This window comes from Dromiciops gliroides, chromosome 6 (genome assembly GCF_019393635.1).
Source record: "Dromiciops gliroides isolate mDroGli1 chromosome 6, mDroGli1.pri, whole genome shotgun sequence".
In the NCBI taxonomy this organism is placed as follows: Eukaryota; Metazoa; Chordata; class Mammalia; order Microbiotheria; family Microbiotheriidae; genus Dromiciops; species Dromiciops gliroides.
The window spans coordinates 226,300,082-226,441,319 of NC_057866.1; the positions used below are offsets into that span (position 1 = coordinate 226,300,082).

At 40.3% G+C, this 141,238-nt stretch overlaps 4 protein-coding genes across 5 annotated transcripts; 3 read left to right on the plus strand and 1 right to left on the minus strand.

Annotated features, from left to right (window-relative positions):
* Nucleotides 1-2,633: 2,633 nt before the first annotated feature.
* Nucleotides 2,634-11,687, minus strand: GAR1 (GAR1 ribonucleoprotein). The gene is made up of 7 exons (XM_043969768.1): nt 11,160-11,687; nt 10,747-11,012; nt 9,183-9,337; nt 8,563-8,622; nt 7,129-7,288; nt 3,354-3,419; nt 2,634-2,932 (listed from the first exon to the last, which is right to left on the minus strand). The coding sequence occupies exons 2-7, from the start codon at nt 11,000-11,002 to the stop codon at nt 2,919-2,921; spliced, it is 711 nt and encodes a 236-aa protein (XP_043825703.1). The 5' UTR covers nt 11,003-11,012; nt 11,160-11,687; the 3' UTR covers nt 2,634-2,918.
* Nucleotides 11,688-12,026: 339 nt separating this feature from the next.
* Nucleotides 12,027-70,068, plus strand: CFI (complement factor I). The gene is made up of 14 exons (XM_043969767.1): nt 12,027-12,152; nt 26,638-26,769; nt 29,476-29,749; nt 35,575-35,722; nt 45,885-46,063; nt 49,030-49,143; nt 50,783-50,890; nt 52,673-52,702; nt 54,566-54,601; nt 59,453-59,556; nt 61,335-61,438; nt 62,923-63,200; nt 66,704-66,808; nt 69,633-70,068. Exons 2-14 carry the CDS (start codon nt 26,713-26,715, stop codon nt 69,848-69,850), a joined length of 1,755 nt encoding a protein of 584 aa, XP_043825702.1. The 5' UTR covers nt 12,027-12,152; nt 26,638-26,712; the 3' UTR covers nt 69,851-70,068.
* Nucleotides 70,069-88,866: 18,798 nt separating this feature from the next.
* Nucleotides 88,867-101,151, plus strand: PLA2G12A (phospholipase A2 group XIIA). Of its 2 annotated transcripts, none has more exons than XM_043973347.1 (4): nt 88,867-89,228; nt 94,917-94,993; nt 97,175-97,340; nt 99,920-101,151. In XM_043973347.1, the coding sequence occupies exons 1-4, from the start codon at nt 89,012-89,014 to the stop codon at nt 100,036-100,038; spliced, it is 579 nt and encodes a 192-aa protein (XP_043829282.1). In that variant the 5' UTR covers nt 88,867-89,011; the 3' UTR covers nt 100,039-101,151. The 2 variants fall into 2 exon arrangements, with proteins under 2 accessions (XP_043829282.1, XP_043829283.1); XM_043973348.1 differs by lacking the exon at nt 99,920-101,151 and adding an exon at nt 99,731-99,827.
* Nucleotides 101,152-112,290: 11,139 nt separating this feature from the next.
* On the plus strand, nt 112,291-139,749 carry CASP6 (caspase 6). Its single transcript, XM_043973350.1, has 5 exons — nt 112,291-112,313; nt 120,265-120,341; nt 125,141-125,316; nt 135,919-136,078; nt 138,518-139,749. Exons 2-5 carry the CDS (start codon nt 120,326-120,328, stop codon nt 138,754-138,756), a joined length of 591 nt encoding a protein of 196 aa, XP_043829285.1. The 5' UTR covers nt 112,291-112,313; nt 120,265-120,325; the 3' UTR covers nt 138,757-139,749.
* Nucleotides 139,750-141,238: the final 1,489 nt, after the last annotated feature.

Here is a 141,238-nt window from a genome sequence, read left to right on the forward strand (position 1 = left end):
TAGGTACAGAATTGAAGTTTCCCAATTGCCAAATCTGTACACCTTCCACATCCCGCAGTTTCATGTGACCATATCATTTTGAAAAGAATAAAAATGCAATCTACCTTTGTGCCTTGAACATAGTAGGCAATGTTTTTGCTGAACTGAGTTTTTTTACTTTCTCCCAAAGATTTCCTTAAACTATTTTTACAAGAAATTAAGCATTTCTTTAAACCTGGGATATTTTTAAACAAACATTTAAAACGTTTACTAAGAAGCAAATTGTTCAATTTTCTGGAGAGGAGAGCACTTTACTCTATTATGTAAGACTTTCAGCAAATAGGGAAATCAAGTCCTAAACAAGAATTTGGATAAGAAACATGATTAAGTCAAAACAGAAGACTCATCCAAGTTCAGGTGTCACAAAACTTCCTGGTTATGCTAACATGAACAAGACACTTCACATCTATTTCCTCACTTGCAAAATGGGGATAACACTATACTTTGGGGTTGTGAGAAAAGTACTTTGCAAATCAAAGTGCTTTATAAATGTTAGCCAACAAACTTCTCTTCCACTCAACCTTTGTCAAAAAAAATACTGCAGCTTGTATTCCCTTCTAAAGCACTTCATCAAATTTTAAAATTTAGGCTGTAAGTTTGTCAAAAAAAATCTCCAACTTGCCAATAAATTTATTTAGACTTAAAAGGAATGTTATCTTGCACACATAAACTACATACTCTGTTGTCCCTAGAGGTATATAAATTGAAGATGGTGAGCACGTGCGCGCGCGCACGCACACACACACACGTTGTTTTTGCAAGTTTCTGCCACCAGAAATATAGAAAAGCTATACTGTGAATAAAGTCTAGCAGGGCTATTAAAAATGTCAATTATAGACATGGTTTAGAAAAAGAATCAAGTCTTTATACAGTATTTGTAGCCATGATGCCCACTTATTTTATCCAAAACAATTTAATGGAATACTACTACCAGTGGTCTAGTTATTCCTTGAAGGTCTAGGTAGGTAGAAGGGGAGCCATGGAAACAATCTAAAAGGCTAAAAAAACTGAACCTCCAAAATATCCTTATTCTTAACTCAAAAACTACAACTCTACAAGTTATTATTCGTTTCACTAAGGAATTCCCAAACAGCCTATCACACCAACAAATAAGGAAAATATTAAAGTAAGACTTGAAATAACAATGTTCAAAGCTAGACAGTGATGCTGAGATTTATATTCATACTGAGGACTGAATCCCTGAGTGCTTTTAACTATACCATTCTAATAGTTTACCTGCTAGGATTCAAATAGATCAGAAAGTAGATTTAAGAATTCATGCAACAGAAATCAAAAGCTGTAAAAATACAACTATAGGAAAAATATACTATTGTTTGCCCTTGGGGCATTGACATCACCCACTAGGGTGCAGTCTGATATTTCTATCATAAGCCAAGAGGAAAAAACTTGGCCTTAATCCTTGCTGTAATTTTTATTCTAACAGCAAAGTGATAATTAAATCCAACAGCACCTTTCCTACTCAAACACAAGCTCCAGTTTGCCAAAGCCCCAAAGAGTGAGATCACACTTACTGACAGCTTGATTAGCTGAGGAAAAACAAAAAAAAATTTTTTTTTTTCCTTCAGAGTACTAATTAATATGTATTATGACTGGAATCCAAAGTAGTATTCAAATAAACAATAAAGTGTCATTCAAGAACAGGTCATAAGGGATTACATACTTTGCCCAAGATATGATGGACAAAGAAAATATTAATAGCATCTTTCAAAACTGTCATGACAAAAAAATTAAGTTGTGGGACAATGTGAAACTGATAAGCTTTCTTGCCAATTTGTGAGCAGTTGGAATAGTTCTATTAGAAGCACTCATGAGAAACCAATGGGGACCACTGATTTAAATGAGCATATGTGCATAAACAAATTCTGAAGATTACACCATGAGAAAGAACACTTTCCTGAAAAAAATATTCCATGCAAATATTTCTGTATTTTAAATTTTCTTAACATATTAACATAATTGTCATAAATGATTGCTCAGTCAGACCTTCAAGCTTACCTTCAACTAATGGTGAGATGGGCAAACTCATGGTCATTTTAAACCTTCATATTCCCAATTAGAATTAAATAAGCAGAGTACTCAAAAACTGAATATTTCAGGCTTTACATTGAATGAATTACAGTCATATATTGTGATGTCTAATTTCCAGCCAGTACTCAATTGAAGTAATTATCCTCAATTTCTATACTTTCTGACAAATGTATCATTTGGCAAACTTCAAGTTACCTACTGACCAAAGTAGTTAAGGAATCACAATTACTATTATATAAAGAAGAGTACAATCATTTTAAAAGTGTTGATGTTCCCATATACAATATATTTATTTGGAAAGAGTCCATTTAACATAGTTCATAAGCACTATAGTACCATAGCACTAACACAGTTCAAATTGAGAAGTTGAGAACCGATTTTATGCAAATATATTTATGTCTGGGCTGCTAAAGCTTTTTAAAATTCATTCAGTGGGCATTTGACCTTCAAAAATGAAGTCAAGCCATATTAACAACAGCTACCAATTTTAAAACTAAGAAAAAAGTTAAATTTTCATATTTAAAAACTCCAAATTACAACAAGAGTATTATTGAACATTTATTAAGCACCCACAGAGTGCTGAGCATTGTACAAAATATATAAAAGATTCAGTCCATGCTCTTTTGGAGCAAAACTGTCTCATCCTTTGCATCCGTTTTACACGGTGTAGTGACACTGTTGACACACTGTCATAAAGTGACCAGTTCCTTAGACTTGTACTTGCTTTAAAAAAGAAACCCAATCTTCAGATCCACAGCAGAAATAATTCCTTAATTCTGAAGAATGATTCAAAAAGCCAACTGGTGAAGTTTACTTTCCAAAAGTTCCACTTAACGTCCTCTACCTGGTGTGTGAAGAAAAATAGAAAGTTAAAATTCCTAAGAATAGAATTTTTAGTAATATAAATTACAAAATCAAGATCAAAATCTGCATTAGTACTTATTTACATGTAGTCTACTGATGCAAAAATTCAGCTTATTTCCTAAAGTATCTGTTACTCTCTGGATTTATATAATTAAATTGTCTACTACAGATCCTAAGTAGATGGTGGATAGAGCACCGGCCCTGGAGTCAGGAGTACCTGAGTTCAAATCCGGCCTCAGACACTTAACACTTACTAGCTGTGTGACCCTGGGCAAGTCACTTAACCCCAATTGCCTCACTTAAAAAAAAAAAAAAACATTTAAAACATCCATTTTCAACAAAAAACAAGAAAAATGTTGATGTATAATTCATAACACTGTGTAAATTTCTTTAAAACTCACCTCTGAAGCCACCACCTCCTCTTCCTCCTCTGAAGCCTCCACCACCTCTTCCACCTCTAAAACCACCTGGGGAAAAACACACACACACACAAAATAGACAAATTGGCTTCTTCTATAATAACTATAAACTCTATCACAATGTAAGGAAAATACAACCAGTAGGCAGAATGCTATAGTAATCCCATCACTAGCTATCAAGTTGAAGCTTGAAACAAATTCTTGAACTATAGATAGAAACTTGTTTTGATTTAGTTTTTTTAGTGAAGAAATTTAATCTGAGAGAAGATATACATAACAACCAGATAGAAATAAAACAATTAAATTATTATGCCAAAGTTTGTGTTTTAAATTGTAAAAGGGGGGAGGGAGCAGGCTATTAATGAAAAGATCAAAGTAGCCCTAGAAAACCTTTTAAATTCCTTTCAAAATTCCTTCCTTTTAAAGGTTACTCAAACTAGACTTTAGACCTTGAGCAAATCTCAAATATATTTCTGGAATCATAAGGAGACTACACCCTGGCTGAAAGAGACTTTCTAAATAAGAGATTAATGGAAGATACAGTTGGTAAAATACAGTAAGACAAAAGTATAAAGACTGGCAAGTCTGGACAATTTAAACTATCTGGATGGCAATGGAAAGTAATTTGGAAGGAAGGACAATGTGGGGAGGATGAAAACTATGCTTAAAACTAATCAGAAAGTTGTTTTCAGTGTAGAGTTTAGTGGTGACAGAGACAGACAAGAGGGACAGGAATAATACTTAGGAAGCCACTGAAGTATTCAATCTAAGAATGAGGTTGACTGAATTAGGGTAGTGGTGGTAATGAAATGATGGCTAGGAAATCTATCCCATTACTGGATTTGAGGGACAAAGAGAGGAAAAAGAAAAATCAAAGATGATGCTCAGTTTTCAATGGAGACTAATAGTAACCCTGACAGAAACTGAGAAAGGATACCAATGTGGAGACTATAAAGAGAGAGGCAAGTCACTTCCAGGTCTAAGGTAGGTAACAGTAGGACATTCAAAAGAGAAAACTTTTAGGAGATATGTAATGGAAGATTAGGTGAGAGGTGAGGACTTGAAAAGTCTTCAGCACAGGTAAGAATGAATTAACTCTCCCATCAGAGTGTAAAATATGGCCAAGGGATAAATTTTAAGGAAGAACTACATTTACGAGTGGAAGACAAAAGGATAGAGGAAAAATACAAGATATTTTGAGGGAAGAAAATGTCAAAAAAAAAAAAAATAGGCGGCCCCCCCCCCACAGCAAACTGGATGTCAATAATGGTCAAAAACAGGACCAGAAAGAAAAGGTCTTTGTATCTAGCAAGGTCTTGGGCAAAAAGGAATACAGATTGTCCACACCAAAGAGAATGGATGCTGCTAAGTACACCTATGTTAGGAGCTTGAAATATATATATATATATAACTGGGGGGAAGGAAGGTGGTAAGGACACACTTGTGATTTTATTGGTGCAGACAGCTCAGTTATGGGAACTTTGTGGAGGGATGAAAGTTGTAAAGATTAATGGCAGCCACGTCAGGGAGGAGAGATGATTATGGGATGAGGAATTAACATATTTTATGCTAAGGAAAGAACAGTAAACCAGGGCCTTGCTAATATGCTCTGTAAGGAGATTTCATAGACCTAACTCAGAAAACAGTTTTTCTCTCTTCTCCCTACCTACTTTGGCTATTATCACCATAATCAACCACATGTGTTCACAGACCCTACTTGGGAACCACACCATTTTCACTCCCCTGGCTTGACCACTCTAGCTATCACCTGCTCTCTGTCAGTCCACCAGATCATTCATTTAACCACATCTGTTTAAGATCTGAGTAAGGTGTAAGGCATTATACCACATAATAAGGATCAAGGACAACAGCCCCTCTACACATAAACAGATTACAACTAAAAAATCCCAATAGTATCCTTAACTTAAAAAAAAATACAACTGTCTAATTATCATTAAAACTGTTAAACTGCAGCTAGAGTCCTAGATTATGGAGGGGCAGGGTAGAATTTAATAAAAAAAAAAACCAACTAGATCTGCTGAAACTAGAAGACAGGTTCAAATTCCAATCTTATCATTTACCACTACTGAATAATTTTAGTCAAGTCTTAAATTTAAACCCATCCTCACACCCCTCTGTCAACCTAGAAGGTCTCTAGCTATTGACCTATAAGCTCGTGTTCTCATAGAACTAAGTTGATCATTTCAATGAACTAATTGAAGGCGCTGATAATGATGTAAATTAAATGGGACCCATTAAATATGTATTAAGAAATTAATGTTAACCACCCAGTATTTCTTGAATTTAATGGATGGTACAGAAAGAAACCAGGATTAGAAATGTCATTATAGTTTGACAGAAGCAAAAGGAAGGAAGGTTCACCTCCAGATGGCTGTCCCTTCCTTAATACTGCTCTATTGCCTCACCACAACATCAATCTGCTCTTCATCATCACTCCCCAATCCCACTTTGCTGCCTTGCCATAGATACCTCTTATATAAAATGAAACTGACTCTCATACATACATGGGGAGAGGGAGGGGTAGAGAAAGAGGGAGAGAAACCTAAGTACAGAGTTGTGTACATAAAACCACTGAGCAGCACCAGGAGGCGAGTCTTCTATCTCAACTTCCCAAGTCTCAGATCCTGGTCTAATAACTACTATAGCAAGGGCAATCTTTGGCTAAGGTCCAGAAGCATTACCCTCCTACCCCAGGCTCTCAGGTAAACAACTCTACTGCTCCCACCACTGGCCTGAAGGGCAGAGGTATTATTAGCTCATAAAAGAACTGAATTTGTTAAAGAGAATTTTCTGTCTTCCAAAAACATTAAGACTTTAAGGTACATTTCAGAAACTACTAAAAATGTACTCCCTAGTCAAGTTTGACAATTTTTATCTTACACATTGGTTAAGGGCTAAATTCATCTTTGAGGGCTTGTCTGAGAAAATAACTATCACCTATAACATTGTTTCTGTGGTAAAAAGGTTGAAAAATTCATTCATGAACTCATTCACAAATAGTCCCTAAGACTCGTGAAAACATGAATTTTAAAAAGCAAAAATTTCCAAGTTCTTTAAAAAAGGAAGGAAGGAGTTCTATAGGCCTCATGCATTTTTTTTCAAAGCACTGGCAAACTTTCAAAGTCTAGAAAGACTTTTTATACATAGGTGACTAGAACTATGGACTGTACAACTTGTATAAAGCATTAAAAACTAGAAATACTTATACATGTCATACATTTTTTAAAATCTTTAATGATAATTCAAAGAGCTAGCTATATTGAAAAAAAGATAAAATAGTCTATGTAACATTTTAAGAGTTTCAGGGGGAAAAGAGTATAAATCAAAACAAAATTTTTTAAGAGAAAGTGGTAACAGGGCAAAGGAAAATCTTTTACTATTCTCCTTTAAAAGGCAAAAATGTTACATCATTACCAACCAAGTTACATGGACACTAATCCTTTGAAAATTAATATACTTTTTATTAAGTAGCAGTAGTAAAAATTTATTAAAATAAGGGTTTTACCCAATTTGAGAAAATGGATATGACAAAAGTTTAAGTCAAAATTTCTTTGCCATTATAATTATTCTAGAATTTTGCCAAATTTTTATTCAAGTAGAGGTGAATATTGCATGTCTTAATTCTATTTGTAAATAGATAACTTCCCCCCCCCCCCCCCGTCATTTCTAAAGGCTTCCCACCCACCCCCATCAATGACAAGCACTCCTGTGAGCACCCTTAAGACAAGTAACTTACCACCTCTGCCTCCTCCACCTCTGCCACCTCTTCCTCCTCCTCTGCCAACACCACCTCCTCTTCCTCCTCCTCTGCCACCACCTCTTGGAGGTGCTTTTTCACCTGGTGGCCGAGGTAAGAACCTTTGCAGGGGCAGCAGTTTATATGGATCAATATAAAACTGAGGGTAGAAGGAAAAAAAATCAATCAGAATGAATTATCCCCAACTCACAAGTTCCGGGACAGACTGACACTCAAAATAGAAGCACACTAGGCCATTCACAACTTCAACCAAATAACAAATATTTACAAATTATATAAACCACAATGTTAAGAGCTAAAGGATAACTTGTTATGTATTCTGACCTTCGTTATGGATAAAAGCAGCTAAAATTTCCAACACAATAAACATCAATAGCTTAGTTTTCTTGACTGAACCAGTGACACTTTAAAATCTTACCAATAGGAAAAGATTTTACTTTGAAAACATTAATAGGCTTTCAAATGTGAGTTATGGAAAAGTAGCTTCAGCATTATGCTCTAAAAAATTACCAAATTTTAAAAATTATGTTAACACCAATTTTAGAAGGGTAGTATCTTGTGATTACTGAAAGGTAGCTTACTTTCTAAGCGAATCCTGGACATCAAAATATCATACTATATGATAGAAGAAAAACTACTTCCAATGAGTTAATTCCAACTGTAACAACTGGAATAATGCCACCTGTTGGAGACTTACTGTACAAGAGTTCTGCCCATGAAGCGAAGGTCTTTGAGGGCAAGACCAGGAGTCTTTTCTTTGGCGTCAGGAAGTGACGCGGGCTAGTGGGAGAAGGAAGGAAGAGACTGGCGCTCGGTCTCGCTCTCTAGAAATGCGCTCTCCCTTTAATAGATAGGAATCTAGGCCTTTCTCTTTCTCTTTACCAAATTCTTATTCTCCTTAATAAATGCTTAAAAGTCTAACTCTTGCTAAAGCTTATAATTTATTGGCGACCACTCATTAGATATTTTAGACAGTTTAGCTAGAATTTTAGCCCTTAACACAAATAAACATAAAATTGCACTCAAATTTTGAAAAATTCTATATTATATATATGAAATACTTTAATGCATCTGAAACAATCTATCATTATAAAAACTTTACTACTTTAATAAGAAAAAGAATTCCACTAATGCTTTCTAAATCGGGGGTTTTCCAAAGCACCAATTTGAAAAGACAACTCTCTTTTGGGGGGGGGGGGGGAAGAGCGTTAAGTGACTTGCCTAGGATCACGCAGCTAGTGTCAAGTGTCTCAGGCCACATTTGAACTCAGGTCCTCTCGAATCTAGGGCCAGTGCTTTATCCATTGAGCCTCCTAGCTGTCCCAACAACTCTTCAAGGCAGAGTTTGGGTGATTTATAAAGAAAACCCAATGCCTGTTTAGTCAGACTTTGAGTATCATCAATTAGACTTACCTTTTGTAATTTTTTAAAAGAAGAGGCCTTCATGTTTTCTGACAGTTTAACTGAAAAATACTGTTAAATTTTATTAAGAAACAATAACAAATTTGAGTACCTAGCCAAGCAAATATTATTCCTCCAGGAACTACTATGCCATTCTAACAAATGAAAATTTAAAGTATAAAGAAAAGGACAGTATATTAAGCAGGTCATATGTCTTCAATTCTCCTAGACTATCCCCTATAGCAAAATTTTACTCCTAGCACCACCTAATATAAATCTCATAATTCTAAACCCCAGAATGCTATATTAACAGATGATGCTTTTTAAAATGAGAAATCTCCATTACCTGGATAATCAAATTTCAACTCCCTACCCATCTCATAAGTATACCTCACCTACTGTAAAGGAAGTTCTTAATAGTACATTATAACAATAACCCTTACTTTGTTTAAAAAAAAAAATCCCTAAAACCTCTTTCCTCCTCCCTTGAATACACCCACATTGTTCTTGCCCCCAAGTTGTTAGATTTTATATTAGAATAGAATGAATTTGAAACATAATTAATATGGCTAGGTGCTTCTAAGGATAGAGAAATGATATATCACTGGATTTTTTGGGGGAGGAAAGGATACAAAATCTCTCAGCTGTCCAAATATTTCATCCACTTTACCAATCTGTTCTTTGTTTTCTAAATAAACTGGAGCATTGAAATAAGGCACTTTATTTTCATGTGTTATGCATTTGCAAACAATGTCATCTTCACAGGGATGCAAAAATTCTCCTAACACTGCAAAAAGAAAAGGAAATGTTATGATATGAAACATTACTTCAACCAAACCATCCCTTAAAAATACTCATTTGGCTTTCTGACTTTGTATTACTCAGTGTCCTCATATGCCTATTTCTAAGATCATATTATTTCATGTCTATTTCCTGCCACCTCAGCTGCCCCAATTCAATGTGTTCGTCTTTCCTATGCCCTGGATCATCACCCTCTTATTAATGTTTAGTAGTAAGTAATAAGTAACAACTTATCAAAATGTCCATTTGGATGGCACTTCAAACTCATTCTGTGCCCCAAAACCAGGTATCTTCATCACCATCCTCCTGGAGCATCAGTTATCTGACTTAACCTTTCTCTTCCATTAATGGAATATAATCCATCCACTTCTTAACCAGGTTCTATCAATTTCACATACATCTCCATTCCCATCATAGTGGTTCAGGTCGTTATCTTCAGCTTGACCTCAACAACCTTTAAGATTCCAGCAAGTGCTCCCTTCCCATTCCACTGATCTTTCAAAAACAGTTGTTATTATCATTCCATGGCTCAGAGAATCATCAGTGAACCTCTGTCATTTATCCTCACTTTACCTAGCACACTAAAACTTCCCCACTATTTCCCGGTCTCTTCCCACTCCATTCAGCTAGCAGTCATCTTCCTCAGAGCTAAATCTCTCTTTCAATAAAATCTAATGGCTTCCTCTCATCTCCAGAATCAAGTATAAAATTTTCTTTTTGGCATTTAACACCCATCATAACTCGGACCCCTCCTAGTTTTCAAGTCTTGGACTTTTCTCCTCCTCGAACCTCCCATACCGTGATCCAGTGACGTTGGTCTCTTGGCTGTTGCTCCCCCAGGATGCTCCATCTACCCTCTGGGCATTTCCTAGGGCTGGCTGACCTTTTGTCATCATTTCAAACTCCTGGCTCCCTTCAAGTCTCAGCTAAAGTAAGAAACCTCTCCGGTCCCCCTTAATCTCAGAGCTTTTCCTCTAAGATTTGTATGTACTTGTTTGCACGTGGTTTCTCCACTGAACTAGAACCAGCAAATTTGCCCTTCTATATTCTCTGGGAGCTCATCATGCCACCCCAATCACTCTTCCCTAGAAAAGCCTCCTTCCCTTCTCCAGCCCCCCAATTCAAAGCCCAAGTTTTCAGGACCCTGAAGGGACCCAGGCTCTCATGACCGCCCCCCCGGCTGGCGGCCGAGCACTTTCGGCGACTCCGCCGTAGTGGGCCCAGGCGGTTCCGCCGCCTCCCGCTCAGCCTCTCGAAGCCCGAGGGCATGGGGGAGCACCCCAGGTCTCTCCCAAAGTTGCTACCCCAGAGACGGCCCGGCACGTGGGCCCTACGAGAACGAGACCCCGCACTCGAGCACGCGCACACACCCCCATTCTCGTGGGCGTGACTTACCGACCACGTTTTCGGGGGGCCCCTCATTGTAGCCTCCCTTCTGGAACCCTCCGCGGCCGCCCCCTCCTCGGCCGAAGCCTCCCCGGCCGAAGCCGCCGCGGTCCCCGCCTCGTCCTCCTCGCCCGCCGCCGCGGTCCCCGCCTCGCCCTCCTCCTCCTCCTCGGTAGTTGTTGCCGCCGGCGCCGCCGCCCCGACTGAAGCCCCCGCGGTTATAGCCTCCGCCCCCTCCGCGGCCTCCTCCGCCTCGAAAGGACATGCTCTCCTACCTGGAAGGGGAAAAAGAGTCGGCACGACAGTCCTTGCAAAGTTGGGAAAGCCGGCGCTCTCCCGGGGAAGGGGGGGGGGCTCACCCCGGGCCTGAGAAAAGGAAGCGGGCCAGCCTTTCCCGCCCCGCTCGCCAACTCCTCTCTTACCTCCGTTCCGTCCCCCACATGCGTCCGGAATCCCCGGCTCCTCGAGCGCCCTCACGTTTCACCCACCGGCGCCTCGTGCTCCCCACTCCGCAGGCGCGCGCGCACACACAAACACACACCTCCGCCCCGCGCCTGCGCGGGGACTCGGGCCACGCGCTCACCCGTCCCCCGCCCGGAGCTCGCTTCCGCCCCGCCCTCCGCCCTCGTCTGTGCCTCAGCGACTCAAGGGAATCCTCCGATTTCCCTTCCTCCTCCGTCTTTCCTCAACCGCTGCCGCCACAGAGACAGAAAAACGCGCGGGGAGGAGAACTGCCCAGAGTTTGGCTACTGAGTCACTGAGAAAGAGCCAAGAGACCGGCAAAAGGGGACCCGGCAGCAGGCAGGCATGCTTGCCTTTTAGCGTAGGCTACGTCATCCGAAGAGGCGCCGGTGACGTCCAACGCGCGCGACCGTTTTGCGACGCGGAAGTTGGGGATGATTGACGGCAGGCGCCGGAAATAAGACACCGGGGAAGGGGTGGGCCGGAGAGTGTGCTACGTCAGCCAAACGGGGTGGAGTCGGATCCTCACGCTCTGTTTTCGCTCCTACTCTGGCCTTCCCTCCCTTACTTTGGGTTTAAGGAGCCGGTCATGGCTTCCTCCGCTTGCCACACCTATCCCGGGCTGCCTTCTGGCACTTGCCGAGGAGTGGGCCAGTACGACTGCCCCGGGCGGGCTTGGGCTCCGGGCTCCTCCTCCACCGCTTGAGGGGCCTGTGATGTTCCAGACAGGCCGTGACCACTCCCCTGTAGACTCCTCCGCTCCTCTGAGGAGCGCCCCCCCGGAACTGTTTTACAGGTTAAGAGCAGCGACGTAGCCAAAGCGCTACTAGGGAAGGCCTGAGTTTTATGTGTCCGCAGACGCTTGACCCTTAGCTGCTGCTTGCTTTGGTTTCCTTATCTGTGTTGTGAGACGTAATGAGATGATCATTGCAAACTGCTTAGCTCAGTATCTGGTAAGTAGTTTATAAAGGTTAGCTATTATTATTACTGAAATAGGGAAGGGGCATTTGTGACTACAGTAAGCCAGAATTAACCTCCCTCATGTCAAAAGACCCCGAGCCCTTCCGGTTGTAAGATTCTTGGAATCGAGTAAGGTAAAACTTAATAAGAGACAAATGTAGTTGGAATTTCGGGATGTCCAGCAGACCCCGCACGCCAATTCCTAGCCACTTAGTTTTGGCTTGCCCAGATGTTTGTCAAAAAGACATCTAGCTATGAATTATGACCCTGAGCAGTTAATTAAAAGCATAAGATTTTATATTTGTCTCTTACATTTTATCTTACTCTTTTCTGGCGATCTCATAGCTGAAAGGGTTAATGTTCACTTGGGACACTTAAGATTTACTACTGTCAGAAAATTGAGAGAAATCACTGAAACGTTCTATGCTTGGATATTCCCTCAATCCAATACAAAATGCAGTTCTTATTCAATCAGCAAACTTTTATTAAGTAAGCACGTATTATTATTTGATCCAGAGACACAAAGACAAAATGAAACCATCCCTATTCTCAAGAAACTAAATTGTCCAGCTCCTCAAAGTAAACTTTACAAAGGAAGAAAATTACCAGGAAGCTAAGTATCTTGTCCATGAATAATTGAGCTTAGCAAGTGTTAGGAACCTGGACCTCCAGCTTTAATACTTCCAAAATTAAAAGATCTCAGATTTGAAAAAGATATAACAAGTCATTTTTTACAACCTGTAGTTTTTACAATGTCTCTAGCAAGTGGTCTTCCAGCCTTCATGGAAGACCTACAGGAACCACCCTACAAGTTGGTAGACCCCACTCTTCAATCTCATGTCCTTGCCAAGGCCTCTTCAACAATCTTGGGTCTTAGGTATCATTTGGAGTCTCTTGTGACTCCCACTTTGCAGCTAATTCTCATGCCCTCCTTCCATGTCCCCTCCCAACCTCTTCACTTCTCTCTCTCTCTTTTTTTTTTTAGTGAGGCAATTGGGATTAAGTGACTTGCTCAGGGTCACACAGCTACTAAGCGTTAAGTGTCTGAGGCCAAATTTGAACTCAGGTCCTCCTGAATCCAGGGCCAGTGCTCTATCCACTGTGCCACCTAGCTGCCCCTTCTCTCTTTTTTTTAATAATTAATAAACATTTTTATTTAAAGTTTTGAGTTGCAAATTCTATCCTTTCTTCCCTCCCTCCCCTGCCTGAGGCAATAAACCATCAGATTATACATGTGCAATTATGTAAAATGTTACCAGATTAGTTAGTCATTTTGTATAAGAAAACTTGAGTAAATTTTAAAAAAATGAAAGTGAAAAATAGCAGTATTTCATTCTGTGTTCAATCAATATCAGCTCTTTCTCTGGAGGTGGATAGTATGTTTCATCTTTAATCCTTTGGGATTGCCTTGGATCATTGTAGTTGTCATTTCATCAAGCAATATTTCTGTCACTGCACAGGGTTTTCCTGATTCTGCTCACTTCACTATACATCAGTTCATATAAGTCTTTCCAGGCCTTTCTGAAATCATCCTGCTTGTCACTTCTTATAGCACAATATTCCATCACCATCATACTCCATATCTTGTTTAGCCATTCCCCAATTGATGCGCATTCCTTTGATTTCTAATTCTTAACCACCACAAAAAGAGCTTCTATAAATATTTTTGTACAAATAGGTCTTTTTCCCAGGGTGGAGCCAAGATGGATGAGAAAAGGCAGTGAGCTCCCAAACTCCTGACACGATTGCTCCAAAAAACATACAAATAATGCCATAGGAAAATGCCCAGAGCAGCAAAACTCACAGAAGAATGTGCTGAAATCATCTTCTAACTAAGAATGGCTAGGAAGGTCAGAAGGAGAGAGCTGCTGTGCTGATACAGGAGTGGAGCCCAACCCCCCAGTCACCCTGACACAGATCCAGTCCCAGGAAGGCCTCACCAGAGAAGCAGACCCCCCAGAGCCTCTGAATCAGCTGAAGCACCAGTGTCATCTGGAACTAAGCTCACAGTCTGGTGAGAGGGCTGAGCCCTGGGCAGGGGGAGACTACAGGGGTCTATGCTGGTGCTAAGGCAGAACTTGGATTTTTCACCTCTGCTGAGAACCAGGAGGTAGGCTCGAGTAGCAGTGGCCCAGGTGGGGGGAGGGGCACAGGCTCCTTGGAGCTAACAACCACAACACACAAAGCTGGTTGATTACCAAGTTGGTCTGGGGTCATCTAAGGACCAGGGAACAGACCAGGCAAGTGAAGAACCTGATCCTCCTTAAATCATACCACCTGGGACTTGTGAAGCTTGGGATACTGCAGCCTGGAAACAGTGCCCCTCTTTAAGGGGCTAAAAGTCAAGTCAAAGAAAGGCAAGATGAGTAGACAGAGAAAGGTGAGGACCATAGAAAGTTTCTTTAGTGACAAGGAAGATCGAGGTGCACCCTCAGAGGAAGATGTCAACATCAAGGCCCCTACATCTAAAGCTTCCAAGAAAAATATGAATTGGTCTCAGGCCATAGAGGTGCTCAAAAAGGACTTTGAAGATAAAGTTAGAGAGGTAGAGGAAAAAATGGAAAGAGAAATGAGGGTGATGCAGGAAAGACATGAGAAAAAAGTCAACAAAAGTCAACAAATAGGTCTTTTTCTCTTTTTGGGGGATGTCTAGTATTGCTTGATCAAAGGGTGTGCACAGTTTTATAGCCCTTTGGGCATAATTCTAAATTGTTTTCCAGAATGGTTGGATATATTCACAACTCCACCAGCAGTAGATTAGCATCCGAGTTTTCCCACATCTCCCAACATCCAATATTTTCTTTTTTATATTTGTCATTACCTCTACAGTCTTCTGTAAGGGGCTAAAATTATAGCTAGTCTTGTCTAAAATATCTAATGAGTAGTCACCAATAAATTATAAGCTTTAGCAAGAATTTAGATTTTTAAGCATTTATTAAGGAGAATAAGAATTTGGTGAAGAGAAAGGCTTAGATTCATCTGTCTATTAAAGGAAGAGTGCATTTCCAGCTCCGCTCTCCACCAGAGTCCTCACGAAAGAGACTGTGGAAATTTATTTTGATTTGGGGACTCTACCTTTGTGCTGAGATTGGAAAGCCTTAGGCCCTCTCTTCTGTGTGGGAGGGGCTGGTGCCCCTCCTCCTCAGCTTCAGCTGAGCCAAAAAGCCCCGTGGGCTGTACAAGACGCCAGGTCAGACAGCTGGGGGGAAGAAAAAAAGCCCCCAGCTCCCTCCGACCTGAGCGGAGCTATCCGAAAGATCCCGGATAGCCTGTGCTGAGGCACGTGAAGCTGAGCACACACACACACACACACACACACACACCCCAGCCCACAGCCCTTACTGGCAGATTAGCTTGGTCTGTGGGGGTGCAGGAAGCCCCAGAATTTGAGTGGAGAGAAGAAAGGGTATATAGAGACCTGGGAGTTAGATTAGAAGGGAGCTGAGCAGGGGGATGAGACGAACAGTAACGCAGGACTAGGAGCAAGGAGGAAAGGCCGGCAGACAAGATTAGGGGAGTAGACAAAGAGAGGCTGAGAAGAGGTTCGGACAGACAAGAAAAAGTCAAGAGGCAGCTGAGGAGATGGCAAAGATTGGGGACTAGAGACGGGGCTACAAGGACGCAGGAGAAGATGAGAAGGACTAGGAGCAGGGAAAAGAGAGGCCAAAGGGCAGACTGATGGAGCAGACAGACAGAAGGTCAGTGAGAGAGAAACACAGGGGTTCAGCAGTGGCAGTAAAGAGAGGAAAGTTAGAAGCAGGGGGATTTACAAAATGAAAGGGGCTCGGAGTTAGAATAAAGTGTAACGTACCCTGAGGCCGGAGGTGGCTAAGTCCCTTATTGTATTCAAAAAGTTCTAAGCACAGCAGGTGGGAAAGAGACCTCAGGAAAGCAGTCAGGTTGTACATTTTATTTCCCTGTATTCTTAATTTTAAATAGTATCTTATAAACTCTGCTTTGATTATTTAGTTAAGAAGCTTCTTAATATTTTGCTTATCAATTTGGGAGTGGAGCAGTGTGGTGGAACTTTATAAACGGCCCACATTAAATTAACAAAGTCAGATAGCTAACAGTCAAAAGTCCCCAGATTAGTCCTCTAGTCATCCATAGATCAGTCCCCCCAAATTAGGCTAGTCATCAAAATATTCTAAACTTAAATAGCGACCACGAAGGGACATACGGCCCAATTATAATTTTTCTAAACTTATCATTTTTCATATAGTCATAATTTTTCATAAATCCAATTATAGAAATTTTCCAGGTTAGTTATAGTTAATAATTAATTTTTTTACAAGACCAAGAGTGCCAGCCTCACCCCCTTCTTCCTCCCACAAGGAAAAATCACTTCCGGATGCTAAAGAAAAGCCACCTGTCTTGTAAATCTCCAGCAGGTGATGTCATTCCAATCATTATAGTGTTTGGATTTTGATCAGATCTAGGGATGATTGATTTCCATGCACTCAAGTCATTTGGACTAAAGGGACTGTATTTTCTAACCTGTATTGGCGCTCCCTTTTTGGTATGTTCTATAGCCTCCTGCAAGGGGAGCAGTTTCTGCTGATCTGATTCTAAAGATTGGTCAAGATCTGTTACTGAACTCGGGTCATCTCCAGCAGAGGGAGCTGTCTTAGTGTCTCTCTCGCCAAGTGGTCTAACATGTTCATAATCCTTTTTTCTCTTTCCCTCTTACTATTAAAAAATACCACATTGCAATATTGCTAATAAAGTGGATAATCATTAGAGCTAGGATAATCCTGACCCTAGATGACCAAGTGAATGTAATCATTCCCTATGGCAAATCCGTGGTACAAACAAAGCCAATGCTGAAGAACTCCACATTTTCTACCATAGAGAACATTATGACAGCATTTGAAAAATCAATGACAATTCAGAAACCCCCGCCACTTTGGCATGCAGAGAATTGGGGAACCAGTTAAAATGATGTGGTATACCCCAAACTCTAGCAGCATAATAACTTAACTTTATTTATTTTTTTTTTAGTGAGGCAATTGGGGTTAAGTGACTTGCCCAGGGTCACACAGCTAGTAAGTGTTAAGTGTCTGAGGCCGGATTTGAACTCAGGTACTCCTGACTCCAGGGCCGGTGCTCTATCCACTGCACCATCTAGCTGCCCATAACTTAATTTTAACAAGCTTTTCCTTCTGCAGGTAAACCACTGAAGCACATGGCCTTGTTTTCTGGCCTACCTCAATCTCCCCTACCCCTTTTCCCCTCCCCCTACTTAACCCTTGTTCCTTGAAACTGTCTTTTTTTGTTGTGTTTTTGAAAGGCATTGGAAAGGCCTGGGTTTCACCACATACTTAAGTTTCCTTGTGAGCACAAAAGGGTGTTTAGCAAACCTTTTGCTTTTTTGTTTTTGGTTTGGTTTGGTTTTTGACTTTTGTTTCTTTTGCTTTCTTTTTAACTCAATTTTGTAAACTAAGTGAATTTTCAAAGACATGTTAAGTATATACTGTGGGGCCATTGGGCCTCAGAAGCTATCACAATTTTTTTTTTTAAAGAACCATGAGTTTGATGAGTTTGTTTATGGGATTATGTTTAAAAAGGGGGGGCGGGGGGGGCGGTATTGAAACCTATTGCTTGATTTATCAATGAACATATTGACTATTGAGTCTGGCTGATTGAAGGTTTATCTCTTTTTGATAAGTTGATTATCACTTTTAAGTATCTGTTATTGTCATACTAGATAGAGAATTCATGTACAAGATGACGTGTTTACTTGCTCAAAGACGATTATGTAATAATGTCTAATATCAGCTATTTACATTCATTTATCATTTATATGTCATTATACTCTGGGTATGGTTTGGAATTATTGTAGATATTACAAGTATATCCTCAGTTATGCAGCATAACATGCATTTTTACCATCATACTGTCTTTGGTGAAATTAATATGAGATTTATGAATTATGGAAACATCATTTCAGAGACCAACTGCTCTTACTGTGAGCTTGATGCAGGCCTTGGAGAGAATATATGTACAACAGGAGGAGAGACGGGTACACGCAAGTCCATGGTTTGCTTATGATGGCGACTATGTAGACCACAGTTGCTGGACATAGTCCAGTTTCTTCCTCTCTCCCTCCTAAAATAACCTGGTGTCATGGAAGCTCCAACACATGCACCTAGTTTAACTTAACTTGTTTTCTTTTTCTTTCACTCAGTCTGATGGCATGGTCAGAATCGATCCACCTGTGGCCTAGCACAATTGCCAGATGTCTCAGAACCATGAGATGTGGTATGGTAACCTTTCCATAACATTTTCAGGTGTCATGGACACATTACTAAATTTGGCTTTGATCTAGACACATGGTGGTAAGAAGTGTTATAGATTGCATAACTACCTCAACCCTGTATTATATAAAGGAGGGTAATGTAACATAATATATATCAAGTTTGAGTATGAGTTCTATTTTGAAGAACTCTCACTGTTTAATTTGATCATTGACCATGCTATGCTAAGGATTAGTAAAAATCCAACAGTTCAACAGCTTTCCTGATGAGTCTAGATTTTTCCTGATGACCACTCCAAGAAGACAAGATCTCAGAGACTTTAAATTAACAGTTTTGTTTTGTTGTTTTTCTTTTTTCCTTCTGTTATTATATTTGTAATATACATTTGTAACATGTATTTTCTGCAGAGGCCCTCCCTCTGTAGGCCAGTTCAAAGCACCGGTTCATGAGGGACCACCCCTTTGGACAAACTTTTCTTTCTCCCTTTTCTATATTGTTATTAACATATTATTTGCTAGCATAGGGTATTATAATCTGTTATTTTTGGCTGTTTCATCGAGCAAACCATACATGTTTTCTGAAGAAACAAAGGGGGGGAATGTGGTAAAAAAATTATTGGAGTTTTAGCTGACTCAGTTGGGAGGGGCCACACCTGGCCCACCCTGAAGTTACGTATGCTACTGAGGTCAGAAGGAGAACTCTCCATAGGCAGTTTTTGAAGGACCTCCCCTTTTGGGGGAGGAAAGATTGAATCTGGAATGCTGGCTCTCTCTCTCTAGCTTCTGCCCTTCTGGTGGTGTGAGCAACTGTAGACTTGCCATGTTTGGGTGAGTGAACACAGAAAACCCTAAATTCCTTTGAATTAGCTTAATTGGAAATGATCTGGGGATTGTATAGGTTAAGTTTAGAGTTAAGGAGAATTTATCTTTTTCCTATTTCCTTATCTTTGATTTTTATTAGTTTCACCTTTGTTGTTTAATTCCCAAGTAATAAAATCTGATCCTTTTGTGAATTAAAGCTGTAAGGCTCCTTTATTATTGGCCCGGGAGAAATAGCTGGTAGAGAATATCAAAATATGGACAGAAAGACCATTGTCTTTCATTGGCCCTGTGTTAAGCAATAGATTGGGGAATAGTTTCAAAGGCAGCTCCTGCATTGTGAAGATTGGTCAGGTACTTATAGGACCTGTTGGCCAAGTGCCATAAAGCCATTTCCTTAGCAAAGGGAGAACAAGGGTGGAGGCACAATCAAAAATGTCTGGGGAACTTCCCATACCATTGAGTCACCCTCCACCATATTGGGCCTGGTCATACCCTTATCAGGCACTGGTTAAGCAAGTGGATTCACTAGATTTACTAATTGTATATCAGGAGACAAGTACAACAGTGATAATCACTGCCCCTGTGAAATCAAACTCAACTGAATAATACTCACCAGGGGTATAAGTTAATAATTTCCTGCACTTATAACTGAAAGAGAAGGCTTTAGACATATCACCTAAGTTGGGCCTGGATGGAAAAGAAGGATTTTAACTAGCAGAGATGTTGGAAGAGCAATACCTTCTTGAAAAACAGCATACGTGGGGCAGCTAGGTGGCACAGTGGATAGAGCACCGGCTCTGGATTCAGGAGGACCCAAGTTCAAATCCGGCCTCAGACACTTTACACACTTACTAGCTGTGTGACCCTGGGCAAGTCACTTAACCCCAATTGCTTTACCAAAAAAAAAAAAAAAACCAGCATATGCAAAGGAATAGGGTGAGAAATGACAAGACAAGGCTAGATTATGTTGACTAATTTTGTTTGCCTAGACCATAAAATACATGAAGAGAAATAAATGCAAATCTTCTCACTGACAGCACTTTGAACCTTGTGAGGAATACATGTATTATGATAACCATTTTACAGATGAATAAACTCAAACAGGTTAATGGTTTCATAAGTGTCTGTGGTAAGACTCAAATGAAGATCTCCTTGCACACCCTGAAAGAGTAAGATACATCTGGGAAAAAATAGGTTGATGCCAAAATGTGAAAGACCATGAATGCTAGCCATTATATTTGGTAAAGAGTGGGGAGCCAGTAAAAGTTCTTCACAAAGGCCACAGGGGCTGATAATTTGTGCTAATTCCTGTACTTGTCATCAAAGGTTGACCTGCATTTATTGCTCTGGGTTTTCCTGTCTTCTCAATAAAGGAATTAACCTCAGTGCTGAGAGAAATGATTATTTTTCTATTATAATAATAACTAATTATTAAATTGGGATTGAGATTTTTCCTTTCTGTTTCCCCATTCAGGGACCAGTCCTTGCAAGTCATTCAGTCAAGTGTCTGAAGGACATTGCTGACAGATGAGAGCCCAGTTCCCCCAGGTATGTGCTTTTTTTTCAATATTGGACAGGACCCTACTCAACTAGAATACCTTACAAGCAGAATCTAATTAGGTGAATTCTTGCCTTTAGGAAACATGCCCCTGTTCTTGTAACCCTCCATTGGAACTTAGGGTGACCCAGTTTATGAAGGAGAAAACCAACCAAAGTGATCTGGGTAGAAATGGATTCATTTGTCCAGATTGCTGGAGGCAGGTGAGCCTCCTGATCAAGTCACATTCTCAACAGGCCGAGCATAAGACTTTTAGCTCACCTCCTCATTAATATGCCTACCCCCTCATTAATTGTTCAGAGTTGATTTTCACCTATGAGGGGTACCTCCTTTTCCAAAGGCATTTAAGCATTTGGAGATCTCCATGGTTTTGTCTTTGGTAACTAAAAGACCACTGACCTTCACTTTATTGATGATTTGCTATCCTAAATATAAATTGATTATTAATTACCCAGAAACTCTCTCAGGTGTTTCATCTGTCACAGTGCTTAATTATACCACCACTCCACCCAAGATTGCCAATGGAAGTTGTGACAAAAAAGAGTTGCTAATAACAGAGAAAGACATGGATCCAGTGTTTAGAGTTTCCCCATAAAGGTTGGGGGAGGTCAAATAAAGGCAACCCAGTGTACAAGCATGAATTAATGGAATAGTTAGTTTTCCCCACACATCAAAGGATACAGGATTATGGGATGATTTTAGAACAGAATCCTATCAGGTAGCAGGCAAATGCTCAGAGTGGGTAATTAGCCGTTTCACCTCCTCTGAACACAAAGACTGATGAAATACTAAGCAGGATCTTTCCATTGACCTCTGTTTCTCTTGTTGACATCCCTTTCCTTGCCACCAGTCTGCTTTCGCTGCTGCTGCACCCCAAGAGTGCTCTGGTAGCCACTGTTGCTTCTCCAAAGCATTTCCAGGATTTTTTGATACTCACAAGGTTGATCTCAAAGGAAAGAAACCCCAATGGGAGGCAGAGGCAGCTGGGATGCTAGTACAAACCTGGCTGAGTTTGAATCTGCACTCCACATGGAGACCAAGAGCCCCCAATTCCATTATGACAGGATAGAGAAGGCTCTCTTTCACTCAGGGCTGCATTCATATCTTGTTGCCTATAAGGTGGGAGCCAGAAGCTCTGCTTGTTGGTCACTACCTCTTCTATTTTGTGTGTCATCAGCTCAGCAACTGATCATGAGGATTTGACCCAGCAAGGAGTCATACCTAGCCAGAATCAGGAAATTTTCCACTCTGTCCCCTGGCGCAGGAAGAGAATAGCTGCATCTGCTCTGAGAGAAGGATGAGGGGACTCCATACACTTGAATGGAATGCCTTAATAAAGAAACCAGTAGAGGTCACTATAGACATGATATGGTCAAACCTGTGCATTAGCGTATTCCAGGAGTGGTGTGAAGGATGGATTGGAGGGGGAAGAAAGTAGATCCAGGCAAATCAGTTAGCTAATTTTTAGCTTCAGCTTTGAGTAAGAGAAAGTGAGGGCCTGGATGAGGATGGTAACTTTGTAAATGGAAAGAAAGGTGCCAGTGGCAACTGATTAGAGGTAGGGAAAGAAAATGGAAGGAAGAGGGGAAAGTCCAAAGGCCTTTGTTTTTTGAGTTACATTGAACATATTCAACACTGATAAAAAGGATAGCAAATGGGAAACAATTTTTACAGCCAGTGTTTCTGATAAAGGCCTCATTTCTAAATTATATAGATAACTGAATCAAATTTATAAGAATACGAGTCATTCTCCAATTGAGAAATGGTCAAAGGATATGAACAGGCACTTTTTAGATGAAGAAATTAAAGCTATGGCCATTTGATAAAATGGTCTCAATCATTAATGATTAGAGAAATGCAAATTAAAAGTAGTTTGAGGACACCTATCCAATTGGCTAATATGACAAAAAAAGGAAAATGATAAATGTTGGAAAAGATGTGGAAAAATTGGAACATTAATGCACTGTTGGTGGAACTGTGAACTGATCCAACCATTCTGGAGAACAATTAATTTGGAACCAGGCCCAAAAGGCTATAAAACTGTGCATACCCTTTGACCCAGCAATACCACTACTAGGTCTATATCCCAAAGAGATCGTAAAAAAGAGGAAAGGACCTACATGTACAAAAATAGTTATAGCTGCTCTTTTTGTGGTGGCAAAGAATTGGAAATTCGGGGGATGCCCATTAATTGGGGGGTGGCTAAACAAGTTATGGTATATTAACGTATAATAATTAACGTAATACTATTGTGCTGTAAGAAACGATGAGCAGGCAGATTTCAGGAAAAACCTGGAAATATTTATATGAATTGATGCTGAGTGAAATGAGCAGAACCAAAAGAACATTGTACACAATATCAACAATATTGTGTGATGATCAACTGTGATATGCTTAGTTCTCAGCAATACAGTGATCCAAGACAATGCCAAAATACTCATGATGGAAAATGCTCTGTACATCCAGAAAAAAAAAAACAAACTATGAAATCTGAATCAGATTGAAGCACACTATTTTCACTTATGGTGTTGTTTTTTAGTTGTTTCTTCTTTCTTGTGTTTTCCCCCCTTTTGTTCTGATTCTTCTCTCACAACTTGACAAATGTGGAAATATGTTTCACATGAATGTAATGACCTGCGTCAGATTGCTTGCTGGCTTCAGGAGGGGTGAGGGAAGGGAGGGTGGGAGAAAAATTTGGAACTCAAAGTCTTACAAAAATGAATGTTATGGGGCAGCTAGGTGGCCCAGTAGATAAAGCACCGGCCCTGGATTCAGGAGGACCTGAGTTCAAATCCAGCCTCAGATATCTGACACTTACTGGTTGTGGGACCCTGGGCAAGTCACTTAACCCTCCTTGCCCTGCAAGAAAAAAGAAAAAAAATGTTGAAAACTATGTTTACAAGTAATTGGAAATGATAAAATAAAATAAAATACTAAGAAAAAAAGGATAGCAAAGGATACTCAGGAAGCGGAAGACTGATATAAGAGAGATTTGAATTTAAATACAGTGAATACCAGCACTACACCAAGGTAGGATAGTAGAAAATAATCATTTTTAAATTTTCCAATGACTAATATTGTGTCTACACTTCATCTCTTTTAATATATGCATTAAAAGTCAGATATAGCTAGGTAGATGATGGATGGATATATAGAAACAGATACATGGCATTAAGAAATAAATATAAGTAGATAGAGGTAGAAAGACAGAGATGGATAGATTGATAAATGACCATGCAAGGTGATCAAGAGTTAGAAACAAAAGACCTTCATCTCATCAGAGTGGGCTCATGGAGGGAATAACATTCACATCTAATTGGGAGGAATAATCTATTTAACCGTATAGGAAAGTAGGAGGGGAAGGGGATAAGGAAGGAAGGGTGAAAAAAGGGAGTGCAGAGTGGGAGAGGGGTCAATCAGAAGTAAAACACTTTCGAGGAGGAATACGTTAAAAGATAGAAAATAGAGTAAATATCATGGGAATGGAATAGGATTGAGGGAAATAGTTATGATTATTGATTATAATGGCAAAACACATGGTACCTACTTTGCTGGGCTATTATGAAGAAAATTCTCTGTCAAGTTTAAGGTACTATATACAGGTTATGATGAACAGGATACTATCAGAAAAACCTGGAAAGACCTACATGAACTGAAGCAGAGTGAAATGTACTCTCTACAAAATAACAGCAATAGTGTAAGATGATCTGCTGGGAAGTATGTGGTTATTTTCAGCAAGGCAATGATCCAATATAACCCTGAAGGACTTATGAAAATTGTAACCCCTCTACAGAGAAAGAACTGATGGTATCAGAAAATAGATGGAAACACATTTTTAAAAAATTTTTTTCCTCTTTGACAAAATCTGAAGTTTTGGGGGGTTTTTGACTGTTTTCTCTCACAACCTAGCTAATGTGGGAATGTTTTCCATGACTGCTCAGGCATAACTTATTTTGAATTGCTTGAGTTCTTGGGGGGGGGCGGTGGGAATGGAGGGAGGAAGAGAAGTTGGAACACAAAGTTTTTAAAAATTGATGTTAAAATTTGTTTTTACATCTATTTTGGAAAATAAAATTCTATTAAAAAAGAGTTAGAAACAAATGATAGGATAGCTAGAGATAGTTGATAGAGGTAAAGAGATGGATGGATGGATAATAGATGATAGTGGTAGATGATAAATGAACAAGAGATGGAGATATAAGATATAGATCTGGAGATTTATAAGTATAGAAGTTTTACATACTGTTATAAATTAAATTTTAAAATTAAAGCAATGATAGATTTTTAGAAACCTAATTACCTGAACTCTGCCCTCATTCATCTCTACTCTTGTGGTTAAGAGTTAAGAGACTTGAATTTTGGTTCCTTCTGACTTTAGTATACCAGAATTCTTAAGCTGGAAGGGACTCCCTTCATAAAACATGAAACCTGTCTACAATATGCTTTGCAGACACCTAAGGTGGTGTGAAAATCACTACCTTACAGGACATCCCATTCCATTTTTGGACAGTTCTATTCAGAAAGTTCTTTATTACATTGGTAATACCCTAAAGATACCCTAATTTGCTTGAATCCCCCAGTTGTCCAGGTAACCAGAGTACTGAATGAGAATAGACCAACAATCCATTGATGACCCCGGCTGAAGCCTCTCTAGTTCATATCAGCTTATCTACAGAGACTCTCCCCTTGCCTTTGTCTTTGCTTGGGGCTTGAGCTGTCAGATTGGGTTGAGGAACCCAAGTGTTTGTTATTATCAGCACTAGTGGCTGGTTCCTGACTGTATAGACAAATCTCTTACCAGGAACAAACCAAGGCCATAAATCTTAACTACACCCCCTAGAACGGACCTGGCTGTTTAAATATCCCCTTCCTTGAGAAATGGTGGGGGTCTCGGTTAAGATTTCCCCATGCATTGCATGCCATCTTGATGAGGAGAAATAAAATGGATACTGGTCTACCCAGATAACTCTGTTTTACTCTGGTTTTTAATTTTGTGGGGAACTGGCTTCTGTTTGGTTTTTGTTTTTTGGTTAGGGGTTAAGTGACTTGCCCAGGGTCACACAGCTAGTAAGTATTAAGTGTCTGAGGCCAGATTTGAACTCAGGTCCTCCTGAATCCAAGGCCAGTGCTCTATCTACTGCGCCACCTAGCTGCCCCAGGGAACTGGTTTCTTAACAGTTAGATTATCTCTCTCCCTGTAACTTCTATCTGGGTTGTCATGAGGATCAAATGAGATAACGTCTATAAAGTACTTGTAACTATCAAGAGCTACAGGTTTGTAATATTATTGCTTCACCATGTAGAAATAACCTACTCATTTGCTCATGGCAGAGCAGAGCTAAATAACCCTGGTTTCTGAAAAACTATGCCAGTAGAATGCAAAGTCTGGTGAGTCTTGCCAAGACTTAAAGTATGCAACCAATGATAAAATTTTTAATGAGATATTATTTTATATATTCTTTAATATAATGAGCCTACTTGACTTGCTTCTCTGGGTCCTTTTGCTCATGAAAACTATTATTAATTTCATATTATCAGGCAAATCATGAAAAGATAAGCGTGAAAGTAGGAAATGCATCCAGGTGGATGCATGAAAGAAAAACTGGCTTAAATTTAATTTTAACTTTCTCTTCATTAGGCATTGAAATATTGTTCTCTAAGAGAAAAAACCTGCTTTTGTAGGAAGTGCCGTTCCTATTGGTTACCAACCTTACTGTTTACCTGGGAGCCTTTTTTTGGTTTCATTTACGGTAAAGCTCATCAGATAGCAACCAAACTTTGAGAGTTCAAAAGTACACAGCTCTTGTATAAGTTTTTCTCTTTTTTAAATATTTTTCTAAAGGTTAAAAATTAAAAACTCAGAGAAGATTCAAGGTGGAAAAGAATCCTGAGCACAAAGACCATTCTACTCAACAACATGAAACTAGTTCATTATCTCCTCTTACTTTTCTGTGTTGGCTTAAGTTTTTGTAAAGTAAGTACTTTATTCTTTCTGAAAATGTTTTCTTTTAAAATATATGCCAAATATTTTTAATACTAGCAACAAGTCTTTTGATTTTAGAATGCTCAACTAACAATACTTTAGTTTAAATATTAGATAATTCAAAAGCCTAGAAGCAGATTTTTAATATGTATTTTAAAAAATAATATTGTAAACTATACTGGCCTAAATCAATATGGTTTATCATTATTATTCATTTTAGTCATTAAATTTTAGTGTGCTTTAGGGATATAAGGATCATCAAAATATTTTAAAGGACTTAAATATAAATTACAATGACTATGTTTATAGCTCATATTAGAAAATTAAGACAAATTATATAGATGCAAATTTAGAGATTATGCACATCAATTATTATTCATTTTCATTAATTATTTAATTGATTTGATGGTCACATACTAATTGTCTATTATGTTTTAGGCATTACAGATCACAGAATTTAAGGCATGCTCCCTGCACATGCAGCTTCTAAATTGATATGCCTAAAGCACAAGTAGATAGCTGCTCTTGACACCAGAGAGAACTTAGTTCAGTTCTTACCTCTGATACATAGTGGTTGAGTGACCTTGGAGGAATAATTTTAGCCTTTCAGTATTCTCAGCAACTTTAGGATTATAAATTGCAAAGAAATTAATACCGTGCATTGATAGAGTACGTTTTCTCACCTGGACTTCCCTATACCAGTGAAATTACAGTCTCCTTATCCTTAATCAAAATTCTGACCATGTCATGGCCTCTAGGATAAAACACATATCTCTCCTTTTGGCAATTGTAAAGCTGTTCACAATCTGATTTCAGCCTATTTTGGCAAACTGGTTATATAACCAGTACCAGAATTACATAAATAAGTTTAGACTAGAGTTTATTATATTTTGTTTCACCTTCAGGAGCCATCAGATTTTCTTTTATAAGAAGGGGTGCATAAAATGATAGCCATGAAAGGATAATGAACATTTCATTTGTCTAGGGAGAAGCCGCAATCTCAGTTCTGGCTACAGAGGCCAAATCAGCTTCTCCTGAACTCACTCCTCTAAAGGAAGAAAAAGTTGTCTTCCAGTTAAATTGAGATACTAATGTTGAGTCAATCCCTCTTTAACAAATGACTGGAAATGCCCAGTTCCCAAGTGGTAGCCCATAATTTCACCAGCCTGCTAATGACTTACTTCCAGCTCCTCTCTCCCAAAATTAAACACACTTTCAAAAATTGAGATCCAAATAGGTCACCAATTTGTGATAGCATCTGCTCGGGTCTCCCATCTCCACAGAGGTGTTCTCAAGACAGGTGCTACATATATATGTCTTGTATTTCCTTTTATGTGTACATATTATATTCCTTAGTGAAATGTAAGCTCTTTGAGGGCTGGAACTATTCCACTTTTGTCTTTGTATCCCCAGCATCAGCAGAATGCCCGGTACACAGTAGGTGCTTAATAATGGTACCGCATGATCTTACTCCCTTGAATTTCCGTCATCCCAGGATGACTCTTTTCCTTGGGCCCAGCCTCCACCAACCACTCAAGAGGTCTGACTCTCTTGGGTATGAGCCACACCCTCTCCCCATGCTAGTCCTTCCAAGATCAAACTGTCTTTACCACTTCCATCACCCTCCTCCCCTAAGAGTTTTTGCCTTAGATAAAGCAATTCCTAGTTAACATTCTGGGAAGGCACCCAGAAATTAGTAAATATGGAGAAATCAGTGCAAGGGCAAATGGTCAGTTGAGAAATCTAAAGACAAATAAGCCAATTTGACTGGCAGAGCTGCAATGGCTTGTGTATTGAGGACAGGACAGAGACAAGACAGAAGAGGTAATTTTTTAATAAAATTAAACAATAGGAAAACATTTCAATTATATTATTCTTCTTTCCTGTAAGGACATCTTCAAATTTAAGAATTCTAGAAATGTATTTCTCCCTTCATGTCAGGTTCATAGATTTCAAGCCAAAGGGACCTAGCTTGTGTTCTAGGAAACAGGATTAATTTCCAGGTATTTACCAGAGAAGCCCCAAATTTTATTTCTTCTTTTTTGGGGGGTGTGTGGGGAATGGTGTCTAGAGCTAAGTGTAGGGGATGCCCAGTGTAGCAAAGTCTTCTGTGGTTGCAGATCTGCTCTAATTTATAGTCTTAAAGAATTGCCTGGGGTCACTGAGAGGCTAAATGACTTTCCCCTGATGACATGACCAGTATGTGTCAGAGGCAAGACTTTAAATCCAGGTCTTCATGAAAGAAGGCCAGCTCTCTTTTTACTTCGCTATAGGAGCATTGAAAGTGTTGCACAAATTAGCCTAGAAATTTATTTTAAAAATACTTAAAATGCCTTAAATTTGTTGCTTTAAATTTTTTGTGTTAAATATGCTTTACTGGTTCTGAGCATAGCAGCTAAGGCCTCAAGACTCCAATTTTTTTTTTTTTTTTTTTTTGGTGAAGCAGTTGGGGTTAAGTGATTTGCCCAGGGTCACACATCTAGTAAGTGTCAAGTGTCTGAGGCCAGATTTGAACCTGACTCAGGTCCTCCTGGATTCAGGGCCAGTGCTTTATCCACTGTGCCACCTAGCTGCCCCAAGACTCCAATTTAAAGAACTTTATGTTGGTTTTAGAATCACAGATCTCATCTGTACTAAAGACCTTGTTTCCTTTTTCTTCTTTCTGACATCAACTTAATGCCTATCTGTGTTTTGTAGACTCTGCATTCTCTAGTTCAAGAGGATCTTCTAGATGAAAAATGCTTAAAAGAAAAATACACACATCAATCTTGTGAAAAAGTCTTCTGCCACCCGTGGGAAAAATGTATTGATGGAAGTTGTATTTGCAAACTTCCTTACCAGTGTCCAAAGGCTGTTATGTTGGTGTGTGCAACTACTGGAAAAACCTATAATAATTACTGTCAGCTAAAGAGTCACGAATGCATTTATCCAAAAACAAAGTTTTTAACGAATGGAACTTGCCATGGTCAAGGTAGGAAAGCTCCTGTATTCAAGAGAATAATGATCTGCTGGGACTCCTCCCTTTCCCTGGGATAAGGGACTAGGCATGCTGATTATTAGGGTATGAACCATAAGTGGAGGGAAAGAAGAAGGCTCATAAAGAGCACATAAAATGTCCTTAGCTCAAAGCTGTGTGCCGAGTTCTGTGATGTTTAAAATCTAATGTGTGGTCACCTTTTCTCTACCCCCAGTGTGGGGGGAGAACTAGATATAAATGTCAGCACCAATTTTTGGCATTAAGCTTTTATTATAGGTTATACATTATAGGTTAGTAATGATAGAACATGTGGAGTTCAGAAAAAGAAGCCTATCTTCCCTAGCGTTCAGACCGGACTCCTCTCTCAGCTACCAACCCGAGGTTCCAGAACAAAACAGGCCAGATTAGAGAGCCAACCTCCCTTCCTACTTCCTGTCTCCCTCCCCTGGAAGGGGCCGTCCTTCAAGCTGATTGGTCAGCTCTGTCCATGCCATTGTGGCTTTGGGGAAACCCAGTAGAAAGTTTCCATCAGTTCCAGGATATGCAAATTGCATTCTGGACCCTAGCCTCTCAGCCTCTAATTTGTTTATATCATAAACTTTTATATCTTGTGTCAGTTTGAAGGTTATTGTAGTATACACTTGTGTATACTACAATATTGTAATCTGCAAGAAGAACCACTGAGGCAGAGCTCCAAGCCAATAACATTTTATTAAAGGGTCCATGACCCCCTCTAATGAAGTGGACCTCAAATCTTCTTCATGATCTGATATGCTCCCTTACTCCAGGGCCTTAGTTTTTAGTGCTTGATACCTAGAGACACAGAAGAGGCAAAGTAAAATAGAGGCTCTGGTTGGTTGATAAACCTTGATTTTGATCCTCCAGCAGAGCCAGAAATGATGCATCAGCATGAGTGGGCACAAGATGGGCAAGGCAAGGGTCATCTCAGCTAAATGGTCATAAGATGGGCCCCTCCTCATATTGGGTAAGAGAGGGTGGTCCAGAAGTACAACATTGAGTTGGGGGAATTTTCATATCTATGGTATGACATCCCATACACTCTGGGTCTGGTCATGCACTCATCACCCAAAAGAGTGGGGGTCTACTAGTCAGCATTCTTGTGGTTAGGCAAGTGAGCTTTATAGCAACCAATGAGCTTTATAACAGGTTATTGACCAGTGAACTTATAGCTTGTAATTTAAAGTTTGGGGTCCTTTATAAGAAACAGTCTATCTTATGTAATTATCTCTAAATATAGTAGATGTAAAATATGTATTGATATATGCAATTACTATATCAATACTAGGTAACTAGACCAACCAAATGTATATTACTATTACTAGATATATATTGCTAGATAAATATAACACTAATGATCATTTACCCCATGGGATCATGGTAAACTTATTATTACTGATTGGAGCAAAATAGGGATCTAATTAAAATTATCTTTGTCATGGGACATGTTTGTTTACATTTTTACCAGCCTGATTTCCAGCTTTCCTAGCAGACTTTGTCAAAGAGTCAGCCCCTATTCCTGTAGTTGGAATCCTTGGCCGTAGTGAGTGAGCACTGTGGCGCTATGTTCATTTGCTTCTGGTTATTATAAACCTAATTTGTACCATTGATGAACTTTTCTGCTTTTTTAGCCCATATGAAAACATTTTGATGAATTGTGTTTTGTAGTATATTGTCATTTAAAAATTGTTGAAATGATCTGTTGTTTCTGTGATTTATTATTCACCCTACCAAATCTTTAGTATTAAATTATTTAGTGTCTTAGTTTGAATCCTTTCTTCTGAGGCCCTTTGTTGATTATAATTTTTATTGCATTGAGGTCAGAAAAGGTTGTTTTTAATATTTCTGCCTGTTTATAAGTCTTTTATGCCCTAATACTTGGTTTAGGCCTTGTTCTTTCTTGCGAATATCAGTTCACCTCAACAAGCAATTTTTAAGCACCTACTATTTTTTTTTTTTTCAGTGAGGCAGTTGGGGTTAAGTGTCTGCCCAGGGTCACATAGCTAGTAAGTGTTAAGTGTCTGAGGCCAGATTTGAACTCAGGTCCTCCTGACTCCAGGGCCAGTGCTCTATCCACTGCGCCACCTAGCTGCCCTAACACCTACTATTCTTTAAGTGCTGAGGGTACAAAGACAAAAACAGTCTCTGCCCTAAAGGATCACAGAATCACAAATCTAGAGGGGAAAATACCTCAGAGTCCATCTAATCCAAGACCTTCATTTTACAGATGAGGAAATAAAGGCCTAAAGATGTTAAGTGACTTGTCCCAGGTCACACAGGTAGAAGCTTACATGTTTGAAAAGATTTTGTTATGAACTAGAAAATCATGAACAATGAAAAATTCCTTAAAAAGAGGACAAAGGCTTTGTACATGAAAATATGAATCCTCTCCATCTTTTTAATTTAATGCTCACTTAATTTATCAAGGTGGTATTATTTAACATTGTTCTGCCTGTCTCAGTGCCCACTTTCAACCCCATTCTGATCTCCTTGGTAATTTAAAAAAATGTTCATTAACTCTTTTATTTCCTCTTTCCATTTTTTCCATTATTACCACTAACTCTGTACTTGCCTCCCTCCAATTACTACCCCCATACAAACTCTCCTTGTAATAAAATTATAGTCAAGCAAAATAAGTTTGTTCTAATAATCATCATGTCTTTAAACATAAGTCTCCTTTTCAACCCCAGTCCATCACCTCTTGAATAAGAAAAGGGAGGCATGCTTTTTCATATGTCTTCCACAGCTATGATTGATCATACATTAGTCCTTGTTTTCCTTTACAATATTGCAGTCATTGGAAAAGTGATCTTCGTTATGCTCACTTTACTTTGCATCAGTTCATACAAATCTTCCCAGGTTTCTTTCAATCATCTTTTTTATCATTCATTAGACTACAACAATATTCCATGATATTCTTATACACCATAATTTGTTCAGTCATTCCCCAAATGATGGGAACAGCTTATATTCTACTGGGTAATTTAGATCCTATTTGAAACTCTAACCATTGATGCTTTCAGAATTTTTCTTCTCCGTATGTTTTGCCTGCCCCATCTGTTTTTCTCATCTTTATCCTCTTATGCTAGGCCTCAATTAGAGTCTAAGTGTTGTGATTCTATTGTCATCAACAGTGCAAATAATTATAATAGGCTCTGTTCCATTTTTCATCTCTTTATTGTTGTCTTGACAGTTTTTCCTATAAATGCCCTTGGGATAATCTAGCTTAGCTAAATCTCAGGCTAAACTTTCGGCAGACTCATTTCCCCTTACGTTTCTCTGCTGTTTTTTAAAGTGTTTGTCAAATTTAACATGATAGTACCAATACTGTCTTGCTTCTCTATATCCTCTTCTGAACTTCTGTGTATTTTTAAATGTTTCAGTGATGTGCTTTTCTTTCTTTTTCTTATCATTATCACTATTTATCCCCTCCACCACCATATACAACCTTGTAACAAATAAGTGTAGTCAAGCAATATAAATTTACATTCTTTCCTTTACTTCTCTGCCATGAAGTGGAAGGCATGCTTCATTATCAATCTTCTGAAGTCATGATCAGAATCCTTAAGTCTTGTAATGTTGTTTTCTTTCATGTCATTGTATGTATATTGTATTCCTGCTTCTGTTTTCTTCATTCTGTGAGTTCATACAAGTCTTCCTGTTCCTCTGAACTCTTCATAGTTGTCTTAATAATATTCCATTACGTGCAATGATATTCTATTACAATCATATTACATTATTTTTTCAGGCATTTCACAATCAGTGATTACCTACTGTGTTTCCATTTTGTTTCTTTCTTTTTAACTAGTATCAAAATTGCTCCCATATATATATATATATATACATATATATGTGTGTGTGCGTGTGTATATATATTAGACATTTCTTTCTATAGATATGTACAGTGATAGGATTTCTGGATCAAGGAGTGTGAAGTATTTAGGAACTTTTATTATATCATTCCAAATACAGTATATTAATTTGCCTGTGCTCTATCTTCTTTGCCCATTCATTACATGCAAGGTGATACCTCAAAGTTATCTTAATTTGCATTTAATTTATTATAAGTGATTTGAAGCATTTTTCTATATGTATGTTGATAGGTTGCATTCATTATGTAAAAAACTATTTCTTTACATCCTTTAATCACTTTTCTTTTGGAGAATGCCTCTTATTCTTATAAAGTTGTGTTGATTCTCTGTATCTTAGAAGTGAGACTCTTGTCAAAGATACTTGAAGCCATGGTTTTTCCTCAACTGTTAGTTTCTTATTATTCCAGAAGCATTGATTTTGTTCACACAAACTTTTTTATTTTATATGAGTGAAATTGTCAGTTTTGTCTATTTTCTCCTCTCTATTCCCTGTCAGATTGTGAATTCTCTTAATAAACATGACAGTGAAAGGGATCTTCCATTCTCCTCTAATTTTTTGTGTGGTATGTACTAATGTAGTATATATTATATGAAAAATAAATATAAACTAATTTTCTGCCAAATTGTTTTTCAGTATTCCCAGCAGTTCTTGTAAAATAGAGAATCATTCCCACAGTAGTTTGTCTTACTGAGTTTATCAAATAGTGATCCATTGTGGTTATTTGCTTCTAGGTTTGTCCAATTATCTACTTACCAATTTTTAAAAACAATACTGGGGGCAGCTAAGTGATGCAGTGAATAAAGCACCATACTTGGATTCAGAAGGACCTGAGTTCAAATCCACCCTCAGACACTTGACACTTACTAGCTTTGTGACCCTGGGCTTAACCCTCATTGCCCCTCAAAAATAAAAATAAATAAATAAAAACAATACCAAACATTTCTCATGGTTAATATTTTATGATATTGTAGTTTGAAATCCAATAATGCTAGAGCTCCTTTTTTATTCTTTAATTAATTTTTTTTTTACCTTTTGTTCCTTCAAATGAATTTTGTTGTTATTGTATCAAGTTCTGTGAGTAATTCCCTGGTAATTGATTGATATAACACTAATTCAATAGATTGATTTAGGTAACATTGCCATTTTTATTTTATTGGCATAACCCAGCCACAAACATTGAATAGTTTTCTAGCTACTTAAGTCTTGCTTTGTTTCTACAAAGAATATTTCAGAGTTGCATTTATATAATGTATGTGTATCTCAGTAGATTAAAGGCCCAAATATCTCATATGTAATGAATAAGGTACAAGTCCTTGGGGCACACTTTATGTGTGCTGCCTAGTTCCAACCTATGTGGAATCTTGGTGGGCCTGCTTCTATGCATATATAATAGGGGGACCTCCCCCAAAAGCATTTATAGGCATCACCTGACAGTTTTCTGGTTGCTTACAGTGTGGAAAAATATTTTTGTTGGCTCTAGAGTTGTAACTGAAGACATAAAAAAAGGTTACAGAAGGCTGTCTCTAGGTCTCTTCCCTGCAGGCTTTCAAGTGAGGAGGAAAAACTGCAAAAACCTGTGGTCTTCTGGGTGGGGGAGAAGCCCTGGGACAGCTCCTTTGCCCAGCAGCCATGTGCCCATAGTGTACGGTGTCTCTGAGCCTGTTGGAATTCTTCTTTCCTGATCTCGGGTGAAAGGGGACTACCCAGGCAATCAGGAGAGCAGGAGAACTTCTGAGACACCACTGACAACGCTAGTCCCAGAAGCAATGGCCATAGAAGTCAGGTCTGATGCAGCAGCCCAGAGGAATATCAGCCTTGCTGAGAGCACGGGAGGAATTCCTCATCTCTCTCACCCCAGCAAGTAGACTTGGTGGTGACTCAGTGGAGGGGAATGCTTTAGCATTGCTAACTGATGGTTTCTATTTTAGGCCAATTTGATCTTTATTTGAAATATGGAAATACAGAGTCGGAGGGACTTGTTGAAGTAAAACTTGGGAATGCTACAGCATTCATATGTAAAAAAAATTGGACCATAACTGAAGCAAATGTGGCGTGTTTCTATCGTGGGTTTAAAGGGTAAGTGCTTTTAAAAAGTTATAGTGGTGTTACTATTTCCCCAGTTTGAGTTTATGGCTCTATCTGTGTGCTTACTGATTTTCTAATTGTGGTCACAAACCTCACCTAGTATTTTATTAATTACATAGAAGACGCAAAATGCCATTGACCTTTTAGGTTTTACTTTCTTAATGTAAGCACCAAATTTAGTATTGGAAGAGTTAATTAGGCGACACGTTAATACTGGGGTAAGGAAAAAATTAACAGCCTCTTTCAAAAACACAAAACAGGTTTATTAATGAGAACAAATTTAAAATACAAATGAGGTTAATAGAGCTAGGAACCATGTATAAATCTCTGGGGTAAAAAGCCCCAGGTACCTCGAACCTGCCTCCAGCCCAGCCAGCTCCAAAGAGCTAGCTTTGCCTCAAAAACACAAACTCACCACCACTGAAATCTGTAGCTCTGAGGAGAATTAGCTTGTAGTCTCTTCTGTTTTGGTCCAAAGGTCAAACACCAACAGCTCCTCTTAACTGTCTACCTTCCTTGCCTGTTTCAAAAAACTCTCCTCAGAACAACTCCCCTTCCCCTCTTCCTCTAACTGCCTCTAACAACTGTCTCTCCCACAGGAAGGGGCCATTCTTAGTCATGCTGAGTCTCCGATTGGCTCAGCACACCCACATGGGCTGTGTCCATTATAATCTGGCCAGGCCCATGTGGGCATGGGGGAGTTTTTAGGGGAGGCTTAGTTACTTAGTTTCAATAAATGTTCCCTGTGGTCAGAGTCCCTCTCGTTTGTTCAGTTATCTACCAAAGTACATACCCATCTTCTCTTAGGCTTTTCAAGCTTACGGTTTTTTTAGTCTGACCATAATGAAGCAAAGATAGGGTTATGAAAACCCCAAATCACAATTAATTCCTTACATTAAGCAAAAGAATGAGTTTTATCCAACCCTTCTTTCTTCCTTTAAACCTTTAAATCCAGAGAACTCATTCACATGATTTACAAGCTTGTTGATACTCCTTCTAACTCCTTTCACATTTTTCTTATTTGCATTCTTCCAGGTAAGTCAAACTACAGCCACCACCTCAACACCACATACCCTCAGACCTGGATGGAGATAGCCTACGAATGCAGCAACCCCTGACCACTCACTCTATTTCCAACCCACCCCTGACAGCCATAATTCAGGGGAAAACCCCCCCACCAATGGCTACTCACTAGGTAAACAAGGTAGCGTAGCTGATGCAGCAAGGCACCCTTAGGGACAGATAGGAAGCACATGTCCCAAGCAAGTTGAACCACAGCCTCCATCTGTTCCAACATCTCCTCCCTTCAGACCCCCATGGAGATAGACCAGAACCTTAAGTCCAAGAGCCTCAGGTATAGCAGCACCATGCCCAGACCACTGACCTTCCTGCCTTCCTGCCTTCCCTCCCCACCCCATTCCATCCCAGTCATTATACTTCAGATGTCATCAGTGGGGGCAACTCTTGTGAAGATATGAACTGGTAAATTCATTCAGGTGCAAAGCCTCCTCAGCAGCCAAAGCTACTGAAGACCTAGAAAAGAGAGTTCTTGCCACCAAAGTCCTTGGCACCATCAAATAGTTCAACAGATAACATAAGTTCTTTGGCCTCACTCTCTAAGGGCCAGGTCGGTTATATTCTCTGCCCCTCCCACATCCCCTCCTCCAAGCATTCTCTGGTATCCTGAAGGAGTTGGAGTCTTTCCTCTGCAGTTCACTGGAGTCCCTTCCTATTGTGTTCCCCCAGTTTTAGGGCCTCAGGGACTAGCATCCCCTTTACATTGGATTAATTTTTACAAAGGATATTTGATTGAATACTAAGAAGAAAAGGCAAATATTTCCCCCAGCACCTCGGGGGTATGATTTCCCTCACCACCACCCCCACCCCCCAATACCACCTCAAGTCTCTGGAAGGGAAGAGGGATTAGACTCTCAGCTTAACTCAATTTCTATATAGCATTAGTCCCACCAAATTCAAATCCGGAACTCCATTGGGCTAGCCTTCTGGATCTTTGCTCCTTCAGGCTGCAATGCCTGCTCTAGTTATTTAGACCCCCATGTCTTGGATCCTCATGGTTTGAGCTCCCGAGTTGAAGACTCCATTCCCTGCACTTAGAACAGAAAAGGACACATGTAAAAAGAACAAAGCCCTAAGCCTGTTTCTTGGGGCCACATGGCACCCACATGGGGAAGGAAATGGCCCTTAGCCTTTCTTCCACTTGCCACATGGTACCACCTGTTATGAGTGAAGGAGACCTTCACCCTCAGATGTAAATGCAGGAAAAGCCCTCTGGACCATGAGGTAGGCCAGTGCACAATGTTGACACATGCCAGGTCTCCTGCCTCCCAGAAGCAGCTCCCTCACCATTTTTCATTTAAGTAACACCATTTATGTGGTTTGGGCATGCGTCAACCCCCCATCATAAACATCAGAAATGAATATGGTTTTATCCATGGAATTGACATTAGAGGAAATGCATTATTGTTGGACAAGGGGCTGAAACCTCCTGTGTATGTTATCACCTCTTGGAATATGAGCTTCTTGAGAGCGGAGGCTATTTTGTATTTATATCTAGAGCATTCTGTATAGTAATCACTTAAACACTTTTTCATTCATTATCATTTCAGGAGGATGTTAGAAGGTATAGAATCCTACTATGCATGATTTTCTCTGCTAGGAAAATATACTAGAGGCAGAATCAGAGGATGTGGGTTCAAATCTTGGCTCTGCCAGTTATTACCTTTGTGTATTAGACAAGTAGAGCAGCTGGGCAGTGCAGTGGATAGAACACTGGACCTGGAATCAGAAAGACTCATTTTCATGAATTTAAATCCTGCCTCAGACATTTAAGTGACTTCTTAACCTTGTTTGCCTCAGTTTCCTCATGTGTCAAATGAACTGGAGAAGGAAATAGCAAACCCCTCCAGTATCTTTGCCAGGAAAACCCCAAATGGGGTCACGAAGAGTCAGGTGTGACTGAAACGATTGAACAACCACAATTAGACAAGTCACTTATTCCTAGACTCTCAATTTCTTCATCTTTAAATTGAGAAAATCACATTAGATGGCTACTAAAACCCTTTCTAGTTTTAAATCTTATGAAACTGTGAAACTGGACATACGGAGTTATCAAACAAATGCTAAGGTACCAGAGACCCAGGATCACCAGTGCAACCAAGCCTTCTTTGTTTCCAGTTGTTCTTCATTACTTTTTTCTTTGTCTTCCTTCCTTTTGTTCTCCCTTACCAAATTGCTCTCATTTCTTTTCATCTCTAGCCACAGATGAAGCTTCTACCATGCCATTCAATTCATCATCAAACACTGTATATCTTTTCTTGGTGCCAGTGTACCACTGAGTTAGGTCCTGGGGAAGATAGAAAGTTTAGAGAAGATACCATGTCTGCTTTTCATAGACTTTACACATTACTAATGAAACATATTTCATTCATACATGTCTACAACTAAGTGGGGGGATATTATGAGTCTGCTTACAACCTAGCTTTTGTGGGCCTCAGTTACATCACTTATAACCTTCCAGCTCCGAAGCTATGTTCCTGAGGTCAGTTAGATGCTCTTTTACTATGTAATCACTTATCTTTGGTTTCAGCTTCCCATTACTCTGTTCTATTAATTCTGTTCTGTTCTTCCAGGCCTGGATCATTTTCCATGGAAGATAAAACAGAAGCAAAACAGGAGCATTTCCACCTTTCCCCACCATTTGTGGTCACCCCATCCTCTTATCTCTTCTTTGGTTTTCCTCTTATCTTCAGTGTAATTAAATTACCGCCCCCCCCCTTTTCTTGTCCCTAGCATTCATTGCCAGCTTCAGATGATTTTGAGTTTTAATGGCCCTGAAACTGTTCTTTTGGGACGATGGTTACTAATTTGTATTACTTCTCAGTTATTTTCTATAGTCTATAAACGTCTTTTAAATCTGAATTGGACAAGGGTACAGACACATTGATCCTTTTAAACATGAAAATAATTTTTGCTTGAATTTTCAAAATTTAAATTTAAATCTGGAAAACTTTCCATCCCTTTTGGATCAGGCCATCAGATATTAATATTTTCTAAACACTTTGATATATACTTTCCCCAAATAGAGTATATGTTAGACTACATGTGATTTTCCTCTCCCCTACCATGAACTATGATGGAATGTTCACCTGTCCCCAAAGTTCCCATCATTGCTAGTTTAGTAACTAGGTCTTCCTTGCTACCTCCCTGGTCTTTCAAAGTTGTTATTAAGGCAGTAAATAATTTAATAAACATCTCTGCTTATGGCATAGAGAGAGTGCCAACAAATGCCCAGATAGTTAAAGTCACTCATCATTAAGATTAATGGTCGGGGGCAACTTGGTGGGGCAGTGGATAAAGCACTGGCCCTGGATTCAGGAGGACCTGAGTTCAAATCCAGATTCAGACACTTGACACTTAACTAGCTGTGTGACCCTGGGCAAGTCACTTAATCCTCATTGCCCTGAAAAAACAAAAAAAAAAAAAACAAAACAAGATTAATGGTCTGGGGGGCAGCTAGGTGGCACAGTGGATAAAGTACCAGCCCTGGATTCAGGAAGACCTGAGTTCAAATCTGGCCTCAGACACTTGGTGCTTACTAGCTGTGTGACCCTGGGCAATTCACTTAACCCTCATTGCCCCACCCTGACTCCTTGTCTAATTTTTCCCCTTGTCCAAGGAGTCTATATAATACTCTGGTCACTATCACTATATTCCTTTTGTCTCTCCTTCAGTTTATGTCCACCAAAAAATGCTTTCCATCATGTTATTCCCCTTGGTTCCTGGATTTCCTCACAAATGTGTGTGTGTGTGTCTGTGTATCTGTGTGTCTGTGTGTCTGTGTGTGTACGCGCGTGCTCATATTATGCAATGCTTCTCCTCCACCATACCTTGTGTCTGTGCTGTTCCTTCTAAATAAGGCACATCCTCCAAGCACTTGTTGCATTTCTGTCCCACCATGTCTCAGTGTTACCTTTGTGGTCAAATTTCCTTCCTTGTCTCCAATTTATCCTATTTAATAATGATGATGATAATAGCACATATTTATATAGCACTTTAAGGTTTACAAAGCACTCTACAAATATTATGCCATTTTATCCTCACGACAATCCTGGGAAGCACGTGCTATTATTATCCCCATTTCACAGATGAAAAAACCAAAGAAGGCAGAGGTTAAGTGACTTGCCCAGGATCACAGCTAAGTGTCTGAGGCCAGATTTGAATTCAAGTCACCTTTTTTTTAAATCATAAAAGTATTTTTTTTTATTTTTTAGTTATATGTAGATAGTTTTTGACATTTGTTTTTGTAAGATTTCTAGTTCCAAATTTTTCGTCCTCCCTCCTCCCCCCCAAGACAGCAAGCAATCCCATCCTATGTAGGTTATATATGTACAGTCACATTAAATATATTTCTGCATTAATTCAGAACAAAAGGAAAAAACCTCAAAAAAGAAAACCAAAAAAAGTAGAAATAGCATGGTTCAATCTGCATTTTTTTTTCTGGATTTGGAGAGCATTTTCCATCATGAGTCCTTTGAAACTATCTTGGACCATTGTATTGCTGAGAAGAGTCAAATCTATCACAGTTGATCAACACACAGTGTTATTGATTGATACTGTGTAAAATGTTCTCTTGGTTCTGCTCATCTCACTCAGCATCAGTTCATGTAAGTCCTTCCAGGTTTCTCTAAAATCTGCCTGTTCATCGGTTCTTACAGCACAATAGTATTCCATTACATTCATATACCACAACTTGTTCAGCCATTCCCCAAATGATGGGCATCCCCTTAATTTCCAATTCCTTGCCACCACAAAAAGAGCAGCTATAAATATTTTTGTACTTGTGGGTCCTTTTCCCTTTTTTATGATCTCTTTGGGAAAAAGACCTAATAGTCAAAGGGTATGCACATCTTTGGGCATAGTTCCAAATTGTTCTCCAGAATGATTGGATCAGTTCACAGCTCCACCAACAATGCATTAGTGTTTCCATTTTTCCACAGCTTCTCCAACATTTATTATTTTTCTTTGTTGTCCTATTAACCAATCTGATAGATGTGAAGTGGTACCTCAGATGAACTCAGGTGTTCCTGACTTCAGGCCCTCTCTCAATTGTACTACCTAACAGACTCTTCCTTTAGGAAAAGTTTCATGGCTATTATCTAATAGTCTAAATGCTTTAAGTTAAAATGCCTTTTTTCTCTTATTCATTTGAATCACGTTCTTCTATTCTCCAACCTTCTTACACAGGTTAGGATTTCCCTTCAGTCCCTTTTCTACTTTGTTTTCTGTTTCAATCAGATGTTCCATTTGTAAGGGGCAGGGCCAAGGGGGATGATTAGGACACCCTTGATCAATTGATTTTCCTCCCAACCCAGCTGATGAAATTATAGAATGCAAGGGAGAGGAAAAAGAGATAATGACATGTTAAGGTCTTAACTTAGTAGAAAGAAGTATATATACCATGTTCCCTCTTTATGAAGTATGAAGAAGTTCTCCAGTCAAACTTGATAGAATTATTGGGCTTCTAGCTATAGTTTGGCAAAAGGCTCAGCCACACCTCTAATAGCCCTTTAAAAGCAAGACACACTATCTAGGGGGCAACAGCTCTGAGGAATGTGAGCTCCGGAAGTGAGTTGAAAAAAGTCTCTGCTTCAGAAGAAGAATCCAGACTTGAGCAGAATGTCTGTCTTCTCCTTTCTCCTTCAGTCAGCCATGGCAGCTTGCCACAGAGATACCTACCTGGTAGGAGACTGCTCAGCAAGGAGCAAGGCCTTGGCAGTCAAGGCAGGAGACAGCTCTGGCGAACACTCTGGCAGTCCAGAAGAGAGTCTAGTTGAAGAATCGAGCTGAGCTCAAGTAGGCCTGAGGAACATCATACCCATCGGAGATGTTGCACCCAGGGAAAGCAGCATGAGAATACCAGACCGTGAGAAAGAGCATTCGGATTATATTGGCCAAGAGCCCTTATTCACCTTAGCCTCAAGTTCCCTATGTACTCCCTCTCTCCTTGCTTATTCTCTTTGTGTTTTCACACAGGTAGCTATGGGAGAGTGCACCCCAAGCTGAGAGGGAATGTTTTGTAGCTGCTATTCTTACCATGTCATTTCCTTTGTTCTCCATAATCAGATGGAGAATAGAGGACTGGTTGCTCTAGCCCTTTCACTTTTTCTTCCATAATGGGCGTTTCAAAACAGTCCTTACCTCCATACTTTTCTTAAGTCTCCTGACTGACTTTGTCAAAACTATGTTGGCAAGGGTAGCTAGGTGGTGCAGTGGATAAAGCACCGGCCCTGGATTCAGGAGGAACTGAGTTCAAATACGGCCTCAGATACTTGACACTCACTAGCTGTGTGACCCTGGGCAAGTCACTTAACCCTTATTGCCCCACCCCCTCCCCAGCCCCCCACTCCCCCCCAAAAAGTATGTTGGCTATATCTTGGTTAACCTTCATGATTAACTGCTATAGCAAACTGACTATTCATAATGTCTTTTTTCCATGCTGAAACTGAGGGCTTCTCAAAGAGGTAAATTTATTTAAGGTGGGATTTCTGCCTTTGATCAAAATTATATCTGCCCTTATTCCAAAGCTAGCATATCTATGCCATACCTCAAAGCAGACAGAAAAAAATAAAAAGGAATAGGATCCACAAACAGAAATCCAATCTTGAATCTCCTTGCAGCTGATGATTGTTCCATGTTCCTGCACCTTGGTTATCTAATAGTTAAGTTATTATCTATTAAACTAAAACTCCCTACTGTGAGATTAAAATTGGATATTAGATCATAAATCTCCCCTACTTAACCTTTCCCTTAATTTATCTCCCAGACTAGTAAATGGAAGAAGCTTCTGGTTTTCTAGATAGAGCCTTTATTGTATGGTAGTCACAAGGTGATGTTGATTAGAAGGATAGGAAAGTAGAAATACAATACAAATCGTCTTAAGTCTAGGCTTAGTCTATATTCTGTATAAAACTCACCAAAACCCAAGGCCACTTTTGGGGAGAGAGACCGAGTCAAGCACGTGCTGTTAACCGAGAGCCAGGCCGAGTCAAACTCCAGTCCGCGTCTGTCTGTGCAGCGCAGCCAGGAGACCAGCGGAGCAGGAAAAAGCTCCCACTTCCATTCTCTCCTTGCCTTTTAAGCTCGCACCCCGGAAGTCAGAAGTCGAGTGCTCAGCAGACAATGCTGTTGGTCTCCTCCCCAAAAGGGTGGTCCTAAAAAAACCCCAAAACTGGCGTCTCTCCATTATCTAACTGACTGTTAAAACTTTTTACCACATTCAGAATTCACAAGAAGTGACACTATAATGGTTTAAATGAAGTGTAATGGTAAGATGTGGTTGACATTTTAGAACAGAGAGCCACTTGAAGGCCACTTGAAGGCCAGTTGCAGATAGGAAAATCTTCCTAGTAATGCTACAGAAAGAAACCACGATGCTAATCCATTGTTGGTGGAGTTGTGAAAAGATCCATTCGTTCTGGAGAGCAATTTGGAACTATGCCCAAAAGGATATAGAACTGTGCAAACCCTTTGATCCAGCAATACCACTGCTAGGTTTATATCCCAAAGATATCTCCAGAAAGAGAGAGAGAGACCTATTTATACAAAAACATTTATAGCAGCTCTTTGTGGTGGCTAAGAATTGGAAATCAAAGGAATGCCCATCAATTGGGGAATGGCTAAACAAGCTGTGGTTATATGGTGGTGATGGAATGTTATTGTGCTATAAGAAATGACAAGCGGGATGATTTCAGAAACTCCTAGGAAGATTTGTAGGAATCGCTGTATAGTGAAATGAGCAGAACCAAGAAAACGTTGCGCACAGAGACAGACAATGATCTAAGACAATCCCAAAGGGCTATTGATGAAATATACTATCCACCTCCAAAGAAAGAACTGATATTGACTGAAGCGTGCTATTTTTCACGTTCATTTTTTTTCTTTTATTCAAGTTTTCTTGTACAAAATGACTAATATGGTAATGTTTTACATAATCATACATGTATAACCTATATCTGATTGCTTAGTGCCCCAGGGAGGGGGGAGGGGAGGGAGGGAAAGAGGGATAAAAATTGGAACCCAAAACTATAAATAAATAATGTTTAGTACTTAATTTTTAAAAAAGAAACCCATTGAATGGAGTAGAGATTCTTAACCTTTTTTTGTGTGTTACGGATCCCTTTGTGAGTCTGATAAAGCCAGTGAAACCCTCCTCTGAAGAATGTTTGTTGTTCAGAATTGAAGGAGACGATAAATTTCAGTTAGAGGTTTGTGAAAGTAAAAATGTAATTTTTTTTCCCATAGAAGTTCATGGGTGTCCTGAAGTCTATCTGTGGACCCTTTAGGGTTTCATGAACACCAGTTTAAGAAGCCCTGATTGACAAAAGTAGTTCACTCCTAACTGACCAACACAATAACCTACCACAGTTACAAAGATTCCATAATCAAACATGAGATAGACTCACAGTGTAGACTGAAGCACTTTTTTTTTTTTTTTGGACATGGCTAATTCAGGAATATGTTTTGCTTGATTATACATATTTGTTACAGGTTTTGTTTTTCTTGCTTTCTCAATGGGTAGAGATGGAGGAACAGAATTCAGAAGTGAAAATTAAATAAAGCTGAATTTATTTTAGTTCACTCTTAGATTTTAACAACCTAAGTCACCATAGAATAGGTAACAATCATACTTTTCACATCTTACAATTTTCAAAGTGCTTTCATATATAGGTGTATATATGTAAATTTTTCTTTGTTCCTCTTAACACCCTTTTGAAGCAAGCAAGGCAAGTATTCATATCTTTATTTTACAAATGAGCAAACTAAGTCCTGGAGAAATGAAATGATTTGCCCAAAATGTAGAACTTGAATGACAGTATTTCAAGGCTATAGATCTTTCCTCTATACTATGTAGCTCTTCTGGAAACTGACAAAAGCGATTCTTATTCTTAATCTTACATAATGAAAAGCAGTGTCAATCATTGTGACAATTCAGAAGATGATAGTTTAATTAATTGATTGGATTCATTAATGCAAAATTAGGAAGCTACCTCATCTGTTTTACTTATTTTTTTTTTTACTTACTAATATTTACCAATTTACTTGTTTACTTGTTTACTTGTTTGTATCCCCTCAGAGGAGCTGTTGATTATAAGAAAACATTTAATTTCCCTGGTGATGTTGATGTCAGGATCACTGAATGTTTGGAAGCAAATTGTAGAGGATTGGAGACTACTTTGGCAGAATGTGTTTTAACAAAAAGGAAGGCTAATAGCAAAGATTTGGCTGGTGTGGTGTGTCACACGCAGGAAGCAGGTTGGTAGAACATCTACTTAATATTCTCCTTATACTTTACCCCAGCCCTTGGTTTGGGGACAGCTGGATAAAGCTCTGGGCCTGGGGCCTCAGACACTTCTGAGCAGTGGGGCCCTGGGCCTCATCTGTAAAGTGGAGATAAAATGGGCATTCTTGTGAGGGCCAAATGAGATGATTGTAAAGTATTTGGCACAGTGCCTGGAACAGAGTTAAGTACTATCTAAATGTTAGTTATTATTTATTTTAAATCAATCTGATACTAAATATGTGGCCCAAGCTCAAACAAAAGGCTCTGGGTACCCCTTCAATGATCAAAGATAGAAGTTGGTGATGTTGTGAATTTCAGAGGTCAGTCAATCAACAAGAATTTATACACTTGATCCTGTGGGCCTAGAACTGTCCTGCTCCTGTGTATGCAAAGACAATCAAACAGTCAGCCAACAACTACTATTAACTTTTTATGTGCCAGGCATTGTGCAAAGTGCAAAGCATACAAAGAAAGACAAAAACAGTTCTACCCTCAAGGAGTTCACTTGCTGATGGGGGAGATGTTTTTGTTCAGTCTTTAAGTCATGTCCTACTCTTCATGACCTCTTCTTGGGTTTTCTTGACAAAGACACTGGAATGGTTTGCCACTTCCTTCTCCAGCAATATTATTTTACAGATGAGAAAACTGAGGCAAATTGGGTTAAGTGACTTGCCCAGGGTCACACAGCTAGTAAGTGTCTGGGGCCAGTTTTGAATTCTGGAAGATGCCTTCCTGGCTTCAGGCTTGGCACTTCAACACGCACCTGTCCCAGTAGGAAGGCACTAAGATTTAAAGAGGCCTTGGGAAAGTCTTTCTTGCAGAAGGTGAGACTTTATCTGAGACCTGAACAGAGCCAGGGAAGCCAGAAAGTAGAGATGATGAGAAAGAGAGTTCCAGGTTTGGGGGACAGGCAGGAGATGTGTGTTGTGTGTGAGGAATAGCAGGGAGGCCAGTGTCACTGGATCATAGAGATGGAGGTAAGATGGGTAAGAAGGGATTAGAGTCTGAAAAGTCAAACAGGAGTTTATATTTGATCGTGGAGGGAGCCACTAGAGTTTATTGAATAGGGGGATGACATGGTCAAACCTATACTTAAGGAAAATCAGTTTGACAGCTGAGTGGAGGATGCATTGGAGTGGGAAGAAACTTGAGGCGGAGAAGCCAAGCAGAAGGCTATATATGACATGATAAAATAACATATAAAGCACTTTGCAAACCTATCAACTTTTATAAACCTATTTTTTGCAAAAAGACAACATGTATGCATATGTGTATAAAAATATATACAAAAACACTTGGAAGGTCATTTTTTTAGCTGAGGATGGTAACAAAAGACGAGAGCCCCACATATGGAGTGATATTTGAGCTAATCTTTGAAGGAAACTAGGAAAACAAATATGATTCTTTAATGTTCCCATGGCCCCTTTCTTTCAAGATATTCCTCGAAACCTTCAGGTACCATGCAAATACCAACTTAAGGTTTTTTGCTTGAGGGATGGTACTTAAATCTTTGAATGACCATATCAGTAGCTCAAGTGGACTACTGTAATGGCCAGCTACTTCATTTCATCCTCTATTCATGAGATTTAAAGTATCGTATGGACAAGAAAACAATAGCTTAATGACTCTGCTACCACAAATTAATGTGGTAGATCTTTTGGCTAATCTTCGTGGTTAACTGACAAAGCAAACAGCTTGTTGGTAATGTCTTCTCACTGTTCTGAGGCTTAGTCCCCGGGAGTTCCTGAGTGAGGCTAAATTTAGAGACAGCGTGAAGGTTTTAGGCTTTGGGATCTTTGAGGCAAGTGGATTATATATATATAGCAGAAGTAATGGCCTCCTCAGCGAGAAGAAAGGGAAAACAGAGACGCTTAATAAAGAAATAAATGAGAATTCATACATGCCATCTGGCACTATGCCTAATAGTACCTGATTCTAGAAACCTTGACTCAGAAAATGGAAACCTCCTTTAGCAGTCTCCCAGGTTGGGTTTCAGTAGGACCCCTCAGAAGACATTGATTATGATATGGTGGAAAGTGGGGTACGGGTTGGGTTGGGGGTTGGGGTTCTTAGGAATTCCTCTTTAAAGATTACACCCTCTTGCACACAAAACGTAGTTAGAATAAGGTGATAGTTTATTTAGGAGCAAGGGAAGGGAAGGGTGGGGGGAGGGAAACCATGAAAGAAATCCTTGGACTTTTCATGGGGAGATTTGGCATAAAGCACATGGCTCAGAGGTACCAAATCTCCTCGAACAGGAGACTGGAAGGTACTTTTATAGAGGACTGATGGGGGTGGACCATCTGCCCACGAAAAGTTCCTTTAGTGAGAGAGGACCGTCCCCCACTGGTAGTGACTAGAGGAATTGGGTGAGGGGCGGCTAAGGATCCCTCTTCAGAATACAAAGGCCACAGCCACACCCAAATTTATCTCCCCAGGGTAAGGGAGAGGGTAAGAATCCGAGGCTAGCTCAGTCCGATTTGGTTCAGCTTATCTCTCTAGGCGTTATCTGTCCTCTGGTTTAGTTTCTCAAGGAAAAGATTCCTTGATGTGCCCCAGAGAACTTCTGGGGTGCTTTGCACCCCATGACAATTATATTAATTGGAAGCAGTGTGATGTAGTCTAAAAAGAGCTATATTTGGATTCAGTTACCCTAGCTTCAACTCCTGGCTCAGACTCTTACTAAAATCAAGCCACTTAATCACTGTAGGCCTCAGCATCTGTAACACGAGTGGGTTGGACTAGGTGAACTTTGAGGTCCTTCCCAGTTCTGTGTCTATGATCTATAATCCTGTGCTTTGATACTATACTAAAATTCCAACACTTTTCACTTGGTCACAATGTATATATTCCATTATTCCCAAATGGAAAGGGAAAATCCAGGCACAATTAGGTGAAGAAATTGTAAAGGAAGTTTTTCTTTACCTTTTCTTGGCAGCTCTCCTCAATGATGATTCATTCCAGTGTGTCAATGGGAAGTACATTCCACAGGAGAAAACTTGTGATGGTATCAATGATTGTGGAGACCAAAGTGATGAGCTGTGTTGTAAAGGTACAAATACATGTAACTTTTAAAACATACCTGACTAGATAGAAATGGTATGGGAGTATGAGAGCCTCTGTAACCTACATTAGGTTGCACATGTGTAACAGGGATTTTTAGATAGATCTGAAATGTCCCCCATCATCCCACATCTCCTAAAAGAATGCATCTCAAACTTTATGAGGATTACCATAGCTGGGTGTTCATTCCATCCTTCTCCACTTTCAAGGGGGCTTTTGGCCTTGGACGTACAGTATGTCTATTACACATAAGAAATCTGTAGCCTATGTGTATGATTCTTTTTTTAGCTGGGACAGTTAATATAAAAGCCACTTTCCCTAGTCATTCCAGAGAAAAGAAATTCCACCCCACACTTGAAGACTAACAGCGCAGTTAACCTGAGTTAGTTTAACTTTCCTCCCATCATTTGCTTTACTATATAAAATACAGTCATGGCTAGCAAGCAAATTTATTTGTTAAAGAAAGCAGTAAATGAGGGAAGTCACACAGATTAGTTTAGGCAGTAGAACACTGGAAGTTAAAAGGTTCTGTGACCCTGAATTGAGATGAAATCTCAACTCAGCTTGCATAAGAATGATCTCATACTGTGAGTCTACCCTTAGCAGTCTCTGGAAGATCAAGTGCTGAGAATCCCGGGCTATGGTGAGGTACCAGCTCCTTTCCCTATGCACAAAGCTTTGGGGGCCTGCTTTCCAACTTTCTAAGTCTACCTTCTCTCTTTATCTCATCTTTCTTCTTCTCTTCTTTCTTTCAGAAATCTCTCCATCAATCTAGTCACATCTCCATATCACAGGGCTGTTCTTTAGGGTTTGGCTAAACCTAGACCTACCTGGAGGTGGTTAGAAAAGATTGCAAAAAGGTTTTAACAGGACTTGTTGGGATGATGTGAACAAGAGCTTTTTGTAAGGGCAAAGTGTTACATAAATTCATGGAATCTTAGAACAGAAAAGGACCTTAGTAGCTACAGAGTCTAATTCTGGCACTTTACAGAATAAGAACCTGATATCCAGAGAGATTAAATAACTGTTTCTGATTGCATCACTTGTTAGTGGCAAAGTGAATATTTAGGTTACTTGCTTCCCTGATTAAAAAATGTATACAAATTCACTTTAAGATTTCATTTTCTTCAGTTTTAAGAAATGATAACCCTCTCCATAATATATAAAATTATATACACATACATATATGTATGTGATGTAAAACATTACCATATTAGTGATTTTGTATAAGAAAACTTGAATAAAAGAAAAAATGAAAGAAAGTGAAAAATAGCATGTTTTCAGTCTGTGTTCAATTAGTATCAGTTTGGAGGTAGATAGTATGTTTCATCACCAGTCCTTTGGGATTGTTTTAGATCATTGTATATCTGAGATTAGTTAAGTCAGTCACAGTTTTTCATCGAACAGTATTGTTGTCACTGTGCACAATGTTCTCCTGGTTCTGCTTACTTCACTGTACATCAGTTCATATAATTCTTTCCAAGCCTTTCTGAAATTGTCCTGCTTGTTGTTTCTTATAGCACTATATATATGTGTGTATATGTATATATATGTGTGTGTGTGTGTGTGTGTGTGTGTATATATATATATATATATATATATATATATACATATATTTTTTTTAACAGGATGCAGAAGTGGTTTCCTTTGTAAATCAGGTGTTTGTATTCCAAAAAAATATCAATGTAATGGCGAATTGGACTGCATTGGAGGAGATGATGAAATGAATTGTGAAGGTAATTTTGAACTTTATAACCTTTATTGGTCTGAATATGTCTCATCTCTAAAATGAATTATCTTTGAAAGGAACATATATTTATATACACTAAAAAAATGGTTATTCATAGCCACACAGGGGAAAAAAAACATTGACCTACTGGAGAGAAATTTGTGGAATAACTTTGAAGAGCTAACAAACATGAAAAGTTGGTCTTAGTTTCAAACTTTGGAAATTTTACTACTTGGCACAATGACTTTGTAGCATCCCTGAGTAATCTGCAAGTGGGGAGGGGGGGCCAGAGGCCAAGCTGCCAGCAAATATGCAAACAATATTTTTAAGGACATTAAAATTTTTTAGGAACTCAGCATGGAAGGGGAAAGACACAGTATGAGAACTGCAGTGACATGACTATTTTTAAGTAAAGTTGGGGGAGGTCAGGATGTAGACCTTCTATCAGCATCTTAGCAGTGTATACCTGCCTCCTTAATCTCTCAGGACCAGCAACAGACACCTGACACAAAATTCTCCCAGGTGTCAGTAGGGCCTCAGGAAAACTTTTTCCATTTTAAGACCTTCCAAGAATGAGATTATAAACCACATTTGTGTTTTATTATACAAACCACATTTCAAACCTGGAACATTTGCTTAAAATTCTCCTCATTGGTGAAGAGAATACTGACTCAAAGCTTTGTGCCTTTGTGAGGGACAGAGTTGGCAGTTTCGAAGAGGAGACACTTCCTTTTCCCCTACTTTGAGAGAGCAATCACAGCCTGTCTTGGAGGAAAAACCCATGGAGAGAAAGAATAAACTGTCAAAGGCAGACATGTAGACATGTTCCCTATTTCTAAAGTCTGTTCTCACTCTCCTTGGGTTTCTCCCTGAAGAGAGTCTGGGACTTTTTGTGTCATCCCTCAAGGAATGTATGAAGAATGTAAGGGAAATTATACTGAAAAATACCACCGCCCAGGCTGAAAATATGCAGCAGAACGCCTGTCGCTCTCCAGCTTCCACCTAGAATGCCCAATTCTCCTCCCCCAAACCTAGAAACACCCCACACAGTCCCAGCCAATGGGATGGCCGCTCTGACAGTCACATGACTGCCCTCACTAGGCTTCCAATCATTATAATTTTGCCAGGCCCATGTAGGCGTTAGCGAGTGGTGATGACGTGAGGTGCCAGAGCCCTGGCAACGGTTACAACCAGTGGGTGGAGCACCGTGCGGTTTGTGGAGCCCATGGCCAGTGCTCACCGAGGCATAAAAACCTCAAATAACAATTAATTCTTTACACATATAAATGGAAAATAAAATAAATGTTTGTTGAAAAAAAATTATATAGACAGACTACTGATACAGATGTATAGGTAGGTGGATGGATGTGTATATTTATGTAGAGCTGTGGTTTCATTGATGTATCTCCCTCCACCACCCGCAGATCAGCAGCAGTTCTGGAAGTTTTGCTTATCTGGGACCCTGAGAGATTTCTTTCTGATCTGTGTCCCCCACTTAAATGCAGCCTATGGCCATACAGATGACCATGATCTTAGAGAACATCATAGTGCAGACTTCGCCTTTAATCTTTGATTTAGGCATGATGAGCTTTTGATTTTCTGAATTTAGGATCATTCTATTCCATATAATATCAGGTTTGGTATATGTAAAAAGCCCCATTGTTTGCTGCATCTGAGCATGACTTGACTTGACATACTGAAATATATAAACTTTTAGCTACCAGTAGTACTATATAGCATTCTGGTTTGATTTTCTCTTCATTGTATTGATATTATGTTTTATTTCCAGAAACTGGAAATTCTGAACATGAAGTCCAAGGTGAAGTATCATTGCTTTCATTTAGAGTAAAAAATTCTGTGTGGATTTGATGTCCATGAATATAGAATTTTTAAAAAGAAACATGACCTGTTTGTAATTCCTTCCTATGAATTCATTTATTTTTAGAGTAAGCAATAGTTTTTTTTAAAAAAACATTATGGGGGGCAGTGGATAGAGCACCGGCCCTGGAGTCAGGAGTACCTGAGTTCAAATCTGACCTCAGACACTTAACACTTACTAATTGTGTGACCTTGGGCAAGTCACTTAACCCCAATTGCCTCACTAAAGAGAAAAAAAACCATTGGGGGGGGGCAGCTAGGTGGCTTAGTGGATAAAGCACTAGCCCTGGATTCAGGAGGACCTGAGTTCAAATCCGACCTCAGACACTTGACACTTACTAGCTGTGTGACCCTGGGCAAGTCACTTAACCCTCATTGCCCCGCAAAAAAAAAAAAGGAAGGGAAAAAACCATTATGGGGCAACAATCAATGAATAGCAACAAAGAAGCAAATTTAAGCTTGGTGTAAGGAAAAACTTGCTAACTATTAGAGCTTCCAAAAGTGTTGGGTTCCCCATCATTGGAGATCTCCAAGCAAAAGCCAGATGAGTACTTATCTGGCATATTATGTCACCTAGCCTCTGAGGGCCTCACTTTCCTCATCTGTAAAATGAGGGTGTTGGATTTGATTACCTCTAAGGTCCCTTCCAACTCTGGGTTTTTGTGTTTCTCATGATATGACTTTGATTGGTGTTTTAGTCCAGGAAAATACTATTGAGACCCCTCTAAGCTCTCAATAGTGCCTCAGAAGCCAGTGGCCAGGGGAAGAAATTCCTATCACAAGTAATAAAGGCACATACAACAATCTCCCCCAGAGAACATAGGTCAGTGAGAAAGCAAAGCAGCATTACAGCTATGCTATCATCCTTTAGGACTCTACCATCTCTACTTTTGTACCCTGCCTTCTTGTGAGACGTAAGTGAATAGTGGACATTAGACATTCCAGCCTCATGCTGGCAATTTTAATGTTCTAAAATATCACAATGGACACAAAATTAAATCTTGTCATTTGTTGTTCAGTCTTGCCTATGAGCCACCTAGAGGAGGTTTTTTGTTCAATCAAAAATGGATTTATAATGAAGACTCGGCACTCCCTTGCAGCTTGACCAATCACTTAGTCTCAGTCTAGCAGAAACTCTCCAAGACTATAGATTGGGAAGAAGGTGCCTATCAGCATTGATTGACGAAATTACTCACTAGGAGGCACTATTCTGAAATGTTAGAGTAGGGAATTCCCAGTGAGGAAATTTCTCAATCAGTGCTCTGATAAAATCAGAGTTCTGGTCCAAAAACAAGCAGAAAGATCCCCTGGTGAGATAAGATGATGTTTATAAGATTCATGAAATTCAGCTTAGAATGGTATCTTAGGAAAGGGCATCATCCAACAAAGAATTATGCACTCTTTCTATTCCCTCTTCCATCTGTCTACTCTAATATGAAAACCATTGCACGAGACTTGGTGCCTGTGGGCCTTGGGCAAATCATTTACTCTCCTGGGTCTCAGTTTCCTCATGTGTGACATGAGTGGGCTGAACTATGTGAGGCTGAAAGTGATGATCATCTTATCCAAAGTCATCATAATCTCTGGTTAGTCACCTTGAACTGGGCACATTTCACCTTCTGTAAATAAAGAGCGAAGCGGAAAGACTTTTTCAGTTTTGTTTTTAAGGGAGGACCAGTTTGTAGGAAATTCATCAGGAAGCTACAAAATGTATGGGGCATTAAATTGTAAATAATCTCCTTTCCATTGTAAATATGACCAGAATGTACAAATCAGTTTGGATCTTTTTTTTTTTTTTTGATAGAACAAGCTGAAAGATTGAGTGCTAATACAGATGAAGGTAAGTTATTTAAAACTTTCTGCTCGTTGATTACTGGTCAAACTGGGTATGCTAATGCATCTGGCCTGGGTATGCACTTATTGATAACAGTGAGTAACTTTATCAGTTTATATTACTTTGAAACTTTGATAAATCTATCATCTCTTTGTTATGAGTTCTCCCAGAACTAAGGCAGAATACAGTCTATGCCTACCTTCTCATTATGTATAATTCTTACCTTTGTCCTCCCATAAACCCTCTACAGAGATTCAGTTTTCTCAAATTTAAAATTAGGTGAGGTAAAACAAAATAGTCGAAAGAGTGCTGGAGGGTGGTCCTGGATCCTAGGTCTGCCTCAACTACCTATATAATAATAACAACAATAATAATAACTAGCATTTACATCGTACTTTAAGGTTTTCAAAGCACTTTATAAACATTATCTCATTTGATCCTCAGAGTAACCCTAGGAGGTAATGGTATTATCGTCCCTATTTTGGAAATGAAGAAACAGAAGCTGAGGTTAAGGGATTTACTTCAGCTAATATGTGTCTGAGGTGGGATTTGAAATCACATCTCTCACATCTTCCTAACTACATGTCCACTTCTACTCATTCTGCCACCTGGCTACCTGCCCAGTGACTTTGAGCCAGCCAGTTCTCCTTTAGGCCTCAGTTTCCTCTACTGTAAAATGAGGAGGCCCCCTTTACCTCTAAATTTATGATCTTATGTTCTCCCCTGAAGGCTTTCTTTTAACACTTTATGCAAATAAATGTTGTATTTCTGCTGTCCATGAGCCATCCCACACTTTTTGATTCAGGACCTACCTATCTCCTTTTTCTATTGTACTTTTCATTCATTAGATACTGCAGCATCCATAGACACACCCTGCACCTCTCTATTTGGCTTTGGATCACTTAAAATTTTGATTCTTCCAAGACTGTGGTGTTTGGTTTGTTGTTGTTGTTGTTGTTCAATCTTTTTCAGTCATGTCTGACTCTTTGTGAAATCATTTGGGGTTTCTTGGCAAAGATAATAGAGTAGTTTTCCATTTCCTTCTCCAGTTCATTTTACCAATGAGTAAACTGAGGCAGTCAAGTGATTTGCCCAAGGTCACACAGCTACTAAGAATTTGAGGCCAGATTTGAACTCAGGAAGATTGAGTCTTTCTGACTTCAGGCCTGGCACGCTATGCTAGGTCTACCTAGCTGCTCTCTTGATCTATTTATTTTATTTTAATAATAAACATTTTAGCAAGTCATTCCTCAATTGAGAAATGGTGAAAAGATATGAAGAGGCAGTTTTCAGATGAAGAAATCAAAGCTATCTATAGTCATATGAAAAAAATGCTCTAAATCACTATTGATCAGAGAAATGCAAATTAAAACAACTCTGAGGTACCACCTCATACCTATCGGATTGGCTAATATGACAAAATAGGAAAATAATGTTAGGGAAGATGTGGGAAAATTGGAACACTAACGCATTGTTGGTGGAGCTGTGAACTGTGATGGTTAAGAAAATCTGTGATGTCTAAAATCTAATGTGTGGTTGCCTTAAATTAGAAACTCATAGCACCAGTCTTTGGGCATTAAGTATTTACTAAAGTATATTAGGGGTTAGTAAAGAGAAACACATGGAGAAAGAAAGAGATCTGTCTACTCTGTCTACTCTGCCTGCCCCTGTCTCCAGCAGCCAGTTCCTGAAGGAAAGGAAAGATCCTCAGTCTCCTAGAGCAGAAGCTCTCTTAGGGACCTGAAGAGGGCGGTTTCCACACACACAGCTCCAAGCTAATTGACTGGACCATTGACTTACAGGTGGTCTATGAATAGATGTAACTTCCAGACGCCAGGCAGTTTCCAGGAGGCTTAGTCACATGCTTTCTCCTCAGGGTGGAGCTGCCCTGGCTCTCACAGAACTGATCGAACTATTCTGGAGAGCAGTTTGGAACTATGCCCAAACGATGGGACTGGGCATACCTTTGACACAGTAATACCACTATTAGGTCTGTATCCTAAAGAGATCATAGAAAAGGGAAAAAGGACCCACAAATACAAAAATATTTATAGCAGCTCTCTTTGTGGTGGCAAAGAATTGGAAATAGAGGGAATGCCCATCAGTTCAGGAATGGCTGAACAAGTTGTGGTATATGAATGTAATGGAATACTATTGTGCTGTAAGAAATGATGAGCAGGTGAATTTCAGAGAAACCTGGAAGGACTTATTTGAATTGATGCTGACTGAGAGGAGCAGAACCAGGAGAACATTGTACACAGTAACAGCAACATTGTGTGATGATCAACTGTGATAGACTTAACTCTTCTCAGCAATACAATGATGCAAGACAACTTTAAAGGACTCATGATAGAAAATGTTCTCCACATCCAGAAAAAAGAACTGTGGATTCTGAATGCAGATTGAACCATACTGTTTCTACTTTTTTGAGGTTTTTCTCTTTTGTTCTGATTCTTCTTTCACAACATGACTAATGCAGAAATATGTTTAATGTGATTATCCATAACCTTGCTTGCTGTCTTGGGGATGGGGTGGGGGGAAGAAAAATTTGGAATTAAAAAGCTTATGAAAACAAATGTTGAAAACTATCTTTACACATAACTGGAAAATAATAAAATAGTTTTATGACTTAAAAAATAATAAACATTTTAATTTAAAGTTTTGAATTCCAAGTTTTATCCCTCTTCTTTCCTATCACCCCTCCCCGAAGCAGTAAGCAATCAAATATAGGTTATATATGTGCAATTATGTAAAACATTACCATATTAGTTATTTTGTACAAGAAAACTAGAATAAAAGAAAAAATGAAAGAAAATGGCAGTATCAGTTCTTTCTTAGTCCTTTGGGATTGTCTTGGATCATTGTATTGCTGAGATTAGTTAAGTCATTCACAGTTCTTCATCAAAAAATAGTGTCACTGCACAACATGCTCCTGGTTCTGCTTTACTTCACTATACATCAGCTCATATAAGTCTTTCCAGGTCTTTCTGAAATTGTAGTTTCAAATAGCATAATAATATTTCCATAGTTTGTTTAGCCATTCCGTCAGTTAATGGACATTCCTTTTATTTCCAATTCTTAGCTACCACAAAAAGAACTGCTATAAATACTTTTGTACAAATAGGTCTTTTTCTCTCTTTTGTAATGTCTTTGGGATATAAACATAGCAGTGGTATTGCAGGATCAAAGGGTATGCACAGTTCTGTAGCCCTTTGGACATAGTTCCAAATTACTCTCCAGATCAGTTCACAACTCCACCAACAGTGGATTAATGTCCATGCTTTCCCACATCCCCTCCAATGTCCAACATCCAACATCTTCCTTTTTTGTTATATTTGCCACTCTGATAGGTGTGAGGTGATACATCAAGAGTTGTTTTAAGGTGCATTTCTCTTATCAGTAGTGATCTAGAGCATTTTTTCATATGACTATACATAGCTTTGATTTCTTTGTCTGAAAATTGCCTTTGACCATGCTATCAGTTGGGGAATGACTTGTACTTTTATAAATTTGACTCAGTTCTCTATATATTTGAGAAATGATGCCTTTACTTTTGATCTGTTTAAAGAAAGACCAAAATATCTCTGAACTTAACTGCTATTTCCTACCCTTACAGAAAAACAACAAAAACAAACAAACAACCCAGAAAACAGCCAATGGTGATGATGACTGCTGGTGGTTTAATCCTAACTGCTTCTTGTTAAGTGAGCTTTCGTGTAGAGGCAGTGTGGGTTAGCAGAAAGGGCTAGTCTTAAAGCCATGAAGGCCTGGGTTCATGTCCTGCCAAGTGGCCCTGGACAATCATAACCTGTCATGGCTCTAGGCAGCTCTCTAAGACTAGTTCTTGAGAAAGTGCTGACCTGTATTGATAAGAGAGTATTTCCTCCCCTGGGGAGTTCCTCATTCTAATGATATCAGAAGCCCAAACCCTATCCCTTTTTCTGTAGCTGATGGATAAATTAAAACTTTAGTCAAAGTTTCTATTTGTTCTAGGCTTTGCCACATCACATGTACATTTTTGGTCCAACATTGTGAACTTTGACTTTTTTAAACATATTTGGAAAGGCAAAGCTGTTTGTTCTCTTTAGAAATCTGCTTTTCTCTGTAGTACATGTGCATATGCCATTATTTTTCATAATTGGGAAAAATTAGAATTATTTCTAACCAGAGTCCTGATGCTGAAACAACTAGAGTTCCTCTTTATGTGGCAACAACATAATATAATGGGAGGAAAAACACTTTGTCTGCTAGTCAGGAAGCCTGACTTCTAATTTCAGTACTTTCATTAGAAGCACTATGCTCTTGCTCAAGTCCTTTTCCTTAATAGAGTCTCAGATTAGATGATGCCTAAGGTTCCTTCCAGCTGTAAGATTCTATTTTCATAATTGCTGATAGGACATACCATACACCTTTCTGAATTCTGGCAGTTAGGTGGTATGGTGGGTATATTTGAATTCAAATCCAGCCTCAGATACTTATTAGATTTGTTAGCTTGGGAAAGTCGTTTAACCTCTATTTGTCTTAGTTTCCTCATCTGTAAAATGAATATAATAATTGTACCTACCTCCCAGGGTTCTTGTGAGGACCAAGTGAAATAATAATTGTAAATTGGTTCGCATATTTCCAAGTATATAGTAGGCATGGTTCATATCTTTATAAAATAACTCCTCTCTCAGTCTGCCATCTTTATATAAATATGTATATATAAAAAATGAAAATCCAAATATAATTTATGAATATAATGGCATTGCACTGTGTGATGTTGATCTCTTCTAGTAGTGAGGATGACTATATGATAAGTGATAAGAGATGACTGTCAGTTTTGATAATGCTGTGATCTTTTTTCCACCCCGAAAGACAGAAAATTACTGAAGTCTCTTTTACCCAAACTAAGCTGTGGCGTTAGAAACACCACACACACTCGAAGGAAACGAATTGTAGGAGGAAAGATTGCAACTCAGGTAATTCAATTGAGTTCAACAGACATTAACCCTTACAAGGCAGAAAACCTTGCTTATAGTGCTGGGACTAATGAAAAACAAAAAAGAAGGATCTAATGTTCAGGTCAGGGGTTTCCACCAGGTGAAGCTGGAGGAGGGAGACTAGAGACCTGGAGCCAAGGCAGAGAAACAGCAGGGGGTTTCAGGGCTGGGCATGGAGCTGATGGAGAGAAGACTGGGAAGGCTAGTTAGAGACCAAGCAGGCAGGACCTTAAATGCCAGACTCAGGATTTGACTTTATTCTCTGGATGATAGGGAACTAGGAAAGGCTTCCCTGAAAAGTAGAGTGGCACAACTGTCTACAGGCAAAGAGAAGTGATGATGTTGGAATAAGTCAGAGGTGGGGTTGGCGGGCAACTAAGCCCAGATGCCAGGGAGATCCCTTGAGGCCATGTGGCACTTGGCTACCAGCCAGGAAGTAGTCAAGGCACCTTCATACTTCCAGAGGCATGTTACTGCAATCTTAGCTAATCCCAAATGTCAGCCGAGGATAAATAGTGAACAGTTCAGAGTGCCCATTTCTCTGACTACCTCCCAGTATGGGAGCATCATCCAAGTTCAGGGTTCTTCAGCCCTAGATATACCACTGGTAAAATACCCAACATTGGGGCAGCTGGGTGTTGCAGTGGATAAAGCACTGGCCCTGGATTCAGAAGGACCTGAGTTCAAATCCAGCCTCAGACACTTGACACTAGCTGTGTGACCCTGGACAAGTCACTTAACTCTCATTGCTCTGTAAAAAACAAATAAACGAATGAACGAATAAATGAATAAATAAACAGATTAATTAATTATGCAACATCCTTAGGAAAAAAAAGAAATAGTCCCTGTCTCTTTATATAAAAGATAAAACATAAGTAAAGCACTTATACAGACCTAAAGAACTATATAAATGTCAGCACTTATCATTACTATTAAGTAAATACAAAGTAATTTCAGGAGGGGAGAGTGCTAATAATTGGAGAATTAGGAAAAGCCATGTAGGAGGTGACTAAGCTGGCTTTTGATGGAAGGAGGGGATTCTGAGAGGCAGAGGTGAGCAGAGAGCACTGAAGACATGGGGGACCATTGGTACAAAGTCATGGAGTCAGGAGATAAAAGAATGTGGACGATGATAAGTTATAGGAAATAAGATGGGAAAGGTAGGTGGAAGCTAGAATTGCATGAGGGCTTTATGGGCCAAATAGAGGATTGTACATTTTATCCCAAGGCAGTAAAAAAGCCATTCAACATTTTTTTAGTCAGAGGATGACATTGTGAGATCTATATTTTAGAAACATCAATTTAGCAGCTATATCAAGTATATATTGGAGAAGAAGACAACTGGAGTCAGGAAGAATGTTTAGGAAACTTTTTAAAAGTCCAGCTGAGAAGTAATAAAGAATTGTAGATGCTGCATAAATTGAAAGAACCAAAAAACTTGAGTGAGATTGTGGAAGAGAATTATATGTAATTATTATTATATATGCATGTAATTGTATATTACATATATTATTATTATTACTATTATTACAGGGGAATTGTCAGCTGATCAGTGGGTATTGAAGGAGAAGGAAGAGTTAAGTGTCTTTACCATGTAGATTTCTCTAGAACTGTCTAGGTTGGGAAAGAAATGTGGGAAGAGTCTGTAATAAGCAATCTGAGGGTCTCATGAAGAAGATGTACCTGGGGATTTGAGGGGCTGAATCACTGATTGCCCTACGTTACTGCAACTCTAATTCTGCAGACGTCTTTTGTAGGGGCAATTCCCATGGCAAGTGGCAATTAAAGAAGGTGAAAAACTCCACTGTGGAGGAATCTATATTGGTGGATGTTGGGTACTGACTGCTGCCCATTGTGTCAGGTAAGAGTATTTTTAATAACATTTTTTTCATGGAGCAGTGAAATTAGGTTTAAAAGGTAATGGTAGAAAAGGTATATACATGGGATTGATGGGGCAGCTAGGTGGCGCAGTGGATGAAGCACTGGCCTTGGATTCAGGAGGACCTGAGTTCAAATCTAGCCTCAGACACTTGACAGTAGCTATGTGACCCTGGGCAAGTCACTTAACCCTCATTGCCCTACCCAAAAAAAGAAAAGAAAGAAAAAGCATATACATGCAATTGAAAAAAAATCAGTAAAAAAATAAAAAACACAAAAAGAATTCATTACCTACTCATGATTAGTAGACATATCTAGTGTCCCAGACAAACTCTGGGGCAGGAGTTCTTAATCTGAGGACTGTGAACTTCAAAAATAGACATTTTGATAACCGTATTCCAATATAATTGGTTTCCTTTGTAAACTTATGCATTTTATGTATTTAAGAACATTATTCTGAGAAAGGACTGATAGTTTTCACCAGACTCTCATCTCCAGACTGAATCTATACCTTTTTATTGTTTGTAATCATAAATGTTTAACAACTATATCTTTTAAAAAGTACCCACAGGGCAGCTAGGTGGTGCAGTGGATAGAGCACCTGCCCTGGATTCAGGAGGACCTGAGTTCAAATCTAGCCTCAAACACTTGACACTTACTAGCTGTGTGACCCTGGGCAAGTCACTTAACCCCACCAAAAAAAAAAAAATACCCACAACACACTTTTAAGTTTAATTTGCATTATTTTCTTAAGTCTAGACATCCAACAAAACAATAAATCAAGCCCTGATTTGTAGCATTAGCCTCTTTCTGAGGTATAAAGTGGTCACCATGAAAATTGAATAAACTGCTTTCCAGAGCAAGTTCAAGTGGACTTTAGCACACCCTTGCTATAATGCTTTCTTCCTTTGGTTCTGCCTCTTGGCTTCCAGCACAGATCCCACTTTCTCTTTCTTTTCTGGTTTCCCTCAATACTAGTGCCTTCCCTTCAATCTACCCAGTTTCTATCTTCTCTGTCGTTTCCTTGTTGTGCCCCCCATTAGAATGGCAGGACTGTCCTTTGCCTTTCTCTCTCCCTCGTTCTCGCTCTTTCTCTCTCTTTCTCTCTCTCTCTCATGTATACATGTCTGCAGAGCAATATACACACATATGTATGCGTGAGCTATTACTATTATCATCATTATGAGGCTATGAAGAGATAATATGAACTATATCATTTGTGCTCTTACAGCAGTCAATGGAAGTCCATCATCTCTCCTCCAACCTCTCATTCCCTCCCTCCCCAGAATTGAGAAAGGCAGCCTTTTAAAGCTGTATTCCACATAGTGGCAGCCATGGTCTCAGGGCTAATGAAGAGATGGAACATTTGGGAAATAGGAAAAAATCCCTTTAAAAAAGGGAAGAATAAGGAAACCCAGGACTGCATGTTTGTATATTGTAGTAAATGTTTTCCATTTTATCTTGTAGAAAAAATGTAGCACATCGGTACCAAATATGGACAGGATTACTAGACTGGATAAAAATTAACAATGGAACTGGAATAAGGAGGGTAAATCGTGTGATAATCCATGAACAATACAGTGGAACCACCTATCAAAACGACATTGCTTTGATAGAAATGAAAAAACACCCAACCAAGACCACATGTGAGCTAGAGAATACCACCCCTGCTTGTGTCCCCTGGTCCAAATATCTCTTCAAACCTGGTGATAAGTGCTTTATTTCTGGCTTAGGACAAAATGAAGGTATTTCTTATGCTATTTATTAAACAAAATACAAGGAGCTAACAGCTATGCAGAAAATAAGTTTTATGTAGTAGAAAACTTACCAGTTGTCAAGGAGGAAAAAATGCTATCAGAATGCTAAAAGTTGTCCATTTCTTCAGTGCTAAAGGACTTATTAGAGGGCAATTTTTGCAATGAAACATAAAACTTATCATGGACTATTGGAGGTACTGGAGAAACAGGGGGAAAAACAATATATATAAATTGAATATGTATTAAATGCCTATTGTTTTCTAGACACTGTGTTAGGCACTGGGGGTACACACAAATTTGAAAGGTAGTCTCTCCAGACAATGCTAGCTTTATTTTCTCTTCAGGGTTCTTGAAGTACCCCTGAGGGTTTGAGGTATTTCTTTCTAAAGCTTGAGCCCCCATTCCCATTAGGTTCTCCTTACTGTTAGCCACCAGCGACTAGTAACCCAGTTTCATTTAAATAGGGAATATAGTTTAGCTCTTATAAAGGGATATTTATTTTGAAAATAATGAGAGAAGGGAAGAGAGGGAGAGGGGAATGGAATAAGCATTTCTATAGCACCTACTATGTCCCAGGCACTATGCTAAGCACTTTTGGGGGGGGGGCGGGGCAATGGGGGTTAAGTGACTTGCCCAGGGTCACACGGCTAGTAAGTGTCAAGTGTCTGAGGCCGGATTTGAACTCAGGTCCTCCTGAATACAGGGCCGATGCTTTATCCACTGTGCCACCTAGCTGCCCCCAATGCTAAGCACTTTTAAAAAAGAAATATTTAATTTTATTTTCACAGCAACCCTAAGATGATATTATTATCCCCATTTTACAGTTGAAGAAACTGAGACAAACAGGTTACTTAACTTGCCTAAGGTCACACAACTAGTAAGTGTCTGAGGCCGGATTTGAACTTAGGTCTTCCTGACCTAGGCTCTACCCACTGCACAAACAACAAGAACAAAAGTACGGGCATTTCTCCCCAGCCATCTCAATGGTAAGAACAGGCTCAGACTTAGCAGTTTCTACATAGCACTGGTTCCCACAGAGTTCACATCCAAAGCCAGCATCACTGCCAGATGAGTACTCATCTCATCTGTCAATGAGCTGGGTCCTCCCGATGATGCTAGGTCACCTGCAAAGCCTGACATAACCTTGACTCCCTACTGGACTCTTCAATTCCCAGATGAGTTCCCTTTCCGACTTTTCAAAACTCAAAAGGTGCCTCTACCTTCTTTCACCTAAAATACAAGAACAAACTCCCAGACAAAAAAACCAAAGATCCTCTTCACAGGACAGCAAGATGGTCTCAGGTGGGAAAAAGGGGAGAAGGCCCAAGGCCTCTTGAATTGTCTCTCACCAGAGCAACCAGAGGGAGTCAGCAGAGTGATGGAGTCAGACAGAGGGAGGGCTAAGGACACCTGACAACTTTTTATTGTGCTACCCGCTCTGCTTGGCAACTTCAAAAGGTAGAGCAAAATCTGTTCCAGAATATCTGTTTGTGTTCCAGAGTCTCTCCATTGTATGTCATCACAGACCTCTTGGAAGCAGGCTCCCCAAACTCTTCCACATGGGGAACTGCATCAGGGACTCTCAACTAATGCTTGGAGTCCCTTGTTACAATGTACAGAAGTAGCTACTAAGGATGCACAGGGCCTCTTATTTTTTTAATTTTTTTTTTTTTAGGGCCTCTTATTTTAAAAGACCACTGATTCACACAATTTCCCAACTTGAAGAATTTGATTTATTAGATTTACTTATCCTTTTCATTCATCCTGAATACTTTACCTGAATATCTTCCCTACAGTTCAACGTGAACCCCATGGGATTGTAAACTCCTTGAAGATAGAGACCATTTTTTTGGTCTTCATATATCATAATTTAGCATAGTCAAATATTTCTTGAACTGGATTGTTGACTTTTCTCTCTCCGAATCTCTAAATTCCCTTCAACCTTCTTTTGTAACAGAAATCCTAAGTAAGCCCAGCTAATTCTCCCACTGCTTTTGTACTGCATGGTCTTTAAAAATAGCAGACCTACTTGGTCTTTTCAGCTGTCGCTTTTTTTTTTCAATCAATCAACAAACACCTACTATATACCAGTCATTACTCTGTATACTGGAACAAGGACAAAGTTAAGTTAGTTCTTGCTCTTGAGGAGCTATATAAGCTCTTCCATGGGATTATTAATGAACTGTACCTGGGCTGTATTTCTGTGAAGCAAAGGTGCTCCCAAAGGACTTAAGGTCTATTTCTGAAATTGGAAAGAAAAGACTAAAAATGTAAGCATTACTGTCATAGAAATGTAATGGACTATATGTACTGATACATTCCCATTGGTTCTTGTTGTGATTCCTCACTTAAAAAAAAAAGCCTTTCTGAAGTAAAAGGAATTACGGAATGAAGTAATATACTAACAGGCATTAATTAATTAATTAACCGTGTGCCAGGCATAGTGCTTAATGCTAGGGATACAAAAACAAAAGTAACACATTCCCTACCCCCAAGGAATTTACATTCTAATGATAATAATAAAGAAGCACAGGTGTTAGGGGCCAACTAGGTGATGCAGTGGATAGAGTGCCAGGCCTGAAGTCAGGAAGACTTATCTTCCTGAGTTCAAATCTAGCCTCAACCAGTTACTAGCTGTGCAACCCTGGGCAAATCACTTAACACTATTTGCCTCAGTTTCCTCATCTGTCAAATGAGCTGAAGAAGGAAATGGTAAACCACTCCAGTATTCTTGCCAAGAAAACCTAAATGGAGTCATGGAGAAGAGTTGGACATGACTGAACAACAGGTGTTAGGAAACCTTAATACCAAGTGGTGTGATCACTTACTGCTATGATGACCAGGGCCCATAACATTCCCTTAAATTTCATTCTTCCTGTTAAAGTAAGAATAGGGAACTAGTTGGAGTATATGGCTAAAAATGGCTAATAGTATATCATGAAGGGGCGCTAGGTGGCACAGTGGATAGAGCACCGGCCCTGGAGTCAGGAGTACCTGAGTTCAAATCCGGCCTCAGACACTTAACACTAGCTGTGTGACCCTGGGCAAGTCACTTAACCCCAATTGCCTCACCAAAAAAAAAAAAAGTATATCATGAGACTTAGAGCTGTAAGGGACCTTAGAAATCATCTTAGTCCAACTCCCTTTTTGCAAATGATAAATTATTTTAAATATGAACGTGAGAGTGGAAAGGGAGCTGGCTGAAAGCCATGGAGATCAGGGTTTGAGTGTGCCTCTGTCTCATACTAGGCAGTTATGTATGAGCCTGAGCATGCTGTTTAACTTTTATTGCTTGAGGCAACTCAGTAAGAGAAGGTGCAGACCTGCTTCAGTGGAGGGAAGTTCCCTATCCCAATGAAATCAAAAGCCAGTCCCAATCCCTGTACTACATAGCCATATACTTATTATCTTTTGTGTTCTGTTAAACTGGGAGGATGTGTATTCATTTATGTTTGTCAATTGTCCACAATATTCATTTCTTTTTTTTTTAGGAATAAAAAATATATATAAGCTCAAATGGGGTGAAGTCAAGCTGATAGACAACTGTTCTCAATATTACTCACATCGCTTCTTTGAGAAGGAAATGGAATGTGCAGGTAAACATTCATTGACTTCTTAGTTACATTATTCTGTATATCTGCTTACCTTGAGTACTAATACAATCCTGTCTAATAAATAGTTATTAAGTACCTACTATGTGCCAGGCTCTGAAATTAATAAAAAGGAAGATGGTCCCTGTCCTCAAGTAGTTTACAATCTAAAAGAGGAGACAACACACCAAAAAGAGGCCAGAAAGGGGAAGTGGAAAGAGAGAGAGAAGATATCAGGGGACATGTTGTTTGAAGTTGAAACCAGGCAGGACAACAGATGCAAAGAGGATGGAGTTTAGACTCCAGTTTCTTCTCTCTATATATTCCTTTAGGAAGATATTGGAAGGAATTTGATACTCTTCCCTCTAGCCAGAGGGGAGAGCAGGCAAGGAAAGTGGTGTCAGTTAAAACTAGATTGTGGTGGTGAAATTAAAGGTGATAAACTTATCTTGGGAGATTCCAAGGATAATTCCACTGAGTTGAAACTAGGCTGGGAAGCAGGTGCAGAATGGGTTACTACAATACCACATGCCTTTCCTACAACTTTTTAAAGACAATGATGTAAATCAAAGCTTCTTAAACTGTAGGTCCTGACCCCATATGGGGTTGCATAACTGAACATGGGGGTCATTAAAAATTTGGAAACAGTAAAAGGCTATGTATACTTATTTTATATACCTATATACCCAGTGTTTTGTAAAAATTTCTTAGGCAAAAAGGGGTCGTGAGGGCAGCTAGGTAGCACAGTGGATAAAGTACTGGTCCTGGATTCAGGAGGACCTGAGTTCAAATCTGGCCTCAGACACTAACCATGTGACCCTGGGCCAGTCACTTAACCCTCATTGCTCCGCCAAAAAAAAAAAGGTCGTGAGTGGAAAAAAGTTTAAGATCAGTCTGCTAGTCCAGTGTATTTTAAAGCATTCTGAAGTCTTCCATCAAAATATTTGCAAAAATGGTCATATGGACAACAAATTCTCAAAACATTCTCTGTAAATCAGGAGTCCTACCATCTTGGTTTGTAGAATACCACCTAATCAAAGTTTTGGCTCAGTTTAAATTATTTTGCCTAGGGTCACACAGCTAGTAAGTGTTAAGTGTCTGAGGCCGGATTTGAACTCAAGTCCTCCTGAATCCAGGGCCAGTGTTCTATCCACTGCGCCACCTAGCTGCCCCCTGGCTCAGTTTAATTTAAACATTGATTTGTCACATGAGAAACAGGTAGTTAGCATAGTGCCAGATTCAAAGTCAGAAAGACCTGAGTTCAGATCTTGACTCTTATTAGTTGTGTAACCCTAGGTAAGTCACTTAACCTCTGTGAGCCTCGGTTTCCTCATCTATAAAATGGGGTTATAATAGTGCTTACCTTGAATGGTTGTTGTGAGGATCAACCGAGATAATATATGTAAAGTGCTTTACTAACTTCAAGGCACTATGTAAATGCCCACTCCTGTTATTAGTATCCATAAGTCATTCTGATGTAGGATGGAATTTGGGGTCAAATTGATCCTGAGTCATCCCAAAAGAATTATAAGACTCAGTGACTCATTTTCCCAAGTTTTATTGCAATACTGTGGGTGACCACAGAGAGAGAACCAGAAAAGTGGAAAGCTGTCTCTAGAATAGTGAAAGAAAAGACAGTTATATTTATAGTATGGATAAATTGATTATCAGTCTCATTTTAATAATCTCCACCTTAGGGAGGTACAGGGGAGGGCCTGTCTTTCTCATTATAATAATCTCCACCTTTGGGAAGTACAAAGGAGGGCTTATCCTAATTTGGAGTTCCTGGGGTCCTAAGCCAACCCACGAGGTGGGTACCTTTTTCCTCGGAGGTGTGTTTTTGGGGTTTACATGTCATAAGGTGAATATGGGGATAAAGTTGGCCTTTTCTGTGCATGTCTCTTTCTGGTTCCCATGCTTAGTTTCAAAACATCTTCATTTAGCATTTATTCCTAGTTTGAGTTTCTATAGCCTGTCAGTTTTGTCATTGTTATGGTTTTAGGCCTTCATGGCCTAGCTCCCTCTGTTCTTGTTATGGGTACTGATTACTGTAGGTAAGAGAACTTAGCATTCTGGCTTGTAACTGGGGTCTGAATCCCTCTTAGAGCTCATATCTGAATTAGAGCTTGGGTCTTAGGTTTTTCTATGAGCCCCTTTTTACCTCCTATATCAATTCTACTAGGTGCTATTGAGCCATGAGAATGGGGAGGAGAAGGATATAGGCTGCTTCTTAGATCTGGGTGTAAAAGAGGAAAAAAGGAGGTATCTCCTTACCCAGAGAATCCCTTTACCCATAATGCGATGCTGGAGCACTTCAAGATTATTGATCCAACACCAAACTTCTATCTAAAGCAAGTAGAGTCAGAAGGTATATAGTGTTTGCCAAGGTAGAGAACTGAGTAGGAAGTTAGGAACATCCAGCTTTTGCGGGAGAAGCACTATGTTGCCGGAGAGTGCACTGTGACTTAGCCACAGAAAACTTAAGTTGTACTAGTAGCTACAAAGCTTCTTAGATGCACAACTAACATTTATCAGCTTTGTGACCATGGGCAAATTATGTCATCTTTCTGAGCCTTAGTCTTTTCATCTGTGAAATGAAGATGATATAACTCACACTATATCCTACATAGACTTTCTTGGTAAGCCTTCACATTCTTCAGAAATATGGATTAGGATATTATGGTCCCAGATGGACCATGTAAGCAAGGGTTAACACCTTCCATCATGAAAGTGTAAAGCCCAGTGGATTGTGATGAGTAGGAAGATGGAGTCATAATTTTCAAATAAGAATAAAACCAATACATTTTTTCTTTTTCTTTTTTCTCCTCAGGAACAGATGATGGTTCTATAGATGCCTGTAAAGGGGATTCTGGAGGGCCCTTAGTCTGTATGGATTCCAACGATGTGTTTTATGTTTGGGGCATTGTGAGCTGGGGTGAAAATTGTGGAAAACCTGAATTCCCTGGTGTTTATACCAAAGTGTCCAACTATTTTGACTGGATTAGTCATCATGTGGGAAGATCTCTTATTGCTCAATACAATGTATGATGGTGTTGATTCCTTTTTCTTTCCTATTACAGTCAGAATTCCCACTTTAACCTAAATAAGACAATATATAATTATTAACTTTTAAAGACAAAAAAGCTTTCAAAAACCACAAAAAACATTTCAAACTAGTGTTTTATCATTATTTTTTCTGTTCCTTATAAGATGTGTGCCTAAATAAATTCTATTCTTAAAGCATACTGTAAAGTTCTCAAAATAAACACTTTTGACAAGCATGCATGCCAGCAGTGTAAAGTCTTGGGTTTGACAAATCACCTTTACAAATACAGGATTGGAGGAAGCCAATTGGTGAGATAGCTATTTGTGGGGGAAAAGATCTCAGGATCTTAGTGGTCTGCAAACTCAACATCATTGTTGTCATTTGGCAGCCAAAAAAAAAGCTAATTCAATCTTGGGCTATATTAACAGAAATAAGGGCTGTATACTCTGTGCTCGGTCCTGGCTAGAGGCACACATATCTGAAGAGGACTGAGGTCAGTTCTGAGTGCCACAGCATCCTTAAAAAAACTCAAAAAAAAAAGACAGAGAAGCCAAGATGGCGAAGGGCCTTGAATCCATATCATATGAAGAGTGATTGAAAGAACTGGGATATTTAACCTGAGAAATAGAAGATTCAAAAAGGACCTGATATAGTTATGACGTGTGGTATGAATGATGAGCCAGGAACAGGACTATTCATTGTAGTCACCTGGGTTCTACATGGTGTATTTGAATGAGATGCAAAACTCTTTTGACTTCAGCTCCTATCCCAGCTCTGTTAGGAACCTTCAAGCTCATCTAAATTCACATATACAGAACCAAAGGATATTATGGGCCTAGAAAACTGATTCAAGAGACCACAAACCTGTGTTGGCTCTGTTGAACCTTTATGTCCTAAACATATACTATTGTCTTTTAGACTCAAGTTAGAATCTCTCTCACTTAGCTATTAGCCCCACCTTAGTGGGGTAAATGAGTGGTAAATATTTATTAATAAATGGCTGGGTGGGGGGGACCTTTTTTCTAAATCACTTTTTAAAAGTTTTATCTGGGAGGTGGAACCAAGATGGTGGAAGAAAGGCAGAAACTTCCCTGAGCTCTCCCCCCAAACCCCTCCAAATACCTTCAAATAATGCCATAAGACAATTCCAACCCAGAAAAAGACAGGGTGAAATAATTTTCCAGCCAGAGACAACTTAGAAGGTCAGCAGCAAAGGTCTGTTGTACCAGGGTGAAAGTGGAACATAGTCCAGCACAGGCCGAGCCAGCACAAACCCAGCCCCAGCAAACCAAGAGCAGGCCTTGGGAGCCTCTGAAACAGCAGTGGCAACAACTGCTTCTGGAACTCTTAGCCCACAGATGGTAAGAGAAGCTGGGGGGGGGATGGGTTTGAACAATTGGCCAGGAGATTACAGCAATCTATTTGCTAGCACAGAAGCAGAACTCTGTTGTTTTGCCCATACTCCCATCCAGGTCCCAGTCTTGGATGGTAGTCCCAGGCAGGGAGGAGTACAAGCACACTGGAGCTTGTGGCCACAGTGGAGTGGGACTCTGTTCATAGTTCCAGGGAAGAAAAGCAGGCTTGTCGTTGCTTGCAGACCAGAGTACAAGCCAGGAAAGTAGTAAACATACTTCTCCTTAAATCATACTACCTTGGAAGAACTAAAAACTTAGAAATCCCTAGAAGTATATCTGAAAACAACTGCACAAATCCCCTGAAGCTTGGGACAGTGCACCCTCCACCCTGGAAGCAGTGTCCCACTTTAACAAAGAGTTAAAAGTCAAGAAATAGGCTGGGGAAATGAGCAAATAGAAAAAAAAATTATGACCATAGAAACATTCTATGGTAACAAGGAAGATCAAAACGCCCTCAGAAGAAGATAATAATGTCAAAGTTCCTACATCCAAAGCATCCAAGAAAAATATGAATTGGTCCCAGGCCATAGAAGGGCTCAAAAAAGACTTTGAAAATAAAGAGAAGTAGAGGAAAAAATGGAAAGAGAAATGAGAGTGATGTAAGAAAGCCATGAAAAAAAAGTCAACAGCTTGGTAAAGGAGACAGAAGAAAATACTGAAGAAAATAATATCTTAAAACACAAGACTAAGCCAAATGGTAAAAGAGGTACAAAAAGCCAATGAGGAAAACAATGCCTTGAAAAGCAGACTTGGGGGCAGCTAGGTGGCGCAGCAGATAGAGCACCAGCACTGGATTCAGGAGGACCTGAGTTCAAATCCGGCCTCAGACACTTGACACTTGCTAGCTATGAGACCCTGGGCAAGTCACTTAACCCTCATTGCCCTGCCAAAAAAAAAAGCAGAATTGGCCAAATGAAAAAGGAGGTACAAAATCTCTCTGGAGAAAATTACTCCTTAAAAATTAGGATTAAGCAAATGGAAGCTAATGACTTTATGAGAAATCATGAAACAATAAAGCAAAACCAAAAGAATGAAAAAAAATAGAAGGCAATATGAAATATTTCATTGGAAAAACAACTGACCAGGAAAATAGATCCAGAAGAGATCATTTGAAAATTATTCGACTACCTAAAAGCCATGAACAAAAAAAGAGCCTAGACATCATCTTCCAAGAAATTGTAAGGGAAAATTGTCCTGATATTCTAGAAACAGAATGTAAAATAGAAATTGAAAGAATCCACCAATCCTCTCCTGAAAGATATCGCAACTCCCAGCAATATTATAGCCAAATTCCAGAGCTCCCAGGCCAAGGAGAAAATATTGCAAGCAGACAAAAAGAAACAATTCAAATATTGTAGAGCTACAGTCAGGATTTAGCATAAGATTTAGCAGTTTCTACATTTTTTTTTAAATGTCTGCATTAGTCTTGTTGTGAAAGAAGAATCAGAACGAAAGAGAAAAACCTCAGGGCAGCTAGGTGGAGCAGTGGGTAAAGCACTAGCCCTGGATTCAGGAGGACCTGAGTTCGAATCGGATCTCAGACACTTGATACCTACTAGCTGTGTGACCCTGGGCAAATCACTTAACCCTCATTGCCCTGCAAAAAACAAAAAACAAACAACCTCAAAAAAGAAAAAAACAAAAACAAAAGTAGAAACAGTATGGTTCAATCTGCATTCAGAATCCACAATTTTTTTTTCTGGATATGGAGAACATTTTCCATCATGAATTCTTTGGAATTGTCTTGGATCATTGTATTGCTGAGAAGAGCTAAATCTATCATAGTTGATCATCACACAATGTTGCTGTTCTGTGTACAATGTTTTCCTGGTTCTGCTCACTTCACTCAGAATCAGTCCACTTAAATCTTTCCAGGTTTTTCCTGAAATCTGTCTGCTCATCATTTCTTACAGCACACTAGTATTCCATTACATTCATATACCACAACTTATTCATCCATTCCCCAATTGATGGACATTCCCTTGATTTCCAATTATTTGCCACCACAAAGAGAGCTAGTAGCTTCTACATTAAAGGATCAGAGGTCTTAGAATATATCTCAGAGGGCAAAGGAACTGGGATTACAACCAAGAATCACCTACCCAGAAAAATTGATTATAATCCTTCGGGGGGAAAATGGGAATTCAATGAAAGAGAGGATTTTCAAGCATTCTTTTTTTTTCACCCCAGCAACAAACATGTATTTTATGTTTTCCAGTTACATGTAAGGGTAGTTTTCAACATTCATTTTCATAAAATTTAGAGTTCCAAATTTTTCTCCCTCCCTTTCCTCCCTCCTCCACAAGATCACAACCAGGTTATATATGTACAATCCACAAGTGTTCTTTTTATCAGTTCTTTCTATGGGGATGCATAGTAAGATTCCTCATTAGTTCCTTGGGATTGTCTTGGATCATTGCATTGCTGAGAGTAGTTAAGTCATTCATAATTGCTCATTGAACAATACCGCTGTCACTATGCACAATGTCCTCCCAGCTCTGCTCCCTTCACTATACATCGATGTTCATTAGTCTTTCCAGGTTTTTCTGGGATCATCCTGTTTGTCATTTCCTGTAGCCCAAGACCATTCCACTACAATCATATGGCACAGCTTTTTCCATCATTCCTCAATTGATGGACATTCCCTTGATTCTCAATTCTTAGCTTCGACCAAGAGTTGCAATAAATATTTTTTGTACAATTTTTCCCCCTTTTCTCTTTTTCATGATTACTATTGTTAACTGTTTCCCTTCCATCCTATTCCCTTCCCCATGATATTTATTCTATTAGCCATCTTCTTTCATCCTCTTCAAAAGGGATTTGCTTCTGTTTGTCCCCTCCCCCACTCTGCCCTTCCTTCTTTTGCCCCTCTTTCTTTATCCTCTTCCCCTCCTATTTTCCTGCTGGGTACATTATTCCCTCCTAGAGCCAATTCTAATGAGATTGAGGTCTTTGAGCCAATTCTGATGAGTGTTAGGCTCCTTTACTGCCCAGATTAAATAGATTACTCCACCCAGTTGGGTGTGTGTGTTAGTCCCTCCTTGAGGCAGCTCTGATGAGTTTAAGGCTTTTGAGCCTTTTCTGATGAGTGTAAAATTCATTTACTGCCCTGCTCCTCTCCCATCTCTTCCCCCACTCCATAAGCCTTTTCCTGTTTCTTTCATGTAGGATTTCACCTCTGCCCTTCCCCCTCCCCAGTACATTCCCTTCACCCCTCAATTTAATCCTAAAGATGTCATCACCTAGCTAGGTGACACAGTGGACAAAGCATCACCCCTGGACTCAGGGGGATCCCAGCCATACCCCGGCCTCAGACATAAGACAGTCGCCCACTGTATGACCCCAGGTATGTCCCCCAGCTCCAATTTTTTATGGTTCTCTAGGGTCTTGTATTTGGAAGTCAAATTTGCCATTCAGTTCAGGTCTTTTCATCACGAATATCTGAAAAAGTCTTCTTTTTCATTAAAGTCCTATTTTTTCCACTGAAAGATAATGCTGAGTTTTGCTGGGTAGGTGATTCTTGGTTGTAATCCCATTTCCTTTGCCCTCTGGAATATCATATTCCATGCCCTCCAGTCCTTTAATGTAGAAGCTGCATACCATTTTTACTGTGTTTTTGTTTTTTGTGGTTTTTTCCCTTTTGTCCTGTTTCTTCTTTCACAACATATGATTTCACATGTATAACCTATGTTAGATTGCTTACCATCTCAGGGAGGAGGGGAGGGATAAAAAATTTGAAAACCAAAATCTTTTTTTATATATATTTTTTCAACCTTAATAGTATTTTTTTTTTCAAATTACAGGTAAAGATAGTTTTCAAAATTTGGTTTTTGGTTTGTTGTTGGTTTTTGGCAGGGTAATGAAGGTTAAGTGACTTGCCCAGGGTCACACAGCTAGTAAGTGTCATGTGGATTTTAACTCAGGTCCTCCTGAATCCAGGGCCAGTGCTTTATTCACTGCACCACCTAGCTGCCCCTCAACATTTGTTTATTTGTTTGTTTTTTTAGTGAGGCAATTGGGGTGTAAGTGACTTGCCCAGGGTCATACAGCTAGTGTTAAGTGTCTGAGGCCGGATTTGAACTCAGGTACTCCTGACTCCAGGGCCGGGTGCTCTATCCACTGTGCCACCTAGCTGCCCCCAACATTTGTTTTTATAAAATTTCAAGTTCCAAATTTTTCTCCCTCAATCCATTCCCTCCCCCTCCCCAAGACAGAAAGGAATCTGATATAGGTTATATATGTACAATCACATTAAACATATTTCTGCATTAGTAATGTTGTGAAAAATTAATCAGAACAAAAGAGAAAAACCTAAAAAAAAATAGAAATAGTATGCTTCAATCTGCATTCAGATTCCACAGTTCTTTTTTCTAGATATGGAGAACATTTTCCATTATGAGTCCTTTTGAATGTAGTGCTGAAAAGAGCAAGTCTATCACAGCTGATCATCACACAATGTTGCTGTTACTATGTGCAGTGTTCTCTAGGTTCTGCTCACTTCACTCAGCATCAGTCCACTTAAGTCTTTCCAGTGGAACCCAAAATTATATAAAAATGAATGTTGAAAACTATCCTTACATTTAATTGGGAAAAGTAAAATACTATTTTAAAAAAGTAAAAATAAAAACCAATTAGTTTCCAGTATAGTGCACTCTGTTTAGCCTCATCACTTTCTTCTTTTTCCCCTTTTTCCTTTCACCTAGATCATTTGATATTGTGTCATGAAAATTTAATTCTCGAAAGCCTTCCTTACCTCTTGAACCAATTTCCCTTGAACCAGCACAATAGTGATTTATGGATTGAGCCTAAATAGGGCAGCTAAGAGTTACAGTGGATAGAGCCCTGGGCTTGGAATCAGGAAGACTCATCAAATCTGAGTTCAAATTTGGTTTCAGACACTACTAGTTGTGTGACCCTGGACAAGTCACTTAACCCTGTTTGCCTCAATTCCTTATTTGTAAAATGAGCTGGAGAAGGAAGTGGCAAACCACTCTAGTATCTTTGCCAAGAAAACCCCAAATGGGTCACAGAGAGTCGGACATGACTGAAACTACACAACAATCTATCTTATCTCTAAATTGAGGCAAATTTGCCTAGTGAGTAGAGCATTGGGCTCAGAATCAGGAAAACCTGAGTCTGAATCCTATCTTGGATATTACCTGTGACCCCACACAAATCATTTAACCTCTCTGAGCCTCAGTTTCCTCATATGTAAAGTGAGAGGTTGGATTGAATGAACTCTAAGGTCCCTTTCAACCCTAAATTTATGATCCTATGAATGTAAGTTGCATATAAAATGTCCAAGAGCACAACACACTTCCTACTGTTCTCATTAAGAATTTTTAAATGGGGGCAACTGGGTGGCGCAGTGGATAGAGCACTAGCCCTGGAGTCAGGAGTACCTGAGTTCAAATCCGGCCTCAGACACTTAACACTTACTAGCTGTGTGACCCTGGGCAAGTCACTTAACCCCAATTGCCTCACTAAAAATAATAATAATAATTTTTAAATGACATGGTCACTTTCTCCAAGGTTCCTATCTAATTTTTAAAAAATACAATTATGGGGCAGCTAGGTGGCGCAGTGGATAGAGCACCAGCCCTAGAGTCAGGAGTACCTGAGTTCAAATCTGGCCTCAGACACTTAACACTTACTAGCTGTGTGACCCTGGGCAAGTCACTTAACCCCAATTGCCTCACCAAAAAAAAAAAAATACAATTATGAAACATTAATGGAAGACAATTTAATATTAACTATAACATAATAATTCAATACATAACATAATAACATAAAACATACCATAACAATATAACATAAAACACAACATAACATAGCAGTCTCCCCATTAATCTGGTTCATATTCACCCACCAAGGCACCCAGTGTCCACTGTGGAGAGTGGGCACAAACTTACCTTCTCTAGCAGGGAGGCACCCAAGTGGAGAAAGTCAAGTACCTGGGGCAACTCACAACTCTGTCCTGAAGGTCTTGATGTCCTTGGTCTCCTCAAGAAACAGTCTGAAGCATTTGTCAACTGTTGAGTGAGAGTGCTCCTCTTCTGGGCTTTTCCGTTCCCTTGTGAGATGACCCTCTCAGGCTGAAACATAGAATCTGCAGACCTTCATAGGTATGCTTCCTTTACTGGGCACTGAGGCAGTGTTACAGTCTCCTAGTGGAAAGAAACTCCCTTATTAAGCTTGGAATCTGAAAAGCTGCTGAGTTTTATCATCTGGCCTGTTAGGCTCTTTTTATGCCATGGAGGGCAGTAGTAATTTCTATTGCACGAAGCAATTTCTCTGGGATAAGTCCATAGGATTGTGTATCCTAAATGAAGGGATGATAAGCAAATGTGATTCTTCTAGGGCTTTTTTGGAAGTGCCCATAACTTGCTGCACCACTTTAGTCAGGTGAGTTATCCCCAGAGAAGGCCCTGGAGGTGCCACAGCTGCTCCTGTTCCAAGAACTGTCCACAAGCCTACTCAGTCCCAGAGAAGATGGTCTCACAAAACTCCCAATTAAGGCAGAACCAGATTACAGTGTATGTTGGGACATTTTTGTTTGTTTGTTTTTTTTGTTTTTTGCGGGGCAATGGGGGTTAAGTGACTTGCCCAGGGTCACACAGCTAGTAAGTGTCAAGTGTCTGAGGCCGGATTTGAACTCAAGTACTCCTGAATCCAGGGCCGGTGCTTTATCCACTGCGCCACCTAGCCGCCCCCTGTTGGGACATTTTTAACAAAAGAAATAAAAATACAATTAAGTATGCACAGTGTTGATTTGTGGTTTTCTAAGTCAATATGCATCCATTTCTGTTTGAATCTGACACCACTACAAGGCTATAGCCTTGGACCGTGAGCTCTGAGCTCAAACATCAGTAAGCATCATATTTCACAGGAGCTGAGGATTCATCAACGGAGGATTCATCATTATTTCTTCCTGCATCCAAGAAAATGAAGATAGAAACTAAAGAGAAGGAGGGAAAAAGCGCAGTAGATGAAGATAAAATTCAGAAGATTCAGATTCTGGTTTCTCTCTTTTTCTGAAGAACAGATTACCCAAGGCAGCCATTCAATGGCTAACTAAATGACTATGACTGAACCCAGGGTCACAAAATGTCATCAGTGACGTGTCAGGCATTTCTCAGATATCTGTGGCAGAAGATGCCTTAAACTTGTATGAAAAATGAGAATAGATGCCATGACTACAGCCCAAACACATGGAGGAGGCTGTCAATCAATTGAAGTTGGGTGCAAAAATACCTCACAAAAAAATCATCTTCCAACTAGGTCCAGATTGCTTCCTAAGCTATTCTACTGAAAATGGGAAAAATGACTTCCTTATTTCCTACCAGTGAGTCTTTGGATCCAGCAATCTGATATCAAATAATAATAACACCACCAGAAATGCCTGCAAGACATGTCTCCTGGTCTCCAAAGCAATGCACTTAGTTTTAGATTTGCTTCATATCAGTGTGAATCAGCAAGTTCAGGTGGCGGGTGAAATTTATTACTGTCTAATTTAAGAGGGGAAGTTTCCTTAAGGATGATATTACAAAGATTCCTGGCCTCATTTATATGAATACTCTAGTTTCAAATAAGCAAAACTCTTCTAAGAATCTCTCTTCTTTTTTTTTTCTCTCCTTTTTTCTTAGTATTTCATTTTCCCCCCAATTTTATGTAAAGATAGTTATCAACATTCATTTTTGTAAGATTTTGAGTTTCACATTTTTTTCTCCCACCCTCCCTTCCCTCCCCCTTCTGAAGCCAGCAAGTAATCTGATACAGGTTGTACATTACATTTATATTAAACATTTTTCCACATTAGTCATGTTGTGAGAGAAGAATCAGAACAAGAGGGAAAAAACACAAGAAAGAAGAAACAACTAAAAAACAACACCATAAGTGAAAATAGTATGCTTCAATCTGCACTTAGATTCTGTAGTTCTTTTTCTGGATGTGGAGAGCATTTTCCATCATGGCATTGTCTTGGATCACTGTATTGCTGAGAAGAACTAAGTGTATCACAGTTGATCATCAATGTTGCTGATGCTCATTTCACTCAACATCAGTTCATGTAAGTCTTTCCAGGTTTTTCTGAAATCTGCCCATTCATCACAATAGTATTCCATTACATTCTCATACCACAACTTGTTTAGCCATTCCCCAATTGATGGGCATCCCCTCAATTTTCAATTCTTTGCCATAAGGATCTATCTCTCGATCAACTTCTGGAATGTTTTGTTTTCCCAGCTTCACATAGGAACCCTAACCTCCTATTGTAACTTAGTGGGGTCTCATGTCTGGTTTAAAGTTGACAAGAGACCAGAAATTTGTAATGTGCAAATTTCACAATTAATTTGCATTTTGAGCAAATGGTAGAATGACAACATAGTTTTATTTCCTTATAAAAACTAAATGTGAGGGGCACCTAGGTGGCGCAGTGGATAGAGCACCGGCCCTGGAGTCAGGAATACCTGAGTTCAAATCCGGCCTCAGACACTTAACACTTACTAGCTGTGTGACCCTGGGCAAGTCACTTAACCTCAATTGCCTCACTAAAAAACAAACAAACAAACAAAAACTAAATGTGGGGGCAGCTTGGTAGTGCAGTGGATAAAGCACTGGCCCTGGATTCAGGAGTACCTGAGTTCAAATTCAGCCTCAGACACTTGACTAGCTGTGTGACCCTGGGCAAATCACTTAACCCCCATAACCCCACCAAAAAAAAAAAAAAACCCTAAATGCTATCATGTGGTTTTTGGTTTATGATCATTAAAATATTTTCTAATTTAGGGGAAAGAAGAAATGTGATTCTTAAGGGCAGAAAATGAGAGAGCATGTGGAAATGGGTATGAAAGAGGGCAAAAGGGGCAGCTAGGTGGCACAATGGATAAAGCACGAGCCCTGGATTCAGGAGGACCTGAGTTCAGATCTGGCCTCAGACACTTAACACTTAACTAGCTGTGTGACCCTGGGCAAGTCACTTGCCCAATTGCCTCCCCCCCAAAAAAAAGTCATTAGAAAGAGGGCAAAAGTTAAATAAAATTTAAAATTAAAGAAACACAAACCTCTAAAAAGCCTTTAAACTATAGATGAAGGAAAATTACTACACAACTATCACTGAAGCATGGGAATGATGGGAGGACAAAATGACTACAATAATTATGAAGAGATGAATATCAATCAATCCACAAGTATTTATTAAATAATTACTATGTGCCAGGCACTAATGGGAAAGACATTCTATAACCACTTGTTATTTTTTTTCTAACCAATATTCATCACAAAAATACAGCCACAATGATATGAAGAAAACTTTAAAAAGAAAGTTTAAAAACTGGCTGCTCATGTCCTTGATCGGTTCTATTTTGTTGATTTTCTGTTACACTGAGATATCACATAGTGATTGCATAATCATTCTGTTTCCCAGAACCCTAAGTTAATATATTACATTACAATCAGTAAAAGTTGAATCTCATTGCTTTTGCATTATTCTGTTCCATAATACATGTTAATTCATATTTTTCATTTGGACTGCGTTGTAAAAATCTTACAGCTGGAAATAAAACAAGAAGTCATATAGTCTAACCCTCTCATTTTATAGATGAAGACACTGAAGCCCAAAGTCATATAGGTAATAAATTGCAGAGCCAAGATTTGACTGTGCTCTGACTCAAAATCCGTGACTGTTTCCACTCCAACTCTTAGGGTATCTTCTGAACTAGGCACGTGGTATCAAAATTTGAGGGGCACGCATAATATGAATACAGCCAGTCTTCAACCTCTAGGAGATTCATCACTAAGGTGGCATGACATATAGGGCTATTTTTACATTTTTGTTTTTACCCTACTTGGATAAAGTAGACATGAGAAATTAGTTCTCACTCTACATACCCAGTAATGTATAGTAGACGAGTGAGAAATGGGGGGCAGCTAGGTGGTGCAGTGGATAAAGCACCGGCTCTGGATTCAGGAGGACCTGAGTTCAAATATAACCTCTGACACTTGACACTTAACTAGCTGTGTGACTCTGGGCAAGTCACTTAACCCTCATTACTCCACAAAAAAAAGAAAAAGAAAAGAAAAGAGATAAATAGGAAGTTGTTCTGATCCAGGCAGATGAGACTGCAAGGTGGTTCAACTTAAGGAGTGGAATAATTGATAAGGAAGCATTGAGCATAAGTTTCCTCACTGGACCCAGGTGACATCATCTAGGAAAACTGGGAAACATGGGAGAGGTAATATAATACTGTGAGTGGGGAAATGAAGCTCACTGGAATTAGGTTGAACGTAAGACAAGGAAGATTTAGTTATGTACAGGTTGGAACAAGAAGAAGCCTGGCTGGCATAATAGGCTTATAGATGAGGCCTTTGTTTGGGAGTTTCATAACTGATGGACTGAGAGCCAGGTAAGTTTCCTTAACTGTAAAATGAGGAACTTGGACTATATGTCCTCAAAGATTCCTTCCATTTCTCAATCTATAATCCTATATCTCTCCTACTTATTAACAATTCTTTTAAATTAGTTTGGTTTTTGTAACTTTGAAATGTTATATTGTGGGGGAATAATCTGAACCAGGGTACTTGTCAACGAGTTCATGTCTCCTGATGGGGAATGATGAATTGGTTCAGGTTATTGTGGACTTGAGTCGCAACTTTGTACTAACTTACAAAAGGAGACTGGCAGAAACTACATAGTGAGACTCTCTACACTAAAGAACAGGTTTATGCAGGTGAATTAAATGTAAATGTGCAGCAGCTAGATAGCACACCTGACCTGGAGTCAAGAAGACTTAAGTCAAATCTTGCCTCAGACACTTATTAGCTGTGTGACCCTGGGCCAGTCACTTTACCATATTTGTCTTAGATTCCTTGCGTTTAAAATAAGCTGGAGAAGGAAATGGCAAACCACTTTGATATCTTTGCCAAGAAAACTTCAAGTTGGGGCCCTGAAGAGTTGGATTTAAATGACTAAACAACAATATGATGTACCACACAATGGCGTGAAGTATTTTGGACTGTCTAAATATAGGTCAGGCATTTAAGGAAGTCCCAAATGAACTCTCTCTACCAATGCAGGTCAGCACCTTCTCTGCAACTTAGAGAGTTGCCTAGAGCACTGAAAGGTTTAGTGTTTTGCTTAGGGTCTCATAAGTCATTCTTTTTCAGAGAAGAGACTTAAAGCCAGGTCTTCCTGATGCCGTGGCCAGCTGTCTAACTACTATTCTAGGCTACCTAAGAAAGGAGGGCACAAAAGCAAAGATCAAAGCAGTTCTTGCCATCAGGGACCATACATTTTGCTGTGGAGAAGCAACTTGTTTTTAGATGAGAAAATACAAAATAAATATGGTCATTTGGGAGTGGAGGGCCCTCAGAGATTGTGGAAAATCAGAGAAGGTCCATTGGGGAAGTTAAACCTTTCCAAGACTTATTTGTACAAAAATATTTATAGCAGCTCTTTTTGTGGTGGCTAAGAATTTTTTTTTTTTGCAGGGCAATGGGGGTTAAGTGACTTGCCCAGGGTCACACAGCTAGTAAGTGTCAAGTGTCTGAGGCCGGATTTGAACTCAGGTACTCCTGACTCCAGGGCCATTGCTTTATCCACTGCACCACCTAGCCCCACCAGGTGGCTAAGAATTGGAAATCAAAGGAATGCCCATCAATTGGGGAATGGCTAAACAAACTGCGGTATATGATAGTGATGGAATGCTATTACTATAAGAAATGACAAGCAGGATAATTTCAGAAAGGCCTGGAAAGACTTACATGAACTGATGTATAATGAAGTGAGCAGAACCGAGAGAACATTGTGCACAGAGACAGCAATATTGTTTGATGAAGAACTGTGAATAACTTGACTATTCTCGACAATACGATGATCCAAGACAATTCCAAAGGACTATTGATGAAACATACTATCTACCTTCAAAGAAAGAACTGATACTGATTGAACACAGACTGAAACATGCTATTTTTCACTTTCTTTTTTTTCTTTTATTAAAGTTTTCTTGTACAAAATGAGCCAAGATGGTGGAGGAAAGGCAGCTCTTGAACTCATGACACGATCGCCCCAAAAAACATCCAAATAATGTCATAAGACAATGCCTGGAGCAGCAAAACCCACAGAAGAATGTGCTGAAATCATGTTCTTACAAAGAATGGCTTGGAAGGTCTGAAGGAGGAAGCTGCTGTGCTGAGACAGGAGTGGAGCCCAACCCCACAATCACCCTCAGAGGAAGATGTCAACATCAGGGCCCCTATATCTAAAGCTTCCAAGAAAAAATATGAATTGGTCTCAAGCTATAGAGGCACTCAAAAAGGACTTTGAATATAAAGTTAGAGAGGTAGAGACAAAAATGGAAAGAGAAATGAGGGTGATGAAAGACATGAGAAAAAAGTTAACAGCTTGAAAAGCCAAATTGGCCAAATGGAAAAGGAGATACAGCAACTCTCTGACAAAAATAATTGCCTAAGAATTAGGATTGAACAAATGGAAGCCAGTGACTTTATGAGAAACCAAGACACAATAAAGCAAATAGAAATGAATAAAAAAATAGAGTGCTATGTGAAATATCTTCTTGGAAAAACTGCTGACCTGGAAAATTGGATAATTTGAAAATTATTGGTCTACCTGAAAACCATGATCAAGGAAAGAATTTAGACATCATCTTCCAAGATATTCTCAGTGAAAATTGTCCTGATATTCTAGAAGCAGAAGATAAAATAGAAATTGAAAGAATCCACTGATCACCTCCTGAAAGAGATCCCAAAAGGAAAACTCCCAGGAATATTATAGCCAAATTCCAGAGCTCTCAGGTCAAGGAGAAAATATTGCAAGCTGTCAAAAAGAAAGAATTCAAGTACTGTGGAGCCCCAGTCAGGACAGCACAAGATCTAGCAGCTTCTACATTAAAGGACTGGAGGGCATGGAAAATGATATTCCAGAGGGCAAAGGAAATGGGATTACAACCAAGAATCACCTACCCATCAAAACTGTGTATAATCTTTCAGAGGAAAAAATGGGACTTTAATGAAAAAGGGGACTTTCAGGTATTCATGATGAAAAGACCTGAACTGAATTGCAAATTTGACTTCCAAATACAAGACCCTAGAGAACCATAAAAAATTGGAGTTGGGAGACATACCTGGGGTTGTGCAGTGGGTGACTGTCTTGTGTCTGAGGCTGGGTTTTGGCTGGGATCCCTCTGGGTCCAAGGTGGATGCTTTGTCCACTGTGTCACCAAGCTGCCCCATGATGACATCTTTAGGGTTAAATTGAGGGGTGAGGGGAATGCACTGGGGGAGGGGGAAGAGCAGAGGTGAAATCCTACATGAAAGAAACTGGAAAAGGCTTATGGAGTGGGGGATGAGATGGGGGATGAGCAGGGCAGTAAATGAATTTTACACTCATCAGGAAAGGCTCAAAGACCTTAAACTCATCAGAATTGGCTCAAGGAGGTAATAACATACACACTCAATTGGGTTATTCTCTAACGCTGCAGGAAAATAAGAGGGGAAGGGGATAAAGAGAGAGGGGCAAAAGAAGGAAGGGCAGATTGGGGGAGGGGAAAGACAGAAGCAAATCTCTTTTGAAGAGGAATAGGGTGAAAGAAGATAGATAATAGAGTAAATACCTTGGGGAAGGGAATAGGATGGAGGAAAATAGTAACAATAGTAATCATGAAAAAGAAAAGGGGGGGAAATTGTACAAAAAAATATTTATAACAACTCTTTGTGGTGGCTAAGAATTGGGAATCAAGGGAATGTCCATCGATTGAGGAATGAGGGAAGAAGCTGTGGTATATGATTGTGATGGAATGGTATTGTGCTACAGGAAATGACAAACAGGATGATCCCAGAAAAACCTGGAAAGACTCATGAACTGATATATAGTGAAGTGAGCAGAGCTGAGAGGACAGTGTGCATAGTGGCAGCAGTATTGTTCAATAAGCAATTGTGAATGACTTGACTACTCTCAGCAATGCAATGATCCAAGACAATCCCAAGGGACTAATGACAAAGCCTACTGTCCACCCCCATAGAAAGAACTGATAAAAAAGGCACTTGTGGATTGTACATATATAACCTGGTTGCTGTCTTGTGGAGGGGGGAGGAAAGGGAGGGAGAAAAATTTGGAACTCTAAATCTTAGGAAAATGAATGTTGAAAACTACCCTTGCATGTAGCTGGAAAAAATAAAATAAATATTTGTTGCAAAAAAATGACTAATAATGCAATGTTTTACGTAATATATAACCCATATCTGATTGCATACCACTTCAGGGAACAGGGAAGGGAGGGAAGGAAGGAGGAATAAAAATTGGAAATCAAAACTATAAATAAAACTGTTTATTATTTAAATTTTTAAAAAGAAATTAAACCTTTCCTCCTCCTTCCCTGAGAGAGTAAGCAATCAGATACAGGTTATGCATGTGCAATTATGCAAAACATTTCATATTAGTCATTTTGTGCAAGAAGACTCAAATAAAAATAAAAAATGAAAGTGAAAAATAGCATGTTTCAGTTTGTGTTCAATCAAAATCAGTTCTTTCTCTGGAGGTGGATAGTGCACTTTGCGGGGGATGGGGGGGGGCAGGGCAATGAGGGTTAAGTGATTTGCCCAGGGTGACACAGCTAGTGTCAAGTGTCTGAGGCTGGATTTGAACTCAGGTCCTCCTGAATCCAGGGCTGGTGCTTTATTCACTGTGCCACCTAGCTTAGCTGCCCCTCTGGAGATGGATAGTATGCTTCATCATTAGTCCTTTGGGATTGTCTTGGATTATTGTATTGCTGAGAATAGCTAAATTGTTCACAATCCTTCATTGAACAAATACTGTTGTTACTGTGTACAACATTCACTATACATCAGTTAAGACTTTTCAGGTTTTTCTGAAATCATCCTGCTTGTCATTTCTTCTTCTTCTTCTTCTTCTTCTTCTTCTTCTTCTTCTTCTTCTTCTTCTTCTTCTTCTTCTTCTTCTTCTTCTTCTTCTTCTTTTCTTCTTCTTCTTCTTCTTCTTCTTCTTCTTCTTCTTCTTCTTCTTCTTCTTCTTCTTCTCCTCCTCCTTCTCCTCCTCCTCCTCCTCCTCCTCCTCCTCCTCCTCCTCCTCCTCCTCCTCCTCCTCCTCCTCCTCCTCCATCCTTTCCCCTTTGTTGTGATGTCTTTGGGATATAGATCTAGCGGTGGTATTGCTGGATTGAAGGGTATGTAGTTTTATAGCCCTTTGGGTTCCAAATTGCTCTCTAGAAGGGCTAGATCAGTTTACAACTCCACCAACAGTGTATTAGTGTCACAGTTTTCCCACATTCTCTCCACATCCAACATTTTTCTTTTTTGTCATATCAGCTACTCTGATAGGTGTGAGGTGATACCTCAGAGTTGTTTTAATTTGCATTTCTCTGATCAGTAGTGATTTAGAGCAGTTTAGAAAGAATATTTATGAAGGATATAGTAGCACTTAGCTCAGGTAGTCACAGACCTCCTAGGCTCCATATAGAAATGTGTCTGGTCAGCAGGGGAGGGTGTGGTGACTCATACAATCTTGGGACATCTGCCAAATCTGAAGGAACCTGACCCCAAGTTATTGGGCATTTTTATGCCTTTAGGTGACTGGGAAGCCACCTCAATAAGGCCAGAGGCTACCAGAGCACTATGTCAAGGGAGGTGCAACAGGAGTCTTGCTCTCTATCCTCATCCCCCTGGGCTAATCAAGTCCTGGGTACAGCTTTGTCACCTTTTAGAGAAAAAAAAATAACCCTAACCCATGTTGGGGGGTGGGGTTTGGGGGAAGGAAGTATATTAGTAAATATTGGTCCTATTACAAAAAGGTACTGTTCCAGTTTGGGAGAGGGGGAAGGGGATATTCAGTGCCAGAACATATAGCAAAATGCCCAGGGTAGATGAATGGATGGAATGTAAAGATAATGAGTTCAATTTGGGACATTCCTGTTATATGGGATAGGTGGGCTTGAGTCAGTTCAGATTTCGAGGATGGGGTCTGGAAAGTGCCCAGCCCCCAGTCCCTGTTATAGTCAGTTCAATTTGTTCCTGTTTAGTTTTATTGCTTATAATAAAAATCATGTATTTTGCCTTGCTGAACCTGATATGCCCTGGTACCCCTTCCCCCCCTTTCATACATTCCAAACCCCCAGTTCTTGTTATGGGTTAGTTATGCCGTTACTATGACCAGATGGGAGATGTCTCCTGTTATTACAGATACACCCATATACTGCCTCCCCTTTCACATTCCTAAGTCCTAACTCCCCTGGTACCAGCTCCTGGTACCATCACTCCCTTCTTGCTCCTCTTTACTCGGATGGAGTGGTCTGGAGTGTTTTCACCCCTCCCTCTCGTAGTTTCACCCTGTTCCCCCTTCCCTTGGTTTGACCTTTTCCCCCTCCCCTTTCCCCCTTGTTCCTGGAACATGTAACTATACCTGGATCACAAACTAAACACGCACTCTGGGTGACACAGGATTGGATGTTAAATTGTGAGCTCAACCTGTGCACGAGGGGACCCCCCCCTCAAAAATCTCTATAAAAACCCAAACCATGAGCCCATCATTGTGGACTTCATCTCTGGCATGAGTTTGCCCGTTCTCATGAGAATGCAATAAATCTGTCTCTGCTCGACTTGGTGGTCTCGAGTTATTTGGGTAAACTGAGGCAGTTTGTCCCAAACACTGTGGATATTTCAAGCAGTCAACTGGATCCACGATTTCAACAATGTGTAGATTCTTTCTTCCCTAATACAGATCAAAACTCTTCCATGTCGATAATTTAATGAATTTGCTGTGGCTCAAAACATTAAAAAAATTTTAAAATCCAACTTCTGGCCAATCTTTTGTCAATAACAACCCCAACTATTCTGTACAGGGCAGACAAGTCAACCTAGCTACAGCACCATGGCATCCTGAGGGAGAGATGGGCACGGGAGCCCTCGGAGTAGCAATACCTCCCAGCCATCATCTGCAACCATGCTCCCAAAAAGCTAGGTTTAGGAAGGGAGGGAGGGAGGAAGAAAGGGAGGAGGGAACGAGGGAGGGAGGAGGGAATGAAGAAGGGAGAGAGGAAGGGAGGGAGGAAAGGAGGAAGGAAGGAAGAAAGGGGGAGGGAGGAAGGAGGAAGGGAGGAGGTAGAGAGGAAAGAGAGAAAGGAGATTGACAAAGAAAAGAAAAGAGAAATACAAAAGGAAGCCTGACAGAGAAGGGAGGGAGGGACAGAAGCATAGTCAAATAAATCGAGTTCCCAAATTGGCCACTTTCTTCAGTGTCGAGTCCCTGTCAGGAGACGGGTAACACGCTTCGTCCTGGGCCCTCTGGAACCATGGCTGCTCAGTCCCAGTTCTCAGGACTTACGAAGTTGACTTTAAAAGTAAAAACAAACTTAAACTTTCGTTGCTATTTTAACAGCGCCTTTCCCTGCTTCTATTCCCGTCTCTCTACTTAAGCCCCGGCCCGGCCTCCCACCGTAAAGCACGCCGCGCTGATGTCATCACGCTGCCAGTTACGTCACCACGCTGGAGGAGTAGGATGACGACGCACGAGCACCAGGTGAAGCGTGTCGGGCTCCGAGCTCTGTCTGCGGAGCGGGAGAAGACGAGCGCCCGGGGAGCTGCGGCCGCCCGTTGTCCGCCGAGGCGGCATGGAGCTGGCCGGGCCTGGCGGCTGAGCTCGAGAGCGCGACCGCTGCGGAGACCTCCCGTCCCGGAGGTGTGGTTGTCCGTGACCGCTGAGAGGTGGGCGCCCGGGCCGCGATGGGGCGGAGGCGTCTGCCGACCTGGGTCTTGCTGCTGCTGCTGCTGCTGCTGCTCGGGACGGCCCCCGGGGCCTCTCCGCAGGAGGATCCGACGGACTGGAGGGCCACGCTCAAGACGATCCGCAACGGCGTGCACCGCATAGACACGTACCTGAACGCGGCTCTGGACCTGCTGGGCGGCGAGGACGGGCTGTGCCAGTACAAGTGCGCCGACGGTAAAGCGGCGGGGGGCCGGGCCCGGGAGCATGGACGGTTCTCTGGAGCGCTTCGAGCTTTGCAGAGGGCGGCCGGTTGGAGCCTCACCGCAGGCCGGGGAGCCGGCTGTTGCTGTTATTATGCTTAATAATAAGAACAATAATAGCCAGCGCTTATAGCACATTTTACTACGTGTTATCTCATCTAATCCTCTCCTGTCTGGGTGCCGGCAGCTCTTGTTATTGGGGCGGCTGGGTGGGGCAGTGGATAGTTACAGCCCTCAAGACGCCTCTTCCAGAGTTAAAAATCCGTCCTCAGACGCTAGCAGCGTGACCCCAGGCAAGCCATTTAACCCTGTTTGCCTCAATTTCCTCATCTATAAAATGAGCCGGGGAGGGAAATGGCAAACCACTCCAGGATCTGCCAAGAAAACCCCAGAAGGGGTCACGGAGAGTCAGAAATGACTGAACAACTACAGCGCTCTGAGGTTTGCAAAGTACATATGTATGTATGTGTGTATATATATATATATATATATATATATATATTATATGTATGTGTGTGTGTATATATGTTGTCTCGTTTGATCCTCACAACAATCCTGTGAGCTAGGGGCTATTATCCCCATTCTACAGATGAGGAAGTTGAGGCTGAGCGAGGCTCAGTGACTTGCCTAGCTTACACAGTCAATAGGCATGTATTCCAACCTAGGGGCTGAGTGTAGAGTATACGAAAGAATGCAAAAGCACAGTCCTTGCCCTAGAGTTCGCATTCTGATTGGGGAAACAAGCAAATCATTGTCCCTACACTAGCATTATGAGGGTCCAGGAAACAATTCTCACAGAAGGTGGAATTTTAGCTGAGATTTCAAGGAAGCCAAGAGGCAGAGGCGAGAAGGGAAATCTAGGGAGTAGATGGAGTGGCTTGCCCAAAGGAGGCCAGAGGCACCGGGTCTTAGAAAACTTATGTGGGGGGCAGCTAGGTGGCACAGTGGATAAAGCACCGGCCCTGGATTCAGGAGTACCTGAGTTCAAATCCGGCCTCAGACACTTGACACTTACTAGCTGTGTGACCCTGGGCAAGTCACTTAACCCCCATTGCCCTGCAAAAAAGAAAAGAAAAGAAAATTTATGTGGGAGGCTAGTGTCAGGAGATGGGGAAGGTAGGAAAGGGCTAAGTAATGAAGGACTTTAAAAGCCAGACAGGACTTGGGATTTGTTCTTGGGATCTTCTATTTATTTATTTAGTTGTTTGATCTTCGAAGGGAGCCTCTGGAGTTGATTGAATAAGGAAGTTGCCTGATCATCTATGACATGTTTGAGGCAGGGTTCAAATTCAAGCCTTGATTCTAAGCTCAGCACTTGAATTTTTTTTTTTTAATATTTCATCATATTTCTTTTGGGGAGGCGGGGCAGGACAATGAGGATATTTCAATGTAATTGGTTTTCTTTGTAACCTTGTGTATTTTTGCATTTAAAAACATGATTCTGAGAAGTCTCTTGCCTTCAACAGACTGCCAAGGGGATCAGTATCCCCTCCTAGCCTGATGTGGTCACTAGGGTAACAGCCCTGTTGGTATAGGAAAGGCTGCACTCAGGTTGTTGAGAATGATAAAGGCTCTTTTTGATGGGGGGGGGGGAGGGGAATGTGTTGGGGAATGGGGAGGAGGAAGCTTATCCATTGGTTGGATTTTGTCTTCTAATTGTTGAGGGGATCTTTTAGGACTAAGTATAGACATATATCATGTGCTTAGTATTACTTTTATTATTTTTTAAAATGGATTTTTACTGATGTCTTATTTTTATATTGCCCAGAGTTCCTCTATATAGTAATTTTTAAAATTAGCAATTACAGAGTTTTATAGTTTGCAAAGAAGCGCTTTACATCTTATTTCATGAGGCTGTTATATGAAGCTTAAGAAGTGAGTTGACTTGCCCAGAGTTACACAGCTAAGTAGGATTTGAACTCTAATATTTCCCGGGATATCTATCCCTTATAACAAATAATTTTTTAAAAAATATATAGAGGGAGAGAAAAAAAATTAACATTATTTACGATGTTCTGCAGCTCCACCCCCACACCTGCTTTTACTTTTCAAAAATTACATGAAGCAGCATCTGACTTGGAGAATACGTGGTTCAGTGGAAAGAATGCTCCATCTGGAGTCCAGGAAACTAGGCTCCACTCGTGACCTTGTCAGTTAGTGAGTGCCTTTATGACCCTGGACTTATTGCTTAACCTTGGCCTCAGTTTCCTCTTGTCTACATATTGTTTCCCCATTAGAATGTGAACTTCTGGAGGGCAGGGACAATGTTTTTTTCCCTTCTTTGTGTCCCATGTTTTTGTACAGTGCCTACCATATAGTAAGTGCTAATAGATCCTTATTGGTGATGTTAAAATGAGGGGGCTGGACTTAGCTGACTTCTGAGGCTTCTAGAAGTGCCTGGCATAATTTTTAGATTGGTATCTGATGTTATATCATCAGCATGAACGATCTCCAAGGATGAAGATCAGCAATTTTTCCTGTTACATAGCCTTAGTTGTCTAAGGCTACTGAGATATCTTAACTTGCCCATCCACACACAGCTGGTAAGAGTCAGAGGACCAGACTTGATGCCAGCTCATCCCAGTGTCCTTGTAGGTGAACACTTTTGGTAATTGTCTGAATAATGACTCACTATTTCCCTCAGGATCTCATTACAAAATCACTTGACCTTTTAAGTGTTTAGATGAGATGATGTCCTGGCTTTACTTTAGGAAATTTTAAAATGTTAAACTCTTCTGGTGATCATGTTTCCTGAGGCATCCTCTAAGGATTGATTAGCCAACTTCTTTACCTAGTTTAGTGGAATGAAAGAAACTGTTAAGAAACCAACAAAGATAGGGTGCTCCTAATGATTTTTATGATGTTGTGTACAGTGAAACTTGCTGTGAACTGAATCAAGTAAAATTCTACTTAATGCTACCTGCTAGCTGTTATCCTTGAGATGGTTATTTATAATTTGGTAATTCCTGGTGGTTATAGAAAATGTGCTATGCTAGATGTTAAGACTGTGCTCCTTATGTCTTGAATTTACTCCCATAAACCATACAGTTAGTGCTCCTTTTCTCTTTCTTGTACAACTTGAATTAGGTTTGTTACGATGATGTACATGGGTGTTAATAGAGGCCATAGGCTCACAGGAGCTAGAGCACCCATCTCGTCCAATCTCTTTTTTTTTTCTTCCTTGTGGATGAAGAAACAGGTCAGGTTGCTTTGAATCCTGGACCTATGGCTCTAAACCCAACCCCCTCATTCTATACTAATAAACTGAGGTCCCAGGTTTCTCACAGGTATGCTTCTTCAAAGTCACAAAGCTAGTGAGAGGCAGGGCCTGAACCCAGGTCTTCCGACCTCAGGTTCAGTATTCTTTCCTCTAGTTGCTTACCATTCCTGAAGACAGATATTTATCTTTTTCTTTGCCTTGTGAGATTTAAAGGGCTACCAACCTGTTGAGAAACATATTGCAGGGAAGGAAAGCACGTGACTTGGAAACCATGTAACTTTAGCGTCTGGAAGTTGCTGCCTGTTAGTTGTGTCAATCAAAGTTACTAGCCAATTAGCTTGGAGCTGTGTGTGTGTGTGTGTGTGTGTGTGTGTGTGTGTGTGTATGGCCCTGCTTCCTGTTTCACAAGAAGTTCTGGGAGAAGCCCTGGCATTGTCAGGACCTCAGCTTGGCAGCAGAGGCAGAAGGAACAGGCAGAATAGGGATACTTTATCCACATGTTTCTCTTTACTAACCCCTAATATACTTTTGGGGGGGGCGGGGCAGTGAGGGTTAAGTGACTTTCCCAGGGTCACACAGCTAGTGTCAAGGGTCTGAGGCCGAATTTGAACTCAGGTCCTCCTGAATCCAGGGCCAATGCTTTATCCACTGCGCCACCTAGCTGCCCCTGGTATACTTTAATAAATACTTAATGCCCAAAGATTGGTGGTATACCTTTTCTAATTTAAGGTGATCACTCATTAGATTTTAGACATCACAGCTAGAATTTTAGGCCCTTACAGCATCCTGCTTCAAACCCTCCATTTCCTCAACAACAAAATGGGCCTAATAATTTGCACTGCCTGTTATTGTGAGGAAAGCACTTTTAAAGGTAGCTAGATGGTACAGTGAATATTGGAGGCAAAAAAAATATGGATTAAAAAAAATTCTTCCTCTTCTGAGCAAGTCACTTGATCTCTCTCCGCCTCAATTTTCTTATATGTAAATTGGAGATAATAACGGTACCTACCTCACAGGGTTGTCGTGAGGATCAAATGAGAGGACATAAAGCTTCTGAACTTAATTTTAAATTCCATGGTCATGCACTGTCCCTAACACACACTCATTTTTTCCAACTCTGATTTGGGGAAAAAGTCCCCAGTCAGTCGGCAAACATTTATTAAGCATCTGCTCTGTGCCAGGCATTTTGCTAGACGCTTCTCTGCTCTTAGGGAGCTTACCTTTTTTGGGAGGAAATAACACGCTAACACGCTACACAAAAGAAATACTAAGGGAGGGAGGCAAGGCACTGACACTTGGGGGAATCAGCAATGCTTCCTGTAGACAGTGGTGCTTGAGGGAAGGGAGGGATTGATTTGCTGAGGCAGAAGTCAGGAGGGGATGTGCTCTAGTCATAAAGGATACCAGTGTAAAGGGGCAGATCCTGGGGACACAGAGTTAGTGAGAGTGAAAAGTGGAAAATAACATAGGAATGCTGAGATCCAAGACCTTCATGAAACAATCTATCTCTGGTTTTTGAAACTCTTTCTGCCTTGGGTATACTCTGTTGACTGTAATTAAATTGGTCTTTGACTAAAGACATTGCTGTTCCCCTGATGTTCTGAAGATAAAATCTCATAGTTTATAGTAGCAGTTTTAGCAATGTAAAGGCTAGGCATTGTGCTGAATGTTGGGGATAGCAATGCAGAAGTGAAACACTCCTTTCTCTCAAGGAGCTTACATATGAACAGAGTAGTTGGCAAATATGTGCATACTTTTGTAGGTACACACGACACATAACAAATCAGATACAAAGTCACCTTGAATAAGGAGGCTCTCTAATAGCTAGGGTGATGAGAAAAGCTTCCTGTATGTAGCAGATAGCACTGGGACTGCTTCATGAAGCATGGATTTCATTCCACAAAGTAGAAGTGTAAACCCCAGAGGCATGTAGATATGTTCATCGCATGTGTTGAGTGGTTTATTAAACACCTACTATGTGCTGGGCACTATATATACAAAGACTGAAATGATCCTCTCTGTCTTTAAGGAACAAATATAAGGTAATTTGAGGAAGCAGAGAGCACTAACCACTGGGAACGTGAGGGAAAACTTCGTGGAAAAGCTGCTACCATCTCAGGGCAAAGTCTTTAAGGAAAAAGATTCTGAAAGGCTAAAGTGAGAATGGAGGACCTTTCAGCCATGGGGGTCAGCTTGTGAGGATGCAGAGAGAAGAGATAAAATATCCAGTATGGTAGCCTGGTTTGGCAGCACCAGCCCAAATCAGATTTTCACTTGGCTAAGCATGCAAGTAGCAGTTTTTAAAGGTTTTATAATAAGCTGCTCTTCCAAAAATAAAATTAAAATTTGTTTCTGGAACAGCAGTTTCCCAGGAGTTTACACCTATACTTTGTCATTGTAAAGTAGTTACAAAAACTTAATGGTGTTGTTTGTATTTTATAGGATCTAAACCTACCCCTCGCTATGGATATAAACCTTCACCTCCAAATGGATGTGGCTCTCCAGTGTTTGGTGTTCATGTGAGTGTTGTTAGTTTTTACTTGTTAAATGCCATGACCAACTACATAAAGATGGAATCGGCCAAATATTTGACAACTGTGGATAATCATCTGAATAGTTACAAGTTTTAAGATATTTTTAATATCTGTTGTGATAGTAATTAAATTTTCATTATATTGCTCATAATTGAATATTTGTCAACCTTAATGATCTTAACACAATTTGAACTGTTATTTCTTTTTTTCTTTCTTTTTTTTGGTGAGGCAATTGGGGTTAAGTGACTTGCTTGGGGTCACACAGCTAGCAAGTGTTGAGTGTCTGAGGCTGGATTTGAACTCAGGTCCTCCTGACTCTGGGGCCTGTGCTCTATCCACTGCGCCACCTAGCTGCCCCTGAACTGTTATTTCTTAATATCCAAAATAGCTTTATGGAATCACCTTTACTTGCATTTGTGTCTGCAAAGAAATTTTATTCCCTTGACCTAGCTTTTGAAACTTTTTTGTTTATTCTTAAAATTTTCTTTTTAAAAAAATTAAATATGCAAAAAATGAAAAGAAGACTATATACGAAACCATGTGAAGGTATAAAGTTTTTTTAGGTGTATATTTAACACCATAATTACAAAGTTGCCCTATTTTGTTCCCTTCTTAACTTTTTTCATTAGCATATTTTTTATTTTATTGACTTTCCTCTTTCTTCCTTTTTCTTTCTCTTTTTTTCCTTTCTCTTCTTCCCTTCCATGTCACTACCCAATAATTCTCTTCCCTTCCAACCGGTACCTGACCTCCCCCCACCTGCATCTCCCCCTCCCCCCCATTACACCCACTCTTGGGACAGACAGCTATAGTTAAGCAAAACAAATCAACATTGACTGTGTCTGAAAATTTCTGTCATGTCTCTGCCACACAGTTTGTTTTGTTTTTTTAGAATTTTATTTTTTCCCCAAATTACATGTAAAAACAAATTTTTGTCAATTTTTAAAACTTTGTGTTCCAAATTCTCTTCCTCCCTCCATCCCCACTCCCCCTTAAGAACTCAAGCAATTCAGTATAAGTTATACATGTGTAGTCAAGCAAACCATTTCCATGTTAGTCAAATTGTGAAAGAAAACAGACAAAAATCTTTAGAAAAAGGAACTTAAAAAAATTATGCTTCTGTCGGTATTCAGATAGCATCATTTCTTTCTCTGGAGATGGATTTTTGTATTTTTCTTAAGTCCTTCAGAGTTATCTTGGATCATTGTATTGCTGAAAATAACTAAGTCATTCACAGCAGGTCATTTTACAATATTGCTGTTATTTTGTTTACAGTACATTTCACTTTGCATCAGCTTATGTAAGTCTTTCCAAGTTTTTCTGATAGCATCCTGCTCATGATTTCTTTTAGCAGAATAGTGTTCCATCATAATTTCATCCCATAATCACACAGTTTTCTAAAGTCCTGATTGGTCAGTGTTTTGACAATAATTCTTGTTTGTTTTAAAATTTTTTCTTTACATTATTGTGGTTATTTTGTAATTCTTCTCTTGGTTCTCTTCTTTTTATTCTGCATCAGTCCATACAAATCTTCTCAGGTTTTTCCAGATTTATGATTTATTATTTCTCCTAGTGCATTAATATTCTATTACAGTCCTGTATCATAATTTTGTTAGCTGTTCTCCAGTTATTGAGCTGAGCACCTGCTTTTTTTTTCAGTTTTTTACAACTATAAAAAGTGCTGCCAGACTTAGGTTTGTACACATGGCGGGTCCTTTTTAGCTTTGACCTTTGGGTGGGGGGTGGGGTCTCTTCCTGAGTCAGAGCTGCTCCTTATTCATGACCTTTTTGGATATGGTTCCAGACTGCTCTCTAGAATGGCTGGACCCTTGCTTTTGACTTTTGATGGATGATTGTGTTGAGAGTGGGGAGGCTGGGGCTCAGGGGAATCAGGGTCTGCTGGGGGCAGATATCTGGGAGCTGTTGGTGTCCTGGCTAGACAAGAAATGTGACAGAGAGAACGTCGAGAATCGTCAGAATCACAGACAGCTATGGAGGAGAATGGTGCGCATTCTGTTCTTTGGGTAACCACTGCAGATTCCAAAAGACATTTGTTACAATCCTTGTCATTTTGTTATCATACCGTCTGAACGCTGTCCTCCAGGCAGAGGCACCTGGAGTTTTATTGATGGAACACACTAACCTTTGTGAAAACTCCATTTCCAGCTTAACATCGGCATACCTTCAGTAACGAAGTGCTGCAATCATCATGACAGGTGCTATGAGACCTGCGGCAGCACCAAGAATGACTGTGATGAGCAGTTTCAGTATTGCCTCTCCAAGATCTGCCGGGAAGTACAGAAAACACTGGGACTGGCCCAGAATGTGCAAGGTAAGGATGGTCTGGCAGTGTGCCGAGGGGAGAGTTTGGGGTTTGGGATTGGCTTGTGGAGAAAGAACGACCTGAGGAGCAGAGCTCAGGAAAAGCTCTAGCTCCTTCCCAAATGTGAGGGGACTTGAAAGTCGCACCCTGCCTCTATGTTTGGAATTGAAGAGGGTTTCTTCCTCTAATTCAGTCGAGATGAAATTAGCTTACTAAAGAATTAAGGAAAAACAAAATTAAACAAAATATTGTGTCTAGATGATTCATAGATCTGCTAAATCACAAAGTAGTGCAAGAGTCTTCCTCTTTGCCAAGTTTTGGTCCCCTCTCTCTGTTGTAGTCAACAGCCTGCTAAGGATTAACCTTAGCCAGAAATGAGTGTCATACTGTTTTGCTGGCTTCATTCGGAACGGCTGCATCGAGATCTCCAGGCAGTTAGCCGTACGGAGTTCTCTCCCTCAGTGTTTAGAACTAAAGACCTTGTGTGGTTTCGAAGCTGGTGATGCCCACTCTGGGATATCCCAACACATCTTGGCTTCCTGCGAACCTTCAATGCTTGACCAATTCTCAGAGGTGGAGAAAACTGACAAGCCCCTTGGATTCACTGGAATTCATACCTGCCACAGGGTAGCTGACAGTGCCAGCCACTTTTATGAGCTTGGACAATGATACTGGTGGTCAGCCTCAAGCCCTAACTTAACCATTTTACTTACAGCGGGTATCACTAGTCACTTTAAACACTCATTCGTAACAACATTCAGCTTTCAGGACCAGAGAGAGAATCCCATTTCCCTACAACTTTGTAGACCTACAGTATTCCATACATTTCTGTTACCCTCCACAGTAAAAGCAGGATGGTCTGGGTGTTTTAAAAGTACTTGAAACAAAAACAAAAGAGGTGGAGTTGGAGGAGGGAAGTGGAGCAACTGGGAGGACAGGGACTGGAAATTCATCTATGAAGCCCTTTCTTTGTTGTTCCTGAAATAAATTTTAGTTGCCCAGAGTTAAACACTGGCCTTGACCAGATTTCATTCCTGTTAAATCGAAACACGTTTTCTGCTCTGAAAAAGTCTTTGAGGGGTAAGCAGACTGATCTAGGGAATGCTGACAGGGTGTGACTTTAATTGATAAGACTGATTTTCTTGCTTGGCTGGGGTAGCAGTCAGATCTGGCCTTGAGGAGGCTTTACTGGGGTGCACATCCTTTGATGTGTATCAAAGAGGTCACCTGGCACAAACCATTTTTTTTTTTTATTTAAAATTTAATTTTTATTTTTATCTTTTTTTTTTTTTTTTAGTGAGGCAGTTGGGGTTAAGTGACTTGCCCAGGGTCACACAGCTAGTAAGTGTTAAGTGTCTGAGGCCGGATTTGAACTTAGGTACTCCTGACTCCAAGGCTGGTGCTCTATCCACTGTGCCACCTAGCTGCCCCTATTTTTATCTTTTTTAGTGGGGCAGTGAGGGTTAAGTGACTTGCCCAGGGTCACACAGGTAGAAAGTGTCAAGGGTCTGAGTCCAGATTTGAACTCAGGTCCTCCTGAATCCAGGGCCAGTGCTTTATCCACTGCACCACCTAGCTGCCTCCACAGACCATTCTTTTTTAAAAAATTATTTAGTTAAATATCTATCAATTTAATTTAAAAATCATTTAAAAAATTCTAGTTCTAAATTCTTTCCCTCCCTCCCCACTCCAACCTCTTAAGAAGGCAAGGAGTATATCAATTAAACTTCTGGCACAAATCATTGCTAAAACCTGTAGTTCTTTTCCTTATCTACTTTACCAGGATTTTGGAAACAGAAAGCATTGTTAAATTAGCTTTTTTTTTATTTTGCTATATCTTTTGTGTCACATAGTAAATGTAGGTTCTCTAATGAATATTTAGTTTAATAAAAAAAAACCTCCAAAGAAAATTCTAACAGGAAGTTAGAATGAGTTGTTTCATCAAAATTGGAATTTCTCCTTCCTTCCTTCCTTCCTTCCTTCCTTCTGGTGAGGCAATTGGGGTTAAGTGACTTGCCCAGGGTCACACAGCTAGTAAGTGTCAAGTGTCTGAGGCTGGATTTGAACTCAGGTCCTCCTGAATCCAGGGCCAGTGCTCTATCCACTGTGCCACCTAGCTGCCCCTAAAAGAACTTTCTTACTCTACCTGAGAAACATTTTGTGATACATATCACATGTATTATTCACTTAAAGGTGCATGATTCATTGTTTTGTCCTTTCTGACTTTATTCACTCTGAACATCAAAAACTTCTTATGTGGACATGACATAGATTTAACAGTGTTACACAACCTTCATTTATTTTACATTTTTCATAGGGGGAAAAAAATGGCAAGTCAGTAGACTGACAACACGAGTGTTGCTAAAAATAACTGAATCATCTGTGAATTTCATAAATAGGTCAGCACATAGACACAGTGATTCAAGGACATAGGACTATACAAACAAGGAGAGGGACATAGATTGAGATCAAAATGAATCATGCCATCTTATTAAGGTAACTGGCACTGCTTTCAAAAGCATGCCTGGATCACTGTGCTTCAGTGGTATGGGCCTGTCCTGCAGTGATGGTGTCTGCTTGTTCTGCAGCTTGTGAATCGGCGATGGAGCTCCTGTTCGATGGAGTTATACACTTAGGCTGTAAGCCCTACCTGGACAGCCAGAGAGCTGCCTGTAAGTGCCGCTATGAGGAGAAAACTGACCTTTAAAAGAGGCTTCTGAGCAGCAGCACCTGCAGCTAAAGGAGAGCCCCACTGTGGACAGAAGATCCACCATGTCATGACCAGGGGAAACTGCCTGCTTTTTGTCAGTGGCTTTTTTAGAAGAATTCGAAGGTTTGTCTTGCCATTAAAACCTCAGCTGTTTGGAGAGAGGCCGCACTGTCCTGGGCTTGACAGGCTATGGGGCCGTGGGCAAGTTAAGCCTGACCTGCTCTGTGGCTGTGAGCAAGTTATTTCACCTGAGCCTTGATTTCCTCGCCTGGGAAATGATAATATTTCCAGTGCCTTCTTCATGAGCCTTTTGTGAGGAAAGTGCTTGGTGAACCCTCACAGCACTATTGTTGTTGTGAATTATTTTCATGCATATGCCCTCAAATTGCAAATGACTTCTTATAAAAATGTATATTCAGCTCATGTATATTACTGTTATTGCCTTATTGTGCCAAACTACTGTGACAAAAAGCGAGATATAGTGTATACTAACTGAAACTTAGAAAAACAGAGCAGGTAACTTCGAATTCTTTGGCAACCATATTCCCCACCCCCTTGAAAAAGTAGGTCAAATTTAAAAGTTCAGTATAACTTACATGAGAAAAAGAGAAAAACCTTACTTTGGAACAAGATTAATTTACTAGGAAACCTTAAATATTTGCATTTTGATGCTTTGAAGGAGCTAAAGGTATTGTTTTTTCTTTCATTAAATGTATGTCATCTGTTCCCTTTTGTAATATATTTAGCATATTAACCAAACCATGCCACACACAGTAAAAGCACATTTAGGCTCAGGGACAAGTTTTTCATATTTCTAGTGCATATCTGCTTCTCTTGTAAGATTGAAAGTGTAAACAGGTATACAAGTTTAAGCATTATCCACCCAAGATACAAGAATAACACTTTATCTAACAAGAACATGAAGCACAGCCATTCATATCTGTTGAATTACTTCTTTTAAGAATGTTAAATGTAAATGTCTATTTTTCTAAACATACTTTGCATGTTGTCTAGATGTCTAGTTTGGAGAGAGAATGGATTCTGGTGGGTTTAATGATTAAGTTGTTTGTGATAATATACTTTCCTTATATAAAGCCACATTATAAATTTGTTATGTCTTGAGTTTTTGATTCTTCACTTATTTCTATTAATTTTTTAAAATCATAAATTCAGACTAATCTTAGCTTTAAAAAACTTTGTTTTGCCATTCAGAACTTTTTTCCTTTGCTATTTTGATGGTAGAAGAGGAAGTCTGATAGTAACGTTATGAAAAAATGATATAAATCTTGTTTCTCATCACTCTAAATTCTTTATATGTTTCATGTAAGTGTTAAAAAGTCATTTCACAAAACCCCTTGGAAACGGTCATTGTCAAGTATGTATCCCTATATTCTATATCCCTTGCTGCATTTCAGTGATGTCTGACCATAACTGTTTCCTTCTATTCTAATAATGGAGGACTCCATTGGTCCATGAGTCATTTTTCATGAAGTCAAAAATTCCTTCTCTTCCCTCTGTGGATTATCCATTCCCTCTCTTAGTATTTCATTCCCCACAAAAGATGAGGGGAGGACAAGAACAATGATGCTGCTTTTTAAGGAGTTGATGGAGCCCAAGTGACTAATTCATGCAAAACAATGAATGGTCTTATGTAAACCTTAATGGCCCAGTCTGTGATGACCCTTATTTTGAGAACCATTGGTCTAAGGCCTGAGTTCTCAACTGTTTTTTGTGTGTCAGACACCCATGGCTGTTTGAAGCCTATGGGATCCCTTCTCAAAATGTTCATGAATACATAGGATTACGAAGTAAATTGCTTTTATCAAAATACATTTATCCCAGTATTTTATAAAATAAGTTCATGAACCTCAGGTTAAGGTCAGGGTAGCTAGGTGGTGTAGTGGATTGAGCACTGGCCCTGCAGTCAGGAGTTCAAATCCGACATCAGACACTTGACACTTACTAGCTGTGTGACCCTGGGCAAGTCACTGAACCCCAATTGCCTCACAAAAAACCAACAAAGAATCCATGGTCTAAGGCCATGCTCCACTGAATGCTACTTATTAGCATATTGAGATTTTGCCTAATCAGTCATATGAGAAGGGGAATTTGCTCTGGAAGCACTCCAGGGAACTTACTAGGGTATACATATAGAAATAGAACACTAGAATAGTATAACTGATATGTATTGAGGCCGATTTTGTAATCACAGTAGGAGTAGGGAAACCAGAGTTCTAGCTCTGATCTTTTTAGACCAGTGAGCCATGTGTAAGTAACACTGTGACTAATGCTTGGAATTGAGATTTGGAAGAGACCTGAGAAATCATGTAATCAAGTATCATTACAGTTGAGGAAACAGTTTCAATGGCCTGCTTGAAGTCACGCAGCTAATGTACCCAATAGTCATAATTAGTATATGGAGTGAGGTCATAGTTTATATAGAAGAGGGACAAAAGGGAAGAGAATAAGCATTTATTAGTGCCAGACACTGAGCTAAGTGATTTACTGAGATCTCATTTGGATCCTCACAACAATCCTCTGAAAGAGGTGCTTTTGTTATCCCCATTTTATAGTTGAGAAATGGGCAGATAAAGAGTTAAGTGACTTGCCCAGGGTCAAATAGTTAAGTGTCTGAGAGACAAGATTTGCACTTAGGTCCATCCTGGCTTCAGGCCAGTGCTTTGTTCCACTGACGTCTGCTACCTCAGAACTACAGAAAGTAAGTGATTTAATTAGGACCTGGCATGAAGACATCACCAAGGGCTTTTGACTTGCCGTGTATGAGATTATAACTAAAAATAATTAGACTGAATCTAACAGAAGTTAGAATCTATATTCACACCCTGGGTGTTTACTTTATTGTTTTTGTTTGTTTTGGTTTTTTGCGGGGCAATGAGGGTTAAGTGACTTGCCCAGGGTCACACAGATAGTAAGTGCTAAGTGTCAGAACTCTGATCCTCCTGAATCCAGGGCCAGTGCTTTATCCACCTCGCCACCTAGCTGCCCCCTGGGTGTTACTCTTTAAACAGGAAGGCTTATACCTGGAGAGTTACACACTGGCTTAGGGGATTAGGCCGCTGTTCAAGCATTTCAAAACTCCTTTTTGGAAATTAGAAGTAAGGCTGCCTAATTCATTTTATACCTTCTGTGATTAAAATTTTAGTATGTGTAGGCCATGTGGGTTTATTTGTGTTTGCAAGGCAGTTTATATACTTGCAAACATAGGATTAGTGCCCGCAAGTGGAGTCCTATAATGAAATTGGTCCCACTACACAGATCCCCTGAGTAGTCTTTGTTCTGACATCACAAGTAAGCTCGTCATCTGGGTATACTGGCCAAAATTATTTGGTGACCACCGAATATGGGAGGAACTTGTTTTGCTCTTGGCCTGAGCTTTTATTCCCATGCATGATAGCTGTTAACCTGAGATGAGCACTCTGGTGAGGATGGCTCTGTAGTGATATGAAGGTGACAGATGATTTTTTTAAAAACTTTACTTAAAGATTGGATAGTCTAAATTCTCTTTTCGTTTGTTTTTGGTTAGGCAATTGGATTAAGTGGACTTGCCAGGGTCACACAGCTAGTAAATTGTCAAGTGTCTGAGGCGGATTTGAACTCAGGTCCTCCTGAATCCAGGGCTGGTGTTCTATCCACTGTGCCACCTAGCTGCCCTTTTCTTTTTGTTTGTTGATAGTCTAAATTCTCAATGATTGTTGGGTAAAAAAAAGGAAGTTTAAGGGATTCAGGAAATGATTTTTTTAAAGACAGATATGAAGATATTTGGTTGTTTTTTTAAAGCAAGTTGAGCAGATATGTGAACCCTTTAGAAAGTTGGAAGCCTCCACCAGGACAACTGATTTTTTTGTATGTCAGCCAGACAGAACAAGACAGGAGGAAAGTATCTCAGGGATAAAGAACATGTTCCACGTCACCACTGTAGAACTTAATTACATGTTTAAGTGAGATGGTGATAATAACTAATGATGTGATTATTAGAGTGACAGGTTAATTTAGCCATGTATTTAGATGACTGGATGTAACTTGAATTCTTGTCACCCCAAACTTCTGGAATAAATCCAGTGATCCTTTTTTTCAAACAGGTATTGCCAAGGATAAAACTTCTGACTGGGCAACTTAAAACCACTAGTTAATTTCCTTTTTAATAATATTTTTCCAATTATATATAAAAACAATTTTTAATGTTTTTTTTACAATTTTGAGTTCCAAATTCTTTTCCCTTGTCTTACCCCTCTGGAGACAGCAAAGCAATTTGATATAGGATATGCATGTGTAGTCATGCAAAAACCTATTTCCATATTAGTCATGTTGTGAAAGAAAACAGACCCCAAACAACAACAGGCAAAGTAAAAATAGTATTGCTTCGATCTGTATTCAGACTCAATCAGTTCTTTCCATTGGAGGTAGATAACATTTTCATCATAATTCTTTTGGGATTGTCTTGAATCATTATATTGCTGAGAATAAGCTAAGTCATTCACAGCTGATCATCATATAATATTTCTGTGTACACTGTTTCCCTGATTCTGCTTACTTTACATGCTTTGATCCACTGTGCCTCTACGTGCTCCCCTTCATTTTCAAGATATTTTAAATTTAATCATTTTTTCTTATCTAAAACCAGTTTCCTCATCTAAAATGAGCTGGAGAAGGAAATGGCAAACCACTCCAGTATCTGCCATAAAAACCGCAAATGGGATCATAAAGAGTCAGAAAGGACTGAAAAATGATGGAACAGAAATTTCTCCTTCCCTACTGATTGCCCCCACAACTACAACAGATCTTTGAAAAAATAACAAAACCCATGTAACAAATAAGCATATTCAAGCAAAACAGATTCACAAAGTGTGCAAGACTGTTTATTTCTCTGCCCTTGCTTTTGTCCTCACCACTGTCACGAGGTGGAGTACCAAGCTTTGTAACATGCTTAATTGTAGGCCCCTCTTGACTTGCATTCTCCAGAGTTTTAAGTCTTTACAAGTTTTTTTTTTTAATTTTATCATGTTGCTTGCTTTAGATAAATCGTTTTTCTTGGGTCTAATCAGGTCAGACTCATATCCTTTTTGTCCTAAGGGCACAAGCCATTGAAAGCTACTTCATTGACTTTGCCCTGATTGCCCTGAAGGTATTTTTTTGGGGTTTTGGGTTGGTGTTTTAACGCTTATTAAAGCTCATTTCTGTACTGCACTTCTGCAACAATCACTTCTTCTATGGTGAAGAAGCCTTTTTGTCACTGATGCATCCAAATTACAGGACTTTGGGCAAAAAGCAGCTTCGCACAAGTGCTCACCAGCCTAAAAGCCTCTCTAATCAGTAGGATCTTTTTTTCCCTACTGGAAGAAAAACTCTCAAGGACATGGCCAGCTGGTGGTGGGTGAGCTGTGTTGTGTGCAAATAGGAAGGGCTGATTCATTCCTTGGCTCACTAGATGCCCCGTCATCATTGCTGTTTTTCTGACATTGCCTCAGTTTTCACAGGGTTATTGTATGGATAAAATGAGATCATATTTATAAAGTGCGAGCACCATGCTTTTGCCACATAGTAGGTGCTTAATAAATGTTGTTTCCTCCTAATTAATATTTAACATCTGAATTTTGGAATTTTTATGTTATTTTGGTTTCAGTCATCTAATCTGAATGGTCTTTGAAGGTTAGAAACTGAAATTACACTTTAATAAATACTTATGAATTATTTTAAGTGATATTGGTGTGTCTTCAAAATAAAAACACCCTTCGAAATACAAATGAGCCCTAATGGCCACCTTACTCCTAACTCCTCTATTAGCTAGAAACTGAGAAACTGCATTTGCTTTGTCAAGCAAAATTCTCTGGCGATGAGTTTTGCCTGAAGGTTCAGCCCCTGGATCTCTGACTCACTGACAAAGGGACGACATGTTTTAGATGCCACCTCATGCCTCTGGGGTCACCTTGATTGTGGAGGGGAGAAGGAGGGGGTAAGGGTTAGTGGGTTGTGTAATGGCCAAATAAACACTCCGTCTGCTTATGCTAAAGCGTGGGACTCTGGGTAGAAAACTCCTGTGACTCCCTATCTCCCTGGGGATCAAGCATTTATTAAGCACCATTGATAAAGCACCGGCTCTGGATTGAGGAGGAACAAATTCAAATCGGCCTCAGACACTTGACACTTACTAGCTGTTTGACCCTGGGCAAGTCACATAACCCTTATTGCCCTGCCCCCCTCAAAAAAAACCCCACAAAAATATTAAGAATCACTGCAAAGGAGCTAAAAGACAGCTCTCCCTCAAAGAGTTTTAACTGTTTAATGGAGGTCAAATGCAAGCAAAGCTATATACTGGATAATTAGAAAATAACTGAAGGGAGTGGGGTGGGGTTAGGATTAAAGTTTAAACTGGCCAGAACTCTCCTAGAGAAGTTAAATTCAAGGACAGACACACCTGGAGCAGCAAGAGAGAGACCCATTGGTCGGGGCTGCTCCTGAATGGCGGCAGAGGGATGGAAATGGCTCCAGAGATGGGAGCAGCCGCCTTAGCCCGGCTTCTCCCAGTCCCACCCCCAGTGGGCTCACGCGGTCACCCCACGGGGGCGTTTCTCCTGTTCGAGGGGAGAGGTATCTTAGAGAAGGTCCTCTGTGCCATCTTCCCTGGAGACAACTCTTAAGGGCTCCTTCCTCTGGCGCTTAAATAAAAGATGATCAGATTCTCACTGGATTTGTTTAAGAGGAATACCGAAGGACCCCCTACAACCCATTTGCCCCGTGACAGAAAGCACTGAATTTAGAGGGTTGGTTTCCCTGTAGAAGGTGGACATTAAGGAAGCCCGGAAAGTTTGCAACGGAGGAGGGGGACAGCCGGTCTGGAACCCCGAGGTGGAGGTCTTGTTTGTGGGGTAGCAGGAGGTGGAGTGTCTAAGGGGCATGTGTCAGGGGAGCAAGGGGTAAAGCGGAAGCCTTGATGCTCTCGCCGTTTGACGTCGGGTGGGCGTAGCTCAGTGTACAGAGGGCGGGTGAGGAGGAGCAGGAAGAAGCCGATGGAGCCGCGGAGAAAGAGGTGGGGGGCTGCCACCTGCGGCCGTGAAGAGGAGACCACGGAGGGGAGCGCCGCAGCCGCCACCATGAGCGCCGGGGACTCGCGCGGCGGGGACTCTCAGCCTCAGGTGGGAGAAGAAGCGTGCCCCCAGACCCGCCCCGCTTGGTCCTTCATGCCCACCACCCCTCCTGTCCCCTTTTCCTCTCTCCCTTCTTGTTCCTCTTCTTCCACCCTTCTCCCTTTCCCTTCCTCCTCCACCCCCTTCTCTTTTCTCCTCTCTTCCCTTTCCCCGTTCCCCCATACCCCTCCACTAGAAAGTGGGAGCACTTAGATCCAGCCCTACCCCCCCCCCCCACTCCCGTGAGCTCGGGACAGGCTTGTTTGGCCGGACCCCGCGGCCCTTCCACCTTGAACTTGGGAGCGTCCGCCTCCCGTCCCGGCTACTCTCCTCCCGGGCCCTTTGGGGCCCCTCCCGCAGTAACAGGCCATCTTCTGCGTGAACCCCCCAAACTGCCTCGCGGCCGCCTCGCTTTCTTTTCACCGGCATTTCTCTTTTCTGTGCACTTCTCTTCCCACGGGAGCTGGCTCTCCCGGAGGGCTCGGTCCGCCTGTTGCCGAGCCCCCCCTCGCCCCGCCCCCCCCCAGCCGCTTAAATCCTCACGGAAGGTTAGAGCTGGACTGGGAAGACCCAAGCTCATGGCCTGGCTCAGACTCTTCCTAGCTGTGTGACCTTGTTGCAGCCAGTCGGTGCGCCTCTCCCAGCCTCAGCTTCCTCATCTCGAAAATGGGCTCATTAAAGCCCCTTCCTTCCACCCTTGGTGTTAAGGATCAAAAGAGATCCATTTATGCAAAGTGCTTTGCATCCCTGAAAGCACTACATCTGTGCAAGCTGTTGATGATGATGCGTGTGGGAGTTTATTTCTCGCCTCTTGAAAATGGAAATCTAAAAGTAGCGAATGCAGCTTCCCTGGGGAGGGCAGGGAGAAGTCGCTCCTTCCTTTTCTTTTCCCCTTGGGTTCAGATGCTAGGGCGACTGTTGCCTGGGGTATGAGGTCACCCAAGTGCTCTTGCCTCCCTGTCAATTCTCTCTCCCCTCTCTCCCTGGCTGAGGAGTTCCCAGTCTCTTTACCCCCTTCCCACCAGTAAACCAGCAAAGGGGACAGGTATGCAAAATGTGTGTGCCAGCCGTTTACTGCTCCAGTCTTCAGACCCTTCCGTGTCTGGACTTGTTTGAAACACAGGCTGTTTGGAGAAAATACCTGGCCAGCTCTTTGCCTTTGTTCATTGTGGGTCCCGAGGTATTGGCTTGAAACGGAATTCATTTAATCTTTCTTCAGAATGACTGGCTCCCATTACTGCTCATCTGATGTATTACTTCTCCAAAGCTGCTTAAAAACACCAAAAACCCTTGTAGCTTGAGGAGCAACAAGATTGGAGCTTCAAGGGGCCCCCCCCCCCAGTACTTTTGTGTCTATTCTTACCCCTCCCCCCATTCCGATTGTCCAGGGATGCCTCATAGAATAAACCTAGGCTTGTTCTGAGCCAAGTGGGGAAGTAGTGTGATGATGCTCTCACTGCTAAGGAAGGAGAAACGTCTGGGGGGGGGGGGCGGGTGACTAGGAGCAGCTGGGAACTGGTAGCCAGAATTCAGTTTAGTTCCACAAACATTTATTCAGCCCTTCATTGTTCTGGGGGTGCCGGGGCTACAAAGACAAAGAAGTGGACTTAGTGCCTATGCTTGAGATGGGATATTTAAGCAGGTAAATATTACAATCGGGCAGCTTTTTATTCCTCTATTTTGTGTCTGGTAAAGTAACAGTGTAGGTCTCCATTAAGTGGAGTGGGAATTTTCCCCCCCACGATAAGTTTTTAATCATGTGAGATAATGCCATTACTGGGGGGGGGGGGTTTAAGGGGAGCATCCAAGGGAGCAGCAGACTCCCCGCTCCTCCAAATCCACTGGCAAGGACTGGCCCCCTCTTGTTGCCTCCCAGATTCCTCCAAAGGGTTGAGAAGGTCAATAATCCAGGTCTTTGACCAGGTGGAGGGGGTTTATTTATTAGTCCTCACCTCTATATAGTTCCCCAGGATGACTACCCAACCAGGATACACCATCCTGTGTTGAAGTGGTCTGAGTCATACCTTTCTTGAGGGTTAAGTGACTTGCCCAGGATCACACAGCTAGCTGTCAAGTGTCCTGAGGCCACATTTGAACTCAGATCCTTCTGAATCCAGGACGGGTGCTTTGTCCACTTCACCACCTAGCTGCCCAAGTGTATACTTTTTGTACTTACTGTCTCCCCAGTTAGAATGCAAGCTCTTTGGGAGCAGAGATTGTTTCGTTCTTTGTACTTGTATCCACAGTGCCAACCACATAGTAGGCTCTTAATGTTTGTTGATTGATAGACAGGAGAGGGAGAAAGCCTGGAGTCTTTGGAATTAATTAAGAATGCCTGACAGCCTTGTGAGAGAGGGGAGACATGGGCAGAGATATATGGAGTAGAGTCAGCAGGACCGATGGAAAGGGAGAGAAAGAAGAAATCAGCATTTCTGTGGCACCTACTGTGTGCCGGGCACTCTGCTAAACGCTTTTACCAATATCATCTCATGTGATTCTTACAACAAGCTTGTGAGGCAGGCATTGTTATTATCCTCGTTTTACAGTTGAGGAAACTGAGGCAGACATGTTAAGTGACTTGCCCAGGGTCAGAGACGGCCAATAAGAGTCTGAAGCTGGATTTGTCCTGACTCCAGGCTCAGCGTTCTATCGACTTTTGGCACCAGCTGCCTCTAAAGGGGTCTGATTGTATGTGGTGAGGCAGAGTAAGAGGTCATGGATGACACCAAGGTATGAACTTGGGTGACTGGGAGTACCAGGGGCAGCCTGCAGTCCCCCACCTCTGGGTGGGCTAAAGGCTGGCAGATCTATCACTTGAGTGTGGCTGTGCTTTGTGCCCATCAGGTGATCTCAGTAGTGAGCCCCCAGGAGTGTAGGGCCTTCGTATTGCCTAATGAGGTGTGAACTGTCCCAGGTCAAAATGCCAGTTGTAGTGGGATCAGGCCTTCCAGCCTGGGTGAGATGAGCAAACCCAGTCTTAAAAGAAAGGGAAGGAAATTTTGCTCCTGGGAGGGCAGGGATCTTAACGTCTTAAACTTTGTGGACACAGTAAATATTTGTTAAATAAGTTGAGGGAAGCCTGTCAAGGTAGGTAAGAAGGGCTTGGCATTGAATCATTGTTTATTCATTCATGTGATATCTTCACAGGGGGGAGGTGTGGCCAGAAATCTAAAGTGAAAACAGACCTGGGCTCCAAAGGTAGGGGCACAGATTAGATAGTACTGGAAAGGGACCCACAGAGAAAGATAAGGTCAGAGATCCCACAACACCCACACTAGGGACAGCATCTTTGTTAAGATGGGAAATGGGGCTCCTGCAACAAAAATTATCCTATCTTTATCAGCCAAGCAATGCTAGAGTCAGTTATTCAGCCAGGACAGGGGCTTGCCCGTTTCTATAGAATTGGGCATTAATGTGGTCTTTGTTTCAATGGAATTCTACTTGTCACAGCCGGAAGGTTGCCCATTGCTTCATATATCTCTATCTAAAGATAGTTATTGCTTAGTGATGAAGCATTTAATTAATTAATTAATTTTTTTTTTGCAGGGCAATGAGGATATTGTTAGGAATCAGTGCTCTGAAGAAAGGCACTAAGGGTGATTGGAAAGGCTTCTTGTGGATTTTAGATGGGACCTGAAGGGAGCCAGGGAATAAGAGATGAGCAGGGCCAGAGTTGTAGGTGTGGGAGACAGACAGGTAAAGTACATGGAGTTAGGAGGCGTGTGAGGAACATCAAGGTGTCCAGTGTCGTAGTAAGAAACAGTGGAGTGGGGGGCGGGAAGGAAGATGTAAGAAGACTGGAAATGGAGGAAGGAGGTCAGGTACTGAGTTGGGCTTTAAGAGCCTGGAGTGCCCTGGAGATCCAGGGAGCCCCTGGAGTAGGGGAGTGGAAGGGGGGATGAGATCAGTTTGGTGACCGGGTACAAGATGGATTGGGGGGCAGGGTGGGGAGGACTTGAGGCAAGAACCACCAGCAGCCACAGCAGTGATCCGAATGTGAGATGTTGAGGGCCTGCCCCAGGATGGGAGCAGTGCCAGAGGAGAGATGAGGCACATACAAGAGGTGTGAGTGATGGAACGTTGGCAGTTGATTAGCTGTGAGAGGTAAAAGAATGAGGAATTGAAGGTGACCCTTAGGGTGATCCTGGGTGCCCGGGGGTGGGGTGGGTTGGTGGTACCTTCTGCAGTAATGGAGAAGTTGGAAGAGGGTTTGGGAGGAAAAGATAAAGAGTTTAGTAATCAATGGGCAGAGGGGTGTGTGTGTGTGTGTGTGTGTGTGTGTGTGTGTGTGTGTGTGTGTGTGTGTGTGTGTGTGTGTGTGTGTTTGGGCCAGCCCTGTGATTTCATTGGTACTCTCCTGATGAAAAAATGCTCCTTATCAATGCACCTTGACATCTGTTCTGCAGTCTAAGGTCATAGAGACCTTCATTTTGGTGGACACTAAAGGGAAGAGAATATACATTTATTGAGTACCTACTATGTGCCAGGTACTATGCTAAGCACCTTTACAAATATTATCTCATTTGATCCTCATAACAACCTTGCAAGGTGGATACTGTTATTATCTCCATTTTACAGATGAAAAACTGAGGCAGGCAGAGGTTAAGTGCCCAGAGTCGGGTAGCTTCTGAGGCTGGATTTGAACCTAAATCTTCTTGACTCCAGGCCTGGCAGTCCATCCACTGTGCCACCTAGATGCCTCTGAGAGCTGACAGTCTGTAGAGTTGCTTGCGGGGCACTGAGTGACTTGCCCATGTTACACAGCTGGCATGTAAGCAAACACGGGACATCTTCTAAGCTATATCTCATCTCCTGAAGAGAACAATTTGCCACAAATAGAAATATTTTTTAAAAATTTTATCATCCTGTAATTAAAACGCACAAAGAAGCCAACCATCCTTCCCAGAGATGAAGGGCTAGTAAGATTGCAAATCATTGTGAATCAAATAGCACTTGCTGGCATATGTAAGAGGCATCAGAGCAGAAGACTCAGGTTTTAAAGGTCATTTTGAAGAAGACACACCTTTCACATTTCACATTTCCTGATGTGTTTCCATCTCAAAAACTTTTGGTCTTGTTTTTAGCAGGTGATGGACAAAATGTGTCAGAAGTGGATGGCTTCATTAAGAGGTAATAGGTCTTTTTCTTTTTCCTTTTCTTTTTTTTTTGCGGGGCAATGAGGGTTAAGTGACTTGCCCAGGGTCACACAGCTAGTAAGTGTCAAGTGTCTGAGGCTGGCTTTGAACTCAGGTCCTCCTGAATCCAGGGCCAGTGCTCTATCCACTGTGCCACCTAGCTGCCCAGGTCTTTTTCTAATAAAGTCTCTTGGTTGATACAAATGGCAGAATGAGAGGAGGGGTTTAAAAGAGCCTGGGGAGATGAAAGCAATAAAGGGACTTTGGAGTGGACTAAGTAGAACCAAGTTTTATTAACTAGGTGAGTCTGATAATAGGTGAGTGATCACACTGCTGACCCCTAGGGAGTGAGAGCACTTTGTAAACCGAAGGTGTTCATAGTGTTATTATTAAATCCCACACCAGACACTTTGTGACTGTATGACCCTGGGCAAGTCGTGTAACTATAAACTGTAAAATGTGAGGGTTGGCCTCAGCGGCCTCTCAGGGCCCTTCAGTTCTTTGATCTGTGGTCCAATGCTGATGGTGGTTGTTGATGTTCTCATGGCAGATGAAAAACTAACCTGATCCAGGCTTCTGTGAGGGGAGAAAGCCTGGCATCTAAAACTTGGGATGGGATCAAGCCTGGCGAGACCGTCTTAGGAACACGTTTAGTTCAGGGCACCGTGTTTCAGGAAGGACATTGACAAACAGCAGCATGTCCAGATGACAGGAAGGTGACTCAAAAACTGCGGTACAGGGAAGGTGCTCAGGCTGGTGAGCCTGAGAAGAAAGAACACCCCAACATAAATGCAGAGCTGTAAGGGACTTCAGAGGCCTTCTAGACCAGCCTCTTTGTTTTACAGATGAGGAAATTGAGGCCCAGTGATGTTTAGGGTTGTCCTGTGGAAGAAGGATTAGACAATTGTTTATCCTTGGAGCAGTGGATGATGGATGGAGTCATAAATAATAATAATAGATATTTATAAGGTACTTTAAGGTTTTCAAACCACTTTGCAAATATTTCATGTTATCCTCACAATAGCCCTGAGAGGTAGGTGCTGTTATTATTACTTTACACATGAAGAAACTGAGGCACACAGTAAGTATGTGAGGCCAGATTTTTTGTTTGTTTGGTTTGGTTTTTGGCAGGGCAGTGAGGGTTAAGTGACTTGCCCATGGTCACACAGCTAGTAAATGTCAAGTGTCTAAGGCTGGATTTGAACTCAGGTCCTCCTGAATCCAGGGCCAGTGCTTTATCCACTGCACCGCCTAGCCACCCTAGAGGCCAGATTTTAATTCAGATCTTCCTGACTCCAAGCCCACTGCTCTAGCCACTGTGCCACCTAGTTGGCTGGGATAGAATCTCCAAGGAGGGCCCATTCAGCTCAATACAAGGAAAAAATCATTTTGTTCTTCAGTTGTATCTGACTCTTTGTGACTCCATTTGGGGGTTTTCTCTGCAAAGATACTTGAGTAGTTTGCCATTTCCTTCACCAGCTCATTGTGTAGATGAAGAAACTTAGACCACAAGGTGAAGTGACTTGCCCAGGGTCACATAGCCAGCAAGTGTCCGAAGCAGTACTTGAACTCAGAAAGATGAGTCTTCCTGACTTCAGACCCATCACTTTATCCATTGAGCCTCCTACTTGCCCTTAAAATAAGGATTACAGAGGAAACCGATTATACTGAAATATGGTAATCAAATGTTTTTAAAATTCATCGGCGTTACATTAAGAACCCCTGCACCAGGTGCGGGCCTAATTCTTTGGCCATGGCAGTCATGAAGAAAGACAATACAAGGTGAATCTCGGCCCTTTGTGGGCACACTTCAGAGGAGGAGAGAGATGGGCAAAGGGTGCCACGTTTTTAGTCAGTCTAGAAAAGTTTAATGTAGGGGCTTCTAACCTTTTTGTGTGTGTCCTGGGCCCCTTTGACAGTCTGATGAAGCCAGTGGACCCTTGCACAGAATCATGTTTTTAAATAAAATGGAGAGGATTTGCAAAGGAAAAAAATTGTATGCGTGTGTGTGTGTATTTTGAATGATATTTTATTTTTCCTTAATTACATGTAAAAATAATTTTTAACATTGGTGGTGGTTGTTTTTTAATCTTGAGTTCCAAATTCTGTCTCCCTCTCCCACACCACTCCCATATGGCTAAGCAATCTGATATAGGTTTTCCATGTGCAATCATGTAAAACATTTCCATATTGTCATTTTGTACAAGAAAGAGATAGCAGCAGCTCTTTCTTTGAGGTGGAGAGCATTTTCATCATGAATCCTGGAGATTTGTCTTGGGATCATTGTTTGTTGAGAATAGTTAAGGTCACTGAGCAATTCTTAATCACACTATTACTCTGTATAATGGTTCTGTTATGTTTGCTTCACTTTCTATCAATCAGTTCATGTAAGACTTTCCAGGTTGTTGTTTTTAAGTAAATAGTATTTTCTTTTTCCAATTACACATAAAAATAGTTTTCCAGCATTCATTTATATAAGATTTTGAGTTCCAAATTTTTTTTCCTCCCTCTCATATCCCCTCCTCTCCAAGATGGCAAGCAATCTGATATAGTTTATACATGAATAATCATGTTAAACATCCTTTCACATTAGTCATGTTTGTGAAAGAAGAAATGGGAACAAAAGCCATGAAAAACACAAAACAAGAAAAAGGTGAAAAGAGTATTTCTTTTTCTTTTCTTTTTTTTTTTTTGGTGAGGCAATTGGGGTTAAGTGACTTGCCCAGGGTCACACAGGTAGTAAGTGGTTAAGTGTCTGAGGCCAGATTTGAACTCAGGTACTTCCTTGACTCCAGGGTTGGTGCTCTACCACTGTCTGCCACCTAGCTGCCACCGAAAAGAGTATTTTCAATCTGCATTCAATCTCCACAGTTCTCTGGATGTGTAGAGCAGGTTTTCATCATGAGTCTTTTGGAATTGTCCTTGTATCATTGTATTGCTTAGAAGAGTTGATCATTGTACAATGTTGCTGATCCTGTGTATGAGTTCTGGGTTCTGCTCACTTCACTCAGCAATCAGTTATATAAATCTTTCCAGGTTTTTCTGAAATCTGCTTACTCATCATTTCCCAGCACAATAGTATTAGTTATTCATAGACCACAACTTCTTCAACCATTCCCCAATTGATGGGCATGCCTTCCATTTCCAATTCTTTGACATCACAAAAAAAAGCTGCTATAAATATGTTTGCACAAAAACGTTTTTTCCCTTTTATTTTTCTCTCTTTGGTATGTAGACCTAGTAATGGTATTACTGGATCAAAGGGCATGCACAATTTTATAGCCCTTGGGCATAGTTCCAAATTGTTCTCCAGAATGGTTGTATCAGTTTACAACTCCACCAACAATGTATTAGTGCCACAGTGGAAATCAATTATTTTGAAATAATTATCAACATTTTTCTTTTTAAAGTTCAGGACCCCACGTTAAGGATTCCTGCTTTAAAGTTATAAGTTGGAGAGATGGTACTGACCTACATTGGTAGGTCAGTTTCCTTATCCTGGAGTTCCCAGTAACAAGGAATTCACAGGTCCAGTCCATATCCCTATCTCTGCATATGCTGTCTATCCTGATAGAGTATAAGCTACTTGAGGACAGGGGCTATTTTTTTCCTCTTTCCCTAGCAACTAACATAGTTCTAGGCACATAAGGTGTTTGATCATGTTTATTGATTGATTGATTGATTAATACTACTTTATACAGGTACCTGGTGAATTTGACTTAAACTTATTATTCTATGACTTTTCATGAACAGTGAATTACTTGATCCAGCAGAAAGCTACAAAATGGATCACAAGAGGAGAGGCATAGCTTTGATCTTCAATCACGAGCGGTTCTTCTGGCACTTGACTTTGCCAGAAAGGCGTGGCACCAGGGCAGACCGAGAGAACCTCAAACTAAGGTAGTCTATACATCATACCCTATCATCTATCAGAAACAAGTCATCATGTTGGAATGAATGGCTTATAAAATTTGTAAGTGGTAATTAGATAATGTGTAATCCCTTCAATGTTACAGTTAAGGAAACTGAGGCACAAAGAGGTTCACTTATTTGCCCAAGATCACCCAGTAAATGACAGAAGCAGGATTTGAACTTGGGCCTCTTACTTCAAGGTCCTTTTCCGTAGAAAAGGATCCCCTTGTTCAGAAATAAGCTGGAAATGTTTTCTTTCATTAAAATATCCCTGTGTTATTTAATTTTACTCTTAAAAGAGATCACAACTATCCTCAATTTGGGAAAAATTCCTTAAGAACTTCCTATCTATTAGGCCCTTTAGGAGGTGATAGGTTAGCTTCAGTGATGAATTTTTCTTTTTGTTTTCCCAGTCTTAATATTATTTTATTTTTTTCCATTTATATGTTAAGATAGTTTTCAACATTCATTTTTTTTTAGCTTTTGAGTTTCAAATTTTTCTTCTTCCCTCTCTTCCCTTCTACCTCCCCTAGACAGGAACCAGTATGATATAAGTTAAATATGGAAAGTCGTGTTAAACATATTTCCACATTAGTCACGTTGTGAAAGAAGAATCAGAATGAAAGGGAAAAACCTCAAGAAAGGAAGAAAAAACAAGAAAAAGTGAAAATAGCATGATTCAATCTGCATTTAGAATCCACAGTTCTTTTTTCTGGATGTGAGTCCTTTGGAGTTGTCTTGGATCATTGTATTACTGAGAAGAGCTTAGTCTGTCACAGTTGATCATCACACAATGTTGTTGATACTGTGTACAATGTTATCCTGTTTCTGCTCACTTCACTCAGCATCAGTCCACTTAAGTCTTTCCAGGTTTCTCTGAAATCCACCCGCTCATCATTTCTTTTTTTTTTTAATAAAAGTATTTTATTATTTTCCAGTTACATGTAGAGATAGTTTTCAACATTTGTTTTTATAAGATTTCCAATTTCAAATTTTTCTCCCTCCCCAAGACAGCAGGTAATCTGATATAGGTTATATATGTACAATCATATTAAACATATTTCTGCATTAGTCATGTTATAAGAGAAGAATCAAAGCAAAAAAGGAAAAACCTTTAAAAAGAAAAACAACAGCACCAAAAACCAAAGAAATAGTATGGTTCAATCAGCATCCATATTCCACAGTTCTTTCTCTTTTTTTTCTGGATTTGGAGAGCCTTTTCCATCATGAGTCCTTTGGAACTTTCTTTTCTTTGGGTGTGTGTGTGTGTGTGTGTGTGTGTGTGTGTGTGTGTGTGTGTGTGTGTGAGGCAATTGGGGTTAAGTGACTTGCCCAGGGTCACACAGCTAGTACATGTCAAGTGTCTGAGGGCCGGATTTGAACTCAGGTCTTCCTGACTCCAGGGCTGGTCCTTTGGAACTTTCTTGTACCATTGTATTGATGAGAAGAATCTAGTTTATCACAACACATAATGTTGATGATACTGTGTACAATGTTCTGGTTCTGCTCATCTCACTCATCATCATTTCATGCAAGTCCTTCCAGGTGTCTCTGAACTCCTCCTGCTCATCGTTTCTTACAGCACAATAGAGTTCCATTATATTCATATACCACAACTTGTTCAGCCATTCTCCAAGTGCTGGGCATTCAGTGATGAATTTTTCAACCAAAGCAACTCTAAGACCATCTAGATAAATAGAAGAGGGGAGGGGTCAAGATCAGTGTCAGTTGAAGGGGAGTACCTGTACTCTCCAAATTTCAGATCTTTGAAACATTACTTAATATTTATCAGTTGTTCGTTTTTGCAGTGTTGATGTTAATCTTAATTGTTTCCCTGGTTCTTCCTACTTCCCTCTTCTATCAATTCATACAAGTCTTTCCAGGTTTCTTTGAAACTGTCTTCATGTCATCCACCACAATAATATTCTATTACATTCCTATTCCATAATTATTCAGCCATTTCCCAATAGATCAGCACCCCCTTAGCTTCCACAAAAAGAGTTGCTACCAATATTTTTGTACAGATGGGACTTTCTCCCCTTTCTCTGATCTGCTTAGGGCTTCAGGCCAGGTCAAAGAGGATACCTGGCTTAGTCACTTTTTGAGCATAGTTTCAAATTTCTTTCCAGAATGATGACCATTTCACAGCGCCAGCAAGTCCACAGCCCCTCTCACATTAGTCATTTTTTCTTTCTTGTCACCGTGGTTAGCCTGATGTGTGTTAGCTTTAACTTGCTACGTTAACATTTCTTTATCCTATAAGTCTAGACAATCAACAACAATAAAACAAGTCCCGGTTTGTAGCATATGCTGATTTCTGAGGTCATGGGCAGGTGTGAGCGAGTTCCAACCCACCCTGACGTGCCCAACCGAACACCTGAATATGGTTTGTTTTTTCATTCAGTCATTCATCAGTCATATTTATTGAACCTCTCGCACCTACTGTGGATTATGTTAGGCCAAAGCAAAGAGACAGATCTTACCTTCAGACGTTTAAGTGTGGTTGGGAAGTGTAAGCTATTTACATGGGAAAAGAGAAGACCATTAAAGCCCAACTAAGTGACCCAGGGTCAGATGAAGAAGGGAGAGCAGAGCTGTGAGGGAGAGTTCACAGGGGGGAATTGTGGCTTGGTACAGGTTGGTTTTCCCCCTTTCTGTTGAAATGAAAAGGATTTTCAGATGGCTTCATATACTTGGGGTCTGTAGCCGACTGCTTTTGTGAGCCCCAGTCAGAATTGTCCTTTGAAATTCTCGTTCCCTTTCCTTGTACTTTACTTCTAGAGAAACAGTTTCTCTGCTTGGTTTAAGATTAACCAAGTCCATTAAGACTGGGCTCAGACACTGTCTTCTGCAGGAGATCTTTCCTGTTCCCCCTAGTTGTTAGTACCTTCTCCTTGAACGTGACTGCACCTGCTTCATCTTATATATACTGCTATGTGTACACAGAGTCCTCCCCGGGAGAAGGCAAGCTCTTCGAGGGCAGGGGCTGGTTTTTAAAATCTGTATCCTCAGGCTTTGGCACATAGTCAGTGCTCAATAAATGTTTGTTGATTGATGGGGGCTTGTGATAAGAATATCCTCCTCTATCATCAGGTAAACTAGTTTGGCAATTTATATGTAATAATATATGTGTGTATAAATACATACGCATGTATATAGTATAGGTAATTATTTGTATATATTATAAACATAACATGTAATATCTATTATAAACCACGTTATACTGTATATGCTATACTTTATATGTTATGTACATATAAATACACACACACACACACACACACACACCCTCTATGTATTGTAAATCACACCACGCATCACACATAGATCGAGATGCATGTAGATTTACAATCCCAGTACTTTGGAATGCAAGGATTCTGTTATTCCTTGTACTTGTCTCTCCAGGCCCCAGCACAGTGCCTCACCCAAGCGGAGGTGCTTAACAGAAACCTGTTGTTGGTTTTCCAATCCAATAAACATTTATTAAGCCTTTGCTATGTGCCAGGCACTGTGCTAAGGGAAGTTAATAAAAAGAAAGACAGTGCCTGCCCTCAAGGAGCTTACAATCTAAGAGGGGATAAAATAGGCAGAAGCAGCCAAGAAAACAGGGTGGGTAGGGGAGCGGACCCCAGCGGGAAGCCCCGCACAGGGGCATCCAGGCAGGGCAGCACATGCAAAGTAGAGTGGAACAGAGTTGTTTAATGAATTGACTCATGTAATTGATCGTGGTGAGAAAGGTCCATCCCTTGGCTGGAGAGCTCTGGGAAGTCTTCTTGGAGAGAGAGTGGCACCAGAACTGTCTCCTGAGGGAGGAGATGGGTTGAAGGGACCCTGGATCAGGCCTGGGGACAGTGTGTCCAAGGCCAAAAAGGCAGAATTGGGCAGGACCAGGTTAGAGAGTAGTGGAGTGGGGGTGAAGCATGCATGGATTGAGGCTGGAAAAGTAAGTTGCACCTGAGTGTGGAGGACCTGACCTGAAAGGTATTTGGATTCCTTTTGTGAGTCCTAGCATCTCCCTTGCTCTGTCTCCACAGGCTTTCAAATCTGGGGTTTGAAGTGCATTGCTATGATGATCTGAAAGCCGAAGACCTGATAATGACCATTTATAACGGTATGTGGTTTCTTCATCGTATGTATCTCTCATTATGAAGCAGTCCCATTGGGAGTTGAACCCATGAGTGTGCTAATAAATGTTTAACAACTGGATCTCTGTGGGGAAAAAACGGATGCAAGACACACTCCCAAATTTAATGTGTACCACTAATGTTTCTCCCTCACTTTACATCTAGGCAATCATTGAGACAGTAAGTCAAGGCCTAATTTGTAACATTTGGTCAATTTCCAGGGTGTAAATGTTCACACTGAAAATTTTTAACAATTGGCTCTCGTGAGCATACCTTGGCTTGTGATGTGTATAGATGTGCTAGAACTTGGGAGGACTAAAGGGAAGGGGGAAAGGCTTCCATTGGATGCCTGCTGATAACTCCAAAAGTTCTAATGTCATCAATCACAGTCCCTCCACTAATGCCTGTTGCAACCCTTCCACACCTTTGTAGATGGTCCGCATCAGTCACTACAGCCAGAAAATTCCATCATCTGGTGGCAGACCTTCTGGTGATGAAACTGTTCTTTTTTTTTTTTTTTTTTGGTGAGGCATTAAATGACTTGCCCAGGGTCACACAGCTAGTAAGTGTTAAGTGTCTGAGGTCGGATTTGAACTCAGGTCCTCCTGACTCCAGGGCCAGTTCTCTATCTACTGCGCCACCTAGCTGCCCCTGATGAAACTGTTCTAACCTAGCACTAGACCGACACTTGAAACTTCCAACTTAGGTCTGCCTGAACCGAAACTCTGCTGACTCACTTTTCTATCATGATAAGATGCCAGCACAGTCATTAGTAGAGTTTTCTTTGGATTAATTGTTCAAATCATAGTGATGCCAGGGGGACACGGGTAGAATTATGGGCTCATAGAATTTTACAGGTGGGAGGGACCTTAGAGACAGCTGATAGCTCCCAGGGCAGGAAGTTAGGGAGTTCGAATCCTGCCTTAGACACTTACTATCTAGACAAATCACTTAATCTCTGTCTGCCTCAGTATCTTCAACTGTAAAATGAAGCTAATAATAACTGCTGCCTTCCAGGGTGGTTATGAGGACCAGATGAGATATTTGTAAAGTACTTCGCATATGGCTACGCTCATCATGGGCACATCATAGGCACGTGATAAGTAGTTGTTTACCTCATTCCTTCCATTTGTAAAGTGCTTGGTATTGGGGGCAGCTAGGTGGCGCAGTGGATAAAGCACCAGCCCTGGATTCAGGAGTACCTGAGTTCAAATCTGGCCTCAGACACTTGACACTTACTAGCTGTGTGACCCTGGGTAAGTCACTTAACCCCCACTGCCCTGCAAAAAAAAAAAAGTGCTTGGCATAGTCCCTGGCACATGATAGGCATAAAAGAAATCCTTTTTTCTTCCCTCTCTTCCTTCCTTTTCCCCTTCTTTCCTTTCATCCTTCCTCCTTCCCCTTTTTTCTTCTTCTGCTTTGCCTTCCCACCCTCCCCTTCCCCTTTGCCTTTTCTTTCTGCCCAAGCTCCTCATTTTATAGGCGAGGAGTGAAGGCCCAGAGTTTAAGTGACTTTTACCCAGCACCACACAGCTAGTAAGTATCTGAAGCAGGATTGGGAACCCAGGCCTTGCTGACTCCCTCGTCCTGGGCTCGTGACATAGAATTATGGTACCTTTTGTTCACTGCCTCTGTGTTCACAGAGGATTGATACTGTTGGCCAGATTGGGACCTGGCAGGATAGCATGTCAGCTGTTCCTGTCTGACTTTGAACATGAATACTTCCTTTAGTTAGTACTAGGTGTCTAAAGTGTTTGGAGCTCAGGGTTCTTGGCTCAAGGAATCTGATAGAAAAGGACTTTAACAACATGAAGTCACGGACTTGAAAAGCCTACAGAGAGGAAGGTTCCATTTCAGTGAGTAACTTTAGTCAGGGAGGAAACTTGCTTGTGAATGGCCTAAGTACCTCATTCTGAAACCTAAACGTGTCCTCTTGGTTTATTTCTAGGGGAGTCAGAGAATAGCATAGTCATCACCATTATATAAATTTTATGAACTTCACCTCTTTTTTTTGTTTTGTTTTGTTTTGTTTTTGCAGGCAATGGGGGTTAAGTGACTTGCCCAGGGTCACATAGCTAGTAAGTGTCAAGTGTCTGAGGCCGGATTTGAACTCAGGTCCTCCTGAATTCAGGGCCGGTGTTTTAACCACTGCGCCATCTAGCTGCCCCTGAACTTCACCTCTTAACCTGTTCTCCAGGCTATAAAACACCCCACTTAGGAATGGTGATTAGAACTGAAAGATACCTTAGAGGCCATCTGACCCAATGGCCTGATTTTCTAATTGAAGAAACTGAGGCCCAGAGAGGTCGAGTCGTCTGCTGCCCGAGGTCACACAAGTCGTTATGTAGCAGAGCTGGAGCGAGAACCTCAATCCCTTTTCCAAATCCAGTTGTCTTCACCACACTCTACATTTTCGTTTTTCTTCATTGGTCTTTTTCTTGAACTGTGCGTCATTTTGACTTGCCTCAGCCCTTTCAGGTTTTGGTGCCAGTTGTTCTCCCCATCCCTCTTTCTTGTATGAGTCTCGTGAGATTCATACATATTGGTTCTTGGGACATCGGTCAGAGGGCTGCTTTTGTAGCATAGACCCAACTACAGAGAGCGATGTAAAACAGTCTTCTTCCCAGTCCCTGCCCCATTAAATAACGCCCTGCTGCTCCAGGGACACTTGTTGCCCAAATGTCCCCCTCTCTCCCATGTCACATCCTCAGGATACCATGGTACCTTCTTTAAGGAGAGTCAATGAGCTAAGGAAAAAGCTCACTAATTGGACTCCAGTCAAATCTTGTTTGTTATCGGACAATGGTATAAATGATTCTTGTTGACTAAAATCTGAAATTTCATAAATAGACACGACTAGAGTTCTATATGATAGTGTTTCAGTTCCTACTTCTGTAACCATAGCTAGGGCATTTAGCACACTACCCCCACCCCCTCCCCCTCCGGACTTCAGTATCTTCATCTGTAAAATGAAGGATTGGATTAGAAAACCACTGAGGGCCCTTCCAGTTCTAGATATGTGATCCTATGATTTATATGTTTAGGATACATTTTAAAATTAAATTTTTAATTACTCATTTATTTTCCCTTCCATCTTCCCCCCACTCCAGGCCCACACTAAAGGAAATAAAGAAAAAATGAATAAAAGGAAACTCAAAATAAATTAAATAAATAAATCCTCTCATTGGCCATGTTGTAAGGGGCTAAAATTCTAGCTAATCTGTCTAAAATATCTAATAAGTGGTCACCAATAAATTATAAGCTTTATCAAGAGTTAGACTTTTAAGCATTTATTAAGGAGAATAAGAATTTGGTAAAGAGAGAAAGAAAGGCCTAGATTCATCTATCTATTAAAGGGAGAGAGCATTCCTAGCTCCACTCTCAAGCAGAGTCCTGATGAAAAAGAGCCACATGTCTTGCCCGCAGACATCTTCTCATGGCGGAGCGTCCTGCAGTAAGTCTCCAGCAGGTGGTGTCATTCCAATCGTTACAATGTCTTATTCTACATTTGAGTTCATCACCTGCCAGGAGGTGGGTCACACACTTCTGTCACTGGTTTTTTGGAATCTTGGTCATTGTGTTGATCAGCATTTTAAAACCTTTCAAAATTGTTCATTTTTATAGTGTTATTATAGTAGTATAAATTGTTCTGCTCCTTTTGCTCTGCATTAGTTTATACAGGTCTTTCCAGAGTTCTCTGAAATTGTCCCTTTCATCATTTCTTAGGGGGGAATAGTATTCCATTGCATTTATAGTCCATATTTGTTCAGCCATTCCTCAATTGATAGGCCTTCAAGATGTTTGTCATTATAATACATTATTACATACTTTCCTCCAAAGATGTCCTATCCTGATGCCTCGCTTTTACATGAAAGTAACTCATGGGCCTTGAAACCTATGCCACTGAAGGGTAAAAAAGCCCTATAAAATGGAAAGTTTTCAAATAAAGACTAGTGATAGACTAAGGACTAAGCTCATTAGAGGCCAACTAGTTAGTTGGGTGCTGGACTTGGAGTCAGGAAGACTTGAATTTGAATTCTGCCTCAAACATTTACTAGCCGTGTGATCCTGGGCAATTCACCTAGTCTCAGCCTCAGTTTCCTCATCTATAAAATGGGGGTAATAATAGCACCTACCTCTCAATTATTGTGAGGATCAAATGAAATAAAACATGTAAAGTGTTTTGTAAACCTTAAAGCCTTGTATAAATGGTAGTTATTATTTTATTTGTTTACTTTTTTTGCAGGGCAATGAGGGTGAAGTGACTTGCCCAGGGTCACACAGCTAGTTAAGTGTCAAGTGTCTGAGGCTGGATTTAAACTCAGGTCCTCCTGAATCCAAGGCCAATGCTTTATCTACTGCGCCACCTAACTGCCCCAGTGGTAGTTATTATTAACATTGACTCATAGAAATGAATTTTTTGGCTCTGGCCAAACTCAGAGAGCATCTACAAGGTGGCTTTGTGGCCTGTGCCAGTGAAGAAGGATCCATAGCAATGAAATCATCAGTTGGTGAAACAGAGTTAGAACTGGAAGGAACCTTATTGGCCGCCTACTACATTACAGTTAGGGGACCCGATTTTGTTTACATCAGTATGCACAGTATTTTAAAGCAGATTTCAAGATTGCCTTGCATTTTTGTATTTTACTAAGCTAGATGATTTTTTTCACCCCTCTCCCACTTTATTCAAAATTATTGACAGCCACCGTTTTCACCTGTAGAACGACAGTTCATTGGGTGCTTTGTTTTCCCTCCTGTCTGAGTTCTCGATCATTGTTCCTTGCAGTGTCCACCTCTAGCCACGTAGATGCTGACTGCTTCTTGTGCGTATTCCTGACTCATGGAGAAGGAAATCACATCTATGCCTATGATGCCAAAATTGATGTTCAGAAGCTGACCACCATGTTTAAAGGAGACAGATGTCAGACCTTGGTTGGGAAACCTAAGATATTTATCATTCAGGTAAGAGCAATGTCTGACATTTGGAAAAGTTTGTGGTTCTAGTCATTTGTTTATGAAGGATTCACGGGACGTTTTCTAGGTCAGTGCTTTTTTCGAGATTGTCTTGATTAGGAAGGTCCTTGGTTCAGCCTTACTCTGTCTGGAATCCTTGCCACTGTCGCCCTCTGCCCTCACCCCCATACCCTACCCTCTTAGGGTTTATTTATTTATTTTTAATTAATAAAGTTTTTCCCGTTACATGTAAAGATAGTTCTCAACTTTTGTTTATACAGGCTTTCCAATTTCAGATTTTTCTCCCTCCCATATATACACATAATAACATTAATCCTATTTCTGCATTGGTCACATTATAAGAGAAGAATCAGAGCAATGATGAAAAACCTCAAGATAGAAAAAACAACAGCACCAAAAACAAAAGAAATAGTATGGTTCATTCAGCATCTATACTCCACAGTTCTTTTTTTTTTTTTCCCTTGGATTTGGAGATCCTCTTCTATCATGAGTTCCCTGGAACTCTTCTGTACCATTGCATTGGTGAGAAGAATATAGTCAATCACAGTACATCAACACTCAATGTTGATGATACTGTGTACAATGTTCTTCTGGTTCTGCTCATCTCATTCATCATCAGCCCATGCAAGACCCTCCTCCAGGTTTCTCTGATCTCCTCCTACTCATCGTTTCTTACAGCACAATAGTATTCCATTGTATTCATATAGGGTTTATTTTTTTACTCAATAGACTACCCCTTCCTTTCCCTTTTACTTTCTGTTTTCTTGTTTTCTTTTGTTTTTACATTGCATTCATTTCTTCATACCTATAGATGTTCCTCCTACCCCAAACAGAAAGTCATCCCTCTAGCAAAGAATTTATTTTAAAGGAGGAAAAATGCAGTTTAGCAAAACTAATATCAGTCAAGCCTGACAGTATATTCAGTATTTTGTCCTTTGTAATGTTGCTATCTGTACGGGGCTAAAATTCTAGCTAGACTTTCTAAAAAAATCTAATGAGTGGTCGCCATAAATTATAAGCTTTAGCAAGAGTTTAGACTTTTAAGTATTTATTAAGGAGCATAAGAATTCGGTGAGGAGAGAGAAAGAGGCCAAGATTCCTCCATCTATCTATCTCAGCTCCACTCAAACCCAGGTGAAAAGAGTGCACTTGCACCTTCCTCTTCCCAGAAGCCTCCTCTTCAACAGAAAACAGGGACACACACACACACACACACACACACACAGGTCCAAGCTAATTGGCTGGTAGCTCTGATTGACAAGTCCCACAGGTGGTTCTATAGATGTAACTTCTGGATACTAAAGTCACATGGTCTCTAAATCACATGCTTTTTCCTCATGGTGGAGCTTCCCTACAGTATCTCTCCAGTAGGGGGTGCCAAACCAATTCTCACACCTTATAGACCCACACTTCTGCAAAGAAGGGGCAGAACTTTATTTTGTTCTCTCATCTTTGGGTTCTTTCTTTCTTTTTGAAAATTTTTGTTATTCTACAAAGAACGACAACATTTAAATAAACAAGAGAAACACAAAAAATTCCAAATGAAATTATGAGTCTCTGCTATGAAATAGCTTGTTTCCTTTTAAAAAAGTATACAATAAATTCAACACATTCATTTCAAAGCTGTCCTATTCATGTGTCACCCTCTTGAAGCATCCTGTTCTTTGAGATGCTTTTTTATTACTCATAATTACACAGTGCTTAGATTTTTTTTTTATGTTAAGGTTTTTTTTGTTTGTTTTTTTGTTTTGTTTTGTGGGGCAATGAGGGTTAAGTGACTTGCCCAGGGTCACACAGCTAGTGTCAAGTGTCTGAGGCTGGATTTGAACTCAGGTCCTCCCGAATCCAAGGCCAGTGCTTTATCCACTGTGCCACCTAGCTGCCCCTTAGATTTAGTTTTTTCTTGCTCTTCTCTCTTGATATTCAAGTTATTTTGTAGATTGTTTTCCTATTTCCACTTACTTCTCTTTACATTAGATCATATAAACCTTCCCATGGTTCTTTGTATTCTTCACCGTCTTCTCATACGGCACAGTAGTATTCCCTTAAATTCAAGAACTACAATTTACTTAGCTATTGCCCCCATTTTAACACAGAAAAACAGCAAAACAAACTGTCTGTAAGAATAGGCTATTTTTGATATCTGTAGTCTCCTACCTCTCTATATTGTCTTCCCCATTAGAATTATGATTCTTGAGGACAGGAATTGTATTTTTTTTAATGTTTCTTTATATCCTCAATTCTCAGCAAATAGATTTCATAAATTAGTAACTCAGTGGACTCTTCTTGGAAAGTATCAAGTGTTCAGTAGAACAATTTATACAGTAGAGATAGTAATGTTAATGAAAATAGCACAAAAAGGCTTCTGGACTCAGATCAGATGTAAAGATCAATACCAGTTGGCAAATAGTAAGTGCTTCAATACATTTGTGTTGACTGACTCTGTTGAGGAAGATGGCGTGTTTCATCATCTGTTCTCTGGAACCAGTGTTGAACTTTGCATTTGATCTGAGCTGCCTCTTAGTCATCTAAATGATTACAATTATTGTATGGATTGTTCTCTTGAATTCTTGCCATTTCCTTTGCAAGAGTGCTCTGAATTCATTGTCAATTCTGTTGATAATCTTGGTTTTTAGTAAAACAAGAGCTTAGATACCCTTTGACCTACCAATACCACTACTAGGTTTGTATCCCAAAGAGATCATAAAAAAGGAAAAAGGAGATTTTTGCATGATTTCATATACATAATCAATTTCATATTACTTGCCTTCTCAAGGGATGGGGTAAGGGTGGGAGTGGGGGAGAGAATTTGATAATCAAAATTTTTAAAGGGATGTTAAAAATGTTTTTTAATCTAATTAATAAAATAAATACAATATATCTCAAAAATAAAATGGCAGACTTTTAAAATTAATTAAAAAAAAGATACAGAGGCAAAGCCAAAACAGGCACTAACAAGTCTATGCTCTAATCAACTTTTCTTCCAGTGGACCTGTGATGATTTGTAACCCCCAGAGAACCAAGATAAATTTCTGACACCCTAATTCATTCATCCATTTTCAAAACAGCTAAGTTGTAATCACCAGATAATTTTTTTTGGTTGCTTTGCCTTCAGCCTGGAATTGGCCTAAGACCAGTTTTGAGTCATCTATAATTTAAGTCTAAGCACTTGATTTTGTTTGGTTTTGTTTTTAATCTTAATAGTTTTTTATTTTTTTTCCAGTTATACATGTAAAGATAGTTTCCAACATTCATTTTTTTTAATTAATAAAGTATTTTTTTCCCATTACATGTAGAGATAGTTCTCAACTTTTGTTTATACAAGCTTTCCAATTTCAGATTTTTCTCCCTCACTACCCTCTCCCTCCCCAAGATGGCAAGCAATCTGATATAGGTTATATATGTACAGTCACATTAAACTTATTTCTACATTAGTCATGTTGTGAAAGAAGAATCAAAAACAAAATAGAAAAACCGCAAAAAAAAAAAAAGTGAAAATAGTATGCTGTAATCTGCATTCAGGCTGCATAGTTCCTTTTCTGGATGTGAAGAGTATTTTCCATCATGAGTTCTTTGGAATTGCTTTGAATAATTGTATTGCTGAGAAGAGCTAAGTCTGTCACTGCTGTTAGTGTGTACAGTGTTCTCTTGGTTCTGCTCCCTTCACTCAGCATCAGTTCATGTAAGTCTTTCCAGGTGTTTCTGAAATCTGCCTGCTCATCATTTCTTACAGCACAACTTGTTCAGCCATTCCCCAATTGATGGGTATCCTCTTAATTTCCAGTTCTTTGCTACCACAAAAATAATTTTTTTTCATGCATGTGGGTCCTTTTCTACTTTTGGGGATATAGACCTAGTAGTGGTTTGCTCGATCAACAGGTATGTTTGATTGCCCTTTGGGCATGGTTCCAAATTGCTCTCCAGAATAGTTGGATCAGTTCACAGCTCCATAGCAGTGCATTAGTGTTCTAGTTTTTCCATATCTTCAACATTTATTTTCCTTTTCTGTCATATTAGCCAATCTGGTAGCTGTGGGGTGGTACCTCAGAATTGTTTTAATTTGCATTTCTTTAATCAATAGTGATTTGGAGCATAAATAGCCTTGATTTCTTCATCTGGAAACTGCCTGTTTATATCCTTTGACCATTTATCAGTTGGGGAATAGCATTATTTTTTATAAATAATATTTTATAAATAATTTTTTATAAAGGATAAGCCTTCCCAGTAAAATCAGGTGTGAAACAAGGATGCTGTCACCAATATTAGTCAGTACTGTATTGAAATCATGGCGATAGCAATAAGAGAAGAAAAAGAAATAGAAGGAATCAGAATGGGAAATGAAGTAATAAAACTATCTCTTTTTACAGACAGTATGATGATATTACTTGGAAAATCCCAGACTCATCTAAAAAGTTATTTGAAACAATAATTTTAGCGAAGTAGCAGGATATAAAGTAAATCCACATAAATCATCAGCATTCCTATATATCACAAACAAAACCCTGCAAAAAGAGATTGTGAGAGATAGGCCATTTAAAATAACTCTAGACAGTATAAAACACCTGGGAGTACACCTACCAAAACAAACCCAGGAACTATATGAACAAAATTATAAAAAAACTTTATACAGATAAAATCAGATTCAAATAATTGGAGAAATACTAATTATTCAAGGGTTGATGGGGCCAATTTAATAAAAATGACAATTTTACCTAAACTAATTCAATGCCATACCTATTTAAGTTACTAAAAATTATTTTACTGAGCTAGAAGAAAAGTAATAATTCATTTGGAAGAATAAAAAGTCAAGACTATTAAAGGAACTAATAAAAAATGTAAAGGAAGAAGGCTTAGCAGTACCAGGATATTAAACTATATTATAAGGCAGTAACTATCTTGTATTAGCTAAGAAATAGAAAGATAGATCAATATAACAGAATAGACAAAATTTATAGCATAAAACTTGTGTTTGACAAGTATAAAGACTTATGTTTTAGGGATTCATTATTTGGTAAAAATGCTTGGGAAACTTGGAAATCACTCTGGCAGAAATTAGACATAGACCAGTATCTTATACTGCTACAATGTAAAGTATAAAATGGATAATTTCAATTACATTTAAAAGGTTTAGATAAAAAATGTAGCTAAAAGAAAGCAAAAAATTGGGGGAAAATTTTATAGACAGTTTTTCAAATGTCTCATACTTCGAATATGTAAAGAGCTTTGTCAAAGTTCTAAGGATACAAGTTATTTCCCAATTGATAAATTGTCAAAGGATATGAACAGTCAGATTGATGCAAGCAATGCTAATTTAAACACTTTTGAAATGTTTTAAACCTATCAAATTGGCTAAAATGAAGGGAACATGACAAATGTTAGAGGGGATGTTGAAAAACATTCATGGTTGGAATCATGAACTGATCCAACCATTTTGGAGAGTAATCTGGAATTATGCTCAAAGAGTTAGTAAACTGCCCTTTGACCCACCAATAAAACTACTAGGTCTGTTTCTTTTTCTTTTTTTTTAATTTCTTTTTCTTTTCTTTTCTTTTCTTTTTTTAGCAACAAATATTTATTTTATTTTCCAGTTACACATAAGGGTAGTTTCCAACATTCATTTTCATAAGATTTAGAGTTCCAAATTTTTCTCCCTCCCTTTCCTCTCCCCTTCACAAGATCACAACCAGGTTATATATGTACAATCCACAAGTGTTCTTTTTATCAGTTCTTTCTATAGGTGTGCATAGTAAGCTTTCTCATTAGTTCCTTGGGATTGTCTTGGATCTTTGCACTGCTGAGAATAGTTAAGTCATTCACAATTGCTCATTGAACAATACCACTGTCACTATATCCTCCCAGCTCTGCTCACTTCACTATACATTAGTCTTTCCAAGTTTTTCTGGGATCATCCTGTTTGTCATTTCCTGTAGCACAAGACCATTCCACCACAATCATATAACACAGCTTTTTCCATCATTCCTCAAATGGACATTCTCTTGATTCTCAATTCTTAGCCTCCACCAAGAGTTGCTATAAATATTTTTTGTACAATTTTTCCCTCTTTTCTCTTTTTTATGATTACTATTGTTAACTGTTTCCCTTCCATCCTATTCCCTTCCCCATGATATTTATTCTATTATCCATCTTCTTTCATCCTATCACTCTTCAAAAGGGATTTGCTTCTGTCTGTCCCCTCCCCAACTCTGCCCTTCCTTCTTTTGCCCTTCTCTCTCTTTATCCCCTTCCCCTCCTATTTTCCTGCAGGGTTATAGAGATTACTCCACCCAATTGAGTGTGTACATTATTCCCTCCTTGAGCCAATTCTAATGAGATTGAGGTCTTTGAGCCAATTCTGATGAGTGTTAGGCTCATTTACTACCCTGATTAAACAGATTACTCTACCCAGTTGGGTGTGTCTGTTAGTCCCTCCTTGAGAAAGCTCTGATGAGTTTAAGGTCTTTGAGCCTTTTCTGATGAGTGTAAAATTCATTTACTGCCCTGCTCCTGTCCCATCTCTTCCCCCATTCCATAAGCTTTTTCCTGTTTCTTTCATGTAGGATTTCACCTCTGCCCTTCCCCCTCCCCCAGGGCATTCCCTTCACCCCTCAATTTAACCCTAAAGATGTCATCACCTAGCAAAGTGACACAGTGGACAAAGCATCACCCCTGGACCCAGGGGGATCCCAGCCACAACCCGGCCTCAGACACAAGACAGTTGCCCACTGTACAACCCCAGATATGTCCCCCAGCTCCAATTTTTTATGGTTCTCTAGGGTCTTGTATTTGAAAGTCAAATTTGCCATTCAGTTCAGGTCTTTTCATCACAAATATCACAAAGTCTTCTTTTTCATTAAAGTCCCATTTTTTCCACTGAAAGATTATGCTGAGTTTTGCTGGGTAGGTGATTCTTGGTTGTAATCCCATTTCCTTTGCCCTTTGGATATCATCTACCATGCCCTCTGGTCCTTTAATGTAGAAGCTGCTCGATCTTGTGCTATCCTGACTGGGGCCCCACATTACTTGAATTCTTTCTTTTTGGCAGCTTGCAATATTTTCTCCTTGACCTGAAAGCTCTGGAATTTGGCTATAATATTCCTAGGAGTTTTCCTTTTGGGATCTCTTTCTGGAGGTGATTGGTGGATTCTTTCAATTTCTATTTTAGCTGCTTCTTCTAGAATTTCAGGGCAATTTTCCCTGAGAATATATTGGAAGATGGTGTCTAAGCTCTTTCCTTGATCATGGTTTTCAGGTAGACCAATAATTTTCAAATTATTTCTCCTGGACCTATTTTCCAGGTCAGCAGTTTTCCCCAGAAAGTATTTCACATTGCCCTTTATTTTTTTTTAATTCATTTGGATTTGCTTTATTGTGTCTTGGTTTCTCATAAAGTCACTGGCTTCCATTTGTTCAATCCTCATTCTTAGGCAATTATTTTCATCAGAGAGCTTTTGTACCTCCTTTTCCATTTGGCCAATTTGACTTTTCAAGGTGTTGACTTTTTTCTCATGTCTTTCCTGTATCACCCTCATTTCTCTTTCCATTTTTTCCTCTCCCTCTCTAACTTTATCTTCAAAGTCCTTTTTGAACACCTCTATGGCCTGAGACCAATTTGTATTTTTCTTGGAAGCTTTAGATATAGGGACCCTGATGTTGACATCTTCCTCTGAGGGTGCCCCTTGGTCTTCCTTGTTACTGAAGAAACTTTCTATGGTCCTCCCCTTTCTTTGTCTGCTCATCTTGCCTTTCTTTTACTAGACTTTTAGCTCCTTAAAGTGGGGCACTGTTTCCAGGCTGTAGTATCCCAAGCTTCAGAAGTCCCAGCTGGTATGATTTAAGGAGAATCAGGTTCTTCACTCACCCAGCCTGTTCCCTGGTCCTTAGATGACCCCAGACCAACTTGCTAATCAGCCAGCTTTGTGTGTTGTGGTTGTCAGCTCAGAGGAGCCTGTGCCCCTCCCCCCACCTGGGCCACTGCTACTCAAGCCTACCTCCTGATTCCCAGCAGGGGTGAAAAATCCAAGTTCTGCCTCAGCACCAGCAGAGACCCCTGTAGTCTCCCCCGTGCCTAGGGCTCAGCCCTCTCACCAGACTGTGAGCTTAGTTCCAGACAACACTGGTGCTTCAGCTGATTCAGAGGCTCTGGGGGTCTCCTTCTCTGGTGAGGACTTCCTGGGACTGGATCTGTGTCAGGGTGACTGGGGGGTTGGGCTCAACTCCTGTATCAGCACAGCAGCTCCCTCCTTCTGACCTTCCAAGCCGTTCTTGGTTAGAAGATGATTTCAGCACATTCTTCTTTGAGTTTTGCTCACTAGGTCTGTTTCTCAAGATGATTCAGTAAAAAGGGGGAAAAACCCTATATGTTCTAAAATATTTATAGCAGATCTCTTTGTGATGGCAAAGAACTGGAAATTTCGAGAATTCTCCTTTGCGAGCTTAGAGTTCTGACCTAACTTCAGGTACTCTTTCTGAAAGTTGTATTTCTCTTGGGAAATGTCATGGAATTTCTCACTGTTATTCTGTGACCTCTGAGGATTCTTCAGGATTCTTTGTCATTGAGGGTTTTTATTCTTTTTCTTTAGCAGTAATATTTGTAATAAATTTTTTCATATCAATAGTAAATTCTTTTTTATATTTGTATTTTTTAATTAACATTTTTTGTGAGTGTGTGAATATTTATTTAAAGTTCTGATTTCCAAATTCTCTCCTCTCCATCCTCCAATCCACTCATTGATGAGGTAGGCAATATGATACCCTTTATACATGGGAAGTCATTCAAAACATACTTAGTAATAATACTCTTTCTTCTGCCTTTTAGTCTCATTGATGATCTGTTTGAGAACCAGGCTTATTTCCAGACTCTTTCTCTTGGGTTTCTTTTTATTATTCAGTCTTTTTCTTGTATTCTTTCTCAGATTAAACTCTGAATAATTAATAAACAGAAAAGTGACTAAACTCTTGTCAATCTGACAGACTGGGTAGATTTCTCATCCCCTTTTTCTTGGGTACAGAACCCCCTTCCTCTTTAGCAGTTTCTGCCTTCATCTCCTACCTCCGCCCTCCCCCACCCCCAATCTTCAGTTGTACTTCCCTGTTCTTCTGAACAGCTAGACAGAATCAGTGGTTTTTGTTTGCTTTTTTAGAGGGGAGGAAGGTGGGAGTGGTGAGAAGGCCTTAGATGTGGCCTTAGAGGAACTGGCAGCTCCTCTTCAAACTCAAGCTTAGGGGCTGACTTGCTATGACTGCCCCGGGGAATGGGGTGGGGTGGTCTGGGGACCAGGATAGTTGAATTACTGTTCAGTCATTCTTCATGACCCCATCTGCGGTTTTCTTGGCAAAAATACTAAAGTAGTTTGCCATTTCCTTCTCCAGCTCATTTTACAGATGGGTAAACCGAAGCCAACAGGGTGAAGTGACTTCAGGCCTGGCAATCTGTGCACTATGGTGCCACCTAGTGGGAAGTCTTAAAAATTTAAAGTACTTGACTATTATTTCATGAGTCATCCTTCTAGCTAGTGTGGTGGTCTATGTAAGGGCGTGCTTGTAAATGTTTAACAACCAGCTCTCCAGGGGGGAAAGGGGTACCCAACACACTTTTTTTTTTTTTTTTTTGCTTTTGTTTTTGTTTTTGTTTTTGTGGGGCAGTGAGTGTTAAGTGACTTGACCAGGGTCACACAGCTAGTGAGTGTCAAGTGTCTGAGGCTGCATTTGAACTCAGGTCCTCCTGAATCCAGGGCTTTATCCACTGCGCCACCTAGCTGCCCCCCAACACACTTTTAAGTTTGACCTGCATTGTTAAGATTTTCCTCTATCAAATGTTTTGCATGACTACACATGTATAACCTGTATCAAATTGCTTGTCTTCTCAATGGTCCAGGGTGGGAGGAAGAGTTTGGAACTCAAAGTTTTAAAAATGAATGTTAAGTTTAGGAAGTCAACAAAACAATAAGAAATTAAGCCTTTGTGGATTTCTGAGGTGAAAGACCGAAATAATCCATCACAAGTGTTCCAGCTGCTTTTAGGTGTGTCTTTTGGATTCCACTTTATTTACTTTGGATTTGGCATCTATTTCCTTATTTTGAATTTCTTAGATTGGAAAAAGACTCCTCTACAATCTTCCCCATCCCCAAGGGTGCTTTTAGTAATTGTTTTAACATTTAATAGTGAACAATTTAGTAATCATTCATTAACTTTTTTTTTTTAATTTTTTTTTTTTTAGTGACCCAATTGGGATTAAGTGACTTGCCCAGGGTCACACAGCTAGTAAGTGTTAAGTGTCTGAGGCTGGATTTGAACTCAGGTACTCCTGACTCCAGGGCTGGTGCTCTATCCACTGCGCCACCTAGCTGCCCCAAAACCTTTTTTTTTTTTTTTGCAGGGCAATGGGGGTTAAGTGACTTGCTCAGGGCCACACAGCTAGTAAGTGTCAAGTGTCTGAGGCCGGATTTGAACTCAGGTACTCCTGATTCCAGGGCTGTTGCTTTATCCACTGCGCCACCTAGCTGCCCCTCATTCATTAACTTTTAAATTAAAGGTTATGGGGAAACAGTGGAGAGAGAAAACTGATCTGACTCTTCCCCTTGATACTATTAGGCATGTCGGGGAGACCAGCATGATGTACCAGTCATTCCTTTGGACGTGGTTGATCATCACACTGACAAGGAGGGTGTCAATGAAACAGAAATAGATGCTGCGTCTGTTTACACTCTCCCTGCTGGAGCTGACTTCCTCATGTGCTACTCTGTTGCAGAAGGTTTGTTCCTAAGGAGTGTGTCTGCTAGATCTTGTTCTTGTGTTTGTCTAAGTTTCCATTTTGTGTTGAGGCTTTGCTCCACAGCCTGTCCTCAAGGAACTTCCATTTTAACAGGGGAAATAGCACGTATACTTGCATGAGACATTCAGAGTAGACACAAGGTGACCGAGGAAGGGAGTCATATGGAGCCATCAGAGTACACAGCTGATGGGCTTAGCCTACAGGAATCAGTTAACAGTTGGGAAAATGAAAGCAAAGGTCTAAGCCCATCTAGCCTACAGGAATCAGTTTCTACCTCAAGTAGCCTGTAGGCTAGATGATGAACGTCTACACACACGTCTACCGTATTTCTCTTTCTGTTGCTAGACAGTTCCCAGTTTTTGGTTTCGTCTAGTTTGGGCCTTACCCTGGAGGTTTGTGGTGCAGAGAATTGGCCTCACAGATCAAACAGGAAACTTTAGTTCATTTCTATTATTTAATTCATTAGTATAGTCCGACTCCAACAGCTCATCATGGTGGCGTGACCCTGGATTCTAGATGGCAAAGGAAACCCAAGCTCAGGAAGGGTTCTCAGAACAGGCTTGGTAACAGGCTAGACACCCAGCACCTGAGGAGCCGCCCCCTCCCTCATTTCAGAGACCTCTCACCGCCAGAGTTGGCAACTCTATAGAGGAGGATTTTTCCCCCCCCAGCTACAGGGTCTCACAAAGACAGCTCATGCCACTATGGGTGAGGTAAAGGCAATCCCCCCAATTGTAGCCATCATTCTTACGAGTAAACATGGAATCTGGCACAGAATTGAGGCTGAAACGGAATGTGGGAAATCGCATGTTAAATCGGCTAGAGACACGTAGGTTTAAATTAAGCCAAAGACATGAACCGTTTTAAGTCTTAAGTCCTGCTATTGGGGTCCAAATAGCCATCACCCTCTTACCTAGGCTGAAATGCCTTTGAATGGGAGAAGACATGTCAGTTTACAGAATTGGGGGTGGGGGGAGAGATAGTCTGCATTTGGGCCTATGTCTGCACCTAGGTTATCATGAGTAGCCTGCTTGCCAGTTACAGATTAGGATAACCCCTTGTGGTCACTCTTGGAAAGCTGTAGCAAGTCAATAATGTCTCTCTTTGGTTCCTTGGTTCTAGAGCACAGCATTTTTTGGACTCCTTCGGCAGTCTCGTGAAACCTCTGGGTTCCTTTTCAGAGTATTTTTAAATACATAAGATATAATTTCAGTGGAAGCCAGTGGTATCCCAGACGATTATAAAAATATCTATTTGGCAAAGTTCATAGATCCCAGATCAGTAACCCCAGCCATAGAAATAGCTTGTATGTCTCAGCAAGGCCTTGTGGACAGAGAGCTGGTCTAGCTGTGAAGTCTGACCTCTGACCCGTGACCCTCTCGGGGCTCAAGCCAGCTGTCTCAGAAACTGCCAACCTGCACTGGGAGTGGGAGTTTCCTCATCTGGGAACTACCAGGTCTAGTCTCTCTTATCCTGCTTATCAATTTATATTAGTGCTTCTTTTAAGAAGTCCTACTCCCTGCCTGCCCACCTGCCAGCCATGGTCATTTTTTTTTTAACAATGAAATAAAACGAAAGAGAATCAATGCTATATTCTAAAGGAAATACCCTTACATTTTCTTTGTATTTATTGTCTTTTTATTTATTCTGTAGGATAGCTGTATCATCAGAATGGAATCCCCTTGCAAATGGGGAGTCTCCATTTTTTGGCAGCTGTATTCCTAGTGTCTCACATAGGGCTCAACACATCAGCAAACACTTGTTGATCAGCTGATTAACTCTGGAGAGTCAGTAATGATTCCGTGAAAAGAGCACTGAGCTGGGCATCAGAGAACTCAGTTCAGACCTTCATTACTTTGGCAAATTATTTCATGTCTCTGTAGGTAAGGTAGTAAGAGCTGACAGTGCCATGGGGACAGGTAAGTGGCCCAGGGATAGGGTGCCGGCCTTGGAGTCAGGAAGACGAGTCCAAACCTGACCTCAGGCATTTATTAGTTGTGGAACTCTGGACAAGTCAGAGAAGGAAATGGAGAACCAATCCAATATCTCTGCCAAGAAAACCTCAAACGGCTCATGGAGAGTAAGAGATGACTGAAGCTACTCGACATTATGTGCCAGGCACTTTATAACTATGATCTCATTTGATCCCCCAAACAATTCATTTGACAGCTGAGTAAAGGAGATATAGGTTAAATGACTTGCCCAGAGTCACACAGCTAGGAAATGTTTGAGGTAGGACTTTAAACCAAGGAAAGTATCCACCGGACCCCCCTGGCTTTTAAATCCCATGACTTCTGGGACTGTTTTAATTAACTTCAGCACTTAAGGAAAAATCAAGCATTTCATTTTCAGCCTCAAGATCGTCATAAACTTGAGACTCTGTGCTAAAGTCTGGGATTTTGTGTTTATCTTTCCCAGGTTATTATTCTCACCGCGAAACAGTGCATGGTTCCTGGTACATTCAAGATTTGTGTGAGATACTGAGAAAATACGGCTCCTCCTTAGAGTTTACAGAACTTCTCACCCTAGTAAACAGGAAGGTTTCTCATCGCAGAGTGGACTTCTGCAAAGACCCCAATGGCATTGGGAAAAAGCAGGTGCCTTGTTTTTCCTCCATGCTGACCAAAAAGCTCTACCTCTTTCCAAAGTCTGAATAACATCTTGTTTTAAACGTAAACATTTTGGAGGTGTGGTCTCCTCCCCACTCTCCACTTTTCTTTTTAAAGTTAAGTTTTTTGTACAATTAACCTGTAATCTTGAGATGGGTCCGGTGCCTTTATTTTTTCTAATCAGCTGCCCAGTTTGGGACAGGATCTCATTGCTCAGCAGCACAATTTTCAGTGGGGAACCGTAACAGTTTCACACCAAAATGGTACCCATTTTGTTCAACTTCATTTGTAGAGCTTTGCTGGTCATATTTGCTAATTAGCGTGTTGACAACATTCTCAGGGAATATCAAGGAATCACCTTCCCAAGATTATGAATAATCGCCTCTCACTGCATGAATCAGTAGCCTGTCCAAATGATTAGGTGGTTCTAGAAGCTTGTTCTGGCATCTGTTTCTTCAGCAGAGTCTGTTTTCTAATATTCATTTAAAGCTTGAGTGCAAAATAAAAACCAGCAGCCTTTGTCTACTAATGTTTCAATTTGAAGGGTACACTTACCTCTTCTCTGGGATGTTTGTGTATTTTGTAAGACATTTTAAAAAATACGTTTACTTCAATATCCATGGCGTCTCATAAATGTGTACTAACCACCAACACGTCATCCCCCCTCTAGCTTATACCCAGGCGATGGTTACCTTTCCAGACTTAAAGCTTGTGCCCACAACCCCCGTACCCAGCATTCTGCCTGGCATGTGTCTTCTCCTCCCTGCCCCTCCCCACCAGACTCTTTGGCTGCCCAGTGTTCCACACCCAAGACTGTACCCGGTATAGGGGAATTCCATCTCCATACCGTTGCCACCCCAGCTAAGACCCTGTGTTTTCATTTAGGGCATCATTTCCACGGTACCCACTCCCTGCTTTAATGTTGTTTCATCTGCAATTTTAGATTTTTAGATTATAAATCTATGATTATGTAGACAAGGTATGCCTATAAATAAGTTTTATTCTCAGGTTCTAAATTGTCAATAAATCATTGACATTAAATATGATGTATCTTCCAAGAGATTTTCATCATTCTAACATTCCCTCTTCCCCAGATTTTTATAGTCAATGTGTTACAAATTTTAGATGAATCTTTGAAATTTAGGGTTATAAATTTATAAACTTTTGAAGATTCCTTTCCTTCCCCACTCTCCCTCCAGGATTTTCTTTAGATTAGACCTTTTTTTGGGGGGGGGGCATGAGACAATTGGGGTTAAGTGACTTGCCCAGGGTCACACAGCAAGTAAGTGTCAAGGGTCTGAGGCTGGATTTGAACTTGGGTCCTCCTGAATCCAGAGCTGGTGCTTTATCCACTGTGCCACCTAGCTGCCCCTTGATTAGACCTTTTTTTTTTAAAAAAAAAACTTTTTTAGATGAATCACTATTTCAATGATCTAATAATTTAGTGATCACCTACTTAGGTTATGTTAATATTGGTTTCGTTCATTCAAGTTAATGCTTGTTTTTTTTAAACGTTGGGTTCTAAACCTTACAGCACTATGCAAAACCAGCAACCTTGTGGCCAGAGGTGAAAGATGATTCATTTTGGTTTCTTATGTGGTTGAATATTTAAGCAGTGGTTTTTACGGCTTGTTCCAGTTGGGTATTTCCTGGGATGGGCTCTCCCAGATGGCATCTCGGCACGCTCCTAGTGGTCAGTGAGATTCTCGAACTCATTCAGCCAAACTGTTTCTGCCCCTCTCTTAACTCCCCACTTCCTCTCCTACCCCTCCCCCTGTGAAAGCACAGGAAGAATCACTTCTCTCCATTGGCCCTATCCCAAAGAGGTTCACAGCCCAGAATGTTCTGATTGGTGTACAGACTTTGGAAAATTTCTTGGGCTTTTGGGCAGATGTTATACAATTCTGATTGTTTCAGAGAAATTAACCATTGTACTGTCATTCTGTCTTAAATGTGATCATTTCAATAATTTTTGTAGAATAATGTACCCAAAGCCATAATAAGGACTGAGCTTTGGAAACAATATGGATGGATCTGAATTTTTTTACATTTATTACATTTTTTTAGTAATGATTTGATGCTTTTATAATAAAAAATTATGTAATTCTGTACAGATTCCTTTCATTTTTATTCCAATATGGTTGGCTGTGGATCCCAGCTGGGTGGAAAGAAGTTCTGCTTTCTCATCATCCATTTCCATGAGGTCTCACAATCAGAATACTGTATTATCATATTCAGGACAAGTTACAAGTCCTCGTAACTAGGGGCAGCTTCTCTAAAATTACAAATTGGAGAGAAGATGCAATTCTGAATTGTCTTATACCAGTAAATCACATGTCTAGTCCAAAAAATATATGTTCAACTACTACCTGAAAGTTAATTTCATGAACGGGTTGGAATTTCTAGTGTCTTCCCTCTGTTGATTATCTCTCAATTTATTCTGTATGTATCTTGTTTGCACATAAATGTTTGCATGTTTTCTTCCCCATTAGATTTCAAACACCTTTAGAGATATTTTAAAAGTCGAAGT

What these genes read in the sequence shown, in the direction of transcription:
- CFI (XM_043969767.1), top strand. Translation starts at nt 26,713, where the DNA reads ATGAAACTAGTTCATTATCTCCTCTTACTTTTCTGTGTTGGCTTAAGT. An exon ending in TTCTGAACATGAAGTCCAAG is followed by an intron (nt 52,703 to 54,565) that starts GTGAAGTATCAT and finishes TTTTTTTGATAG; the next exon opens with AACAAGCTGAAAGATTGAGT. An exon ending in GAAGGAAATGGAATGTGCAG is followed by an intron (nt 66,809 to 69,632) that starts GTAAACATTCAT and finishes TTTTCTCCTCAG; the next exon opens with GAACAGATGATGGTTCTATA.
- CASP6 (XM_043973350.1), top strand. An exon ending in CTAAGATATTTATCATTCAG is followed by an intron (nt 125,317 to 135,918) that starts GTAAGAGCAATG and finishes TGATACTATTAG; the next exon opens with GCATGTCGGGGAGACCAGCA. An exon ending in GTGCTACTCTGTTGCAGAAG is followed by an intron (nt 136,079 to 138,517) that starts GTTTGTTCCTAA and finishes TATCTTTCCCAG; the next exon opens with GTTATTATTCTCACCGCGAA.
- GAR1 (XM_043969768.1), bottom strand. Translation starts at nt 11,002, where the DNA reads ATGTCCTTTCGAGGCGGAGGAGGCCGCGGAGGGGGCGGAGGCTATAAC. An exon ending in TTGGACAGCTGAGAGATTTT is followed by an intron (nt 8,623 to 9,182) that starts GTATCCTTTCCT and finishes AAAATTTAACAG; the next exon opens with TATTTTTCAGTTAAACTGTC. An exon ending in AGGTGGAGGAGGCAGAGGTG is followed by an intron (nt 3,420 to 7,128) that starts GTAAGTTACTTG and finishes GTTTTTCCCCAG; the next exon opens with GTGGTTTTAGAGGTGGAAGA.
- PLA2G12A (XM_043973347.1), top strand. Translation starts at nt 89,012, where the DNA reads ATGGGGCGGAGGCGTCTGCCGACCTGGGTCTTGCTGCTGCTGCTGCTG. An exon ending in CTCCAGTGTTTGGTGTTCAT is followed by an intron (nt 94,994 to 97,174) that starts GTGAGTGTTGTT and finishes CTCCATTTCCAG; the next exon opens with CTTAACATCGGCATACCTTC. An exon ending in ACTGGCCCAGAATGTGCAAG is followed by an intron (nt 97,341 to 99,919) that starts GTAAGGATGGTC and finishes CTTGTTCTGCAG; the next exon opens with CTTGTGAATCGGCGATGGAG.